The sequence below is a fragment of the Takifugu flavidus genome, chromosome 11 (genome assembly GCF_003711565.1).
Source record: "Takifugu flavidus isolate HTHZ2018 chromosome 11, ASM371156v2, whole genome shotgun sequence".
Classification (NCBI taxonomy): domain Eukaryota; kingdom Metazoa; phylum Chordata; class Actinopteri; order Tetraodontiformes; family Tetraodontidae; genus Takifugu; species Takifugu flavidus.
In genome coordinates this window covers 15,283,611-15,398,662 of record NC_079530.1, presented here as the reverse complement: position 1 = coordinate 15,398,662, position 115,052 = coordinate 15,283,611, and the positions used below count along the sequence as shown (strand labels likewise).

Genomic DNA, 115,052 nt, shown 5'->3' with positions numbered 1-115,052 from the left:
CCTTGAAAAAGTTGACAGAAACATTTTAAACACTGTAAAAAGTTTAGGCCACTTTCACAAACAGTAAATAACACAATAACCGTATGTACAGAGGCAAATTTTCAGATTTGTTCAGATGTCAGACAGCGGGGAAGTTCTCCTGAAGTCTCTCAGGGGGGGTAAGGGCCACCGTGAGCGTGTAGCTCAGGTGGTTCGACATACGGCTGCGTTTCTGAAGGTTCCTGGTTCAAATCCCTTTTCCTACTTTTAGAGTAATGAGTGTCCAACTTGAATGTCAAAAGTCCCATGAGGACATCTGCTCCCAGCCTCCGATGGCCTGGTGGGAACGAGCGCGACCGTGAGTCACCAGCGTCTGGTTCAAGTCCTGTCTGTGCCTGATGGGGGTTAAGGGAGGGGGCCGTGTCCATAAATGGAGGGTGTTATGGGCAACAGCTGGAGTTTTACACCACACCGGTAGTTGATTAATTAATGCATGTGAGCTAGTTAGCTTAGCATGATTACTAAAAGGAGGGAGAGGTCTGCTGGACAACTTTGATTATGTTGTTATAGAAGTAAAATAAGTCAGACTTTTAGTCTTTTTAAGTGATTCCTCATCTATCATAAACCGGGGAAAAACACCAATATGTTTTATTTGCAGACGTTACTTCGGAACAAAGTAAGAACCGCTTGTTTACGTCATCATTTTAGGTGTTTTGGGGGTTTTAAGCAAAGCTACACATACAAGTTCTCTACCGTTATACTTCACACATAGGCAGCGAATATGCAAACATAATTATCGACAAGGAAGACGTCAATAAATAAATGTGACGGTGATTCAGAGCCAGCGGTCGGACCTTCTGGACAGCAGTGCCAAAACAAAGGTTCTGTTTTTCAGGGGGGAAGGGGGATACTAATATGGACCTACTGTACATCAGAGGCGGTTTTTGTGGTTTTTGTTTTTCGGGACTCGAGGTTTGGACGCGATGAGTGCATGACGGGGGGGCTCGGCGCAGGCTCCGCTTCACCGCAGGTGCGTTTCCCTGAACTCGGCGATCACCCGGCTGCCTTCTTCAGTCTGACCTGGAGCACGTCGGCGAACTCCTTGTGCCGCTGGGCCACGTCCTCAGACCGGGTCAGGAGATTGTTGAGCTCGCTCTGGAGGCGGTCCTTCACGTGGTTGACCAGGAAGAGCATCATGGCCCTGGGAACGCTACCACACGGAGGGGGGGGGGGGGGGGGGGTAATGATGAATCCAGAGTGCATTAAAAAAGGAAAAAGCTTCAATGGCGCCCGGCTAACCTTCCCCAAGAATAGAATCCGCGGCGTTTCATGACGTACCTGCTGTCAGCACTTTCATGTAGATACAGGAGGCGGCGTGGACGTGATTCAAACTGACGGGTGGAAGTGACGGAGCAGCTAATGGCGCGTCAGTACACGTAAATCAAGACTAATGCCAAACCGGACCCCTCCGTGGGGTGGGAATTGGGAAAACACAATAAACATTAAAGTCAGGCCTCCTGCTGGGACAGGTGGGGTCAGGAGGGGGTCTGATTTTCCCATCAGCCGACGTGTAGCTGGACTAATGTCAGGGGGGGCTTTGAACAGGAAGAAGGAAGTATGAACACAAAAAAAAACAGAGCGAAAGAATTTCATGGTTTAGAACACAAATACATCCATTTTATTTTGAGAAAATACAAAAAGAAACCATGTACAATCTATGTACAAACGTTTTGTACAAGACAGTTTATCTATCAGCAGATTATATTGGACAGTCAGGAAGATCGACTCAGCACCACCGCGCCACCCGTGCACCCATCCCACCCGCTCTGACCCGTCTGCTGCGTCAACCTCCTGCTCGCCGCGATGGTAACGCGCCTACAGACCCTATCTGTGATAAGAGCGACGTCCTGAATTCTTCCTGAAATGATAGGCAGCCAAAAATAGCAACAAATTATAAAAACATAAAAATTGCTGTACGCAATTTGAATGCGTGATTAAGACTTGAAGCCCGCGTCCCCTCCCTAGGTTCTACGTTCTATCGTCACTACTTCAATTCCCAGCAGATAAGTTATTATTTCCATCCTTTCCAGCAAAAAAATAGATTCACAAAAATAAAGCCGTACACTGTTAGTGATGTGTGAAGCCTCAGCGCATCCTTTAGTCATCCACGTCTGACCCGAACCCCGAAATCCTGCTCTCCAGACGCCACTTTTCGCTTATAGTGGGACTTCAACGGACCCCCCTCTGGACCCCCCCTGCACCCCGCCTGGCACTATACCGGCACGGAGGCGTTGATGGCTTGGATGTTCTCCGTGCCGGTACAAGACTGCGCTCTCACAGTGAAGACCCCGATCGGACCCAAATGACTGAAGGATGCTTCGCCTGAACTCGTGGCACTTTAAAAAACACTCTAAAACTTTCAGAGGTATACAAACAATTCCAAGACATCGCACGGACACGTATGACGGGGCGAAGGCGGGCGGGACGACGAGGGACAACGGGGGTATCAAAAACGACCTTTGCACTCCGTGGTGAGCTCCTGTTTGGGATTTGCGTGGCGCTGCGTTTAAGGACCAGGGAAACGCTCTGTAAACAAATGAGAAGCGGTAGGTGGACGCCGAGTGGACAAAATGGAATGTAAACCCGGTAAATAAGTAAGAGACAGGGAAACGAAGGATTCTCTCCCTCCGGACCGGATCGTTCGCTGGACTGGCGCTCATTTCCACGTCTGCGACGGGACCCTTTTTTGAAGTCTGTCTCAGCAACGAACAATCAGCTTGTCAATTTCTTTAGCCGCGAGCTAAAGACGCACAAACGGCCCGATTACGCGCGCACACGTGTTGTTCTGAGCAGAAATCTTTTCGCTACAGTGCGACACCGACGTGGTCACAGGTCAAATGTTCACTTGAGGACGAGGCGACGAACGGACAAGCACACTGATCTGATTAGAACCCCTCTCATCCGCTCGCTGCGCATGCTCGTTAGCGGATAGCGAATTAGAGCTGCTCAAGGTGACCTAGAATGAGGGGGGGGGTTACAATTGATACTTTATTTACATCCGTAACTGATGCTTTGATATGATGTCGTACTTAAATATAATATCTTTTTCAGCTCCTCTGTCTAGAAAAATAACTACAAATATATCGTGTTTAGTGATGGAACGACGCGACCGTGTTAGTGCGACCACCTCCGAATCACGGCTGGGTTTGGATCTGACACGCACGTGTTGCATTTGGGAACACACGGGACACAACAGCAGGTTTCAGACGTGGGACGTCTGGACTGGCCACAGAGAACATCCAAGCACTTTCCTGCCTCTGTGCCAGTCCTGTGCCAGGCGGGTGCTCGGGTCAGAGGAGGACCCATTCGTGCCCACTTTTATGCGACATGTGGCGTTCTTTTTTTGTGTGTGTTCCCATTTTAGCCGCAGCTGCTGGTCCTGCTGGCTCAACCATAGATTGCTTTTCGATGCAACGTGGCGTTTCTCTTTGTAGATCCAAACCCAGGTTTATTATATCGTATCCCGAAGATGCACTGTCACGCACAGGCCAGCGGGGGCGCTGTAGGGCGTAGCGATGGGCGATGATGTAGCGCGCGCTCGAGTGCGTCTGCTGCGTCATGACGTAAGACGACCTAAGAACAGAAAACTGGCATGCCTCCTACAGCCTAGCAGCCTTCCCTCCCCAACTTCCTTCCTTCCTTCTTTCCTTCCTTCCTTCCTTCCTTCCTTCCTCTCCTCACCGGGGGAACCTGAAGGTTCCGTCGAAAAGAAACTCGTTCGGTTTTAGTGCAAATAGAACAGAAGCAGACGGGCGATACGATGCCGTCAGACCCAGCGGGCTCGACGTGACACATCTGGACAAATCTTTGGGTGATATGATCAGTTTATCGCCGCAACAACTCGTCCTCTGAGGACCCCCCCCCCCCAGTCCGGGAGGCCGGTCGCACAGCGGTGAACTATTGCAAAGAATTACAGGAAGTACTCTTTTTTTTTTTTTTCAGCTCATAAAATAATTCCAAAAAAGTGCTAAGGGGAAGGGGCTGTACAATCCTTATTTGATTGTCATTATGTACATCACTATGGATACATTAATAAATAAAACAATGTCCAAGAGCGTGGAAGTAACATTAACGGTATACACATAGGAGGTCCCTTCTAGTGTGGGTCTCTGTCCAACCCGTGAGCTGAAGAATGAGTGAAGGGAAGTGTGTCGGTCTTCAACGTGGCCGTCGTTATCATCGGTACACACCCCCTTCTGAGGGTCGTCTCCCCGGGTTTTCCTTCCAAAGAGCGTAATGAGAGCCTGGTGAAGCGTCGGGAGAACCGCGTTCAGCATTCATCCTCGACCTCTCTGATCGGTGGAATCAGACTACTGGTGGATTTGTATTGGTTGACTTGGTTGGCCATGTGAGTGCTCATGGGCTTGATCTGAATGTTCCGGGGGTAGGCATTGTCCGCTTCATCTGTAAACCATTTCTTTTCTGGCGAAAGACGAGGCGGGAGGGGAAGAAGAGAAGGCAGAGTTAGCTTGGAATACAACACGGCACGAGCAGCAAGCACGCGGCCTCAGTTTAAGCAACTTGCACAGCGTTAGCGCTCCTGGTTCCAGCTAATGTCACTGCTACGCTCGGATCTCAGGGCAAGTTCTGCTTTTATTCTGACAGTCGTTCTGAGAGAGAAGAGATTTAAAAGACTTTTCCTTGTCATTCCGGAGAGCTCTTTTAAGCGCCCTGTTTCAGGGCGCGGGGAAGGGGAAGCGATGTGCGCCGGCTATTAGAAGTTTGTAAACTCGTCTGCTGAACTTCACAGCGTCGGCGCTGTCGTTCAGGATGTCACTTCCTTTTGGGGAAAGTTGTAATATCAAATTTTAACTTTGCTAAGTGGAGCAAACCTTGTGTGTTCATGTACTCCCTGTGTGTGTGTGTGTGTGTGTGTGTGTGTGTGTGTGTGTGTGTGTGTGTGTGTGTGTGTGTGTGTGTGTGTGTGTGTGTGTGTGGGCTTGAGGCCACGGGTCTGTGTGTTCCAGAAGTGCTATTTGATGTGCTGAATGGCGCCTGAGGTGAAGCAAGATGTCTGCCATCTCTCTCCAGAGTCTGATATGGAGAACTGGCTGATGTCGCCTCAAACCACCATATCAGGTGCGCTGGGTTACAAGTAGGGAACTTATTGACTCAAATCCCTGTTCAATTTAGCCCCCCGATTGGTCGCGCTGAGCTCTCTCCTGGTGTGACCAACTGCGAAGGACCGGACGACTTTTGGCTGCTCGGAGGGGTTTAAATAAGCCTGACCTACATGTCCGATCCTGATTTATGCAGTGGGGGGGAAACTTCATGATGATGTCAGGACGATACTAATTTACCGAGTTCGACGGGAGGAGAAACATCGAGGTTGAACGTCGGTAACGGACATTTAACAGCATTCGAGAGGAGGGAAGATGCACAAACACGCAGACCTCTCACACAGTGCAAACCAGAACAGAGTCCAAAGAAAAGCAGAGAAGTGCAGGACAGATGAGAAAGAAACCATGAAAGAAAGGTCATGGGGGGGGGCTCTTCTGGATTAACCTCATGCAGTGTGGGGATGGTCCTGGTCATGGGAGGGGGGAGGCAGCAGAAGCAGACGCTTTGCTTTCTCACGCGAAAGCAAAGCTTAAACTGAGGCGTGAGGTTCACTCAGCGTTGGGACAACATGAGAAATGAGTCAACCCCCCCCGTCATAACAATATCCACAGGACATAGTTATGATCAGAACTCCAATAAAACTTGCTAAGTCATGCAGAATCGTTAACTTGCGTACCTTGGCCCATTCTATTCATCCTTGTTGCACTTCAGAGAGAGAGGTAAGTAATCTACTGTGAGTACGTGGTATTTACAGTCAGTACACAACACCAATCCATTTAAAGCTCAGTTGTGTTACAACAGTGTTGAGACTAGCGTACATCTCGGGCTGAAGATGTATCGAGGGCTGAACATCTACGGAACAGTTCGTCCACCATAACAAATCTGCATGCTTTTAGAGCGGAGGTGCTTTGAACTGTCCTTCAGGTGTAACACTGCCTGCGGAAACATCCAGAAACATGGACATGCGCTACAGAAGCACGATGGGCGACACTGCGGACGGGCGTTGGTGGGATGGGCGGGTCGTCCAGGACCCACAGACCAGGCCGGCTGATCGTGAGCGCCGCAAAGATTCCACAGACAAAGGGTCGTTTACCGCACAAAGACGGGGAGGCGAGACAGAACAGGGACAGATGCAACAGGACTCGACGAGACAGCGGGTTCAATCGGACCCGGTTTCCAACCGACGCGAGCGGCGCGGCAGCTAGCCAGGAAACGGGCGTCGTAGCTAGCTCATGTTACGATTTCAGCCATGATCGCAGGCGGGTGATGGTGAGGGAGGTGTAGCACACGGTACACAGACAGACCACAAACACGCCGATACACAGCCTCCACCAGGTTCTGCACACAAACACGGACCAGGACGCCACAGGAGGGACACGTACTTCTGTTTGTCGCGGGCTTCCCGGGTCTTACTGCTGCGGTTCTGCCGGTTGGAGGGTGGGACGGAGTGGACGGAGGAGCTCTTTTTGCTGGAGGAATGGGAGGAGTGAGAGGAGTGGGACAGGCTCGTCCGGGACTGGCCCGCGTTGTGGTCGAACTGCATGAGGCAGAAGATCAGGTCGGTGGGCACGAGCTCGAACTCGTACGGCGGGTTTGTGATCACGTACCTGCGGAGCAAACATGGGAGAATGAAGCTGGTGGGGAAGGATGGGGGGGGGTCAAAGATGGAGAGGCGCCAACATCAGACGGTCAGAGGGGCAGATTTAACTGTTTCGGATCTAAGGTACCGTTTTGTACACGAGCTGGGAACACTGAGGTGAGCGTCTCTTAATCTGTAGATTCCAAAACACAGCATGTTGTAGGTCTTCAGAGCCTTACAGAACAAATCTCCATAGCAACCCCCATCCTAGTGAGACAAGAAAACAAAGGCGAGTCAACGTCAACAACAGGTCCGATTAATGATCCTGATCAGTGGAGCTGAGAAATCCTCTGGAAAATCAGTGTGATTAGTGATGTTCCGCCCGACGTGTGGACGCTAACGCTAACGTGCTCGTCCGCCCGTGGCCGCTCCCCCCGCCGCAGGATGTGTGCTGCTGGGTGCTGCCAGAAAGTGTCAACTTTGCATACAGGTCCGCTTACCCCCAAGTCAGCAAAGGGCCCGTCATAGAGGGCCAGCTGGGCCACGCGGCACCTGTCCCTGTTGGCCAGCGTCTGCGGCGTGCTGTAGCCTCCTCGCAGGGCGTTCTCCTCCGCCAGCAGGGCCTCCAGCTCTGGTGTGGCTCCTCCCGTCACCAGCGTCCGGATCAACGTCAGGATGTTGTCATTGAAGTACGTCTGCAGACAAGGGGGAAAGATCCGTAACCTGGCGCCGCGGTCCAGGCCCCCCCTCCCCCTCCCCCTCCCCCGCCCCCTCGCCGTGCTACACGTGGACGTTATGAGCAATCAGACGCAGCACTGCTGATCTCCACACGCCGCCACGCCCGAGTGGCTTCTCAAACAGCGGTTTAACTGTGCTCCGCGGACGTCGGCCTCTCTCGTCCTTCAAGCCGATGGGGACCCGCTTTCGCCGTGCGGAGACAGCCGATGTCACTCGGCAGGCGGGCCGGAGTGGCAGCGCGTCTCCGCGGGCCCCTGACAGGCCTGCGGAGCCTCATGATGGATGAGCACTGTCCATTAGCCGGTGTCACCTCTGACCGGCAGCAGACTACAGCTGACGCCTGCTCCGCTCCTGCACGGCGCCGCTCTGACCCCCCCCCCCCCCCCCTCAGAGGGGGCGGCTGGGATGAAGCCATCAGTTGCTCACCAGAAGTGAGGGTGAAAAAGACGAGGGGAGGGGAAGTCGCTCTTCTCTTTCATCACCTTAAAATTCCGGTTATTGCTTTGCCAGAATAAATGACAGGTCAGGAAGGACGACTGGTCGTGGCGGGTGGGGGCGGGGCTCCCGCCCGCCACGACGGGCTCTGACAACTCACCGCGCTCATGAGGGAGTCGAGCACGCTGACAGCGAAGGCGGTGCCGCAGGCGAAGGGCTGAGTGAGGTACAGCTCTGTGTCCGGGTCGTCATCGTCGTCCTGGTCCAGGAACTGAACGTTGGAGTCGTTGACTGAGGGGGAGGAGAGCAAGTCAGTCAGTACACACACACACACACACACACACACACCTGGGACCCGTCTAAGCTTAAGAGGGAGCGTCTGTGGTGTGTAAGGCTGATCAGAACCATGATTGACATCATTTGGTGAGTATTTAGTGGCCATAATCCAACATTTAGGACTCCATCTACTCTACAGAACATGCACGTTCAAACACAAAGACAAACCACCACTCCCGGAGAAAGAATTCCAGCTATGAAGCAAACGGTGGAAACCATTGTAGAAGTCCCAACTGTGGAATATTTCAGGTGCTTTTAGTATCGGAGACGGAGATAGCGAGCAGGAGAGAGCGCAGCTCTCTACAGTGAGACTCCAACAATGGCGACAGCGTCACAAAGACACCCGTGCACCTGAGAAGGCATGCTGAGTGTTCAGTTCCCCTCCACGAAGGAGTCCGTCACAACATCAAAGAGCTACATTAAAGGAAGCTTACGAAAGTTTTCCATCTGAAAATGGATAAAATGTGCTCAATGGATGGTTGAGTGGATTTAAATGGCCAAAAACAGGATATTTTTTCAGCCTCGTCTGCAGCTTAAGTGTCAGAACACGAAACAAACGCTCCATTTAGTGCATCTCTTAGATGCAGAAAGGGAGCGGCACACATGCTTTTAGTTCTCCTCTGATATCTCAGAGTTCTGGTTGGGGGGGAAGAAGAAAGGACAAAGCAGGAGAAACGATGTGCAAAATACACAAATTGCTTAAAAGATGCTTTGATCTGTCTTTGATATTTGATTTCTTTCCAGGCTTCTGGCGGCTGTGGAACAGAAACGTCAGTCAGAGAAGCGAGAGGCTGATGCAAAAGGACCAGGGCCAGAAGACTGAACTGGGAGTGTGTGTCGGTGTGTGTGTGTGTGGGGGTGTTGCTATGAAAACAGCCACAAGGACAGATAGAGCATGATCAAAAGCCTGTGATGCCACTGGAGCGAGGGAGGGGGGGATACCCCCGAAAGAAGAAGAAGAAGAACAAATAAATAAATAAAACACTGAAATGGGCCAAAACAAGACAGTCGATTTCAACCAGAAAAAAGAATTAAAAAGCAGAATGTGTTCAAAGTGAAGCCATGGGAGCAGCGAGGGCCTTGACTGCAGCCAGACAAATCAAGACAAAGTGATGCGGAGCGGAGCGGCGAGGGACGAGGGCGGAGGGCGAGGGCGGGGCGAGGGCGAGGGCGAGGGCGAGGACAGCAGCGGGTGACAAAGGCTCGGCTTACCCAGCTCTGTTATCATTTGTATGCTGGTTCCACTCTTTTTTTCCTGACTGAGTGAAACCAGTGGCAGCAGTTTGCCAGGTTTAGCTAACGGCGGCGAGACGGCGCAGGGAAGGGAGAAACGGGGAGGTTATTCACAGTTCTGAAGGAAAACAAAAGCAAAAAAAACTGCATTTTCTCTGCCTCTGAAACCCTGGCCTGGTCCGGGTTCGCTCTCGGACCAGGAGAAGGCGGCACCTCCTGGATTACATGTGTCACAACACTGCAGACAACAGCGAACTCCTCCGTGGTTGGACGACAAAGGGGATGAAGACGCTCTTATCTGCAACACCTCCCTCCCACGCAAAGCCAGGAGAACCCGGCGCCTTAATGAGACGTGAAGCGCTAATCTGCTGCTGGCAGCCTGAACCGGACGCCTGACGCTGCGATTCCAGCGAGGAACGAGCGCTCTTACGCACATTCGGAGTTGGCTTTGAGAGGCGCGAGCTGCTCAACCACTGGATGTGTGAGAGCAGCGCGGCCACGCCGGCGATTCCGTATGCAGGCTGATGGGAGCGCCTCTCTGCAGGTAATGGCTGCTCCGCTTCCAAGTAATATTAGCTAGCTCCTTTTCCCCGTTCTGGCATTTTCTCAGCTGGCCTCATGCTCCATTGCTCCCTAATTGGGTCAGGGGAGACAAAGTGGCCGGCCTCCGCGGCTTTAGAAGCCCCCTTGGAGATGTAAAAGTTTCATGAGTCCCCACCACCAGTGGGAATACAACCGCTGCCATTGTTATTAATAAATGGACCCATTTTGCAACCCAGGCAGTTTTCTCCCCCCCCCCCCATATCTTTTCATCCCCGTCCCTCTCCCACCCTCTCCATCAGGCTCTCCTGTGCATTAGGAGACAAATTGCAGGATGGGAAGTTCAAAAGATGCCCATCCGACTTCCTCCGGTTACAACGCTCCAGCGAGCAAAGGCGGCTCCCGGCGCCTGCAGGTGACGCAGGTGAGCTCGCCGGAGCGGAGAGTCGAGCTCATGCAAACATCAACTTCAGTTGGGTAAAATCCTCCACCGCTGCCATGGAAACACCACCAGCCCGCTCAGTTCACCTCAGATCAATTGCAGTTTTTCCTCTTTTTCAACAGGAACGATCGACTCCGAATGAACGGCGAGTCGCTCGGACATGTGTCGCGAAGTCAGGAGGTTATCAGCGTTAGTGGGGGGGGGGAGGGGGGGGGGGCTGTCAGGTTTACCGAGTTCTGTGATGATGGGGATGTTGGAGCCCGTGGTGACGGAAGCCTGGCGCACGAAGCCATGTACTGGACTGCTTTCTGGAGATGACCGGTCCATTCCAGGGGGCGTGAAACCTGCACAACCAAAGCAAACAGCAGCTGTGATTGGAAGAAAGGAGGAATAAACACAGGTAAAAGCACAACGTGGTAGCATGGTTAGCATTAGCATTGTTGGAGGTGCAGCATAGGTTAGCAGCCTAGAAACTAGAGCCTTCTGGTGCTGTGGCATGAGTTCGCTTCCTTTCTCCTCATGTCTAAATTAAAAAGATATCTCCCAAAGTAACAGAGTTCCTTCCCAAATATTTTTTTCCACAGAACGTAATAACATGTTGGCCTTAGCGCTAGCATAAGCTCAGAGCCTGCCCTGCTGTTAGGCCTATGGCAGGAAGTGGAGGCCAGGGCACAAGCGTGTTTCTGGCGTGTGCTCGCGCCATCGTACGTGACATGACGGCGATAAAAGCTGGACGGAGACGAACAGGGCACCTGTCTTCAAAGTGCAACACGGCTCCTCTGCTTTTAGAGGTCAGCCAAGACATATTTAGCATTCACGTCCCTCCATCAACCAGCAGCCATAAATTTTAAATGTTGTTCATTTTGTTACAATAAAATTGGTGAAGTAGATCCTAAAAACCTTTTATGGGAAGTGGCGTGGCTGAGAACCATGAAATACAAGTGCAAGTGACAGGAGGATGAATCCACATGACTTCACATTTTTTGCATTTCCTCAAAGTGACAAGTAAACACCTTAAATCTGTAATGCTCGATGCATAATGCATCAGCTGTGTTTTGACATCCATCATTTACTGCTGACTGCGGCAGAACGCCAGCCCATAGTGCCACAGCCCAGGAAACATAATGCGGGGAATATATTCAGGTCACAAACTTTTAAAAGAACTGTGCATTTTTCATATGTGTGTGTGTGTGTGTGTGTGTGTGTGTGTGTGTGCGTGTGTATTTGTGAGTTTTTCATCTCTGTCAACAAACTCAATGAGCTGCTTACATTACAAAAGAGACCCCCCCCCCCCCTGCAACAGGAAAGACACCAAAGAGTTTGACTACACAACAGGAAGCACACATACACACACACACACACACACACACACACACACACACACACACACACACACACCGCACTCAGGCGTGGGTAATCAGACCTCTTGTTACACCAATTACTGAAGTTGGAAATAGCAGAGGGCTGACGCTTCCGTGCACGTGAGGAGCACCAGCTCAGACAGAGCAAACATCATTGTGTCGATGCCCATAAACGACGACGTTCACTCCACCCCGGAGTGACAGCCGAGTACTCCCGTCGCATGCTAGCAAACCTACAGGAAGATGGGGTTTTAGGGGGACTCGGGGCCTTTCCAGAGCCGCCCGGGTCCAGAAACAGCGAGCTGGACAGCTGCTAAGACCTTCGCCAGATCCGCCAACATTAGCTCAGATGCTGCGCTGCTAAATCTGAAGGACATTTTTGACATTAGCCTCCATTTAGAGAAGCAGTTTAGCACCGCCGTAGCTAGCTTACTTTTAAATCCGCAAACCAGTCAACCTGAGGAAAATCCAGTCGATGGGACATTTTCTGTGCGTTTCTCTATCAATCGCCTTCATTCTGCTTTCATTTTTAGAAATCTGGAGCCGTTTGTTTAATTCTGACAGTTAACACACGTGTCTTAATGGCCGGGGTGAAGAATCAGCCCTCCGAGCCCTGCTCGTTCCACTCTGATGCAACAACAGACGTGTGAGATCTGGGTTCCATGCCCCCTCTTCCCTGTAGCCCCCCGGGCACAGCCGTGCTCTGCGGTCGACTACACGCTGCAGCAGCCGTGAGAAGCTCTCCCCCAGGATGGCGCCTGTTTACTTATTCATCCGCCTTTCCGTGTTTTAAATTCCACGTACAGTGTCTGAACAGGAGTACTGCTCGGAGGGAGAAATTCCCAAAACAATACCTTTGAAACAAGAGGAGGGTCGTGCACGCGCGTGCACGGCTGCACGTCGGGGCGGTTTGTGCGCACGCCTCCGAAAGTGAAGTATTTATCACTGAAATGGGCGGCTGATGGACGAGCCAATCATTGATGACAATAGGCTCCATCCATCCACCCAGCGGGCGGAGGGGGCCCCGCTCGTCTATCGGGGACTTCCCGAGTTCCCAGGACTCAAAGATTTACACGTGCCCGTCCTTCCTCGGCGCCACGGCCATCGACGGCGGGTCACTCGCGCCAGGCGGGCGACGGAACCGTGTCGGCGTTCTCCTGAAACACCTGGAAATGTTCTGCACTAAAGATAATGTTTGTTGTTCAAACCTCCCGACTCATCAGCCAATCAGAAACCGGGATCACCTGTTTGCAGGGGCGCGTGATGGCAGGCTGTGTGTGTGTGTGTGTGTGTGTGTGTGTGTGTGTGTGTGTGCCGCTGTTTTGCTGTGACTAATGAGGAGCAGCTGAATGGGCCTGCCTGGTGATTTGTACTTGCTGCTTAATGATGATGAGGCCTGATGGGACGCCAGGTTCATGTGTTTGCAAACATCCACAATCTGTTCCAGACGATCTGCCAGACACCAGATCGGGGGGGAGGGGGGGCATCGAATGACACAGTCGCGTTGATTACATCATTAAAAAATATTATACCGCGCGTAATTACCAGGAACGCGGCTGAGAACAGACAACCGACGCAGCGGAGACGCACAATATTTCAATTAAGAGCAGTTAGGGTGTGAGCCCCCCCCCCCTCCACCCCCTCCACCCCCACCATGTGACTGCTCTTTTGTCCACAACCTGTCCCCTGTGGGCAGCGGTCCAGCAGGACACCCCTTACCTTGGGAATTAGCCTGTAAGACCCCGATGCTGTCATCAAACTGCATAGACTTGATGTTGAGTGATGCCAAGATGCATTCCTTGTCCTGCAGCGAGGCGTCTTCGATATTGTTCTGATTGGCTGACAGGATTACGCACATGTCGCAGAGGTTGATGTTGACAGCCCTCAAATCTGCCCGACTTAACGGCGTCCCCTTTAGCGTGAGAGGAACAGGGAGAGAGAGAGAAACGGTTCACAAGTGAGCAGATCGGAGCTCTGGGAAATTAGTTAACAAGTATTCTTGTTTGGAGGCGATGACATTCCACGGATGGAAGCGGGCACTCCGGAGTCAGAGACACGGACTAATCTAAAGGCTAGCCTCTGCTGAGGGCTGTGTTTCAGATTCTCCTCTGATCATCAGTCAAGTCAGGCCTAACAAGCTGGAAGGCAGCGGGCTGCACTCCGAGACGGCTTCTGCAGCTGCGGCACATGTGAGCCCCCCCCCCCCCCACCCCCCTTCAGACGTGCAGGATGTGTCAGTGCTCCGGATGAGACAGGGGAGGGCCGAATGATCACTCGATTGTGTGATCACATCAGCGTGACGATGGCTCTCAGGACGTCAGTGTGCACATTAGCCTAAAATGTCAGCGCGTCGCTAGCTGGGCCGAGATCTCTGCCTTTAAAAGCCTCTCCTCTGGCGGCGGACTGGTGCACTCACCGGTAGGATGGAGACCTTGGGGAAGTTGTGCAGGGTTTCCCATTCTCTCCGCAGATAATCTAAGGAGCCCACGAAAACTATATGCTTTAGCTCGTGGAAGTGGAAGTTACTGGCTCTTAAAGGCATCACCAGGTTTCGCAGCCCCACCAAAGCAGACGTGACATCCCCAAATATACAGACCACCACATGGCCGCTCAGCACCGTCATGGAGGCTTCGCTCCGAGTCTGCGGGGAGAGGAGGGGAGTCAGGAAACCCGGAACCCGGAACATGGTCTCTGTGGTCCGTAGTGCAGGATTCCACTCACCAGGATGACTTTTTCGATCTCCTTTGACGGGCACCAGTGAAACATCCCAGTGGAGTCGTAGCGCTTCACGTTCATGTCCATGTTCTCGATTTGCTCGTTGCCGGGGATGAGAAGAGGGTCGTGACGGCTGGGAAGACACACGGACACACAGAAAACAGGCCGAGACGTGAGGGCGTCTGCAGCACACAGAGGTCAAAGTTTCGACTCTTTAGAGGAGGTTTTTAAACGAGTGATGAGAGAAGCGGGTCCTGGCGGCGCGCGGCGAGACGTGAGCGCCGCCGCCCGAACGGCACGACAACACGAGGCCAATTACCAGCTTTTACCTTCTCTTCCACTTCCCGACGCCGCGCGGCTCCCACAGTAAAAGCTCCGACAGGCTTCGCGCCCTAAATATTTCAGGAATTTGCCCAATCACATTTTTGCTTCTGCAACTGACGACCATTAATGTTTCAGCGGCACGTCACAACCAGACAAGCTAATCCACAACAGGGAGTTTTATCTGCTGTAGCACCGACCGAGGACGGACCTCTGCCGGTCGGCTCGGAGCGCCTCTCTCGCGCCTTCCATTATCCCACCAGACGAGCTCTCGGAGTTCCTCCTTCCTGCAGGAAACGGCTTCAACATTGTGCTTCCTTCCTCAAACATTTAGCTCATTTAGGAGCAGCGGCGCGCGCGATTCATCTGCAAATTAGCCTCAGTTAAAACAGCCCAAATGCAGAATTTTGGAGCGTTGCGGAAGCAACGACGTCGGAGGGAGCGTTCGAAGAGTTTGACATACATCTTCCTCACTCTCATCTATCAGCGCCGTCACCGGCTGACGAGGCTTTGATGCCGCTTTCCCTTCAGTCTGCATTCCAGCTGCATACCGTCGCAGGAAAAGTTAAGTTTAAAACCCCAAAACCCCCCCAAAACTGTCAATTAGCCAGCCTCTCTCCTCTATCAGTTAGTGCAGGTGATAATAACACTGACAGCGTTTAGTGTTTTTACACTCAGCCTGAATCTTTCATCCAAGGCCGCGTGTTGCACCAATCAGCTCCACAGAGCGCCCGTCACTTCAATCTGCTCGGCGCCGCTTGCCTCGGCGAGGGCGCTGACTGGCGTCTGCAGGCGAGCTGCCGCATCAGCTCCCACTGCCAAGACAGCTATCTTTCACAGAGCTGTCAGCGGCCTGAGTGGCAGCCTGTCAGACGCCGCGCACGCCGCCTCCTTCCTCTGCCTTCTCCCTGCCTCGGGTCGAGCCTACCACAAGATTCAGTATGGGGGGGGGGGGGGTTGGCAGACATGACGTCTGAGCGGGGCTGCCACACCCAAGGGACGCCAGCCGTGGGTGACGCTGTGACATCTCCTGCGAACCACGACGACTCGTCAGGAGATGCTGGCGGGAACGAGGCTAATGATTTGGCGCTAATGCTAACGACGTAGCCGCGGCGAGGCCCGGGTGAGAGGGATGTAGCATCTGAGCGCTAACGGGGTTGTTAATGAATTATATATTTTGTGTACCTCGTTAGCTTTTACCACCCATGCACGTTTTCCTTTTTTTTTTTTTTATCTTTCCGGTCAATTTGTTTTTGCTGATATTTCCCAGATCTAATATTTTACCAGAGGATTATTTTCTCTGGCACTGCCCCCCCGCCTTCATCCTTTCAGGGTGTGTTTCAAACAGAGTTGAGTTATTCCAGCGTATCACTCTGCCGTCACAAAGCTGGGGATGTGTGTGTGGGGGGGTGCGCGCTCCCCCGGCCCCTCTCTGCCAGACGAAGGCAGCTTTGAAAATTTTCCCCATCATGCAAACTGACAAAGGCATGCTTCTCAAAAGCCCACAGCCAATCTGTTGATCATTATTTATTTACAAAGGCCTTCGGGCTGCGAGTCCTGTAAAAACCATACTTGATACGTATGCTAGCTCTCTACCCCCCCCAACCCGCTTGTACAATAAAGTATCCCTTAGGCTACCTCAAACAATCACTTTTCATTGTGCATAAAATCCACCTTGTAAAGCACAACTGTTTAATATATACGCAGTTGTACGTTGACAGGGGCAGCTGTGAGGGGGGGGGGGGGGGGGGATGATGAGTAATTTGATGTTTTGCTGAGGGCGAAGTCTTGGAAAAGCAAAAAGCAAAAAAAAAAAAAAAAAAAGAGAAAATCTCCACCTAATACAGAGGACCTGTCATCCCGGCACCCAAGAGCCAGCAGAATACAGAAGCAGCCCTAAAGCAGAGAAAACTCTGACACCACTTTGAAGCCTTTTCAGAACCGAGTAAATAACTTGCAAGACTTATTATCACAGCGAGATCAAAGCGGAGACGCATATATTACCCTGCAAACAGGGACCATCGACGCCAAAGGAAGGAGGCGAGAGAAGGTTTTGTGCTTTAAGTGAGGCGAACGAAGCGGCTGCTTAAACTAGCGCTTAGCTGGAAACGGGCCAGCATCCACCCGGGCTGGCTTCTTTTGGAGCGGCCGTAGCTCTGCGCCTCTGAGCGGGGGCATCTGAGAGGGTGCTGCGATGCAGACCGCACTGAAGGGTACGACTCTGCGTCGGGCTAATGGCCGGGCCAGCGAGCGAGGAGCCTCGTTATGTGCTGCCTGCGTGGAGAACTGAGGGGGAGGCGCCGCCTGGGGGGGGCTCGCCGTGCACGGAAGGAAGGTCCAGCTCAAACGTGTGCAGAGAGATGTGGAGCAGAACCAAAACCAGGCAGAGAAAACCGAGGGTTCAAACTTTAATAATGAAGACTCGGGAAGGGGGGGGGGGGGGCTTCTTATGTGTGCGGATTGAAGGGAAACAGGCGTGAACGGTTGTGTTCTTTTGGATTTTAGGAGCTGCAGGTTCCTCTGGTGGGACGAGCGTCCTCTTCAGGGTGTCCTGCTGTACATTCAGACGGCTCCATTAAGAGCTCGGTGGCGGTCCTGCCCCCCCCCACACCCACATCCAGCCCTGTCCCGCCCAGCTCCAGTTTTCCACGCCGCCTCGGAGCCCGGCGCGCACAAAAACCTCCCCCCTTTTTATCTTTCAAAATCAATTAACGGCGATTTAATTGCGCGGGACGGGATAAAAGGAAGGTAATATCTGAATTCATATTTGATTGCGATGCTACATCTCACATATGGCCTTAAGTAGCAGGAGCGGGGCGTTCCCGCCACAGAGGGGCGGCCTGAGGGCAAAAGCAGCCGTGCGGCCCCTCTGATTGGCTGCTGGTGTCATTAGTGCCACCATTGTTTAAGGAGCACATGTGGACCAGAGCGGAGGAGGCGACAGCTGGGACTTTAAAGCCGGAGGAGCGTTCAAACGGCTCCTCGCAGCCTGTTTTGGTGACAGAAATCTGATTTCAGCTCCGTCATTAACAGCTGACAGCGCCGTCCCAAACAGCCGGCGCCTAACGGGGCACCTCTCCTTCCTCCTCTCACCGAGCTGCTTACCGCCTCCTCCTGCCACCCTTAATTTGCCCCCTCCCATCCATCCAAACTCCCACCATCTCAGCATCAGCAGCGTCTCCCTCTGAAGTCTCTCCCTCCCTCCCCCCCTCCCTGGCATCCCACTTCCTCTCCTTCCGCGTTTGAAGGTCTGGAAGGAGGACGGGCGTCTCTTACCTCATCATTTTGGGCGAGCAGTTGGGCGAGTTCCGCATCCCTCCGTTGCGCTGCTTCTTTTTGGGCGAGAGGGTTGACGGATGCTCGTCTTCGACTGCAAAAACACGCACAGGATGTCAGGACAGGCGCGGAGGGCTGGGAAAGGGTTCCGGACCCGACACGGGGGAAAAAAAACAACCAAATAATAGCCAGCAATCACTCAACCATCGCAAACAAAACAAGTGAACGGAAGAGAATGAACACAATAAAGTTTAGCGTCAGGAAATTAATAACTCGGTGTCAAATCGGGGAAAAGTAAAGAAAGCATTAGTAACAGGTGGTAAATCTGAGAGAAGCGGGTGGAAACCACGGAAAGGAAAAGCTAGCGTTTGACCGGGAGACTCCCATAATCCCCTGGACTTTGGCTCCCAGGGGTGCTTTTGTCAGGCCTTCGGGGCTCCCTGTGAGGTGGGCTGACCTCGGCAGTCTGCGTGGGAACGACCCTGCGTACCTACACCGTTAATAGCCATGTGACGCTACAGGCGGCCATTGTCAGTGCAGTGTGGGAAAGCAATGAGAATGGAATAAATCAAGGTTATGGAGATGGATTCTAGCAGGTTGCTTTTATTTATTTATTTTACCCCCAAAAGACTATGGAAACCCAGCTCACGCTGCAGCGCTACAGACGCTACTTATCAGTCAACACAGGCTATATTAGCTCTAGCATGCTAACTGTACTTTTTAGTGGGCAGTTGGGCTCAGTGGGGGGTCATTTGGCATCCAGCATCGGAAATTCTCCTTACAAAAGGCCGAGAAAATGGCAAATATTTGGTTTTTAATACGCGACTATTTCGAATCTACTTGTTTTGAAGTTTAGCTTCTTGTCAACTGTGCTCCTCCGCGCTACCAAAGGGGGGACAAACACTATTTTTAACTTTGAGTCTCACAAAAGTAGACGACACGGAGCAGCCAGAGTGAGGCCAGGCCCGGTCGTCTGAAGATTTCAGTCTGATCTACGTCTCAGCCTGCGACAGGAGCCCAGACACTCAGCCGCTCCGCTCCGCTCCGCCAACGCCAAACGCAGCGTCACTTCAAACCCGTATTAGATCTCTGGTTAGGAATCAATAACACAGCGTGATATTAGTTCAAATCAATGCGCACTCCACAAACCGTCACCGTTCCAGGCACGTGAACAATCTCCCCTTTACTTGAGTGTCACCTAATTCTGCTAATAAAAGATAAGAAATATTACTGTTGTAATAAAATGTCACCGTCTGACGTCTCCTTTGTGCAATTAGGCATTAAGCTGATGAACGCTTTTCACTCGACAAATAATTCTGACATAGAAACAACACATTAAAAATAATCATTTCCTGTCATTTATCAGGCTCCTCCTGGTTTGAACTATATTAAGAACAAAAGTCCACAGCAATGTAATTTAATGTTTATTTATGTAGAGAGATCTTTAAAGAGCTCCCATAAAAGAAACTACCCCCCGCCCCCCATGGACTGGTTTTACTGGGCTCCCAGTCCAGCCGCCGGGCCTCTGCGTTAGTGGGTAAATCTGTGCAAAGCAGCAGCAGCTCGTCCAGCGTGAACCGCCATGCAGCAAAAAAAGACAGTGGGGGGGGGCAGGACAGGCGGGGTTACTGGCTGATGCATCCCACCGAGGGGGCAACCTACAGTGCCTACTGTGATTGAGCAGCATGGCATTACTGGGGTGGTAGCGGTATTTCACCGGCAGACTGCGGGCCCGGTTCAGTCGGCTCTGGGCCAGGGGTCTGGCCGCCATGTCTCCTGGACCCGAGATACTGAGGCGCAGTTTGGAGGGGTCGGCCTCGGGCCGCCTGGGGAGCAGGCTTCCTTTACGGTTATTAACAAGGGGGACGCTGGGGGGGCCCGGGTGGAGCGGCGGGTCCTGGTGGGGGTGCAGGGTGTCGGGAAGCAACGCATTTGAGGTGTTGGAGGTGGAGGCGCAGGCGGTGGGTTTAATCGATCGCTTTTGAAAGGACGGCCTAACGTGGTCCGATACTGTCAAACAATGGAGAATAAAGAGTCAGTCAGAGGGAGGCCCGAGAGCTTCGACAAGGAAATTAGCTTCCACTCTTTGCTGATTCATTTGGGGGGTGAAATATTAATAACTGGAATGTGTTTCGGAGTCACGGGTGCATTTTTAATTTTGGTGTCATTGCTTCGTGATGCAAACGGAGCTAAACTCGCTAAACTCTGCGTAACGTTCCCTTTATTTGTGACGGACAGGTCTGAATTAATCATTTCAGTTTCACGCAGCACTTGTGTTCCTCTTTCTTTCCGAACAAAGCAAATGTGGTTATGTCAGATCTCATCAGACGGTTTGTCGGCTCAAGCATAAGTTTAATGTTTGAATGCTACTTTCACGGGAAAAATATAATAGGACGCCTAATAATTTATAGTATAATTCATTTTAAAGGCTTCGTCTTCATTAAAAATGCAGGGCCTCGTTTTGGATCGGCTGTGGAATTGATTTCCAGGCTCGCAGACAGTGTCGCCGTCATCAGAACATCAAGATCCTGATGTCCTCTGCAGTAACCAGCTCTGACACTGACAAACACACGTGTCGAGTTCTGTGCAAACACGCTGCGATCCACGCGCACGCACGCTGTGCGTTAGCGCGCACTGCAAGGGGGCTGCAGAGTTGAAGGGGACAGGGTGGTTGGTTGGTTGGAGGGGAGAGAGAGCATGCTTGGGTGGCCCCGGGCGATAAACAGACGTTTATCCCGACCGTCAGCTGCCTCCTTGATTTACGGGGCGCCACCGATCGCTCCTGGATTCATCTGGCCCTTGTCAAACACGCGCAGCGTTCGAGCGCGCTCACCCGCCCTGGCAGCTCCACTGTGCATCCTGAACCACCCAGACGGCAACTGTCCCTTCCCGAAATGCTAATCACATGATGGTGCTGTCCCGCATGCAAGCTTTATCGGCTCGCCGGGACCCAGAGTCGAAACAGCGGGGGGGGCGGGGGGGGACTCTCCTCGGGGCTGAACTGGTTTGTCCCTGACTGCGTTTTGCTGCACCGCAACTGCGTGAAAAGCTTTCTCTGCCATGCACTGGTGCTCTGCTGCTGCACAGGAATGGGAATGACTGCTGGAATTACTTGCAGCTCCGCCAGGAAGCAATATTCCTAAACAACAATCGAATCGCCCAGCAAAACACAAAGCATATACATAGAGGTGGGGGATTTAGAGTTCAGTCAGAAATAAGGCTTTCAACAGTTGTTATGGAATGTGAGATTTACCTAACTTGCAATCAGCTTTGAATCGAACACCAGCCTCTTTTTGGCTTCCACTGTTCCCTGGTGTTGTAGCGCCATCTGCTGCTACACGCAGCACAATGCAAAAAGAATAGTTCAAGGGTGCGTTATGGGAAGGAATTCGCTATTAGTTGCCAGTTCAATCAGGAATTATTGCTTCAGTTTCCAGTCTATATGTGGGGACATTAGGTAATAACAGTTCAGTGTTCAACCTACTGAACACAGCTTAAGATCTACATATCTGGATGTGCAGAAATGTTTTAAAAAATACTAGCGAGACAAAATAAACATGATTAATCATGTCAAATGGTGTGATGAAGAATCTATGTTGAAAAACGGCTGAAGAAGAGAAGAGAACAGAGAAACACACTTACATGATCTGACAAATCCATTAAATCTATAAGTGGCTAAAGAGAATACAAAGACAAGCGGCCGTCACACAGAGGGACAGAGGACGTGATGACACAGCAGACGGCAACGTGGTGGATGGAGGTGCAGCAAATGGAGGGATGGATGGATAAAGATGACAGAATATCTGGCAGGTGGGTCAGATGAATTTGTCTAAAACTGTAAAAGGAGCTGAATCTGACCCCAAAAACCACCCGCGTGAGGGCAAACAAACGGCTCTTTCTCGCCGAGTCGTCCCCCCGAGATCCACTAAAATCCGCCGTATCACGAGTGAGGAGGGTAGTAATAATAGCACTGGTGTAGTGGTACTGGTTCTGGTGCTGACACCCACTACTCACTCCAGTAGTAAAGGTCAGAAGGGGCCCCCAAGCTGGCCTGTGACACAGATCCTCAAACAGGGACCCGCAGTGGCCCTGGCATCTGTCTCTAGCAATTTGCCAGCGCCACAGAGGCGCAGCACACTAACGGGCTAGCGTCTGGGGCGTAGCGAGGCAGCATAGGACAGAGTGCGTGTGTGTGTGTGTGTGTGTGTGGGAGGGGGGGTGTAAGGCTGCCTGGTGGACAGGAGCTGTCAGGGCAAGTTTGGTGACAGACCAGCAGGGCTGGAAAAATGAAAATGCAAACATAATTTCTGTGTCAGGAGAGATCAGGTCCCCGGCGATGAGGAGCAGACGCATGCACGGACGTGGAGATACGAGCGCACGTTGTTACACACACAAGGATGTGCACATGCACACACCCGCAGAGAAGAAGGCCACAGCTCTCGCCACAAGCACCTCCCAGGCCTGGATGTCTTTACTGCAGCTTCAGTTTAAAAAAAGCCAACAACGTGTCACGTCTCTCACTTTTCTCCCAGCTGGGCTGACTGGGACGGTGGCCCGGTCACCAAGGAGCATCGCACAAGGGCCAGAAGTAAACTCTGCAACTGGGTGAGCAACTCCGGAGGTCAGGAAACTGACAGAACGGTACGCTAGAAAAAGTGTTTAAGATGCTCCAAGACACGGAAAAATAACTAAAGCGGGATATCTGAGCTGTCGACTACAAACAAACCACTGGGAGGAGAAAAACTTGTTTTCTAGGACAACTTTTCTAACCTTTTATGTGCGAATGCGCTCAGGATTTGATCATCTTTTGAAACCCATCAATTATAACGTAACTAATTAGAGGAGGGCCACACAAACGTGGTGTCTGTGTGGTCCGACTGCTATCAATGACGAGCACGATCGATTATTATCCTCGGAAAACTGCTTCAGATGTACCGACAGCATGAAGTCATCACGAGCAAAGACGTCTTATCCTCCCTGTCTGGTGGAAACGCGGCAGGAAATGGCGAGAGGAAATCCAACAATCCCGCCTGACAAAGCCCGACGCGCCGGTGCAGCCGGCCCACTTTGTTCAGACGCAGTCCGAGTTGAAAAGGGAAGGAAATCCAAGACAGGGGAGGCTTTCCTGAAATCCTACAGGGGTTGAGGGAGTACTGAGATCAGTAACCATGTAATGGCCACTAATTGGTGCCGAGGGATCTCAGCGCGGGCCGAAAAACTGCGAGAGGCCGGGCCAAACTCATCACGCCATGTTTGACGCTAATCTAGGCTGAGTCGGCGGACGGTGGGAGAATGCTGAGGAGGAAATCAGATCTGTACGTCCTAAAGCGGAGCTTTGATTTCTGCTCCTGCTGCTGCCACGTCTAATTGACAGACAATTTAGTAGCTCTCATCCACTCCAGAGGAAAATGGAGGAGGAACATCCAGGAGGTTTTGCCCCCCGACCTTTTTCCTTTAACTCATTTTTAAGTTCTCAGATTCGATTTGCTCTCCTCTCTTATAAAACTGCTCTCTGGTTATTTGATTTTTCATCCTGTCGACTGCTCTTTTTCCCCCCCAGATTGGCCAGGAGAGACGCTAAACATGTCAGACGTCCGTTTAAGGCAGCTTAAAACGGTCCCAGCCATCCCGAAACGGATGCTGGAGCTGCTGCCACCTGATGTTGAACGTGTCGATGCGCCGGATTTATGAGCCTTCACCCTTCTAGCGTTTTGTCAGGTCTGGAGTTAAAACAAAGGTCAAAAAATAGACGATAAAAGGAAAATACACAGACAGCTCAACCCAAAAGAATTCAAATGATAAACCAAACAAACCCAAGATAAATGATTTAAAACACACGACGCATCAAAACCTTCAGAACACAAGTACAGTCCAGTGGTACACACACATCTTACCTTCCTTTTTGTTTTTAAAGGGTCAAAAACATTTATTATCAGTGGTAATTTTATCACACAACTGCACGAGTGGCGCAGCATGCGGAGCCACGTCTGACAGCTACAGTCGTGTACAGCAGCACCATAGAGCCACAGCACCACACACACACACACTACCCACCACACTAATGTAGAGAGAGAGAGAGACAGGTACAGAGAGAGAGAGAGAGATACAGAGGGACAGAGAGAGAGACAGATACAGAGAGAGAGAGACAGAACGAGAGAGATACAGAGAGAGAGAGAGAGAGACAGATACAGAGAGACAGAGAGATACAGAGACAGAGAGAGAGAGAGAGACAGGTCTGCAGCAGCTACAGTCACACGCTACTCCACATGGACCACAGGAACACACCTATCAGTTACGGTACCTCTGCACATGAAGCACACATCACAGACATTTAACAGCATGTGTTGGGCGGTGTCACTTACAGGCACGTAAAGTGGTTGCGCAATCATGAACAGAGACAGAGGAAAGTGGGTAGGCCCTCTGAAGGGTGTCCATGTTACTATGTACACTGCCTGACATGCAAGAGCAGTCTTGCTCTGAACGGCCGCAATCAAAACAACATGCCAGTTTCATTCGTTTGTAGACGGACATCTTGGCTACGGTCATGTATTTGGATGAGAGGAGAGGAAAAGCAGCAGGTTAATGGCAAAAAAGGAGAAATATTCATCCAAGGGGTGGGGGGAGAGGAAGTCTGGAGGTAACTTCATCAGAAAGTGCAAGCCTTAGTCACCCGCTCCCACAGACTTGAGCCTCAGGATTAAATAAGCACAATTAAAACAGGTTTACTTAGTGGCCAATTCAGGATTTCAAATGCAGCTTTCGACACAACATGGAGCACAAACAGGAAGTCACTGTGATTATGATGGTTTTCAAGAGGTCAAGCTGTGTGCTAAGGCTGTAACAAGTCAAAAATCATAATATTGGACAAGAGGGGTGAGGAGACAGGAGAGAAGAAGGGAGCCATTCAGGGAAAAGAGGCATGAGCAATGTCTTCAGCAGCAAACCTCATACAGTGTTTCATACAGTTTGGATTTGTTAACATCCTCTATGCATTTGGCTAAAGGAGTGGATCACGTACCTGTATCCCCATCATGCAGCTGCAGCGCCTCTGTCCACGGCATCACACTAGCGCTCTAGTCTAGACTGGCCAGTTCATGCGTTCACGAGTGCTGTCACACTGCAGCAGCTTTCACTCCTCCACTACTGCTGGGAAGCTCCGCTCACAGGTGTGTTTATAGTGCGCCTGTTTATGTGTGTGGAGCAGGAAACTTGTATGGCTGTTTGTGTTGTGATAGCCTGATGCTAGTCAACGTTAGCAAGCTCTTGATCACTGGGTTTGAACATCATTAGAAAATATGTTGTGCCATTTAAAGCCTGTATCAAGAATACTTTATTGTTGATTGAGAGAACAAATAGTGTGATTCCTTACCATTAACTGGAATCTGAACAAATTTGAGTGATAAAATTCAAACACAAGTGCATTTGTGTGACAAAATAAATCAAATCTATCGATGTGTACTCAAGCCAGATGCACATCTTCTACAACAATAAGTAATAAACTTGAAAAAGGATCCTGTTGTGAGGATGCAACTCTCTGTAGCTGGTGACAGTATTGTGGCTGCAGTGTGTGTGTGTGTGTGTGTGTGTGTGAAGCTCTGAACCCCAAGAGCAGTGGGAGTGAAAGTCCCCAGAGCAGCACATCTAGATTGCTGTGACGCTAGGCAGAAACAGTCCCTGGTTCCCATTCCTTCACTGTCAAGGTGCAAACAGACAGCAGAATAATACTGTCTGACACCTTCACACAGACACTCGCGCCATCTCTGGCTCTCCAGTCGCACTCTCAAATCAGATCTTGGAGAATGTTTGAGCATCTTCCGAAGGAAAGAATGGGAATCACACATGGTAGCCTGTGGGTCAGGGACCGTGGCGTCCGTCGGCGTGCGCCTGTGCTTTATGAGCGTGTAATAAGCATGCAGAAATGGCCGGTTTGTTTTCAGCAGAAGGGGAGGTAGAGATATCACAGCATGGCAGACGAGTGCAGCGACTTCATGCTGACACTGATTGACTTCAGAGTTTTGGCTTGTGCACAGTTTACGTATGTTGTGAGACGATTACGGACACATGGAAGTGGTGGTGGTGGGGGGTAACACAAGACACACACACGCACAGACACACAATGACATATGCCTTTGACTTCACAAACACACAGATTGAGCTCTGGGCGTGTAAAAGTGTCCGTTTCATGGTATTCTTAAGTGGAGATTCAACATCACTGCTGCCCTGATAAAATGTCTACGTAGACCTGATCAGTCCTGGTCTTCAGCCTACTGGAACAGAAGCTATCAGGGCACTATGTTGAATAGGACGGATGCTCCACAGAAAAAAAAAACACAGTTCTGATGTGTCGCTGTAAAGATTCAGCACTCAGCAAGAGTGCAAGGGATGAAACAGAAGTTTGGAGGACAGGCAGACGCTGTCCTGCAGCCTAAATCCAATAATAATCAATAGCAATAAAATTAGTTTTGATTAGACATATTTTCCCGGTGCTAGAAAATATAATTGTTTCGTCCTTGCATTTTTACTGGAGGCCTTCGGGGGGGTTTGTTTCCTCTACAAACATCATCACGTAAGTTATATTGTGTGACACTGGCACGGCAGCCCCATCTAGAGGTCATCTAGTGCTATGACATCTCAGGAGTATTTTTTCCATGATTCCATGAAAGTAGATTTTTTCCCATGAGTTAAAAAAGAAAATAACAATAATAATACTAAAGGGCCCAACAACTGCCCAGACTTGAAATGCACAAGAGGAGTGTGATTTCAATTCTGAGATGGAATGATGGACGCAGAAGCCTCAGCCTGTGCAGGATGAGGACCCAGAGTTTACACAGTCAGCCATCACAGAGAGGTGCGACCAGAGGGAGACCAGAATGTTTTGATTGTATTGTGGCAACTTTGCAGGTTACAACTCAGGGAGCTACTCACAAAGACATTTTCTGCTCCCTGTGCTCAAAGAATTGACTAAAACTGGCTTTGACACAAAACCGTCCAAATTTTGATCTGATCGGCTCTTGTTTCTTTATTGTTTTAATGATTCGTTATCATGCTCTGTGGTCCAAAAGCCTTCTTGGAAAGCTAAAATAAGTAGGTTCCTTGTAGGTAATCCACCGGGGAGAGCTGCAGACCTCTTCAGCCACATTTAGGTTGCGCTGAAATTAGCACATGGGCTGATTGGGAGGCCTGCTTTGGGTTCGATTACTGCATCTTTGGTTTGGTTCTGGTCTGAGCACAGTGTAGTAATGAAAGGCGAGGAGAGGGATGAAGAAGCTACACTGGTACATGCAACATATATACAGTATAATATTTGCCCAGGAGGAAAAGAAAAAATACTTGCACTGCACTCTGGGTAATAGTACACCTATATATTTATATATATGTATTTTACTCACAATAAATCACTACCAGTGAGTGGTTAAAATAAAGTGTTGTTTTCCAATGGCAGCAGGGGAGGAAATACATCAAAAGTGTGTCACTGGTCATAAAGAAACATGGGAAAGAACAACAGAACAAAACATGATAGAGCAGAACATACTTCAGCGCACACACAGAGTTCCATTACGGTAATGGAACTGTCACCTTCTCTAAATGCAACGCTCCTGTCGGAAACAAGTGTAACACGATAACACATAACGCTGTGTCCGTCGCCGCGGTCCGAGACGTTGAGACATTAAGAAAGCAGAGAGAGGTAAACAGTCTGTCTGGATGAAACCTGGGTGTGAAGGGTCTGCTGGCTGTACAAGAGGAAAAACAGGTTCGACTAATTGAAACGACACAGACAAAAGAATGTCTATTTTTAACCTGAGCACCGTCTGTGTCGGCCTGCCTACTGTAGCCGACTGTGACCTTTAGTGGAAATATGCGATATTCGCCTAAATTATTTATTTACCGGCTAACGCGTCCTGACATGTGACAAGCGCACGTAGGTCAGGTTACATCTGTGTGCCACCGCTGCCTTAATGGTAATGTTATGTCCTGGCGTCTTCATCTGACAGGGACATTGGTGTATTCTGAAATGTCCTCATAATGTGTGCGACTACAACTGGTGTGTGTGACCTTAAAACCCCCGAGAAGAGAAGAGGGAGCTAATTTTCAAAGCGCACCCAAGCGCAACTTGACGATTCGTATGTAAAAATCGGGATTTGGGCAAAGAAAGATGACAATCAAAGATGGGGAAATCCATATTTATAACACAGGTGACTGATGGTTGGAGCGTAATGGAGGGGGTGGAAGTTAAGCAAGGACCCGTCATAAAAATATGAATTTCTGAAGAACACAGGGGTCCGTGTAATGAATGTGATGCGAGGTGTAACGACACAGGCAGAACGACAGGCGAGGTGACGGGAAGTGAAGGACTCGGCAGGAGAAAGACGCGGCTACTCACGTCGTTTGCAGCCGCACTTCTTGATCCGTTTGGGGTCGGTGATGTCGTCGTGACAAGCTTTGCAGTAGTAAAATGCTCTGAAACCAGCAACCGTGAGTGTTTATTAGGTTCAAACATCAGGTTCTCCTACAGGTGGCGCGTGCTGCTGGTCAGGGCACCCTGGGTTACCTCTTTACTTCTTTGGCGTCACTGGCGATAAAGAATCCCAGTGTTCCCTCCTGCATTTTGACGTGGTTCCCCGGGTTGATGAGGATGCTGGGTATTCAGAGACAGACACAGCGTGCAAGTTAACTCCTGCCCGTCAGGCTGCTCATGCAAACAACTCGCTAATCAAGAGGAATGGTACACACTCCTGGAAAGTCGTTCACCAGGGTCTGTTTTTTTTATTTTAAATCATTATTATTATTATCAACATTATTAGTATTGTCCAGGTTTCACCCCTGCTAAAATTTCATAATCCCGATAGAGGGGATACAAGGGCACGATTGAAGGTTCAATCTTGAATCTTTTTGCATCCAGAACACTATTGTGAGGTGAGAGAGGTAGGAATTAAGAGAAAGAAGGCCAAAGATAGAATTCAAATCATGAGAGGGTTTAGTCATTAATTAACAAATGTGTGTGTGTTACGAGTGGTAACTCTGGTTAGTATTGGACGTGGGATGTGAAGGAATGAACAGCTCTTTTCTTATCAACCTAAAGCCAAATCTCCTCTGTGAGAGTAAAAACTCAAAAACCGCAGCCAAGACATTTATTTGTCAGTAAAGTGTGGCTACGCTAATTAGCTACACGCTACCACCAGTCAAACCGTTCTAATATAAAAGGGACATTTTTAAGAAGACTGGCTGTATCATTCCCCATTAATTAGGCTAAAACGAAGGCACCACACACTTACGTTACACTCACACACACACCCCGGTCATTAATGGTCACCTGTGGGCAACAGTCATCAATGATGCGAGTGTGAGCAAACCGACAAGCCTTCAACGGTCACACTCCTTTAAAATCCGAGCCCAGATGAAAGATGGTGGAGTTCCTTCCTTTTTTTTGTTTTTTTTCTCTCCCCCCTTCTTAACATTTTGACTTGGATCAATTTGCAGCAAACGTACCACATCGGTTCGGCTGACTGTCACAGCAGTTTGACAAAAAAATAAATAAATCTGCCAATTTTAAGAGAGACGGGACGTCTAATTTATGACATCTTTGCTCTGAGCTCTAGAAAAGGTTACACTGGAGAAAATAAGCAAAATATATTAAGGGAGCAATTGAATCCATAAACAGGCTGTGATCAAACTGCACCAGCAGTGCAGAGATTTTAAATAGAATCTCGTACTCAGATTGAATGGCCCCCACACATAAACAGGCGTCACGCCCGGCATGCACGTTAGTGAAAACATATCAAATAAAACAGATCAAGTCACAAACATTGCTGCCCAAATCTGAGATTTTAAAGGAGGTTTGGGTTGTTTTTTGGGGGTTTTTCTGCAGTCGGACTGAAGTTTAGAGAGCAAAGCAAAACCTCATATTGTGAGCAACAAAGCAGGCGTCAGCGACAGTGTCGTGTCATGCAGAACCAAACAGCGTGAAGAAGACGAGAATCAAACAGAAAAGGCATCGCCACTTCAGGACATTTATAGGGACGAGTACGTAGATGCAGACGGTTGCAGTAACTTCTGTGCAGTTGGATTGTTTCTCAAACACCAAACTGACAGGAAGTGACCTCACTTGGGAACATCTACTCGAGAGACGCATGAACAGGGCTGCACATGGTGGCTGTGATGCACAGAGACACACACACACACACACGTGTTCACACAGGAAACCCTCCTCCTCCTCCTCCTCCTCCTCCTCCTCCTCCACGCAGACGCACGGACCGCACGTGCACAGATGGGTTTATGTTTAGCAGTGGCGGCATGAGGGTGTGATGGGATGCAAAAGTGAAATGTGGGGCACTCGTAACGGCCGTAGCTTCGCGATATTCACTCTCATTTTGGATGAACGTTACTGCTATCCAAATTCAACAGCTCCAAGCTCCGACTGAGTGATGGTGAGTAAAAATACAAAGATCGGTGATGTGACGCAGTGGTAAAGAAAAAAAAAAGAGACATGCTGTCAAATCAGCTGCTGCCTACAGCAAATATGCTCCTTTTCTTTCTGGATTTAATGAGAACAACAGATTATTCGTTCTTATCAACCCAACGTCGGAGGCCTAAAGCACGTGCAAACAACGTCTCGCTGATTCGGAGTCACGAGGAACCATGAAGTACTGCTCTGGTGATGGTCAAAAAGAAAGAGACTGAGGGAAAAAGGCCGGCCGCACACACAGCAGAGCCACTGAGCAACACTGAAAAGGAACTCAAAGTGGAGAAACAAGTGAACAGAGGACGGGGAAAGGGACAGAAGTGGAAAAGGTCAAACAAGAGGTAGATAATGGAGAGGGTGAGCGTTTGGCCTCGATACAGCGACAACAGCAAAGACAAGGAAACGGCACTTCTACAAACAGGTCCAATTTATCTAGCCTCTCTCTGCCTGCAAAGAAGTTAGTGCATAAAGCACAAGGGACACCATAAAAAAGAGGTTTTTAAAAAGAAGCCTGTGAGATAGGGTTTGGTTGGGAAAATATCCTTGGGGGGGGACTCCCAAAGTCAGAAGCTTTAAAGTGGTGGAGATTGGGTGGAACTTTGGAAGTAAGATAAGGTAGAGGGCATACCGCTTTCGGCTTCTGCAAACAACAAGAAAAAAAATCTCAAATCAAACAGTTATCATCAACATAAAGGAGGGTTAAAGGAGACCTTTGCTACTGTTGCTCTGCCTGCCGAGGAGGTGCGGCGCATACGGCGCCACTAGTTACCCCACGCTCCTCCCTCAAAGTTTAGGTGAAAACGGTGGATAAAAACATTCTTGGGCACGAGAAAAACCCAGAATTCAGCGTCCAAATCATTAAAAAAGGGGGGGGGGAAAGGTAAGCAAGCGAGCTGTAGCCTTTAGAGTCTGGTCAGGAGCGCCATGTGCACAGAAATATTCGACAGGGGTGAATGGGGACGGGTGGTGGGGGGGTGGGCAGTTCAGAGATTACTGAAGAATAGTACTTCATGTTACTGATGGCAAGACTGACACTTGATGCAGCATTAGTGGTTAACAGACACAGCAGAATCCGGGTCGGGAAACACATGACATGGAATTCTGATGACATCGTTGGTCCTAAAGTGTTAACCAAGTATACAGGATATCAGAGGATTCTTAGGATTTCATTAAAACACGCCCTTTTTTATAGAATGGTAAACTGCACTTCTAAAAAAAAGGAGGAAATTAGGGGGATAATCGGTTGTGTCTGGTGCCGGTTGGTTGAAGTTCCAGTGTACAAACCTGCTCTCTCTTTGCTCAGACTTATATTCGATGGCAATGAGCAACAGCTTCAGCTTCACGTAACACAGCCTGGAAAACAAGCGCAGCCGTTAAAAGGCAGCACCAGCAGACGCCTGGCGCGCTCAAACCTCCGGAATTCTAATCCCAAATGCTCTTATTCATCTTCTCGTCCTCACCTCAGAGGTATTAGCCACCCACCGGTGGGTTTGCTGAGCAATACTTACTCACAGATGGTGGGGAAAGAGAGGCCCACAAAGGCACTGGACAAATACTCTGTGTACATCTCATTAGCCACGCCTTCCAGATAATACTTCTGCCACGTGTCCTCTTCAATCTGGCAAAGACAACAAGCACGTTCGTGTCACATGTGAAGGCAATAAGGGGGGGGAAAGCAAGGTTGTTTTCCCTCCGATGGCTGGCCAATGTGCTCTGCAGATGCTGCCCTGCACATCAGCCTGTTCATTATGAGGTGATCCATCATCTCTCCTGACATGAGAACACTTTCTGATAGAGACAAGCACCTCTTCACATTCCTAACTGCAGAAACTCTGAACCGATTCCACCTGAACCGTCACGGTAGGAAATATGACGTGCCGGGATGATTGAAAACACTTTAATGCGGGTCTTTCCTCCGGGCGAAGACGTTGAGGCTTCGCAGGGCATGAGCTGTGTTTGAGAGATGGAGTCCAGCTGTCAGCGGAGGGACGCACTGCAGACGTCTGGGGCTCCGATCCCAAATAAGCCTCTTTCACAGAAACAATGCACCTACTGTAGTGAAACCAAAGCCATCCGGAGCGTTACCTCGATGAAGGACCTCATGGAGAACAGGTTGGCCAGCATGGTGGACAGGCCCTGGGCCAGGCAGCTCTGGGCGATGAACCCTGCCTTCAGCTCCGCCAGGCAGATGGCGTCATCGCCCTCCTTCCAGTTCCAGCTCGGAATGTTCAGCAGATGAGCCTTCGTCACGTGAACAGAGACAGGAGGCCACAGGTTGAAGAGAACATATCAAAGGCTTCGTGCCTCACACTGAGGAAATGTGTAAATCCGAGTATGTGCTAACGGAACAACACAAAAGCACCTTACCTTGTTGTGATACTGCAGCATTTGTGTGATAATTCGGATTTTAGGATGGTAGTTCTTGATGGAAATGACCCTGCAAACAGGCAGAGGAGCGGTTACGCACAGGAGGTGGAACCAGGATGGTGTTGGGACCTTGCTTGGTTTCAACCTCATGATGTTGGAGGCGTCTTCAGCATCGGGATCTGGACAATACTTGTTGGCTAGGATAAGGCAGGCATCTGCTGACTCAATCTGTTCGGATAAAAAGACACCACCGCCATGTCACAAGCGCACTCCTTGCTCCATACAGCGTCTTTTCGCTTCTACCCTCTCTGCCGACGGTACCTTCACTCTGGCCAGATCGTGGGGGTTGAGAACAGATCCCTGGTAGAACTCCACTTGTGTAAAGTGGCGTTTGAACAAGGCTTCCAGCTCAAGATTAGGGGAAATACTAACACACAGAAGAGAGGAGAAAGGTCAGCGGGCGTGCGGCGACCCCACGGCCAGGCCGACGGGGCATCGACAGTCAACACGTGTTAGCAGCAGAAACACTTACTTATGGAGAAAAACAATTTCTACATTGACATCATCCCTGTCCTTGTGTAGGAAGTCTTTAAGGAAGTTGGAGACACTTTCGAGCGTAATATGACCACAGACCACAATGTGCCTGGAAGGGTGGAAGAAATCATCTTGAGTGGGCGACATAAATCACAGCAGACACTGGCACGTCTCCCGGAGATAATCAAGCCCCAGTTTTGTTTTGCTTTAAAAGATCTAACACAAATATAAACAGAAAGAATCTAAATACATGTCAAGAAACGTCTTTACAGAGCAAAGAATGACCCGGAATAAAAGGGAATCTGATGAAAGTGGTTGAACCGCTCAACTCTGAGGCACTTTAGAATATCGGGTCTAATCCCACAGCCCGCAGAGGTTGGAGTGACATCTGTTCTGCATCTAAAGAACGCGCTCCTCTGCCAAAGAGCCCCTCGCCATTCTCAGCAAATGCTGACAGACGTGGACATAAATATGATGATGCTTTCATACAGAACAATGTCCAAAACTTTCAAAGTGATGTGAGGGCCCGGGGACGACACAAACTCTAAACAGGCCTTCAGAATATCTGACGTGTCTCCTGGCCAAACGCAGATGTATCCGTCAGAGGGATGATGGGGAAAGTCTGACGTTAGGGCGGAACAACTTCACCGTTGCGGAATGTTTCTGTGTGGCCTGACCGGAGGAGCTTAGCTAGCTTTTCTGTTGCGCGGGTGTGAAAGATTTACCGGCGTTGAGGAATTTACGGCGGTCATCGTGACAGAAAACGGATTTCTGACGCACGCATATTTTGGATTATAATTACAGAATAAGTATCACCATTTAACCATATTGTCACGAATCTATCAGCATGAGGGAACTCAGCTGAACGCGCTTCAGGTTAACACCACCAAATCACATTGCTAACGCCCTAAATGAGAAACACGGCCCTCATATTAGCGCAGATTAGTCTGGACACTCGGCGGGCACTATAATTACCCTGCAGAGACCTGGAGGCAATCTGTGGAACGGCTACGGATGTGCCAGGAGACAAATGAACCACTTTAGCTAGGAGCTCTGAAGAGCTTTGCATTTCACACTTTAACATATTAGGTTACTCTTTCCTAAAATAAAGCGTGCGCTCGTGCGTTCATCCTGGCCCAGTTCTTATCTTCAAACCGCATTGGGTTTGTCCGATCTTTCATTTTAATGCCAGAAGCTTCACCGGCTCACGTGGACCCCGAGCCCTGATTATAAAGCTCACGACTGTCTGAGCTGGTTGGATCCACTGATGCTAGACAGGAACCACAGTCCAGATCACTGGGGGCATCGGGCAGGCTGGTTTAAACCCAGCTGGAGAAGACCTGGCACCGTGATGTGAGACACACCGAGGAGGACCGGCAGCATGTTGCAGGACCTAATGGGCCTCACGGATGTCACCCGCGTCCTTTAGAAGAATCTAATTAGCAAGTGCGACGGCCAGAGTTGAGCGGAGGGCTGAGAGCTCGGAGCAGCTGCCGTGTCGGTGGGCAGCCGGCAGCGTGTCAAACAGGACGTCTCTGATTTCAGCTGGAGAAAAACACTGGACGTCCTCCCAAATGTCCCTATCAGGACGTCCAGACGCGCATCGATCACACGGAGACACTGTGTTTTCATTTCTGACCGAGTAATAATGCACATTGCAGCACACACTACAAACCTGAGGGTGTAAATAAGTGTGTACACACACACACACACACACACACACAGAACACACACACACACACGCACACACACACACACACACAGAAACACATCATCCTCATAATATATGTGATTTCTTTTATCTGAGTTTAAACTGTTTTGTTTGGCTTTAACGTTATTACAGTGTTTAAGTTGTGAAAATGTTTGAATTACTTTAATAGAATCGATGCGCATGTTGTATATTTCATAATAATAATAAAACACAGTAACATAATTACACAGCTTGAATCTAAAAACAAATAGAATGAAGAAAAGGAAACTATACTTTAGACACAGGAAAACAAAAGAAATCGACCGAGGGACAGAAAAGGGTGACACACAATCACGCAATGCAGAGGGTTTTTTTTGTGCGTGCACACAGCGCATGCAGTCAGGAACCATCCCAGTTTAGAACTGGGGAGGTACTGGAGACAAAATGATTGACAGGAGCTCAAACGTCAGCAACAGAGGTCGCTCACTCGGTACTGCTCTAATCCTTAGACCACCCGATCGCCTTTCCACAAACCAGAACGCAGCTCCTGCTTCAACAACTTTAATGGAACTTTTGTGTGAGTGGTGCCGATAAATGGACTGTGGGCACCTTCACCTGCTCCACAGGCTAAAGAGCGGCACCTTTGTGTGCTGCCTTCAGGATAAAGCACATTTACGCTCTCTGGGCCTGCACACGGCAAGTTGCTCGCTCATGGCGAACCTCCAGAGGCGAATGTCAGAGTTCAGTCAGGGTTGAAAGCCGTTTCTATGCCAACCCCACTCCTACAGCCGGGGCTAATGGAAACCACAGAGTTGTAATGGAGACCGCAGAGCACCGAGAGCGCTGGACGCCAACGGAATGCAGAAGTTGTCATTATCATAGCGGTAAACACAGGCTAAATGCTTTCACTGCCCTCCGAGCACTGTGAGCAACACTAGAAGGAAAACTCAAGCTGTTTGGCTCCCAACGCGACTCCATCTCACTTCCAAATAACCTTCAAGGCCTGTTTCAAATGACAGCGTCCTGGCGAGATCAAGCAAGGGTCGCATTTAAAATAGTCCACAATGTGTCATGACCTCATCGCTCGTGCGCTCTGTAATCAGGCCGATACTTGTAATCTCCTAATCTCATTTCCATGACCCTTTTTGTGCTGACAGCTGTTAAATGACTGAACCCTTGATGGCAATCCTAAACCCATATGACAAAGCGGTCGTCTATGTGTCAGGTCCTATACTCGTAAACACCAAAATACACGCACACATCTGAGTGATTTAGCATGAAAGCCTGGTTCTGCTCCACGTCTGTGTGTTTGGTGGGTGTATTCTGATGGTTACCATATGTCTGCGCCGCATGTCTGACCAGAGAGAGGGATGGAAGTGGTTGTGGAAGGGGAAAATAAAGCATGTGGGAGAGACTATTCTCAGTTTTGACATGAGCTTCTCTCAACACCCATCTGTGTGTCTGGACTGGGGTCGCTGGCCAAACATAACATTTCATCAATCTTATCTCAATGACAGGGAAATGTTATTGGACAAAGGGGGTTTTTTCTCCCTCTCTCCCTCTAATGTTTCCTCCTGCCTAGATTCACATAGCGGGACAGGCTGACTGAACCCAGTGGGGGGGTGAGAAAGGAAAAGACAAAAGAGCCAGAAGTCACGGTAGTAGAGAAGCAGGAGAGAAGTCAACCTGCCTTATAAAATCAGTCTGTGTGCTGAGTGTCAGTAAAGTTTGAGCCACAAAAAGGTGGGGAGGGAAGGAAAAGTAGAGGAACTGTGGTTATACTGCACGGATGACCACAGTGTCGCACCTCTGCTGCGAGAGGCCGCATGAACGGAAAAAGAACGAGAGCGTCGGGGAGACAAACGGCGTCACCACACAGACACGAGATCCAGCAGAGCACCAGGAACCAAGCAGGCAAAGCAAGCCAGAAGCAACCGGGGGGGGCTCTAAAGGGAGCTGAGGCATCCAGCATTCAGGGTGTGGGAGCTGACTGAAGATCAGGGCCAGAGTTAATGTCAAGCACTGATGATGCGATGGGCTGGCGGTGACAGACATGAGGAAGGCGGCTTTTTCAGTTAGTCTGCAATTAACTGAGGGGCAGAAAAATCCAACAGATAATAAGAATTAAGAGAGACATGCTGGAAATGATGCAGCATTGAAAGAAAAAAGCTCCGTAAAACATGCAGGGGGAAAAAAAACAAGCAAAAGGAAGCAAGAAAAGAAATGCTATCCTGCAACAGCCATTGTGATTGATGATACTTGGAGAAGACCACCAATAATAATGTACTTGCAGTTGTTCAAAATTTCCATTTTCTTGTGGGAAAGCTCCATTAGAAGTGGATGGTAGGGGTTTCATGACTGTTTTGCTTGTGCGGTTTGTGGCCAGATCATCGCTAAAGGAAGGCCTGCGTCGAGGGGGGGGGGGTGCGTGTGGCATGGATGTGGCGCTACAGCTGCAGGGGGGAGTCATGAAAGCTCTATGTTCCAAACTGAAGCGCAACACAGGATGTTTGATGGAGGACAAAGGAAGAAAAACAGCCACACAGAGAAAGATGGACAGAGCAAGATAAGGACACAAGGATGGAGAATGAAGAAGAGGACAGAGAGTGAAAGAGAGACATTACGGGGGGATGGGGGGGTGGACATGTGACCTATCTTGGCCAAGGTCTCCAGTCACACAGTGTGACTTGGTGCGATTAAAGTTGTACTGTTCCAGAAAAGTTAGGTTAACTAAACCCCAGCATCTAGAATCTTGACAGGGGTGCACTTGAGTCACACAACCACACCTTGACTGGATTTCAACTTACTTTCTGCCTCTTGTCGAGTTATAACTCCCTCCGTATTTCTTCCGATTAAGGATGAGAGCAGCAATTTCTGGCACGTAGCGAGCAAACATGGCCTACATGCATGGAACAGAAAAAAAAGAAAAAAGGCATGCAGAGAGGGTTCTACCACACACAGAAAAACAGCAGAACCATCTGGAATACTTACTTTCTCCCATTAACCGCACTATAGGAACCACCATATTTCTTGCGGTTTCCTATTAACTCTATGATTTCAGGGACGTAGCTGGCAAACATGGCCTAAGGAGAAGATAGAAGACAGGAGAAGAGACTAAAAAAGAGACTAATACGCCGCTTAGTGGATGCCTGGGGAAAATGGTGCACAAATCCAGATTTCTGAGGAGAGAAAAATATTACTTTCACTCCCTCATTGTCCGAGGAGTCTTCAAAAAAAATGATTTTGGGAGGGGGAAAAAAGCCCCATTTATTGAAGTGAAGAGCTTTTGTTTGATATGTGGGCGATAATTTTGCCACAGCAGATGAAGAATCTGGCTGTGAGAGCACCAAACATCTCTCTGGAGAGGAGACTTAAGAGACCTATGTGCCATGTTTTGTCCAACAAACACAGATGATCGGACAGGTCGATTTGAACAGGCCGGCCTGATGCCCCACAGCTGCAAAAAGCATTAAGACTCATTGGTTGGGCGGGAGGAAATGAGCTGAATGCATTTTGCAAAGTTTCAGCGGGCTATCTGAGCGTTCCCCTCTCCGGGTTTCCAGCTGCAGCGAGAAATCCGCACTTAAATCACGCTTGGAAAACGTAGCCACACACGGCTCTGGCAGGCCTGATGTGAGATGACGTGTGTTTAATACGATCCCTGGCGCTGGAATATCTGCAGCCTGGACTCATTATTCAGCCGCTGCCGCTGATAGGAAGCAGGCTGGAGCGCGAGCCCAAAGTCTTCCAGGGCTCTCAACACTGACAAAAACAACCCATCGCCATGGCCACATACTGTACACATGCACGCAGCTGCGGGCCATCAGCGCACGGCCGAGGCCTTTTCAGATACGGAACAAAGCAACTGCGATGTGGCCGCTTCCCCCGTCCCGTCCCGTCCCGTCCCGCCATCTCTGGCGTGCGCTCGCAGGTGTGTGCACCCGTGACACGCTCTCTGTCGCAGAGATCGGAGGTGGCGAGCGGGAGTTAGTGGGAGGCTGCTATTGCTATGGTAACAGTCAGGCCGGCCTAAACCTCATCTCCCTGCCCCTGTGTTTGTTGGAATTGTGGGAAGAGACACGAGAGGAGGGGTGTCCTGAAACCGCAACTGATTTAAGAGAACAGTAATAACATTATCAGACAAGAGCTTAAACTCTAATCAAATACAGGGAAGAAACAGGAGGACAGGAGACGGAGGAGCACGTAGTACTGTAGCTACAGCGGACAAAATACAGTGGGCGGGACGTACAGGTACACTGTAAATAGCATGTGTGTTTACAGTCAACATCCAACTGTGTTTAAAAAGAATATGCAATTACTAAAATACGTTAACAAAAGCACTTTCTCTTTCTGTTATATTATCCAACATTTAAACAATCTACAGATGGGGGCAGGCAGGAGACAGGAGGGGATCAAGGGAGTAAAGGAGAAGGAAAAACTCAATTTACCAAACCACCAAGGATGAAGAAGACCATAAACAGGCGTCCCAGGGTGGTTTTTGCATAGACGTCCCCGTAGCCTACTGTAGACATGGTAACCATCAGTAAATAGACACATTCCCAATAGGAAAGTGACTGGGAATTCTGGAAGTTTTCCCAAGGATCCCCTGAGTTTTCCACCTAAAACAGGGTCGGAAAGATACAGTTAGATGTCACTTTAACCAACAGTTTGCAAACAATCAAGTAAGGTTCAGCAAGAGGAGCCTTTTTTGAGCGTATGTCGCCCCCTAGTGGTCAAACAGCCAAGTTACGCCAACGAATATATTGACAATTAAATACATGTTAAAGTGCAACAAACAGTGACATGATAATCTGCAGCCACGCACATAACCCCTCCATCTTTAGCCTCCTCTAACCTTTAGGGGCATATTTCCAAACCTTTTCAGCGGTCTAAAATTGAGATTATGATTTCAGGATGGTAGGACGGGGAGGTCTGTTTCATCAAAACCATGGCGTGTTCCAGCCAGTCATCTTCATTAGCTGCTCATTACCAGTGAGGCACCTGTCCACTTACCAGATGTATGAAACCAGCAGCTGTGAGCCATGTGCTGATGAAGATAGAACACAGGTTCACCAGCTTGATGGAATTGCTGAGTAGAAGATGAAAAAAAACATGTGAATTATCTGATTCTCTGGGAACTGATGTGACGCTCAATAAAAAGGGACAACAGCTAGTTGATATTAACAAAGATATGTTGGGTTAGTTAAAGAGCAGAAGAGTTCCAGACAGGAAGCTTTACCTTGTTTTTAAAATATTCAAAAACTGTAAGATTTCAGAGAACTGTATCAACCTCAGCGCTCTCAGGAATCTTAAACCTGTGAGAAAAAGGGGGAGAGATTAACAGAGATCCATCACTTCAGACATGTTTCTGCTCCAGCCTGCAACACGATGCAGCCCTAAGTGAAGCAGCTGTGGGAAACATTAAATGGCCTCCATTAGTTCCATATGGATCTGAGCCCAGCTCTCATTGGGATTACACTGTGGGACAATGGGACACCTGCCTCTTTGTCCCTTTACGTAACCTGACTTATCCCTCAGAACTAGTGTTGGCCAGAGAACATGGACGTGTGTGTGTGTGTGTGTGTGTGTGTGTGTGTGACAAAAAGGCTCTTTGAAATCTTCACCACCAAATTATAACAAACAAAAAGGAGGGCAAATGCTTGACATCATCGACGCGCGCGGTTTTAGCTGGTGCACGTATATTTGCACGCTGATAATGAGGCTCTTACCCCAGTTAAAGAGGACGCGTAAAGCGGAGCGGACAGGACGGGGCCCTGTCCGTTTGTCCCTGTCCTCCTGTCTGTGGTGACCCTGTCTCACCCTGTACCCGTTCTGAAACAGGTCCCCGCAGGACTTCTTCCGTCTCCGCGTCTCCGGGAGCGGCTCCACGTTGGCGTCGCTGTGCGTGCGTCGATACACCAGCAGCTTCGGCGGAATCATCCTCGCAAAAAACGCGCTTCCTTCCTTCGATAGAAGCTGAAACTATTCGGAGCTTGTTTTTGTTCAAGCACCTCTGGAAAATGGACGGGTATTCCGAGTCAGAGAGAAAAAAGCCAAAAGTTCCGCACACGCACAAGGCTATTGTTCCTTTAATCGGCTTTCAGGACTGAGATTGGAGCCAAGCGCCACTCTAATATAGGTGGGATTTTGGTTTTCATTTTGGGGATGTAATCCTGGCGACCTGACGAGATTTACCTCTGCGTCACTATCGAACCTCGTTTGGTCTCCATCGACACAGCGACTGTCTGGAAGTCTGAGGCTGTCGGGGATTATCAGACATGGAGCAAAAATGAAAACAATACAGGACGGAATCAATAATCCCCACTACAGAACAGGTATCCTGTTTTCGGGGGGGGGGGGGGGCTTCAGGTAGCATCCGGACTGGGATCACCTCAGACCGAATCTCAGTGCACACAGAGAAGCATCGATATTTGATATGGAACCAATAAAAAGAGATTCCGTTTTATTCATTTTAGTCATTGAATATTATCTGTGCAGGGCAAAAAGCTTATTTTCTACAGCTAGACACCAAGGTCCAACATCCCATTATCATAATAAGCTGTTGCATGTGCACACGTGCGCATCGTCACGTGAGAAGCCACGCTCACATGTGCAAATGTCTGAGGGGGAAAAAAGCTGAATGAAACTCTGCTTCCTGGAAATCACGTGTTTGTGTTTGAGGAAAATCTCTGTCCCGCTCCAGCCAAAGCCTCATCTGGCCAGATGCTCATTCAAAAGGGTTTTTCCTGCTCAGTGCCCACTCTCGCTTCATTCAGGGTTTTGGAGCCGGGGCACGGCCTCCCGCTCACGTGTTCTGGCAGAGCCACCCACTGAGACCTTTCATCAATCAGCAGACGGGGATGGTTCATCCCGGATAATACGAGCAGCCCAGCCGGCAGGATTAGATTATACAGTCCAGGCAGCACTAAAGCAAACATATATACACACATTCCTACTGAAGACTACACTGGTTATCAAACATCTGTAGTGTATAGTGCATGATGTGCTGCGTTTAATATTGGCACATGTAAATATAAAATAAAAATGATTCATAAGGACCCTGGCTGCAGCAAAGAGGATTAAACTACAAATTCGTTTTCCTTGTCTGAACGTACAGAGTCATCCTGCCAGGGGCCAAATGCACATGCACTCATGCCCATGTCAGGTACTGTAAGCTTCTTTCGGCAGGAAAACACAGGCGATCAGAAACAGTGCGGTCAGTCGCCGCTAGGCGGCGGTAGCAGGTAAGACGCAACTGAAGGCGTCTCAAACCAGCGGAAACTAAGCAACAAACTCAAAAAACACAGCTTTAGCACTGCTATTTACTTTAAAATTTAATTTGAATGTTTTGAGCAAGTCCATAAATTTCAGACTACTTTGTTTGTTTTCGCTCTCTAGTTATTAAAGATAAAGTTAACTGAGAAATTAAACTGATGCTCGGTGAAAAAGAAAATAAAAACATCTTTCACATGAATCCTGAAACATTGAGACTCTCCTGGGGACAATGCTCAATTCAAGCAGCTAATGGAGATTAATTCCAGTTTCCAAGGAAGACCTCTGCTGAATTCTGCATCGGCCACGCAGACTTTTCCTCTTCTTAATCAATGTCCAATTAGCAGAGGCAGAGCAACTGTAACCCAAATTGCACCTTCCACCTTTGTGGGTGTGGAGCGGATGAGCGCACCAGTGCGCCGCGCGGGGCAGAACCCTTATTAGAGGTCTCTTTATACTCTAAGAACCCCTTCATTGGGTTGAGAAGAGTCTCATAAAGGAGTGGAATAGAAATAATTATGATATATCACAGTGGCTGTGGTGCGTTCACCCCTGAGTGACTGATGAGGAGGGCTGAACTCATCTGGAGGGAAGGAGAATAAAACATCCTTAAAACCACCCTGGCTCTCTCTTATGAAGCCTGTTAAGAGGCAATACACACCACACTAAATGAAAGTGGCAGCAATTATGGATCGGCCCAACGATTAGTAGAGAAACAATTACGTCCCAGTGCATGAAAACGCAGATGGGCGGTTGACAACATTGCAGCTATTTCGTTTAAGAGTGTGGAAACACATATATTCTAGAAAATATCTCCATTTACTTTCCTTTTGCAAGTTATTTTGCTACAGTAAATGGCAGCAAAGGTCCTTCCTTCATCCTCAGAGCCTGAATATTAATAGTTTCAGCACCCCATTAACTTCTTACCAGTTACACTGGATGGTTAGCTTACAACATATCTTGTTGCAGATCTACACGCTGTTAATTTTATAACTGGGGCTTTTCAGCATCGGTGCAACCAGCAGTAAACACTGCGTATGCTAGTGCCGTTCCACTCATCCCAAATTCAACATCCTCCAGAGCCAAACAGACTGAAGCCTTTCTGTCTTTAGAAGCAATATTAATAAACGTGTATTAATAGCTCTGGAATCTAGGACATCTCAAAACAATAGACTCCTCTGCTGACTCAAGGCAGCAGCTTAAACCACAGTCGGACATAAAAATGCACCTTTGCTTTGTACGCGGAGCCCAAACGTGGGCTGTTTAATGATCACAGGTAATTTATTCACTGCAGAATGTCAGGCGTCAGCCAGAGCGCCGTTTCCCAGGCTTTCATCATCCCCATTGAGACGCTAACAGATAAGAGGACACCAGGACACCTCACATCAGCAGAAATGCTTCAGTGATTTACGGTTCTGCACGAACATACCAAGCCGCTGGGTTCTGAAATACGTGGAAAACAGTTGCAGGAACATTTGTGCGTAGCTTAGAGATGATTAGGGACACTCCAATAAAGTGAAATTAAATGAAGAGTGCGTAAATATCACTGTTGTTGGACATACATGTGATGAAGAGCCACCTTTTGGACTGCAGTGCAATGTTAGGTCACGACACTGGAAGCACACACGGATCGTTACATAATTCTGGTTAGGGTGTATTCCAATCTGCTCATTCAAGAGTGTGTGTGTCTGTGTGTGTGTGTGTCTGTGTGTGTGCCAGAATATACCTTGCACTTGCAGAGTCAGGGTTTGGCATTTGGTCAGGATAGTTAATATAAATTATGTCTATGAGGGTCCTCATACTGATAGAAATGCAACAAAACTGGGTAGGACTGTGTCTGCACACACACACACACCCACACACACACACACTCTTCCATTTGCACTCTGCTGTATCCCTGTTCCCTGATACATCAGAAGATTCCAGACCTGTCACTTTCAATGATGAAACAAAGTTCAGCCCAGAGCAAGAGAGCCCAGAGGCACACTCACAGTACCACGGAGACAGAATGTGGACCGGGAGAGACGGGAGTGATAAAAATAGGGGGGATGTGACGATATAGGTCAAAGAGAGAAATTCTAGACTGGAGTTGTGCAACGGTGTGAGACATTGCGGAGGAAAGGAGGGGGAAAAGAAGAATGAGGGGGTGAATCCGAGACTTACCCAGCCAGCTTCTGTTTAAGTAGACGGAGACAAACACGGGAGGAACAGTGAAGAAGTCCACGACTGAGTTGACCTCCAGCCAGAACCACAGCTTATCATTGGCTGCTATAAACTAGCAAGAGAAAAGGAGACTTTTACAGTGATGCAAACATTGGCAACAAATCCCCTCATCGCCCCGATTCTTCTCATTTGGCTCCTCGGACAAATGGCTAAAGCTCTGGCACACTTGCTGAGTCATGCAAACGGCTGGTGTGGTAAGAAGCGTACAAGTTTATGTATTCTTTCATGCCGGATGTCGGGTTTCTGCTCCGCCATCACATCGCTATTCACAGGCTAAGGTGAAATCTGCCAGTGTTTTCAGGTACGGTGAGCGAGGGTGCGGCTAACTTACTCGCAGGCCAAAGTAAAGAAGGAAGAAGACGTTGAAGGCCATGTCGATCTGTAGTGTAAAGTCTTTGTAGAAGTTCTGGCAGGATTCTATGGGACTGGAGAGAAAAAGAGAAATAAAATAAGACATATGACAAACACTGATGAGCCGATTCGGGACCAATCCAACCATCCGTCTTCTTCCTGCCGTGGCTCCAGAGGAGAGGAAGCAGCAGTTCTTCCCTTATAAATCCTTGGACACATTAAATGGTCCAACCTCTTTAACACATTCAGTCAGGTGTCATTGGAATGACCTTGAGAAATGCATTAATGATGGCAGAACAGCGAATGTTAATCAGAGAGAACAACAGCTGCTACGAGGTGACAGTAAAATAGGAATAAATTATTCAGCCTGCCAAACATAAGAATATTCCGGAGGACCTTCCACTGCCGACCGTGCGGCTTTTAACGGAGCGCAACAGGCAGACGGAGGATGATAAATGACTTGTTATCTGTCTGGGGTGTCAAATAATCCATCTTTATGTCCACCTTGTGATGATTATCCATTAGCTGGTGGCTGCTTTCAGCAAAAGCAATAATAAACAGAAGAGCCGCTCCGGCTCCTCTCGGCTGTGGGCACGGAGCGTCGGCCTCTGAGTAATGAGGAAATCCCACAGTATAAATTCATGAGTGCTGTGCGTGAGGTGGAGCTGGCTATAGGGGACCTTTGGGAATGTGCAGACTGCCGAGGGAACACGCGCGCTCCCGATACGTCCAAATTAAACGTCTGCAAAGACATTTGGATGCATGGAGCCCATAGGGGCAGAGGGGGAGCTCTCCGACCTCCGGAGCGACGATGCTTAATCACGTCTCATTCGACTGGGAACATCCTATCGTGATATCCCATTATGTGGATGGCGGATCGGCAAGAGGAGACGGATTGTTTCAAGACAGCGATCCATCAAGAGTAACCTTGTGGTTCAAGCCACAGCTATTTTTCTAAAGCCAATCATTTGGCTTTCCTTAAGCCGATATACTGTATATATTTTTATTTATTTATTTTTTTTAAACGGCGCCATCAGAGGTTGGACAGAGGCTAATTCACTTCTGACCCCACTAACGACTTGGCATCGATCTTGCCTTAATGCTCCATTATTTACCCTCTGTGATGATGTGATTCTCTGTGCATGAAGCTAAACAAGGGCGGCGCTGCCCGTCATGAATCACATATAGAGCCTGGACGTTTGCCCTGCGTGCTCATTAAATGTCATTTTATATCAATAGCGTCTGCGGGTGGAAGGATGCGCATCAAGACGCTCAGTTTTCCCAAATCCTGAACCCTGAAGCACAGGCCAAGCGAGCTCGTTCACAGTGCTGTGCATCAGAATGCAGAGATATGAGTTAAATAAATGAAAATATATCACACATGAGCATATAGAAAACAGATGGTGCACACAAGGGACCGTTTGGAATGGTCACTGTAGCGTTTCCCCCTGAGCCCGACGTTGACCTCATTCCGGATAACCACTCATCAACAGTCACGTGACCCAACGCGTTCTCCGGAACACAAAAAGATCATGGCGTCACATAAAGGCGCTGAGCAGCGACACACAATCCGATGTATATGCAGCAATTTATAACTCAGATGGTTGTTTTTTCTAAGTGCTAAAGAATGATTGTTTGTTTTATTTAACTGGCTTTGCTGCACCAACACGATACCAAACTAATGATAGAGACAAAAACACAATGAATCAGTGTTTCCTCATCCGTTCTCATTAGTAGTGTCGATGATGTACAGTTAAAAGAGGTGCAACTTAATGGGATTCCTGTTTTCAATGTCACTTCACACCAGGGAGCCACGAGGGATTCCTGATCACATGCTGCCAGTGTCTTGCAGAAAATAGATCTGCCCACCATACTTCTTGCTCCTCTTTAAGCCCTGACATGGCTCGGGGTTACACAGGAAGCAGGGAAAGAGAAGGGAGGAGGGGGCGGGAGACGGGAGCTCTGGGACGTGGCAAAGGCGAAAATGTTAAGAGGATCAAGCTATGGATAGAGGGAAGTGTGTACTTGGAACGCATGTGCACACACGCTACACAGGACAATATTTTCCTGAGGAAGGCTGTAGCGTTGTTCCGGGGTTAAGCTCCTCTGACCTGGAATTCTTCATCTGGAAAAACGTGAGCAGAAAGGTAAAACTCACAAGGGCAAAGGAGTGTGTTGATGCTGACGTTCTAAAAATAGCCCTAAACACCTTCAGCCAGTTGGGGGGAGCCCACCATTCGTTAGTCTACTCATGACCTTGGCTGGCTGCAGGAGAAGCAGTGAGACTGCCCCCCCCCCCCACACACACACACACCCCCACAGTAACATGGGCTGCCTGCCTCACCGCAGCTTTTCGGAATATTTCATGTCTGTTTGGGAAAAGTCTCAGCTATAACAGAACTAATAGCACAGGTCAGTGAGACGTCTGAGGTCCTAAACACCTAAATGGATCAAGTAGAATATTTATAAATGCCAAAAATAAATTCACTATTTCATGCTGTCAGGTTTGGCGCCGAGGATCAAGAGACTGCATCAAAGTATAAAGCAAAATTACACTTAAATCATGCTGATAATGGCCACATTAACACAGAAATGTGGAATTATGTTTAGGCTGGTTTAGGCTGGTCACTGGTGTAGCCACATGAAAGGGCCCGTCTTCCTCCTGTTAGTGAGATTAGATTTGAGTTTATATTTAACTGATGTTGTGGGCAAAAAGGCACTCTCATTCCAGTTTCTGTCTGAGGTTTACCAAGTTAATTGAATGAGTGGCCCATGCTGAGCTCTAAAAATAGCCACTCCACCCGACATTGAAGGATAACTGGCGACTCCAACAGCAAATGGCCTCTATATCGCCGTGGTGACAATGACACACGGCCATAGGCTGCTAGATCCCAACCAAGGACTGACCAGAAATGCAACTTCTCTAAAAATGCAACAGTTACAGGACTCACTGACCCATAAGGTGTGTTAGCTTTAGCATGAAAATGTTACATTGCGTGAGAGATCAGTCATATGTTAGGCTGACATTGCTACAGTGTCATGCCACCATTTACCTTGACGACACTAGCTCAGCGCTATACCCAGAGCTTTCTTTGGAAGTGTGAAAAGGCAGTATTGATTGTGGAGAGTAATAATAATCTATAAAGCAATAAACACTCAGGAGATTGTTATTTAATGTACCTGTCAGGTGTTGATGTTAAGGACTTATTCATTATAATTAGAAGTGTAAGGCTCATCCTCACACCTTTCTAGTTCCAATGTCATTACCCCCCCTCCCCGCAGGCTCTTCCTCACCCTCATTTAGACTTTGTTCTGTGAGGCTTGGTCCATATCTGTTATCCGTCCATCCATCCATTTTCTGATAACCACCGTTTATTACGGTGCTGGCATTGATCTGGTTGCCATAGTTACGCGTCCTTGAAAGGCCTCTTTGAGAGAAAGCGTCGTTTTTAACGTGACTGTGAATATGTGTGTGTGCATTAAGAGGTATGTGGCAAAGATCGGGCCAGAAATAGACACAGAAGTGGAACAAGGGCATCCCTTTAAGGGCTGCCTCCAGGACTCTGTCCTACATTTCTTTCCTATTTGTTTTATGGGAACACAAAGACGTCAGAGGAAGAGATGGAGGTGAGGGCTAAAGTAATAAAGCAGATTCCGATCTGGGAGAGGCCACTTTACCAATATGCAGAGAACCAGGAAAGGAGCCGCTTTATCCTACAGCTCGATGCCCTCGACAGAAAAAGGGCCGCTTGCGTTTCTGTTGACCAAAGTAAGTTCAGTCATTCAGCTAAATCACAACAATGCTGTTGCCAAGGCAACAACTATAGCAGCAGTTTCTCCCTTCAACTTGGAACTTGGACAGTTTTTGTTCCTTTATACATCACATAATATTTTACTATCACAGACAGTTTCAGGGTAGAATATTCTGCTAGGAAAGCCCTTAAGTCCTGGCCAAGAGACAAAGATATTAATGGAATTCATTTGTCTTTGCATGTTTTGTGTAAGTATGTGTGTGTCGTTGCATGTTTCCCCAAGAGGTTTCCCTGCTTCGTGTCACGCAGGTTGCTGCCATTAAAATTCCCACTATTTACTGAGGCTTTGAGTTCAGAATGATGTTATGCAGAGGACTGAGCCTGAACGATTCATTTTAGTGTGCCCTCAGTCTTTGGGGGCCTCATTTCTGCCCATAAAAAGGTGACCTATACATTTGCACATGTCAATTTCCTGATTAGCGGTTTGATATAAAGCATTTCCAGCATTCTGGGGGAATATGAGTCATCTAGTCGTGCTGTGAATACTAATGGAATCCCACGCACCGGATAGTAATGAGAGGAAGAGGATTTGTCAATATCTGTGCCCTTGAGATGAAAATATAGGCACTCATTTGTAGTTCTTGGTGGATTCAGGTCTAAATCTTAAGCAACTCCCACATTTTAATGTATGTTTTTTGTCAATATTTAACCCCCTCCCTGCTGGATGCGGAAAGAGAGGCTCCATGTCAGTTATTTAAATCTTTTGGACATAAAGATCTACAATTTGAGGTCCCTCTATGTTAGCTTCCTGGATTTGGCTATTCACTGTACATAGAACATACAAAATTATCATCAGCGGAGTCTATTTGTCCTAGATGGGCTCGAGCGATGCATGGCTGGATGATTCCGAGACTGCAAATATGAGGCCATAGCCATCACGCATCCAGGCGGTGACAACAAATCTTTCACAATAGACAGTTATGGCCGATTTAGCATCTGGTCAAATCTCTGACAAGTAGCTGGAACTGTCGAGCACATAAGAGGCTCCGGCTGCTGGAGTGAAAATACGCTTGGCCTTGATGATGTCAGAGCCCCCAGAGTCAGCTGAACCCTCTTTGCATTGATCATCAGACCCCCTGGGAGGATGTGCACACTTTAGTGACAAGCTTAAGCTAATCACGATGATGAGGGCTGAGAGGGCCTGAGCCTGATGGGAATATGGAGATCAGAGCAACACTGAAGAGAAACCAGATGATACAGAAGGTGATGGAATTGCCTGTGATGAGGGAATCCTACATGTGAGAGTCCTTCAGCTCTGCAGCAGAATACAGAAGGTTTTTACATAACTGTCATCTGTCAGGTTTACCCCTAATAAGCATCAACGTCATTGCCAATCATCGTGGATGGGTTAAGCAGACAGCTCGTTTTAACAAGCAAACTAGTGCAACATTGCATTTATTCAGGTTTCTTGGCATTTGTGGATCCAAATGTTCAAATGCCTCGATGTTTAGAGAAAAGGAATTCTTCATGTCAGGAAGCTTTAGCCTTTAAACCAATAATACAGTATTAAACTGTATAATAATTCCCTAAATACATTTGTAACTGGTAATTTATTTCATTAAGAATCAAAGGTTAATTTTAAGCTAACTGGGAGAAAGGCAGCTGTGATTTTAGTCTAAGAATGAGCGGTGAATGTCTTTTTTTAAAGACAGATGTGAAAAAGGAGGATAATAAAGAGATTTTTAGTGTAAACAGAGGCAAGGATGCAGGAGAGACACGAGCAATGTTTCAATTCTGAGGTTTAAATGGACAACTGAACTCATGCCAGGGATAATTTACCACTGTTGATGAGATAAGAATGCAGAAGGCTGGACTGCCTTTAGATTAGTTCAGGGAAAAAAGGACATTTCTAAGCCTTTCAGACTGAGCTCCCTCAAGAGCATCCGATCAAAGTCCACTGATTTTGGTATCAGTGGCACCAAATTGCAGGGAGCTTGTCATTACGTAGAGATAACATGCTGCAGGGGAGCAAAGGACAAACAAATGTGTATGAAACTGGACCGTGGCCAGTTTGTTAAGGTCCCCCTGTGATCAACATCCCATAACCAGCGGCGCTGCAGCGAACATTTCAGGCTTTTCATAAATTCGCTGGTGTGTGAAACAGGATAAATGCACCCCAACCTTAAAGGGACTGAGGTGTCGTGATACGAGGACAAAAAACAAACTGTAATATATTCATAAATGTCAGGCTGATTTTTACCCAAAAGCGCAGCATCTTCCCACGTTTGTGTGCTCAGGAGGCCCCACATCTAAACCCGAGGGGGAAACGCTTCAGCGAGAGCTTTAAATTCAGAGTTTGGCTCTGGATGGCAACTGCGGTGGCTTCAGAGAGATGCCAGTGCGTCTCTGGGTGGCTGCCAGCCAGGGACTCGACTCACAACACAAACGCACACACAGAAACTTACAGACAGCACGATATCCGCCTGCCTCTGTTACCATGGAAACTGACAGGCCTCCCATTGAAAAATCCTCCGATGCAGGTGTGTGTGTGTGTGTGTGTGTGCGCGCGCTGGTGAATACTTTTGTGGGGGTGTGACGATGTACATTTGCATTTCAGAGATTGCTGTTTGCAGAGATGAGCAAGGACACTTACAAATACATGCAAAAAACCTTCTTTTTAAAAGTTTACTGCGCTTTATTTAAGTTTAGAGCAGCACAGAAAACCAAAATATAGATACTTACTCTGAGGAGTCTATAAAGTAGATCCCAAGGGCCCCGATGCTGAGTGCAAAGACCAACACCACCTGCAGAGAAACACAAACAAGGGAAATTACGTTCACGCACGGGGCATCCCCCCGAAACCCCCCAGCCCATTTCACAGCCCCCTGTGGGTCACAGACCTCACATCTTCATGAGGGCTTTATCTATCTGCTCCACTGAACTCAAGGTCAGTTCAAGGCAGCCAAACACAGGACGCAGGGCTGCCGAGCGCGGGTTGAGACCCGGGTCTGACAGTTATCAAGTGAAGCCGGGCATTGTGAGGGACGGTGACCCTGGGAATCGATTTAAACCAGCCCAAGCTCCATATGGCAGCAGATGATCGCCGCTGTAATCATAATCATTTCCACAAGCAGCTGCCCAGCGCAGGCAGAACGCTGCAGCCCAGGCCATCTTTCCTTCTATTCAGTGGTCTCACAATAGAAGCCCACTGGCCACGCTGATTGTCTCATTCATTATTGATGATGGCAGCTTGATTACTTCCACGTGACGGTCTCTTGGATCGAACCGGTGCATTGTGACTGGGGAGTTAAGTAAACCCTTCATACCCCTGAATTTTTTATGGCTTACTGCTTGAATGGAAGACAATTGCAGGGTTGTTCAGGCTCAGAATAAGCTCAGAAGCCAAAGACCTAAATGGTTTCTCCACACACAGGGCAAGAGGATCAGAATGAAACTGGAAGATAACATCTGGCTTTTCATTTGAAAAGCTCCCCATGGGTCTGCTCTTGATGGGAAGTCATTACTGGGGGACATTATCTGATCTAATCTCGCAATATGTACTAATACTTAAGTGCAAAATAATTATTACAAAGCTGACAAAGGTGATTTAATATCAATATTATATTTGGTTCAAACACTGTCATTTGTAATAAGTCCTGTTGCCAGGCAGCACAGTGGTGCACCGCCACCCCATCATAAGGAGGTTCTGGGTTTGTGCCTGTCGGGCTTCTCTGCAGGACCTGCGCCCCCCCCCCCCCCCCCCCCCCACCACACAACCATTCGTGGGATACGTGAATTGCTTCATTTAAACTGACCTTAGGTGTGAATAGCTGTCTTTTTCTATATGTTAGCCGCGTGATGAGCTGGCAACTTGTCCAGCGTCTAGTCCACCTCCTGCCCAAAGGCAATTAGAATAGGCTTCGGCCCCTCCCCGCCCCCCCGGAAGTGGACATTGGCAAATATATGGAGCATGACTCCAAACATGGTGGCATGCACTCACAAGCATATTTAAACGTCTGTCTGTAATAACAAATACTGTTGTAATAGTGCAAAACAATACTTTTTAAGATCAACAATCCCCTGAAGCTAGATATTGGTATTTACTGGATAGGATGTATAGCAGAGAGAGAGAGAGAGAGAGAGAGAGAGAGGCCGAGACAGAAGAAGGAAGGAGTGAGTGAAGGGAGGAGTGTGGCTCCCAGAGCTGGGCAGTGAACGGCACAGACCCAGTGATGAGCCGAGGAGCGTCATCATCTTAAACTGACCCAGTTATTCAGCTGTGAATGCCAAACCCCCCCTTCACCCCTTCCCCCCCAACATTCCTCTCATGCGCTCCTCCTTTGCAGAGCATCTACAACAGCTTGCCGTCGAGCCGATTCAAGCAACCGCCTCCAAATCAGCCGCAGTAACGACGTGCAGGCTTCACGAGCGATAAGGACTTAAACAGCGGCGAGGACGGCGGCCATGTTTGGGCACCGCTGTCGTATTTTTAGCTCCTCAATTAAGCTGCTCATATTCATATTTCATGATTCACAGGCTATTAAATGCCACGAGTAAGTCACGTTTGTTAGCAACACGCCGTCAGCGTCGAGGCAGAGGAGACGCATGTTTTCTCTTTGATGGCGTTGTAGGTTTTCACTGCTGTATCTCCTGCTATATTTAAAGTGCAAAGCCAATTCTGTCAGATGTTTCCTGAGGTCTGCTTTAGCAGGCATCTTGGAAGACTCCAACCGCAGAGGACGGCAGGGAGGAATTGTGGGCGCGCATGTCCATTCCACGGCGTGCAGGTTTCAGGTTCCAGTGCTGCATGTGGGCTAGAGGTAGCACCTCTCACATGACACCATCAGTCTGTTAACACATAATAACGCAACTTCAACGCATAAACACAAACACCAGCCTGGCTCCCTCAGCTCAAAGTGTTTTGATGGCTCAATATGAAAGGCTGCAGGAGTCAACTAGGGTTCGACCGCTCTGTTAAAACATGATTTAAGACGCAAAGACAGAGGTGATGTGGGCTGGTGGAGAGAATAAACACTTCAGATTAATGCTAAATTAGGTTAATAGAAGATTATGAATTGATCCTTGGTGTGAGAGACTCCACAGTTGCACACTGACCGCCTCCGTTTTAAATCTAGATATTCAGGGTGACAAACCACGACTAATTTATTTGCAGTTTGCACATGTAATGCAGGTATATGTCTGTTCCTCTCCTCTTTATGTCCCCCACACTTCCTCTTCTTCCTTTACCCAACCAACTATCATGAAGGTCACCTTCACATGAGCCTGGTCCTGCTCAAGGTTTCTACACCTACAGCCAATATTGACTGTAACTGATGCTGTAGAAATAAAGTCCAATTGATCTGTTTACGTAAGTGAATGACACGGATGGATGGATGGATGGATGGATGGATGGATGGATGGATGGATGGATGGATGGATGGATGGATGGATGGGTGGATGGATGGATGGATGGATGGATGGATGGATGGGTGGGTGGGTGGGTGGGTGGGTGGAGTATTTTTTAAACAGTCTATATTCTATATACTGACAAAAGCACGAGCACTCTTGGGTCAAAGAGCTGGTCGGAACTGTTCCTCAACACTTGGAGCCTCTGGTGGAGATCATGGTGAGACTGAGTAAGACCAGTGTTTGAGAGTGTGAGCAGAGTTAGCCGTTGGGCTGGAGTAAATTAATCCCTGAATTCTTTCCTGTTAAGAGGACTTCCCCTGACTTGAAAAGGCATGTTTTTAATCTTTAAAATAAAAGCCCAGAGGAGCAGTTTCTTATTAATTCAACCCTCAGATTATGGCTGGTCACACTTGGTGTGTTGGTCCGCAGGGTTTGGATAAAGGTTGAAACTTTTACAAAACTTTTTTTTTTTTTTTGTTAAATTAAAAGACACACAATTCCTGCCAAGTATGAATAAAAATCATATCCTGCACGTCAACATGGGGAAAATGAGCAGATTCCAGGAACATTAACTTTGATCTCCAGGAGCCCTGAGGCTGCTTTCTCTTTCCGTCTTAGACAACAAAAAAAGGTCATCCAAGGTCACATTATGTCTTTAGTGGGATTTAAACAATGTTGTCCTCAAGCCTATTTATTAATGGGGTCATGCTTGAAGGAAAATATGCAAAATATGAGATTGATGCTGCAGCAGGAAAGGATTTCAAGGTCTTCGTGGTGGTTTTTCTTTTAGTAAACGAGGTGCAGTGAGCATATAGCAATATTTGTTCAGAATAATATGAGTTAGTCAAACAGATACACCTCACTCATTTGAATTGTCACAGTATTTGCAAACATCGCAGCAAACGCCGCCAAATCACCACGCAGTCGCCCGGCAGCGCCGCCAGTCCAGATTCCAAAGGGAAGAAGGTCACGAGCGGCTGCGCAGGGAGACAGCATTAATGGAAATGTGTCAAAAAGAAACCTCCATTAAAGTTGGATGGCACACATCAGAAGGCTTCGTGATCCCACCTTCCCACCTCGGGTATCAGTGGGGTATAAGACGGCTACACAGGTGGGTGAATGATCTGACATTCTGTCAGGGAAAAATAGGCTTTCAATTCCAGTCACACACTGCGGAACTGCAGACTGTTGACTACTGGATGGCTAAAAAGAACAGCTATAGATTTTCTCCAATAAAAAGAACATGTGTTCAACACTTAACATGCTTTAAATGCTTCAGCAGCTTTAAGGAACGTTGAAGAATCCATCTGACCTTGTCTAAAGACAGTCCAGTCCGAGGATATCGGAATACTGGAAAATCCAATTCGGTCGGTCTGAGTTTTAGCCTGCTGAGAGGTCGTGTCTGTAGCAGACTCTCAACGCTTGAATGTCAGCTGACACCTATTACAGCTGTTGCCCGTGACTGAAATAATGACAGTTTAGATGTCCTTAACTGTGTTTTATCTCTTACATTCATAGCAGCCGTTTTATTTTAAATATCTCGATATAGCCCCTCGTTAGCCTAACCTTTCCATTCCATAAATCTGCAATAGGACTGCAGTGTGCAGTGGTTTAGCATATTTGGCTGTCAAATTAACCACTTATGCCTAAAATTCAAATATTCCATCTATAAATTATGAGGGGAATGGAAATGCTCGCTGAAGTCTAAGTTATTCACTTCATCTTCAGCTCTGCCTGTCTGCAGTAGAGGCAGAGAGAAGCTCTCCTTCTGTAATAAAATGGCTCTAATCATCAAAAAGGGTTGATGTGGAGGTGGAAAATAAGCTTTAATGATTATATTGGAGCGTTGTCTTCCCCTATTTGGTGTCACCATCCAAGGTCAGGCAGTGATTGTCTCCTGGGTGCACGATGTCATCCTTCAATACATCATCCGCCATCATTTTATCCTCCAGTCGGAGAAACTTATTACACATTTGCAAAGCCTGAAATGTGATACTACTGGGACTTGGACCTGAATTCGGCGTGTGAATGCACAAACGCGGCGTGAAATGTAACACTTTTGGACTGCTGACTCAATTTAAAATTTTGGCAACGCCGGCACGACAGGTGCAAACTAACGAGCCACGGCGTGCAGAACAAGAGCCTGCTTGCACGGCTACAGCTGATGCGCCTGTTGGCAGGGGGCGCAAAAATTCAACACACAGGTTTACACAATTACGAACAACCGAGCCGAACATTTCGACAAAAGTGCCGGATCCTGCTGCTCATCCCCAAAATCATGGTCCGGAAATCTGGAACTCTTGGTCAGAGATATCAAGTGCTGATTTACGACCTTTTAAGGACGTTAGCCAGGCTATTTAGAGGTCAGCATGTAGCAGAATGCTAACAATCATCTATACAGCATATAGAGCGTTATTAAAATGCCAGCTAGTGTTGCCACACCCCTGAAAGCGGCTCTTTTTAACCCCCGTCGCCTTCATGAGACAGACGCACACACTCACGCTTGTACCCAGGCAACACAAACAGAGATTGATGGTGAGAGAGTGGGGATTAAGGAGGAAAGCCTCTCAGGTCTGACAAGATGACAGCTCCTAAAATGAGCGTCTGCCAGTGGGAGATGAAGATGAGGCCTGCAGGAACCTCTTACCCACCACCACGACAACCTGTCTGAAAATATCTCTGCTAAAAGTTTCTCTGTGCCGTTATTAATTCATGATTTTTTTTGTTTTGTTTTGGGGGTTTTTAGCTTGTCGAGCGCCGACTCACTCACATAAAAAAGCATCCTAATCGGCCAAGTTACTGAAAGCATGTTATACATTAAATATCATAAGAACAAGGCCCTCCTTCCTCAATACTGTTTCCCGTGTATAGGATCAGCCTCCTTAGGCAGCCAACAGGGTGACTGTGACCTTGAATGTCCACAGAGGACACCAGGAGGACAAAAGACGAGAGGGGATACAAAGATGGAGGTGATGACAGAAGGTGGAGGGATGTGAGAATATTAGAGATGGCCCTCCCCCCGTGGGACATGAGCAGCATGAAGAGGCTGCAGAAAATGGCTTGTGGCAGAGAGAGACAGAGAGACACCGGGAGAAGGATGGAGAATATTAGAGCATGTCCTCAAGGCACAGCAAAAGCTTAAATGCCACAGCGTGTACACGTGTCTTTGCCCTATTGTGTGTCTGTGTGTGTCCATATAGTGTGTTTCTGCAACATCGACACATGCTCAACCTTTGTGCACGTGCGTTTTAGTGTGAGACACAAGGGAGGACCCCTGCTGGGTTTAATGCCAGCACAGGGAAGATGTGGGAATGCAGGAAGCCACTGACAACGAATCCCAACACTTCCCACCCCAGCACACAAATGTTTCTGCATATATGCCGAATATAAGCAAAACACCTAAATAGAAATGCTTTTTTGGATCCTGGTAGAACAAAGACGCATCATGGGTGATTTATGAACAAATGTGAGCACAGTAACAGTAGCGTCTCGAGCAAAAAAGCTAACATCTGTTTTCCTAACATCTGGATTTTAATGACTTTACTCTAAGAAGGAAACAGAAAGTGAAAACTGTCACTTCCCAGTTCTCCTAAAATGATTTTCCCTTTGTGACAACTGTCAAAAGAACCATCCTCAAAGACTAATTTGCTGGTAGTGTTTCTATATTTAGAACAAAGTAGCTTCCCTGCCAGATTAGCTCTGAAATACATTTGCATATCATTTTTGCAGCGCTTCTTACTCTCGTGAAAACAGGGGAGTCACAATCAGTGACTTATATAAGTGACCAATCTATTATTATCATTACTCAACTTCAACAACAGCAGAATTTTTTCTTGTTTCAGTCTATATTAGAGTTGCAATGACTATATTGTGTCAGGAGCTATGATCAACTATACTTCCCCCTTCTTTTATATTGCTAAGCTTCAAGAAAATTCATCACGCCTTCAGCAAAATGAAGAGATAAATCTGCTATACGATTAATAAAACCCAGTCATAACACATTCTGCTCACCGCACCTGTGGCCAAACAGCAGTTGCTGCCACAGAGTTCAATTACGGCACTTTAATCACAGCATAAATCATCCCCGCCACACTTGATAACATCAAGACCTGATCACAAAGCATTTTCAATTATAATGCATCCAGAGTGATTACTCTGGAGGATGCATGGTGGCGCATCTTGCAGATTGCTTTCCCAGTCAGACTCCATCCCACCCCGGCAGAACCAGCAGCCATGGCAGCTAAAACATTAAAAACATTGGCCTCGATTGACCACCGTAACAAAACAAGAGCTGCATCAAACCCTGTTTTCCTCTTTCCGAACGCCGTTGCATCACCAGGAGACAAGACTCATCTCGCAGGAGACTCAGCGGTGACACGATCTTTATCTAATTAAATCAAGGTTTCCGTTTAATTTCCTGAAGGTTAATGAGAAGTTTATCGTTGGCAGCAGGGCCCACTTTCACTCGCTGACAACCCAGCAGGTCCTGATAAGGTAGACGGCTCGCTCGCAGCAAGGTGAAAGCTGAGAGCTGGAGTCGGAAACGCTGTATTAGTATTCTGTTTCTGTTGGCAGATGAAGCGTAGAGGGGAGCTCAGCAGCATCTCCGTGTCTCTCTCCTCAGCTTGCTCGAGGATCAGGCCCTGCGCACCAGCTGTCCGCTCCAGTCAATACGTGGGTGGATGCAGGGAACCTGCCACGGATGACCTTCACCCATCTTTAATGCCTTCACCCATCAGCAGCAGGGACTGAGGTGTCACCCTGAACGTCAGAGCGGCTTCGCCCAAAACAAGCTCACGGTGAGCTGCGAGGAGTCAAAGTTTCCTGAGAAATACTGAAATTCAGGCGTCCTTATTTTGAACTCAATGTCGTTACTGCGTGGCTCGCTGAGCTTTTGTGGCTTTGGCAGAACAGATGGATCACTTAGTAATAGTTTTTGCTTGTTTGCCTTTTGGGGCGTATGTTATTAATTCCACTTGAATCCTAGTTATTCATTCAGTAGGTAATTAAAGTCCCTTTCACAACATAACGGCTAATCCGACTCCGACAGTGTCCCTGAGGAAGTCAAACCCACCCCCATGTTTACCACCAGTAAACAACCAAAGGCAATGGCTGTTTAAGTAATTAATTTATCCATCACCCGACACAAATCAAGTGACCTTTTGTGTAGTTTCTCACGGACCCCTATTGAGGAGGCATCGAGCTGAACCCCTCCACCCCTCACCTTTACCCTGATCAGCAGCCATCGATCGCTGACCAGCGCAGTCGCCAGTATTAATGGTCAATAGCAAACATGGCTGTCAGTGGAAAGGTCAGCAGCCCGGAGCTCGGCAGGATTAAGGTCGGCTTTCTTACATCCGGTCTGGCTGTTGTCTCCAGCCAGACTCCAGGAACATATTTGGGAAAGGTTTAAGGTTGGCTCTCACATTTCCCAGCTACGCTGACACCTTTGAATGCCAAAAGTTAATGAAAAAGATAAAAAAATGCAGAAAGGGAGCAGAAACAAAGAAATCATTTCAGTGAATGAAAAAGAGATGTGGTGTTGCCATGGTGACGTGCCACCGGTGCCGACGAGGAATGCGACATGCCAGCATAAAAGTAATGAACCAACAGCGCGGCAGCGCCTTCGGAGGCTGCGACGCACACGCCCACACATGGCCCGCGTGCACGCAGCCAGACCCGTGCTGCTGCGGTCAAGACGTGCAAACAAGAACGGTTCTCCTCGCGGGTTTAACTGGTGTCTAACGGGAGGAGAGGGAAACGAGAAAAGTCACAGCTCCTCCTTTGATGCGCTGAAGCTTTGAAGTCAATACTGATGCAATTTGGGGCCAGAAGCTGAGGCAGACTTAGAAGCCTTTTAATAAGCGCTGAATGGTGGCGCCGAGCCTTTCAGGGCTTCTGTAACAAAGACACGACGCTCATTTATTCATGAGCAACATGAGACGCTATTAGAATATTTCACAAGCTGCTTTTAAGAGAAATGACAGTGGAAAATCAAAGGAAACCGGGATGTTAAAAGATCAAAATGATACTTTTGTCCTTGGATAAACCTTCCAACACTTCCACCTGCCCACTCCCAACCGTCCCTCCGTCCCTCCCCCACGCAGCGTTCCTGTGCCTCTTACATCACCTGCGTCCGTCCTGGAATGATCTCATGGAAACAGCGAGCAGCGGGCAGCCCGCGGGTGGAGGTGATGTTGTTTTAGGGACGCCATGTGACCGTGCCCAGCAGGGGCGAACGGATCTGGAATCAGGCTAAACAGATGGTCCCGACAGGCCCGGCTCCTCTGACAAGCAATTAGAAGTGCGCAGGTGTAGTCAGAAGGACTCCGAGACCATACTTGTGCTTGCTTCCTGTGTAAAAACATAATCCAAACATATAGCAACGCTTCTGCATGGAAACCGCCTCTCACCTGTTCACCCTCGCGGCTCTGCTCAGCAGAGGTGGGAGGTGTTTCCTATCTATATAACACATTATGTGACAGTTGTTTGTGTTGCTTCTTGGGTCAGTTTTCGGAGGAGTATTGATGTTGCTGCAATAATAACCTGTCCAAGCTTCACTCCCACACCCGCTCTCTCTCTCTGACTCACACCTGCTGATGTATAGATGTGATGCGAGACACTCAGAAGAGGAGGCAGCTCCTGAATCACAGGGCCGATGACACGAGGCACGTACGGAGAAACCTACACAGGGAAAATACTCGATGTTAACGATCTGGCACCTGATCAGAGCCCTGCGGGATGTTCCATTAGTACTTGGGGAGTTTATGGGAGCAGCGGATGAAGCAGGGAAATCACCGGGTACACGCACCCCGAGGTGTGTGTCTGAGACCAGAAGCTCGTTAATGAGGAAACTCTGAATTAAAATAATGATTCCAGCGATGGGCAGTTGCCAACATTCTGCTGGTCTTCTCATTCATCACCGTCTAGAACTGCATTCTGGGAAAGCTCTGAATAAATGTCTCACCATCCACTGCGTTGGTTGTGGACCTACCCGGCACCGAGTCGCTGACTACACCCGTCATCTGTGGCGGCGATGACCTGAGGAGAGTGCTGTTTCCAGAGGCTACAGAAAGAACCTAAAAATAAACGCCCCTTCGTCTTAGCTGCGTCTACATTTTCCCAATCTGCCAGGTTTTCTTTACATCCCGTGGCGCTCGTGTGTGACACCCCGTCACCTGTCAGCCTCAGGGTTTAGAGGACTTTGTGAAAAGTAAACAGAACCTCAACAATTTATTCACACGCGGAGGCCCAGAATGGAAATATTTCAGTCTAAAAGGGGGCTAGTTTGAGCTGAGGGATTCTGAACTTCCTCAAACACTCCAGGAGCAGCGGCCTGAGATTGCTTTACTTCAGTCAGGTACAGGGGCGTGATCCGATTGGTGAATATTCTTCAGTGTTGACACGCTCGGTCTACAGGAAATACATGATGGTGGCTACGTGCACGTCATCTTATGACAGGTGATCAAATAATGAAAAAGCAGGTCAGTCAACATAGGGCAGCAGCACTCCTCGCTGCTCTCTTGACCTTTCTGTGAAGGAGCTTAAAGACTGATGAGCCAGACAAAGGGCAGAGTGGAGGCAAGTGTGGGTCATCGACTTTTCAGGAACGGAGGCCGAGCTGGCAAACGGGTGGATTAATAGATGTGGGGAGAAAGGAAGAGGGGATGTGACTCATCCTGCAGCAAGGCTTTAAGAGGGGCTGCAGACACAAAATGAATCACGGGGATAAATACCAACCATCCGAGCGGGGTTGGAGAACTCGACAAGAAAAAATTCAACAAGAAAACCTTCAATAAGAGCCATTAAAATGGTCTGTATGTGGCAAAAGGGAAATATTATCACCCGTGGGTCTCCATTTATGTATACAAATGCATATTATGGTGAAAATGATGGGTCGACTTTGCAGGTGGTGCGTTGAATCATCTCTCAACTATTTTCCTACTCATAATGGCCTTTTTCTTCACCTGAGTTTACAACATGCAGGGGCAGACGTTCTGTCTTCATTGCTGTCTGTGTACCAAGGAAAGTAATATTTAATCTGCTGCTTCTCCCTTGTGATCTCCCTCCATGACTAAGTGCACCGAGTTTTGAGTCGGACGTGACAGCAGCCCAGAAACAAGGACGCGGAGCTGACTGGTGGCCCCAGTTGTGAATGCAGCCAAATCTGGCACGTGAAGGCTAGAAACAGGAGATTCCCTGTAAACACATATCAATAATAAATACGCACTCATAAACTACAACATCGATGAAAATAAACAACCAAATGTCCTCGAGAACAAAGATTAACTCATGACCAATAAAGTGCCCATATTAGCATCACACACAGAGTAATTGGGAGCACTAATCAGGTCGCTAATATATGATCTGGGGAATCACAGCAAAGAACCAAATAAATGGTCTGTGATCGTTCTTACCTGGGGCACGTAGGGGAGAGACGCTGGGGCAAAGTGGAGGTTAAGGAGGGCAGCCAGTTTGATTCAAGAGAACAGCAGCAAAGTGTCTGAGAATTGAATTCTATTATGGAGGAGCACACCGGGAGAGCCAAGTGTCGCGACACGCCATGTCCAACGCTGAGATGAGAAATTGATACATCTGTCTCTGCACATTTCTATTATTTTACAGAGAAATTGAGTTGAGCAATGCCTCCGAGAGACGGTCACTGGGCCAAATATACTTTATTTCTCAGACGAATGCCAGTGAAACTTTCTTGGATGAGCGCTTTGGGGGCGGACGTTAGTGGCATCCATACATCCGCGCACGCAACCATTCTACAAATGTGTGTTCTTCAAAATAATAAATCGCTCGTTAAACCCCGAGAAAATCCATCCATTCATCCTTCGGTAATCCTACCCAGGGTCAGAGGGTCCATCCCAGCAGCCACTGGGTGAGAGGCAGGAATAGAACGGAACCCGAATGTTCATCTTTTTGGAAATTTGGACTTTCTTTTTTTTGTTTTACACTACGAATGTTTGGGGCTCGTAGATTAAACAATAGTTAGACTCGTTACGCTGGCATACACTAGTGTCTGTGTCCGTGTGGGTGTGTTTATTGCACAGATTCCATCTCTCCCCTGTCATGAATAAAACATTGTATAGTAAAATCTTCATTCTTGGAGTCCTGCAGTAGACAGAAGGAGTCAGGACACCTTATTCTGCCGCTGCTGCATCCAGAGAGGCAGGACGACGTGGGAGATGGTGACAGCTGCATCCCCGCGGAGCACTTCACTGACAGCATTGAGTTAGCTCAACGCGCTCAACAGGAAAGCATAATTAACCAACCCAAACAGATGCAGGCATGCGGGGAAAAAACAGTGAAGCCTGTCAACAATCAGACACACAAACAGTACATTCTGGTACGTAAAGGCTCCAGAATACTCAGACATGGGAGTAGACGCGTGACAGGAAGGTGCTAAAAAGGAGAACTTGAAGGGCGGCTGTTTTTTAGGCAGATGGCGAGTTCAAGCGAACGCCGTCACGCTTGTTTTGTGCACGTGTCAGGACACGTGGCAACACAGTGGAAGATCCCGACAGTGCACAATCTCACCTCGTTTCCTGCCAAGAAACACACACACACACAGACAAAACTATAAGGAAGCGTTCTCGCGCCTAATCCAGGGAATCTGCGAGGCAATCTCAGGCGAGCGCACGACGGGAGGAAGCGCGAGGACGGAAGGTGTGGATTTTCTCGGATCCCGTGGAAACGGAGCCGCTGGGATTTTTGTGCAGCTGCCGTTCAAATCTGCTGGATTCACTTTTTTCCAAAGAGGGTGGGAAAAAAAAGCAGATGTGTTATATTTGCAGATGGCAGAAGTCAATTTGCAGCGTGCCAGTGCAGCGCGCGTGGGTGGAGGGTTAGGCAGAGGGATGACCATAGGGTTTAGGGAACAGGCCATGGGAACAGATGGTCCTTGGTTGCCACCCAAGATCCCATTAAGAAAGATGGCAGGGCTGACCTATTTCTGGACCCACCATTCCGTGCAAATGGACTGCAGAGAGAGAGGCTGAGGATCCGCATTCATAAGTTCTAATCTTCTGTGTTTTGGTTCAGTGTTATGGGATTAGTTATGTTGTTACCGTGGCAATAATGCAGGAATCATTAGATACCAGGGTGCGCTGATGCTACACTGGAACGCACACAAATCATTTTTCCACACGACCAGACAGTCATTGTCCCTGACAGTGTGCCCTTGAGGGCTTAATGAGGTCTTTCTACAAAGCAACTTGAGTGATACGGTTGTCAGGAGGCCGATGAACCATCCAGAGTCAGACCAGAGTCAGGTAGTGATTTGTGGCTTATTTGCATCCAGCCTGTGTAAGCCGATTTGCTTTCGTTTAATTTAGAACTTAATTTTAGCTTGACGGAACAACCCAGGGCTAGCATACACAGACAGTCCTGTATTAGAAACAAATAGTTGCTGGGTCATTTCTTCCATGTGGTTTTTCTATACTGGCGTTATTCACAAAGTCTGGAACCACTCTGTACTATATCGCACCGCCTGATGTATCCTTGTTGTCTTGGGAACCTCAAGCAAGATGGTACTAAAAAAAGATTACTACAATTCCCATTGAAAAATGGAAGTGGCTGGAGCCAAACAGAGCTAGATGGGTACCCTGCAGCCAGCCAGGGGGACATGTTGTGATGACCGCTGCAGAAGAGCATGTTCGGTTATGTTTACGACACCCCCGTGTTCCTCATATGACCCTGATGTCAGCGCTGCCTGATAGCAACATGTTTGAGGAGATTAATATTTGATAAGCTGATGTCGTAAATGTGCTGGATGGAACAGAAAGTTATGGAGGTGCGGTGGAACGACACCGCAGTGTTGCTGGCATCAATCCTTTTCATGGTGGTGTATAAAGATGCATGGTGACACAACGACCCATCAGACCTGGATTTATGGATAAGTGGAATGGACTCATGCATGTCGCCGACAGACCATGATCCCACAGAAGACGGATGCCTTTGACATGCAACCATGGTGAGGAAACAGCCTGTTATCAGCGCCACAATAATGTCTAAATAAATGTGATGTGCACCTACCCATCTGCCCGAGCTGTGTCATCATCTCTGAGGGCAGCTGTTGCAGCCAGTGGCCCGACAACTGCACGTCTTTGGCTTTGCTAATAGCAAAAACAATTGTCTTGAGGCGCACATCTCATCTCGGTGCTGCATTAGTCACCAATACAAGATTGATCACAGGCCAGTAATTTGGCCCAGCGTGGGAAAACAATATGAGGAACTCCAGCGGCGAGCTTCTGCTGGATTAAGATTTGTGTGGTAATTCAATAAGCCTGGGGCTCCACTTGATCTTTCACTGGCGGTGAAGTCATCAAGGCGGACAAATGAAGAGGGATGGAGCGCGGCCTACCAAAGGCTATGTGTCTCCATCTGCCTCGGCTTTAGATCTTCCTCCAGGACAGAACAAAGCCCGCATCCAGATATAATCCCACCTGTGCATGCATGCATGCTCGTGTGCGTCACCCCTGCTCTGCTCAGGCAGACACCCCCTGACTGAGGACCACTACACAGCCGTTGCTATGTTACCAGCCAGGTTGTGTGTCCATGGGTATTCACCAGAATTTTTATGTGCAATAAAACATGGATGAGTGAACGACTATCCAACAAAAAAAATCGCTCGCCCACACAGAAGCGTACTTAACACGGGCTATAGGACACGGATCGCTTGCACAGAACTATTGTCAGCCTGTATATCGTTCCATATACAGCGCGTACACCTGCAGACGGAGCTACTCATTCACCTACACGAGGCGCTGCTGGGCTCGTACTGTGCTGCATATCATTACTTTGAAATCATATGCAAACACTGCCTGCTGGGAGTATTTATTAGCTCTGCCAGAAGTAGCACAAATCACAGTAGGTGATACTCTGGGATATCACTCTGCCTGCAACCCTCTAGAAGTCAACCGATGCCTCTTTTCCCACTGACTCTGAGCAAAAAAAACAACAACAACAACAATGTTTTGTGTCTGTGTTTCCGTGCCACACACACGAATGAATGTAGGGCAGATTGGAAGTGTTGGAGTAGAAGATGAAAGCGAGAGCGAACTACACCCATGCCACCAGAGCTGCTTGTGCAGGAAAGTGATGAAAGTCATTTCAGAAATTGACAGTTTCCCGCAGGATTCTTCATCTTCATAGCGAATGCTAGCAACGGTAATGTTAGCGTTTTAGCTCTGATGTATTTCACTCTGGACCGCCGCCTCATTCAGCCTGTCTTTACACGGTGGCTTAACTTGGCAATCAAAGGCAGAGGAGGGGGGGGGGGGGGATCAGGCTTCTAAAAATAATCTATCGAGTTTGCAAATTAAATAATGTATCATGTAAAGAATGAAACTGTGAGCATAAACCACAACTGACAAAACAGTAGCAAAGAGATGCAGGCAGGTAAACAACTTGAAGTGTTTTATCTATAGAAGAACACTGATGGGCTGCTGTCAGGGTCATTTTGGTCCTGTCCAAGGAAGATGAAATTCAAAAGAGACAATTAAATCTTTTCTTGACTGCTGCTAACAGACGGAGGCTACCTGCTCATATCTAACTTCAGACAGCTGCTTGCTGGAGCCGACAGGCAGACATTTTGCTAAGCTCACAGGAGGAGCTCGTTATAAATAACAGTAAGGCGGTTTATAATTGAAATAATGAAGCAGCAGAGAAGAGAGGAAGCACTTCAGAGCATCCAGTAGCTGCATGTGGAATTAAGCTAGAACTCCGCAGAGACGACAGCAATTCACATAAGTACAGCCACCGTGGCGGGTTCACACGTCCCGCACGAACGCCTACCTCTGGAGCCGCATCCGAGAAATAAAACACACACGCCGGCATGAGCACACACCCACATGCACATACTGAGCAGTCCTGTTGGCAGAGATGTAGCAGGGTGAATTACAGCGTGCACGACATGGGCCAATGCAGCAGAAAGATGCCTGGACGGTGCCAGCAAAAGAGCCGAGTGAGATTCAGTAAATACTGAGTGTCTGTTAGCCTCTGTGGGGATCACGTTAACTGCAGTGGGACATTAACATAACAAGTGAGTAACTGTCTACACGGTGCTGGATTAGCGGAAGCGGAAGCCAACTTGGGTGTGAAAACCAGCCGTGACTTGTTAGCAACGGCTAATTTTGGGAGGTGGGTGGGGGGTTAAACTTGGGAACACTCACCAGAACTCTCCCAGTGAGAGTCTGAGCAGAGATCATGACACCGGCCCAGTCTTTGACCGAGGTCATCCATCCCACCTCGCTCGCCGGCGCCACCTCCTCCTTCTCATCTGGACTCTTTTTCTTCTCTGCTGGCTGGTTGTTGGCGGGGTTGTTCACCTTCTGAGCCTCCTGCGGGTACAAAAGAATAACCCGTGTGAGGAAATATCACCGCAACAATAAAAGTCGTGGACACAATGAGGATGAACTGTAGAACAGCGTTGGATGCGAAACTACGAAAGAGTCGAACTTCTGAAGCAAAACATATGTGATTGTTGCGTGACGTGTTAAACATGAACGCTTCGCGGCTCTCGCCGTTCTGCACACGTGCTCCTGTAGGTTCAGCTTCCCTCTGGGTGGAGAGGGTGAGGTTGCTGTTCTCGTGCTGGTTTCCACTGCGTTTGTGTCCAGCTGAGTGAGCAGAGCTGCATCGCGGTTCATTGACGCGCCGGGTCGGGTGCAGCTGTTTCCAGTCATTCGCTTGCTCTTGATTCCACACAGCCGGGCATCGGGCTGCACTACTAGGAATAACTAGATCGTGCTTTGTGGCCTCTGAGGCAATTTTCTTTAAAATATTACACACATGCACACGCTACAAAGTGGGGGGAAATGTGTGCGACCCCTTCAGTGTCGGCAGGCATTTTCAAATCCTCGATGGTGACTTGTTGCTCCGCTCCAGCAGAGCTCTCCTGCGACTATAGAACAGGCAGAGCTGGACCCTGTTGTCCCAGAGCTTTCAAAAACAGATGTCCCAGATCTGGGACAGCGTCCAGCATCAGTCAGGTAAACATTTGCATTTAGATCAGATGGTAAACAGGAAAACTGCTAACAGAAGGGACAAAACTGATTCTGGCTGGCTTTACTGGGGGGGGGGTGTTTCCATCAAGATGGTGCCAACATAACAAAGACACGGACATCATCATTACAATTATTTCACATTGATCTCTGCCTGCCGATGTAAACAATGCATTCCTGAGTATTTACGCATGTTGGTAGCCTCCTCATGTGTGACGTTCATACTGGCTTAAAGAGACCACCTCCAGGGTCCTGCCTCCATATCTAGGTGCTATTAAAACAACTACTTAAGCCATAATATCAAAGGCTGAATACAAACCAAGGATACCAATAAAAACTGCTCTTAAAGTTGCTGTCTGGATTTACTAAAGCCATATCCTGTTATATTCCATTCTATGTTTTATATCCTGCATGATTATTTCAGGAGAATTGACAAACTGGATTACCATTCATAATGTAATGACGTGGACCCAGTCGCCATCCTTCTAATTGGATTCCAACCATACGACGAAACCCATTAACTGATCTAAAAAAGTCATTAGTGAAGATGACTAGCAGCCCCAGTTCGGTGCTGCAGGGGCGAACGCACTTGATTTAACTTTCAGGCATCAAATAAAACGGGTTTAACCCACAAAATCACCTCCAGAAATATTTGGGCTCAAACTCACAACACAAATCCAAATCAGTTATAGAGTCGTGATGAAGTTGGCAAGTTCACATTCAGCCTCTTGGGTGGACACAGTCGGCATCTGTCCATCTTGTCAAAGGCTGGAAAAAGTGTGTGTGTGTGTGTGTGTGTGTGTGTTGGTCACCGTGCACACACGAATATCTAGGGTTTCACTCTAGCTGGCCAGGTGCTTGCTCCGGAGCATTTCAGGCATGTTGTGCCACGGTATGTACGAGTCCTCAGATTCTCAGAGTCTCCCAGTTTCCCAGTCGGACCTGCGGTGGGAACACACCACAGCAGACTGGAACTACCGAATGTGGCACGCGTCAGGAGCGACAGCCGCGCCTGCTCGCCGCCCCGCTCGCCGCCGTCCCAAACCCATTTGTCTCTCAAGCGTGACAGAACTGCTTTAAGACGTCAAACGCGCATTTCAAACAAGCGTCGAGGCGTGACACCACACGCACAAATATAACAACAATCCTGAGCACGGAAGCGGGAGGAATTCAGGATTAACTGGGAATAGCACCTGACACCGGAGGCCAGGAACGGGGATGGCGTGTGAGCATGGAGGCAAAATCTGAGGCAATTTAAATAAAGACAGAGCGAGCAAGCACGAGAGGGGGGGGGGGGGGGGGGGCTGTCATGGGAGAACCCATCTGCTGGCTATATATACACACCTGTGATGTCAAAATGAGAGGCAGACAGAGGGGGGGAGACAGGTGTGGGGGGGTGGGGGGGGCACAAACTGAGGCAAACGGTATATGAAAGATGAACACTGAGATGAACACTGGGTGAAGTCAAGCAGCGGGCCTTTCGTGAGTGCAGCGCTGTATTTGACACTATTGATTCTTGTTATTTTAATCCTTCTTAATGTTTAAATGAATCTCCTTTCACAATTTAAGTTCATCAGAAAAGAAGTCATGAATGTAGAAAGCTGGAGTTTATTTCACCTTTACATTAACTGCCACTGAGTCAAGGTCCCTGATTTCATTTTGGACGTCTGGCGTTTCAATTTGTGTGCTTTATACAATCTACATCTCATCGTCATGGTAACAAGGGAGTGGCAGAGAAAGCTGAGAAGTGTAAGGCTGTGATGTGACTGGACTCCCTCACTTATCATTAAAGAAAACCAGTATGGAACACCAGTGCCATAGTGGAGGAGGAGCGGTTGAGGGGTCATGCTAGAATGTTTAAAATATCACCTACTTATTTCCCCTTCGACAGTGGGAATTCAGTTAATCTTCCTACTTCTCGGCATATTTTTACAGCAAGAAAGATGAACATTGTTAATATTAGGACTGCACCAATTAACACAATACACGAGGGAGGCCTGGAAGTAATGAGCAAAAGAAAAAAAGACATGACAAGGGTAAAAAAAAAAGACTGAGAATTCAGGACATGAGGTCTTGGGAGACGAGACATTTTTACAGGTGGAGGACCTGATGAAAGATAACCTGGAAGAGTGGTGACAAGAAAACAGAGATGGTGAAGACATGTCAACAAAGATAAAAAAGAGGAAATCAATGGGACGGGGGGCATGTAGGGCAAGTGACCAGGATGGACACACACGGGGAGAAACGACAGGGAGGGACAGAAGCCTGCTGATCTAACTGGACTTGGCTCAAGCGCAGCTGTTCCTCTGGCTTTGGCCCGCATCGCTGGGGAAAACTCTATTCCGGTGTGAAGGGCTATTTATACACCCCAGGGAGACGCGAAACTAGCGAATCTCACAGCATGGCCCGTCCCCCGTTGCTATTTTGATGCAGGTGTAGTTACCCGGAGTCGCTGGGCTGCAGATCTACACTGGGTCAGCGCGAAGGGAGGAAGCGTCAGGCGCGTCAGGCGCGTCAGCGCGCACAGGTGATGCGCATGCAGACATCAGCTGGCACAAGGCTGAATGAGATCCGCGCCACGCATAAATCACGCAAATCAGTCGCACAAGGGAAAACGAGGACAAGTGCGACCACTCATTGGTGGTAATGACACCTTTCGCCACATTCATTGTTGCAAAGATCATTCAATCATCAACAAGCTCACCTGCCCGTTAAATGCTAATTCCGGGGAAACAAGATATTTCTCCTCACCTTTAACTGAAATGTCAGACTGGCACGAACTTGGTGTATAGTTCGATCTAAAGTCGTAGTTAAGGCTGTTTATTGGATGTTTGTGGCGGTTTTTAACTGCAGTAATTGTCGTACAGAGTGCCGTAAAGACGTTGAGTTTTTTTTTTTTTTTTTTAATCTAAATGTTTCGCACTTAAACTTTGCTTTCTGAGGCGAGTGTTGTGAATAACTAAATTAATTAAAAATAGATTTTTATTTCATTTTCGTGTCAAGTTTAAGTCACAACGAAACAGTTGTTCATCCTGACGGTAGCGGCCCAGATTTCCGTCGTGACTGTCGTAAAAAGTGCCGTAAAGAGGGTGAAAACAATCATTCTTTTATCTCATATGAATGCGACTGTTAATGGTTAAAAACACGTGGGAAATCTATTGAATTTTATGTATAAAACAACTATATGCTATTAAATGTTGAAATGTTTTAATTAGAATAAAAGACACAAGTATGGGAGAATGTGTTTCTGAATTTGAGGTGACATATTCAGGGTTGTCCCTGAATTTGGAATTAGTTGATCTATAAAATCCTTTATATTTTCAAAAATATAACAATGACATTGGAATAAATGGGGCTGGTGTACAGCACTTTTAATGTAGACACTTTTTTTTTTTTTTAAATTCACACATTTCAACTTCATCATTGGATGATTTGTTGACTCTGTAGGACAGCAAACATAAAGACAAGTCGGTGTGTTTCCTTCTCTATATTGCTGGACAGCAAACATCCCTGCAGGACGATCGGAAACTCATTCCTCAAAATGGCCGCACTCAGTAGTAAGCTTTTTGTCCCAGTTGTGATGTCTCCTCAGATAAAGGAAAAAAAGAGAGTGACAGAAAATAAAGCTTAATGTAAGCCTGTCGAAGACTTTCACGTCCCTCTGTGTGGACAAAAAAGACACTTCAACGTGAATGTTTCTTCCTCCTGACCTGAGGGGATGATCCTGAAAAAACCTACTGTCATCTTGATTCATAATGCAGGACTGCAAGTCCTCCATTGATACATCATTTCATGCTCCAGTGCCCCGAGATAAAAATAGACCCAGAGAGACAGAGAAAGGTCAGCACTTGTCATCTGTAGCATCTTGGAGTTTTATCATTTAATGGTGCCACATAATAGGTGGAAGGTGACATCAGTTTAAACTATATGATTTCAAAGAAGCTCACTAGAGAAAATCTACTGGGTCATTTGGCTGCATTAATACATTTCTTTCAAAAAATTAGGTGTGAATTCTACTTGACTGGTAGCAGGATTGGGGGGGGGGGGGGGTGAGTCAAAAAGAATGCAGTTAATTTTCCTGGAACCACCAAGGAAACCAGATATATGGACTCCAGCAATTGTAAGATAACATAATTAATTTAATGAAGAGATCAAATTGAATAAATGAGTGTTGAGAGGGGGGAAGTATTGCTAATGTGAAGTCATTATGTAACACAGGCACGTCTTGTCCTCATCCACATGTGCATATTGTGAGCTTTTAATTGCCTCCAGGTGTAATATACATATTTATTAGCCTTATATGGAATTATCTTTGGTATTCAAGGATGCATGCGGGCATTACTGAAGTCATTTACATTAAATTAATCAATTTTATGAACCGGAGAAACCTGTTAACCACAGTTTACAGCACTGGGTATTTTACAATATTTACTAAAGATGATAACATAACACACAGAATTTCACCCCAAAGGGCTGTTGTATCCAGCCAGAAAGCAGCAGGAACAGGGATAAAAGCCACACGCTTGAGCGAGTGGCGCAGGCCTTTAACGTTCCGCTAACCCGGCATCAGTGAACAGTAACCTGGGGCTAATTTTCCACCATTTTGTATAAGAGCGAGCACAGTTATGAATGGACGGTTGTAGATGTATGGAACCAGATCACTCACCAAGTTACAGGATCATCATTCCTTCAACCTCATCTTGCCTTCTGACCACAAACCTGCAGGTCTGTCCTAAAGTCACAGCCAATATAATGTGTAAAAGAAGTTTAATTCATTACTTAAAAAGCACCAAAGCATCCACACCCTCGAATCTGAAACAAACACAGCAGCAACAATCTCATCAACAGTCACCTGTCTCTACCCTGATCCCCTGTTGCCCTCGGAAGAATATAATGAGCTTTTCTCCTAAATACAGACTGAGAGCTGGCTGTCACTAAGCAGCTCAGTGTGCTGGACAGACAACAGAGATCAGGGGCCGTTACCGTCTGCAGAACGGACTGTTTAGGTGCTTTCCCGGAGCAAAAAACAACCAAGACGTTAGCTAATGTTCTAATTGGCTTCATGCTGTCTGACCTGCACTGATCAATGAGTCCCAAAGAGCACGATCCAGACATGAGTGGCAGGTACACCACTTAATCAGAAACAAACATTACGTGATCGGGAACGGTAATAAATGCCAATTGAACGAGAGACCAAAACAGAAAGACAAGCAAACCATGACCTTTTTCGTTAAATTCAATTTAAAAGGTGTTTTAAATCTAATACAGCGTCAGCGATATTAGCAAGAGACATAACAACTTGGCATCTCTCAGAGGAGAGTTTATGTGGTTACTGTGGTGTTCAGTGAGTTTGAAGAGCAACAAAATAGACACAAATAGCAAACTGTTAGAAAGCGCATCATGATAATCTGTCACTTCCGTGCAATATTACTTCATTTGGTAGTCTAATTAGCCAAGAGTATTGCATTTTTTTATTTGACTAATGGTGACAAATGCTCTTATGCCCATTTATTTGCATTTGATCCCAAAAAAAAGTGTTATTTATTCAATCGAGCGCTCCAGAGAATGTGTAACCACACAACAACAGATGAGTGGGAGACGTTGCATAATGGCACGCAGTTTCTGAGCAGCACCCATCCATGAATGACTGAGTATGGCTTCTGTCTTTCAACACCCAGCGAGCAGATGTGCAAAACATGCCCAAATGGCAATTCTTTAATACTTTATTTTTCAAACAAGTTTCAATCCCGCATGTTCCTGTGATGCTTCCAGACAATCCACTGCAAAAACATCAACAATAACTAAGTCATTTATAAGGTAATAGCTTTTCCTCGTCCGTTGCTATCAGGACCTGCACACTGGTTAACCTCCTTTAATAATCTCTTTATTTGCCCTGTCCTCTCCAGTGACCGTCTAGTCCATCCTCTCTTATATACTGTCACAGTTGGATGACCATAATTCAATAATTCAAATCCCGACGCACAGTTTGAGGTCAACCGGCGCAGCCACTCATCCCTCCATCCTCCTCTCCCTTATCATCTCCTCTACCTCCAAATCATCTCTCCCATTTCCTCCCCCGTTTTTTTCGTGGCTCTCTTCTTCTCATTTCCACTTCATTCAAATCCATCAGCTTAAGAGAAGCATGGAGAGAGCGGGGAGATTAGGCTCTCTCTGCTGGAGAGACAGGTCTCATTACCTTATCTTCTCCCGATACAATAATACTCTCAAAAGTCAGCTGTTGCCAGGGCTCTGTGGATGCTTTGAGATGAATGGATCCACATTTGTCCTGCACAACAGAGGGTAGGGCTTCATCAAAGGCTGAAATATCATGCAGTTATTATCAGAGCCAGACTATTTGGAGATTTGGTGCTTGATTTGTCCAAATTAAAGTTTAGGAACAGCCACGGCTCAGCGGAGGCCGCCTGCATTCAAGTCAGGCCGTGTTTGTCTCAGGCGAGTGTCGGCTCCGGCCTCTGCCCGCTCCCGTTAATGGTGTTGTGTTTGGAACAGGTCTGAGAGCACGGGAGTTGACGGGAATAGTGGGAATTGCCTTTGGCCTGAGGTCAAGACAGGCATTCCCCAGCAATGGTATTTGTGATTTTTGGGGTGGTTGGTGCAGGCAGGAATAGAGAGAGAGACCCACATCCCCCTCCGAGTCGCCTATTTTAACCTGCGGGCTGCGACGCAAATAACAATGGAAATTCAGCGTTGTCAGGACACGTTAGACAGGGGAAGAGCCTTCACACGGGATGACACGAGGACTGAATCAGCTCTCCTCTGCTGTCTTCGCTGCGTGGACCCGCTCGGCGCGGCAGTACGCAGACCCAAGGACGAGTCAGCGGCCACACGGAATGTGTAATGACTCCATTTACGCGCGCGGGGGTTATTTACTTCAAGAAATAATACTGGAGCAACAAAGCGGGCGACCAGAATGCTGTGGGTGTGCGTGAGAGAGTGATGAATCATAAGGCAGCTGGAAGAACGCTCCGTAGCTCTTCATTAAAGACAATCACGCGCTGTCCTTGCAGATGACAGCCGCAGCGATGCGCTCCTCGCTTCAGAGGTGATGTGTGTGGACAAGGAAGGGCAGTTACCACGGGGCCCGACATCCCTGAACGAAGCCGATGACACATGCGTGCAGGTTCCCCCGTCCGTCGACGTCTATGCAGGGGTTTCATGTGACACAATGGCCGTTGCATCACAACAAACAGTTTACATCAACACTTCATCTGCGTTAGGAGAGTGCTAAGAGGGACCCTTCAGTAATCCACTCATAAAGATGAATTACCATCAGCCTCTCTTCAGATGCAGCACTGAGGAAATCCACATGGCTAATCCCCCCTTCGCTTAACAGGCCGGACGGCTGCCAGAGGTTTGCTGTAGGAACATCTCCCTCCCCTTCAGCAACTAATAGCCACTGTTAATCAATACTACAGCAAGTGCTTTTTAGCGCTCAGCAACAGGCTCATTTGTCAAAATAAAAGCTGCGAGAGCCCGAGGGACTAATCAACAGGGATGAAGCTACAAGGAAATTTGCAGCGTTGAAACATAAGAAGGAAACGGGGGCAGGGGGGGAGCAACAACATGTGCGCTCAGCAGCAGCTTCAGACCACAGTAGGAATTTGATTTATCTTTGTTCATGCATGTATCGTCCCCCACAATGACAAGTGTGCTGTCCCGGAATATGGTGAACATTGATTGATTTTGCTATTTAATTGGAAAATGACATCAAATCTAAGTGATATTTCTTAAGCAACAGAATTTTCCAAGTGTCCTCTATTTAATTCTAAATTGCAAACTGAACTGAAAATGTTAAAATCCTATTGTTCTGTTAAAACCCCAAAAGAAATGAAAAATCTGGACAGTATAGGAGGCAGTGAGGAGGAAGCGCTGCTCCCTAACTGCAGCGAGGGGAACCCGGTTTGTTAGCACTGAGGACGCAGAAGTATGAGCTCATGATGGACAAACGTCGCTCGCTTAAGAACAGTCCATCGCCCATCGCCTGTCGCTTAGCAACAGAGACCTGGCGGGCAGACAGTAGGTGTGTGAGTTAGAGCGTGTAGGAGGGGAGGTTTGGAGGATGGGGGTAGAGGAAGGGACAGGAGCAGAGCGAATGGCGGTGAGAGAAAGTCATGGACCAAGCGTAGCGAGAGCAAAAGTGAAGAAAAATATTTATTTTGGAAAACTAATAGATGTTGAAGCAGGTATATTCCTGCATATTTTACCGGCCGATGCGTGAAAAAAACATAAGGGAAAAGGGCGAAAGCGCAAACTCAATCAAAAATTGACACGATGCAAACGGAGGAACACACTTCAAGGTCAATACTTTCATATTTTCCACCCATTGTTTTGGTACCCAGCAGGAAATGTCAAGGGTAGAAGATTCTAATATTTAGTGCCATATTAAAAGGTGCAGCAGTCAGCAAAGGAAGGGTGTTCTAATAATGCAGGTGGCAAAATACCAAAATACCATCACGTTATTTTTAGCTCAGTGTCCCGTGAAAAGTAGTCCAAGTGCAACCTTGGTGCACGCTCAATCCTATCGGGCCGGGCTTTACAGGGCATATACCCCCCCCCCACGTTGGTCTAATGTCACCAGCAGCGGCCAACTCTCAAGGAAAGCTCAATGACAAGGACGGGGTCACTTAAGAATTCCGCTCTTCGAACCAGAGCGAACCGCAGCGGGCGCGCCGCGGTGTCATTCAAGCTCAGCGAGCTGTTGATCTCTTAAACTTGAGCTAAAGCTGGAAGCTCTCCTGGAGAGGGAACCAGTCGGCAACACGGTGCAACACTGAAGAGCTGAGCTCCCCCGCCCTGGGCATTTCATCAGGCCCCTTAATCTGGACTTTTGTTTCAGGTGCATGTTAATAAAGCGTCTCCGGATCGATCAGCCCAACGCTCCAAGAAAGCTGGTGTAACGGGAGACGCTGTCTACCGTGATGCTGATGGAAAATATCCAAGGGATCTCTATAATGGACCCGACTGACAGCGCTCTAATTCAATCATGTGTTACAGTTTAAGCTGCCTCCAAATACCCCCCCATCTATTTTAAGAGCGGTCCAACAATGACAGGCCGAGAAGACTCCAGTAAGCCTGAAAAAACATTACGCAAAAGGAAAGAAACTAAACACCCCTGGCGAGCAGGACTGTGTGTGAGTGTGTGTGTGAGTGTGTGTGTGTGGGGGGGCTAAAGACAGGTGATTTTGCGCCTGTTTGTAGCTGCATCCAGGAAGAGAACAATCATCCTCGCTACCATCTAAAGCGTCGTGTCTGATGTAGCTAAAGGAGACACGGCCCCACGTGTCCAGCGCAGATTCCAGGATTTCCAGCAATCTTTATGTCTTCTCTTATCTTTCGGCACCAGCAGACACACGAAGCGCCTATAGATTTGGTGGAGAAAGGGGCCAAATTTCCTTTGCCTGTTAATCGGAGCTCAGTGCTTCCCTACAGCTGTTGTCTACTATTGAAGCAGGATTAGAGCCAAGTTTTGCTGGGTGGGTCCAGAAGACAGCCCTGATCACATGGTTGTTCCCAGCCTTTAAGCTCAACCCCCACAGACAGCTCATTACAGCCAGGATTTATTATTATTTTTTTAGAATCTTTCTAATTCTGCCGTCGCTACAAAAGCATTTTCGCGTCGATACACAACCCCGGCGAGTGGGAACGGTAGTAAACTGCGGCGCTTGGATTAGGAGCGGCGCGTTTTTCTGAGAACCAGAAGGATTTGTGGTCATTGACTTGGTTGGAGAAGAACGTTGCTTCAGTCGTGGCCGCATCAATAATGCAGCTCCAGACTCTGTGTCCACATAACAAACCAACAACATGCTGGTCCATAATTCATGAGGAATCCCACTTGTGGCATGAAGAAAAACCAACACGAGCAGCCGTGAGACACAGCAGAGATTCTGCAAGATGACCGTCTTCCCTCGTATAGAGGGGGCGTTTACAGTATTGCTGCTGTAAACTAATGGGACATTATGTCATTAGCAGAGAGAACCTCTGAGATGAGCAGCTGAGTGTGGCGGATTGGGCCGCTGATAAAAACAAGCGGAAGCAGATTAAACGCAGACAGAGGCAGGAAAGCAGATGCTCCCTCCAGTAATTGTCTCAAATGCTGTGGAGACACGGGCGCTCTGAATCCCGAACCCCTTCGGTCGGTCGTTTAATTGCTTTTTCCTCCCCCCAGGTCACTTTCATGGATGTGAACCTGCATTTTGATCTGAATAATAATCAGCCTCCGCATCGAGTTAAGGCTGCCGCGCTCAAACGCAGCATCACAGGGCACCAGTACTGACCCCTCCTGCAGCCACAGATCAGAGCGGGTGGGGGGGGGGGTCATCACGCACGCTGGATGATGCGGCGGGTAAAGCTTCACGTGTGGATGATGGATCGTCCAACCCTTATGAACCATCTGATTCATCCCCAGCTTCCTCTCACTCTCCTGCCCGTAAGTGAGATGCCGGTAAACCGCCACCTGTGTGGAGAGGAAGCCTAAACGGAGGCCTCTGATTGGACGCCACGCAGGAGGGCGCGTGTTCTTGGGCAGAGTCTGGGCCTGAGACGGCGGTAATCGTATTACATGCCTCATGCTCCCCGTTCTCCTGCTTTGCTGCTGTTTAAATATTTAAATGGAATAAACCCTGTATTTGGGCGGTAATGGTCAGAGCCCTGGCCTGGTAGTAATTAGGAAAGCAGCCATGTCTCATCCTGCAGGGCAGGGAAGAGTGGAACTGCAGCTCTCACAGGTTGGGTTTCCACTCAAATAACGCCCCACCTTTGTTCCCTTCACAAGGACGTCATGTGAGAACATGCAGACGGGCTAATTTCTCCCAGGAGCCCTCCTCAAACTTTGACCCTGACCGCCTTCTTGAGACGGGTGAAAGGTCCTGTCTAAGGTCAGCCTCACGCCAGCCTACACAGGGGTCCGTTTCCTAAAGAGGAGGTGCAATTTATCATTAAAAAAGGGCAAATAATGCCGTGCTAAACAGTCAGTGACGGAGTCTAAAGCTCTGCCTTCGTTTACGTTATTCATTTTCTGTGATGAAACCAGTCCAAACGCCCAGAGGTCTCCTGCCCGCTAACAGCTCTAAAGAGGTGTCGGATCCTCCGATGCTGTTCCACCATCTTCCCTGCAACATCTTTCACCATAACCCACCCCCCCCAACGTCCAAGAGTCGATCCTTCTGACCCAGACAGACCATCCTCTCTTTCTCTTATAATGGCCTCAGGTGCACCTCCTCTCCACTGTTTCATATGTCGACGCACACGACATCTTTTCAGCCTTGAAGGCGATCGATTTAGACATCAACAAGGATTAGAATCCTGTTTAGAGCCGCGTTGATGTTTCAAAACTAAACTAATGGAATCTGTTTGGTCTTTGCCTGTCTGGAGAGAACGAGAAATGTGGTTTTATTATCGTTTGATTTTTGTAAAGATGAGGATTGGAAGACTTTTGCCTGGGCGAAGTTTCAGCCGCTGGATTTCTTCAAGGGAAACGCAACTGTGACGGCCCATTTTCTATTCATGACATTTCCTCTGCACACGTACGCCCCCCAGAGAATGAACCCTGAGGCCAAAACATCAGCTTTGCACATAAAATAGTCTAATGAGCAGTTTGTGATGGCGGGGAAATAAAGCTTCCGAGAGCCTGCCGCTGCAGCACTGCAGCATTACGCAATGTTCCTAAGTGATGTTTAGGTTCAACGTAATTTCCAAAAATACTCTCTGCCATCATAAAACTGCATATCAATGAAGCTACGGAAGAGCCCAGCGGGCTGTTTCAGGCTCAGCCATGAATGAAAACCTCTCTTTGATGTGCAGCCAGTTTTCCAGCAGATTTTGCATTCCTTATCTCCGTCTCCAACACGCGCTGCGTGACAGGATATTGGATCGTTCTGCCACGCACGGCTACAACTCCAGTACCGTTATTAGCAACCTGTTCACATCCCTGCCTGCCTCTGAGACGGGCCGGCTCCGGCTGGCGCTGCGCTCCCTGATCATTAGCTAAAGAGCTGCTCTGTGAAATGAGATTGATCCGAGCTGTGTCAAATATTTCATCTACGTCCACGGAATGACTAATGACCCCAACGTAAATTAATACCTTAAGTGGTGCATCTAATTACGTTCTTTTTCTCCCATTCAATCCACTCGATCCCATTCCCCGGTTGCAGGAAAGAGCCCGTGTTTGTGCGGCCGGAGCTCTCCGTGGTGCTGAAAATACTCCCGCAGATTAACACAACTGCAGATTATCTCTAACACTTCCTGCAAAAACAGGATGTTCGAGCTGCCCCCTGTATGTTTCAGGCGTCAAGGGCGTGCAGTCGTGTCATTGGATGGAGAGCCGGGCACAGTCGAGGAGAAAAACAAGACCAAATACCTCAAATATGTCACGTTTCCGCGACCAAAGACACTAAAAACCTCTTACAGAATATCATTACACTATGAATTCTAAGTGAAAACCACAACTGGTTGTGATGGTGGATATTGGGCAGGATTTTAAACAGTAATAAAGCTCTTCTTATACTGCAGGAATAAAAATATCACAGCACACACACACACACACACATTCTATATATAGAGAGACAGACAGACAAGATCTTCAATGACCACATATAACAACCACAATCCATCCAAACGATCTTCTGTCCTTCATGTTTAGCGACCATGAGCAGTGTTCATGGTCGCTAAACATGCCGTCATGGTGTTCAGGCTCCTCTCAAACCGCCCGAGTGGCTTCACGTGTTCACAGATCTCAGCCTTCAGAGCAGCGCCGGGCAGCAGGCAGAACCTGAGCTACCGTGCACCTTCTGGGATTTCTCTTGGCGGCATCAAATAAGGCCATAATTGACAGCTGGGCTATTCATTCTTCACAATCGCTGCGGAAAATGTCAGAAGAAGTCAAGCAGTGGAGTCATTGTGTAACAGGCATGTTCAGGCCTTCTGCTGAACAGGGTTCAACTTGTAGGTTATCCTTCACTGTCAGGCTGACTTGCATCTCCCCATAAAAAACAGGCCATTTTATTAGCACGCGGCGCTCACTTTACCACTAGAGGTTGACTGGGACGCTGCCAAATGGGGCGCAATTTTAGCATTGTGGTTACGGAGGCACGTTGCTGACACACAGGGAGAAACCTGAGCCTGCTCTTAGCCTGCTAGCAGAATGACAATTAGCATATTAGCCTGCCCCCCTCGGAGGTTAATTGAGACAGGTTGCTAAGGGCAGCGCCTGTGGTGGCGGTGACGTGAACTCTTAACACTTTCCTGTCCACGTCTCTGGGCCTTTTTTATACTCCGGCTCGAACGGTCACGCATGTTTCAGGGACAGATGTAGCTTGCGTCCGAAGACGAAGAAAAAATAGCGGCTGCCGAGATTTTTGAAGGTCACTGGCACGTCCTCTACAAGCACACGCCCCCCCGCCCCCCGCCTACCCTCTCTCTCTTCTTCTCTGAGCATCATTGCACAGCTCAAAGAGGCAATTATGTTGTTAACCATGTTTCAACGTCCACATATCAGCGCTTCACTGGCTGCCCTGATTGTGCCGCTTATTGGAGAAAACAGGGAGATGGTTGCCTGCTCTGACAGTCAACAGCAAACTGTCTCGGGGCTGTGCACATATCTGAGCCTCTCATAGCGCAATGACCGTTTAGTATGCACAGTGATGGATGTTTAAAGCAAAAACGCAAGGATAAGAGCGATAAAAACTGGCATACAACACAAAACGGCAAATGAATCTAGTTTAACGTGTTAAAAGGAGCAAAAACAGCCTGTGGGGGTGTTACACTGGAAGCCATCAACCATGATGCAGCTGGTTAATCAGGTAATAACCCGCCATCGCAGTTCCCTAGCATAGCCCAGGCTAGCCATTCTCACCCAGCAAATAATATGCCACGGCCAGCGAGGATCATGTGGCTTGCCCCCCCCTCGCACGTTTCCAATGAAGGGAATGCCAGTCTAGCACTGTTGGAGCCAGGTATACCCTTCCCCTCTCGCCTTTGACCTCTGAATAGTTCCCAGGGCGTGGAAGTCCTTTTAATAGTCCAAAGAAGACATAACAGCATGACGGCAGGGGAGCACAGAACGGCGTGGGGGGGTGGAGGGTGACCTCTGAGTCTGCCTCACGATATACATAGTCTGGCCTGATATATGGCCGTGTCTGTGGATTAGCCTGCATCAGTGTGGCACACTACAGTTGTCCCTAAAAGGCCATCAAATCAGGCCCGGTGAATTGGGGATTAAAGTCTACAAAAAGAAGGATCACCACAGAGGAATAACTCATGAGTCACACCCGCGAGAAAAGAAAGTTAATAATCCAGTCTTTTTAAATAAACGCGCACCGTATTAGCTAACGTTGCCGACTACATGCTGCGTTTTTACCCGTGATTAAAATTTAAACAGAAACGTGAAGATTGAACATGTTTTTTGGTATTGATATCAAATATTAGAATTGTTACGGGAATCTTCTACTGTGTAACAACATCAGAAATCTATGATCGCGTAAGGATGAAGCAGCTTCCATCTTGGTTTGGGAGGGGCTGCGCAGAGGAATGTACGCTGTAGTGGAAACTGGTCACGCTTTGCCCCGGGACAGCTGTGAGGGGTTCTCAGTCCCAAGACGTGTCACAAACACATGACAAGACACATGCTAACCGCTGAGAACACAGAAGCCGCGCGCTAAACATGACAGCTGAAAACAAAGGAAGCGTGATGAGATCAAAACGCACATTCTGCGTCATAAATTAGTTCTCCCTGATGATTGTAGAGGTCACGTTTGTTCCGCTCTGGGGTCCCACAAGCTAGCGGGGTGAGTTAGTCCGAGTTAGGCCGAGGCTCCTGGGAGCTGCAGCTGATATCAGGGTGTGTTCTATGCTATTCTGGCCCAATGCAGCTGGTCTTCAGCCAAGCACAGGTCTCAGGTCAGTCCCTCCCTGCAGCCACCCTGCATTAGCATCACATTAAAGCTACGCGCACTGGAGACAAAAACACCCGGGGGGGTGTTCAAGTCCAATTCTGACTAATCGATCCGATAAATTATGCAATTGCTGCGATGATTTGATAACCTGCTGTTTTCATTCAGCACCCAATCAGGATGATGGATTTCTGAGGCTTTAATGGGACCAGAGTCACCGGCGCTGGTGTCAAAGCTGCGGGACTGTTGCACGTGTCCTGGGAAATGCTCGCCTCACTGCCAGCTCTCTAAATGGAGACTGAAGGGGGGGGGGGGGGGGGGGGTCACACAGGAAAGGGCGTCCCCTCCATGGCTCTTTAGAAGTCACCTCACAGACGCGGAGCCGTCACAAACACATCGAACTCTCCCGACAGTATGAAACTTCCATGGCGGCAGCACTGGCGTGAGGATGCAGGGGTGGCACATTTACTGGTCGGGGGGGTGGCGGAGAGGCTGTGTCTGGCCCAGTCCGGTCCAGTTTGCGGTGAGGTAACCGCCTCTTTAAGACCGGCCCATCAGACGCCTCAGCAGCAGCAGCAGCTCGACCCGTCTCCTCGGCTCCTGCCAGCGCCGCGGGCGTGGCCGCCGTCCCATTAAACAAACAGGAGTCGCAGCAGCTGTATCTCTTAGTCAGCAGCCAGTTCATCACAATCATAAACTTCTGAATATAGTTCTTGGGCGGCATTAATCTGCAGCCCGAATCAGCAGCCGACTAGCCATAAATCCGGGAAGGAAAGGAAGAGTTTGGGAATCCGCAGTGCTGAGGGCTGCATTTCACATGAATTAGGACGAATTAGGACCAATTCCATAAATAACACACCCCAAATCATATTTGTTAATGACAGATTAACACTGAATTAAATATGGGAAGATGTTCGAGACCAGTTAACAAACCAACCGTGGGAACTACTGACTGAAGGCCGGGGGTCAGACCCCCACCCCTCACGAACCCGGACAGCATCCAAAACTGCCGCCAAATGTGTTTCTTTCACATAATTGCGCTCATCCAATCAATGGCTCGTTATTTGATTACATGGGGTGAGAGTGGGATCGACCCACATAGATTTTTGCATCTGTACAGATGTTTAACTGAAACCAGAAGTGGTGAATCGTTCATTAAAGGCTGATTAGTTGGCCGAAGCCTCCATCAGAACCTGCCCTCCAGCTTCGTTTGAAAGGTTCCCCTCACATTCTGCCATTCATGTTCGAATGCTGCCGTGATCTGGTGTATCTCCTCTACCTCGCACGCTCCCAAAAAAACAGAGAAAAGCAGCGCAGAGGTGCTGGAGGTGGCATGACGCAGAGCAGATAACCCATTAGATAACCAGACTGCAGCAGGAAGGAAGAGAAAATAGCTCCAAATCCCTCCACAAACCCGTCCGAGCCACGGGGAAGAGGTTAGAAAGAGAGGAGCCGCTAACGAGGGGCTCTCTCCCGCGTTCCCCTCCATCCGGAGATGCAGTGGGAGGAGACGGGAATGGCAGCGCGGGGACCGGAGCCAAACTCATGTGTTCTTAAAATGCCAGAAAAGCCCAGCAGATGAATGATGCCATAAATGTCACTGCAACTGGTGCAGGGCTTTAAAAAAATCAATGGCCTTTTATTTGCTTTTATGAGGCTATTACGGTCCACCGAGGAGACCCGGTGTCGGTCCAGGTTTGATCGTTTTAGGATCACAAATGCAGCGTTTTCGTTTACATTTAACTCGCCCGCTTCCTTCTTACAGCCTGTCCTCAGTGACCTCTGACCTCTTGGTTCTAATCCTGATGGAACGGGCGCGTTTGGAGGACTTAGGACGCAGCTGTGTATCACAGGGGGACGCTCGGCACAGCGACACCTCCCAAGCCCGTTCCGCTTCCTCAGCCTCTCTCTAGAGTTTTCACCTCTATTTTCCTGCCTCTGATTCCAGATTCCGAGTACTGCCGCACCACAGACACGGCCGCCGCCGCAGCCAACGGCGCGTCCTGTTACTGACACATGCCGACTCAGCCGGCCGCACCGGTCAGCTGAACCCGGCTCTGGTTTCCCCCCTCTTAATGCTACTAACGAGCCTTTTCCCTCCGCAGCCAAGTGTCGAGCCCCAACCAAAGTCACCCAACAGTCAGGCTGTTTCGTCCCTGTGGGCAGCAACGCGCAAACAGGCTCGTTTCTGATACGCACGAGCGGAGACGCAACCAAATACCCCGCAGCGGTCTCAAGATGGAGCCCTCATTATAGCTGCATGGGAGGCTTTTCACTGACGAGCGTGACGGTTCGGTCCCGCTCAGGAGGCAGAGCGCGACGTACGAGCACACCAAAGGCTGCACATTTGACTCTGAAGCTAAGAGATAAAAGACCAGCAGCTGTTTGAACGTAGCTGATCTGAAATGAGAAGCCAACCGACATCCGGACGGATGAGTTGTGTGATGTGCTGGCCTCAAATGTCGGGTTTTATTTCCACTTGTTTTGCCTACGTGACGGAAAACAACAACCCAACACAGCCAAAGAGTTAAAGATGCAAAGGAAAAGGTGTTTTATTGCGTATGGACACAGGATCCAGGCGAGACTTCAGCCCCTCTCTCGCCCACTCTTGGCCTTGGGACCAAACTCACACTGTCACTTATGTATGGAGCCCATGTGAGGCAGGATTCACTGGGGGGGGGGCAGCCAGCACACTAATCGGCAGTCGACCATTAGCTGAGCAGCCGACTCGCAGCTGAAAATGAAAGAATGATGTTTCTCCTGGAGCTGATTAAAGGGGTGGTCCCCGTGTCACCAGGGTGGTCCCCGTGTCACCGGGGTCGTACGAGAAAGCCCCAGAGGACTTCATTAGGCCTCACTGGTGGCATGTGTGGGATCATATGTTGGGCTACACCATCCCCGAAGGATCGCTCTCCCCCTCCGAGTGTGGCACAGAGGATGCTCTGATCTACGTTGAGGCAAAATAAAATGAAAGAGGCGCTCTCCTCTCATCCCGCCAGCGTCTGTCACGCAACGCCACCCTCCTGATGTGAGCGTGGTCGTTGGTAAACACAGCCGACCAACCGCTAACGGCAACAGCACGTACATTAAACAGACGGATTCATTATGGAGGCAGAGCAAATGGTACTGGAGATGAGTGTAGTGGGCTGAGATGATGCAGGTAATGAGGGAGAGCCGTCACATCCATCACTGCGGTGGCTTTGATGGAGGCCGTTATAAAAACCAGGCCGGTGCCTTCAGGAAAAACGGGAATATTCATGTTTCAACACGACAACAATACCTTGTTTTTGATGTTGCAGTGGCAGCAAACGGTCCACAGATACTTGAGGGTCCGCCACAGCAGGATGATGAAGAGACCCCCGAAAAACGTCACCATGGAGGACGCGAGGAAAGCCCACCACATGCGCTGGCCATTATTGTCACAGGGCACCTCAGACGAGAACGGGATGACAACGTCTTCCATCTTGGAGATTAAGATTGAAGAGTCCGGGTTTATCTTATTAATGATATTGCTTGTCCTCATAGAGCTGTCGCTTCCATGGGGAACGGTGCCATCCGCCTCAGCTAGCATTTATTAGCCTTGGAGAGCCTGTGCCAGCGTCCCCAGCCCCACTCACCAGCCATATTGCTCGAAAATTAACCCCCCAAAAAAATCCCCTTCTGCGCTGTAGATTATGTTGAGTCACCAGAGAGTCTCGAATGTGTTTTTCAGCAGTCCGGCAACTGTTTGCTCGTGACGGCGTGAGACGCAGCGCACGCAAACGTGACCAAAATAGCGGCTCGGCGGTGCCACTTTGAGACGGGCATCTAAATCCGCAATAATGACGAATTCGGGGGGGTTTCTGGCGCTGTCACGCTGAAAGCCATGGCAAAAAAAAAACGGCGTCGTTCGCGGCCACGGAAGGCTGCCAGTGAGATCTCGGATGGCACAAACACAGTGACGGTGGAAATGCTCGCAGCCTGTTCTCGGCGACGCGACGCGTCTCAGCCGTCTTCCATTCAGGGATCCCGTCGACGAGCGGACAGAGAATCGATTTCACTTTCTCCGGGCGTCGATAGCGCGCGATCGGACAGAGGACAACGCGGCGAGGCGCGGTTTCGCTCTACAGTTGGTTCAGCTGCCGCCGCGTCGCGGGAGACTTCGCGTTCTTGCGAGCGTAAAAAGAGACGAGCGCTCGGACGGATGCGACTGTCTCCATTCGGTCCCCCTCCGCAGCCCTGGCACGCAGCGGCCAGCTGAAAGCGCGTGTCAGATCCGCTGGGGAGGCGAGGGGCGAGATTTACAGGTAGGAGGGCGGAGCGACGCGCTAATAATAAAGATGGACAGCGCAGTAAAGCCGCGATGGCCGCGTCTCCGCCGCTCGGGCGCAGAAAAAACCCACTGCGCCTTTGCGTCTCTGGTGCGCGCCTGTGACGCACGTCGCAGGAGGCTTTCTAGAACACCACCGTGTTGATCAGAAAGGACTTCAAAGATTCGAATTTGGATTTGAAACCTCGGGGTAAACGCCGGGCCCCCCCTCCCGGAGCCCCTTATCGACACAGGACGGCAACAGAGGTCACTTATCTTCGACTACGTCACGCAGGGCTTTCGTGCTCGTGTCCCCCCCTTAATAATTACTGCGGCTGCAGCTGCGGCCGATGGGCGTCCCCGGTCTCATTGTGGGAGCACACGCACGCGCACCGGGAACGTCAAGCTTGATTAGGTTTGATAGGGTTCAATTTCAACCCGAATCTACGAAGATGGTCAGGAGTGAGTGGACCCCCCCCCCCCCCCCCGATCTGCGCGGGCCCGGCAGGTGCACGCAGCCACCTGTGTCACAAGACTCCGATCTTCTCGGAGGATCGCAATAAATCTTCAATAATCTGTCTCTGATTCCAGCTAATGGTCCACGTCCTTCTGCGTGATTTATGGGAGCGCGTTAACAAATAATGTGATCCCGCAGCGGCGGGGCGCGCGTGACGCCCGGGCTCAAGCGCGGATCACCAGAAAAGTAAATGTGCCCACTGGAGGTGTGAGGAATATCTCCGATTTAGGTTTTTACGACGGTGATTTACTGTCGGGGGAATATTAGCACTTCTACAGGAATAGCTGCTGCAACCGAATCTCTGAACCGGGGAGAGGTCGCGCGCACCGAAGACAAGAAAATCTGTAAATCACAACACTCGGGGATGAATCAGGAGTTATGGATGCCCGTGATGGCATTTGACCTCCTCTAAGTGAAGGGGGCGATGCAGAGTATTGCACAGGTTACAGAGCAAGAGCCAAAGCTCGCGTCCACTCTTGTTACAGTTTGCGCCACCCTGCAGAAAAATGCCCGGATCAAATTCAGCCCCAGACTTTTGCTGCGTGCCAGTTAAGATTTATGCGCCGGGGCACTTGTTCCTCGGAGGATGGGCCTGGAACCGTCCTCCTGCTGGTGGAAGGCTGAACTGACTCATAAAACCACAGGCTGGTTCTCCACAGCAGCACATTAGGAGGGTGGGGGGGAGCCTACGGCCAGCTGCTGGACCAGTGGTTCCTGACCACCATCCCTTTCAAAAGCACAAGCACTGGGGGCTTTCTTGCCCCAGCGACCCTGGCAGCCAGCTGGAGGGCAGCTACTCACCGCAGCATCATTTGCCAGAGGGCCGTTTGGCCCTCGACAAGGAGCCCAGAGGAAACCACCCGAGGACAGGAGCCACCACCCGAGGACAGGAGCAGCCAATCAAGCAGCAGGATGTGGTGCAGCTACAGGCTGCCCAATCGCATGAAAACCAACTCATACAGAAATGTGAGAAACTATCACAGCAGCAGAAAATGCTACTAGATCTAAAGGAGAAAAGTCCCATTTCAACAGCCAACAGATAATTGTGAAATTAAAGGGGGGAGGGATCCATTTTTTAAGGGTTTCTAGTTGAGATTTCAACAGGAGCCAAGTGTAACATGACCTCTGCTCTGCGAAGGCGTCGCAGGCCGACCCGCTACCAGCAGAACGTCCCCTCAGCCTCCTTAATGCCGAAGGAAGGCTGCGTCTTTAATCGCTCCCTCCTGGGATCCTCGCTCCTGGCAGATTGTCACGCCGCCTTATCTGGGAGCAGAAATAGATGTCCATTCCATCTGCCAATCTTCCATGTGCCGCCTTAGCAAAGTGGATTCGCGCTCATCCATCTCGAGCGGCACATTTCAGCGAGAAATGAAAAGACCGTCTGATTCCTTCATTAAAATATGACTAAAAATAAGAAGTCAGACATCTCATTTATCCTTCCCCCCCCCCTTGCGCTGCCAGTTCTGCTAAAATGGTCACCGAGCCAGAAGTTGGAGGCAGAGAAGTACAACATATTAACACTGAGAGTCCGTGTTGTGATACAGAAAATGAGTTTTATTCACATGTTATGTCTCAACATACAAATCACATTCTTTTCAATGAAAGAAATTTTCAATTAGTACCTGGCACCTAGAACCGTTCTACAAAAATACAACCGTTCCACATTGTATCCCGCTCACTCTCCGTCTAGCGCATGCTAACTATGCAGAAAAATAGGAAGGTTTGTCGCTTTGTCTTTTAGCCCAATAGTCAAACTGGTGGACCAATTTTCCTTTGAGAGCCTGTGCAAGAATAGATCCCTTTTTAATAACGCAAATAAGAAGTGATCCTTTTCTTCAAATTAGGAAATTAAAAGGCAATCGATGAAATGTAAGGAACTCGTGTGAGAGGTAAAAACGTCTTTGTTGAAGTAAAAATGAAAGTACCGTTTTACGTGTTTAAGGTCAACAGGTAAACAAGTGCAAAACAGAAAATAGGATGAAGTTTGCCTCAGTGGATTTTGGCACGTGAGAGGGTGGCGTTTTCGGTTTTCTGAAAAAGGGCAGAATAGTTCTTAGTTTGCTTTGCCTCCTCTGTGGGGGAGGGAAAAAAAAATCGACAAAGAAAAGTCACCATCATTTAAACAACGGTTTAAAATATTACCCTGCAAAGTTTACTTCTTTAGTGTCTCTTTAACATGAACACATCGATAAATGACCGACAACGAACCGACCACGAAAAACGAGAATAAACTGGTAAAAACAAAAAAAAGAAAAGAAAAACATGCTAATACCTGCTAAGACGTGACTTGATGTTCCTAGGTATCTGACCTAGTGAAAATACATGTAATATATATTTTATATATATGTATATATATTTTTTTCTGTTTTATCTGCATACTGGTTAAACTCTCTAAGGTTGTTAAATATATGTTAAAGAGAAAGAAATGATAGTTACACAGTGGTCTGTCTAGCCCTGGAGTGCATTCTGAAGAGTGAAACCTGCTGACCGCCTCTTCGGCCTGCTCCCAAATCCTCGCCGTTGTCCTGCGCTCGACAACACGGATCTCAAATCAGCCCCCCCAGACAGTCGCAGGGGCTGGAACGGGAGGGGGGGGGGGTGTTTTCAGATGGCGCCCTTTTCTCCGAAGGCACTTCCGAAAGGCTGATAAACTGTCCACATGCCCTGCTACTATAGAAACACAATGCATAGAGTGAACACTGGCGCGTGTTCCCGGCCGTGGCGTGGAGGCGCACAGCTACATGCTCTACTTCATGAGGTTTGATCCAGGTTTGTTTTGTTTTTTTTGGAGATGTGATGTCGGACCCCTGCACTCCCATTTCTGCAACTCAACCCAGACGAGGTCGTCGCTCTTTCACAGACGCACAAAAACAAATGCACAAAACTCGGTGGTCAGTCACTGCTAAGGGGGGCAGCACGGCGGGGAAGTCACACATTTGGTTCGTTTACATGTGCGGGTCAGGAGGGAGGCTGGACTTCATTATTATTCGTGAGGTTTGAATACGCGCTTGAGCAAATACTAAAACACCGATAGCCGGACTCGTCTCGACTGTAAACGGACACTTACAATGCAGCATTACGAACACACCACCAGGAACCCTTAGGGAAGACTGAATGAACTTAACGTCAAGGTCCAGTGCTACGGACCTGCTCCGGAGCACGTCGGGAAATAAAAAGGAGGCTCTGATTACAAATCATAACAAATAGACAAAATAAAAATATATCAATAATTTACATAACTAGTTCACTGTAGTGTACCTATCGTTGTGGTGTGAAACAGTTAATTAGTGTTCGAGAATGGAGCAGCGAGACGCAGCATGCTGTAGTGGCGGCTGTTCTCCTCTAGGGGCAGCCGAGCGGAGTCCACAGGACTTTACTTTGTTCTTGATCAACTATAGTTATGATCTGAGTGCAAATGTAGGGGAGGCTGCCACCCTGGACAATACCTGCAACACAAACGCAGCGTCAGCACAGCGCCCAGCTTCACCCGCCCGCTCCAAATGCTCCGTTTGCGCACGCACCTGTGAAGAATTTGCTATATTCTTGCTCGATCTTCTGTGCATTTTCAAACTGCTCCTTGGAATGTTTTTGAGACACTTTATCCCTCAGATAAACCGGATCTTTTTGCTCCCTGGGAAAACAGAAAAAGGGGAAATTCATTGGAGCTTTTGATGGGAAACGGCTGATTTCGTTTAAATGTTCATAAAGGTTCACAAATGGATTTTGCTGAGGACGCTGCTGCTTACTTGATCTGCTTGGCGTTTTTGTAGCGGACAAAAACGACGATGGGGTAAATGTGAACGCTGTGGAGTCTCTCGATGGCGTGCGGGCCGATGTCGAGCAAACAGTGACAGCCCTGGGTTGAAGAGAAATGCTGCCATCATTATGTGCCGTGCTGGTTTTGTCTTGAGCGAACAGACGCTGAAGGATTTTATTTTCTGCTGATCAGATCTGCGAGAGCTGCTGGCACGATACCTTTTCCGTGATTTCTTTGATCGAAGCAACCGTGGTCACGTCGAAATGGCCACTCCTGCGCTTGAAGTCGATGAAGAGGCAATCTTTGACGCCGCGCTCGATGGCCTGCTGGGACGCCTTCATCAGCTCTGCAGACGCAAGAAAGGAGAGCGAATTGCTTAAATGCGGGAGCTTCTTCAAGCCCGAGTGGAACCAAACCCAACTGCAGTCGTCCGTCCATCAGATTCATAGCCAATGAGCCTCAACTCACCCAGAATACACCTGCAGTACTTCCCAGGAGACTCCTTGACCAGCATCTCCTTGACGGCGTCGGTGAGGGGCCCGAGGACGAGTACCGGTCGAGGAGAGGTACATTCCACCTTCTGGACCCTCTGGTAAGCCAGACTCACGCAGTCTGATGCAAAGAACAGAGATTGGATCACGCGCTGCTTCTTCTACTCAATAACCTCCAACACGATCTCCTCACCGTCCAGGAACGGGATGGAGTCCGTGCTGATGGCGTCCAAGGCCACCGTCTCTTTGCTGTCTTTGGAGCTGCTGCGCTTGTGTTTCTGTTTCCTCCTGAAGAAAGACCTGCGGGCGGCGGCGGACAGGGACTTGCTGGAGTCTTCCTTCATTTCCGTCATGCTGTGGCGGCGGTAAAACTCCTGGTCCATCCTACCGACACGGGGAACGACCACATATGAGATAGAACCACGAGACCCTTGATGAGACAGAAACCGACACTGGCGCACTCTGAATTAATGAAAATTATAGAGCATCAACTTAAATGATATAACTCTACACTCTGAAATTACTGGGTATCATCTCAGGGACGACAACACAATACAAAAATGTATCTACACAGGAGGAACGACTTCATTGTTCCAATGACGGGTTGTCATTTGGACACCTTTAAAACACAGGAACAATCTTAATTTGAACAGATAGCAGGGTACTTCCCACCACGTAGGAACCATCTCTTACATACGTGCACTTTTATATTCGCTCACAAATACTGGTGCAAACCGGTTTTGGAAGGTCAGACCGTCGTTTTGACTGCTGAGCAACATTTACCATGATGGGACAAGATGTCGCCCGTGTTGGTTTGTTCCAACAAATAGTGGAAAAGCAACTGTAGCCAAGAGTGTGTGTGTGTGTGTGTGTGTGTGTGTGTGTGTGTGTGTGTCACATTCTCCACCCACATGTACTTGCTGGGGATCTGACCCCTCTGGATCTTCTGTGCGTTCTCGTCTAGCTGCCAGGCCATCCAGGTCCCGAAGCTCCCCTTTGGTAAAGACTCATCCACGAACAGGATGTCATCCTTCTTAAAACTGAGGTCCCCCTCGGCCTCGCCCACGCGGTCGTAAAGTGCTCTGGTGGGAAGCACGGACCAAGACAGACGGCGAGTTACGGAGAGCAGTGAAGAGTGGAGGGAGAGGTGAGAAGAGAACAGATAAAAGACGGCCAGGATGGAAGGAGGGGACATGGAGAGAAAGCGAGCGGAGCGCTTCACTTCCTCCCGAAGCCTCTTAAGTTATTGCTGAACAGTTGGCGGGACGAGTGTATTTACTGCCAATGACATCACGAGCGCACTCGCCTATGTGACAAGTGACCGCAGCAGCTGTGGAAAGACAACCCCGGCCGAAGTAACAATAAAGCGGAACTATTTTTGAGCTCCGCTTTACACAATGCATTTCGGACGGAAAGTATGGAGGTGCTGAAAGGAACGGCGCGTTGGGCCTGAGGCCCGCGGCGCAGAGAGATTAGATAACCTATATTTGTGGTGGGATTAGCGTCGTCGCAATCACACGGTGGATCTGGGACATAATTGGTTTAATGAGAAAGTTTCCAGCTCGTCCAATGGGACATTTTTGGATATTAAATATAGAATCGTGGACCAAGATGAGGTCGCGCAGGGTCGGCGTGCACCTACCTGATATAAAATCCATCTCCTGGGAGATCTTTCATCACGCTGAAGTCATCTGGCCGATGCTGCACCTTTAAAGTAACCGTCTCTGCAGGCTTCAACATCTCCACATACACCTCCTCTGCAGTTTTATTCTTCATGCTCACCGAGTTGTACTAAAAGGGAAGTTAAACATATGAAAAACAACTTCGGGAGTAGATTCATTTGTGAGTGTTACCGTGGCTGGAAAGGCTCCACTACGCTACATTTCTTCCACACTTTGGGCTGTAATAAAGTGTCGCGGTATTGATTCGTCCGGGGTATGTGAGGAAGAAAACAAACAGGGTGGAAAATTGAAGGACGGGCTGATGCTGTGCAGACTAATGACAAAGCTTCATGGCAACTCAGATAGAAGCTTCTCTGAGCATTGGGCTGAGTGGGAGCAAGCCAAGAATTGTTTATTATGAGTTTGCTGCCCTTTGGAAAGAATGGGAAATGGAGAGGGAAGACGGACAAGAAGATCAATGGAGAGCAGCGGCAGGCGGGAGAATGCCTGAGAGTTCTGATGGGGCCCCACACAGATCCAGAAGTTAGGTGGCGATTACAGGGGCAGTAAAGGAAAATCTTGGCATGACAGCAGGATCATCAGTACAGAGAGAATTAAAGAGCATTAAAGTTTTAAAGTCAGCCTGTTTTTAAGTTCGCACCTCCAGAATGAGGTCCCCAGGGAGCAGCCCATCAGGGCCCCTGGCGGGACTGTCCTCATCCACGCTCTCTATGTAAACACCCCGCAGGTTCCCTCCACAGAGCATGACTCCCACCTCCACCCCGGGTCTGCGTACCATCACCAGCCGCGGCTCGCCCACCTTCCTGCCGCCCTCAGACGGCATCCTGCCGAGCAACAAGCAGAGGGTCAGAAGGTCGCGGGGCGGGTGCGTCTCGTTAGCAAAGCATCGATCAGCTGTTCGCGGCTCACCTTAACAAACTGCAGGGGCTGGTGGTGGGGGTGGTCTGTTTGGAAGAGGGCGTGAGCGTGCCTTCGTCCTGTTCGCTGAGCGTATCGATGGCAGAGTGACTTTCGGGGGTGGCAGCTCCGCTCCCCTGAGGAGTGGACTGGGTGCTGACGGGCTCCAGACGAGAGCTGCATTAAAAAGAAATAAAAATGGCACCGGCGATGCCATTAGGTCTCCCAGAGCCTCGGCTAATGCGTAGATTCATTACAGAAACAATGACTTAAATGTTTTATATGTTCCCTGGTTTAGCATTAGCCTGCGTAGCACTTCCATGTTTTGAACAATCATACAAGCTAATGGCTTATTGCTAAAACATCAAAGCCTATTTACACCGATTCAGAAATCAGACAAAACACACCCACGGGAACAGAGTGTAACATCCTGTTACCTGGAGCGAGAGTGGTTGCCCAGCTGGTACATGTGTGGGTTGTACTGGGCCATGATGGTGATGGTATCGCACTGCTGCCCGATGATGAGCCGGGCCTGCTGCTCAGTGGCGTTCCGCAAGTTTATTCCATTATACTAATACAGGAAGGAAATGTGATTGCAGAGAGATTAAGAGCAGAAAGATGAGCGTGGTGGGCTCCCTGCCTGAATTTAATGTCAGCTGTAATAATGCAGGAGACACTCTGCAAGAGCAGTTCCTCCAAAATGAAGTACAAATTAAGATCTTATCAAGCAGCAGTGTGTTACTTAAAAGAAAGCAGTCCCAATCTGTTGCCCCATCGTCCAACACATTGAGACTGCGACGCTGGCACCAACATTAATCAAGTAATACTGCGACAGAATTTCAGCTCGCGCAGCAATTTTTCATATACGCAATGAAAAGTGCATTTGGAATGAATGCATTTCAGCCTGCGCTAAAATCCTGGGAACCGTGACAACGGTAATGAATGCAGTCAGCCGACAGCAGAATGTCTAAGCCTTTGGAGAAATCATACATCAAGTCAGGCACTTTAAACATTAAAGGGGTTCCTATAGTGTACTTTTCCCTGAAGGACGTCTGGCAGTGAGTTCTTTTCATGCTGCTGGAAGGCGAAACCTTCCTGACACAGAGTGCATCCTTCATACCTCCAGTAATTGGTCTCCATACTCTAATCCCGCCTGGTGGGCGATGCTGCCTCCAGTAACTTTGGAGACAAAGATTCCTCCGTTTTCCCCGCTGACTATGGAGATACCCAGTGGTTCCGCACCTTTGTGCACGATGACATTGCGCGGCTCCTCCAGGTACGGCCTGGTGGGAGGAAGAAATACCAACGCGTGAGCGGCGTCTCAGGAATACGAGGAGAGGAAACGCTGACATGGTGCAACAGTTACAGCTGTGGAGAGATACTGGCAACCAGGGGTTTTCAGAGAAACTCAAAGGATAGAGGAAATACTTTAAAGCTGCCTGAGCTTGCATTCCCCCCCAGGCCTGGAAACTGATCATCTCTCTTGAACACAGTTTTACGGCTGGTTTAACGGAAGGAACCGGACAGGTCGGGACTGCGGGGAAATTGTGCAGCTTCAGAAAAGCAAACGCAAGTGAAATCTCTTCGCATGGAAGAGATCTGCATGAACTCTGTGCGTCGGTGCCGAGCTGGCCTTGGACAGGGCAAAATAATGAGAGGAATGCATCAGCACTGAGAGATGAGGGGACAAAAAGGTCATAAGGCCAAGGCCCAGAGGAGTAATAAGAGCATTTCACAACAGTGGCTGTGAGGAGCATGCATGGTGACCAGGTTGTCACTGTGTGGTGCTGCATGCAACAGCCGGGGTTCCAGTGGTTCGGCCGTTTCGCTCTCCCAATGACAATAACACACACGTCATGCAGACAGCCAGCAGTCCTGACGCCTCAAACCAGAACAGCATCGCAAATTCTCCTCTGCATTCCGTGTACGGTGCATAGAGATTGCACAGGCCTGGTCGGCGTCTTTGTGAAACTGCACTGATGCATGTGAAGGACGTGAACTCGGGGTGGGGGGTTGGGAGGGGGGGGGGGGGGGGAGGGGTGATGGGGCTTTGCCTTTACTCGAACCTTGACACGAACCTGAGGCTTCTGAGAGAGGAGAACCTCGGCCTAGCAGCCAGAGGAATCCTTAGAAAAGATCGATTACGATAAAGAGATCTGAAAATATGAGGTTTGCGGAGAGGCGGGAGGAAGATAGAGAGGAGAATGGAGGACAGATATCATACAGAGACAGCAAAAATGGAATGTGTCCTCAAAGGAACGTTACAGAAAAGGTTAAGATTGAACATTTTAAGCTAGCAGAATATAAGAGCGAGGGGGAAGCAGCGCGCTATACCTGTCTTTTCTCCGTTCCCCTATTGGCACAGGGCTGACCGAGATCCGAGGTAAGGTGGAAATGGAGCCTTGCGATTGGCTGCTGGCAAATGAGGAGGTCTCCAGATTAAGAGGGGACTGCGGTGGCGTGATAAGACTGGGACTGCTACACTCAGAGTGGGAGAGGGAGCCTGCAACGAAGGGAGGAATAAGGCCGCATTGACACAAAGAATTATTCACAGTTATTAATAGCAGGACAGTATAGCCCACTTCAGATATGACACTGCTCAGTGTGATTCACAGTCCCACCAAAAAGAGGTGTCAGAAGTACGATCTGGGTTTGCGATTGTGGGATACTTGGAAAAATAGCTGCACGTTCCACTCCTTTTAAGTAAAATAAACCTCTGGCCTTTGAATATTTTATTAGTGGTGTGGTAAACACAGTACCTCTGTCTGAGCCCAGCATGGAGCGAGGATAGCGTGGCGTGGAGGGGATTTTGATCCTCTCTGTGCGGTACTGAACGTTGCTAGAAGAACCTGGAAGCAAACGCACGTGAGGCTTGAGACGCGGTAATTGGACACTGGAGCTACGACACTTTTTGTGTGTGTGTGTGTGTGTTGCATGCATGCGTGGGTGTCAGACTGACCGAGTCGAGCGCTGGAGGGCAGTGAATTTGTACCGTGTGAAGCTCTGCTACTGCGCGACGAGGCCGATTCCGAGTAGTCGTTGGTGCGTTTCTGCTGGCTCAGATCCAGGCTCAGACGACCCTGGTGTTGAGGGCTGCCAACCACAAAAACAATATTGCTTAGCCTAAAATAAAACCTGAAAAAATAGGTCTTTAATAAGTGTGGAAATAACAAAACCTAGTGTGGGTGTGCTGGTGACAAATCTGGGAGGCAACAGACGGGCAGTTGCTGGTATGAACGCGATGACTGCGTACGGTGTAGACGGGATTCCTCATCACGGCCGTCACAGCGGGGCAAGGAGAGAGACCCCTGTGGGCGGAGTCTGGAAGAGCGCAGACGTGGCGCCGCGTTAGAAGGGACGAGAGCGCGAGAGTTTCTGTTGAACATGGGAGAGGCTCACTGGGAGGTAGGGTGCCGTTGTAGACGGTGGGGACGAACCCCACGCTGTGCCTGTGGGAGCGGCTGGGGGAGGAGCGGAGCATGTCCCTGGGCTCCGGTGAGTGGTCGTCATGGCAGTAGCTCTGTGACGAAAGACGGGAGCAAATGGTTACAACTTTTAAAGGATGTGTCATCTCTGTGCTGGAGACGGGCGGCAGGTGAGAAAAATGGCAAAACCAACGTCCAACCACAGAAAAATAAAGCAAGGCTTCACTTCAAACGCCGGGGGGGGGGCAGTCAGGCATGGTTGCCTGACTCCAGAGCTGCATTTGATGGATACACTGAGGTCCATTACTGAAACTGATACTTTAGCCAACGAGATAACCGAAGAGGGACATTAAAACAGGGATAGAAACAGCAGAGACAGTGGGATGCTGACTTTGCTGTTCCTATGACATCACCATTTTGAGCTGTCCGAATCTTAGACGCACCTGGAAGGTCGGAAGAGTGACGGTCTGCGGCGTCATCCTGCGGCGAAGTGCCGGGGCCGATTTAGGGCGTGGTCTCTTGACCTCTGGCTCCTCCCCTCTCGTCCTGCCGATGTCCTCGTCGCAAGACTTCCGCGAGGTGAGCACTTTACCGTCCAGGAAGTAGTGGTTGCCGTTCCTGTCTCTCTCGCGCTCGCCCCGCTCCCTCCTCTCCCCCACTGCCGTGGCGACGGCGGCCTCTCCTTTGCTGTCTGAGGTAACGGTGCAGTCGGAGGCGGAGCTGCTCTGGTGCTTGTGTTTGAACTTAAAGGAGTCGCTGCGGGTGGGTGGGGTTGGAGGGGTGGGGGTAGGGGTGGAAGAGGATGAGAGGGAATCTGTCTTCGAGGGCTGCGGGGAGTGTGAAACCGCAGCAGCGGAGGCGGCAGCTGCCGCGATCTGGTTGGCTGCCACGTACTCCATCTTGGAGGAGGGAGTTTCGGGACGTTTGAAAGTGTCTGGATCAAATATGGACTTCCTCTGCTTTGGCGATTTGTAGATGGAGAGCTGAGCTGCGGCTGTGATGGATCCGCTGTTATCAGGCGCGACCGACATCCCCCCCGCCATCATCTTGGGCCACGTGCCCCCACTGTGCTTCTTCTCCAGGGCGGCCTCCATCGTGACGCAGTCCGAGGTGGTGACGGGTTCAAACGGCAAGGAGGAAGGTCCTTTTGCGTAGGGACAGCACTCTTGGAAAGCACTGGGCCCGTATCGCCCGGTGCCCAGGTCCGAGGCCGGACGCAGGCTGGTGGCGTGGAGGGAACCCATGGAGAAGGGCTTGTACATGTCCTCACATTCCCCTCGGCCTTTCCTCCTGTCTCCAGAGATGCTGCCTGTGCTGCTGCCCCCAGCATCCGTGCAGAAGATGTCCGTCTGCGTGGAGCTGTTGTGTTTGAGGTTGCGGCTGTTCCGCGAGTGCAAGTCCGACAGGTGGACGCGCCCGTTGGACTTTTCGGACGTCTCGCGCAAACACTCAAAAAGGTTCTGGCCTGATGTGCTATGAGGGAAAAACTGTGGGCCGGAGGGAACGATTAGCCACACCGCCTGAACTGAAATCAAGATGTTTGCATAAGTGAGGTATAAAATCACAACTACCTTCATGAGGGACAAGCTGAGAGTGTCCCTGCAGCTCCTCAACAGAGCCTCACACTCGGTCACAGATTTGTTGTCCAGGGCGATGCCATTGATCTGGGGAGCAGAGAGAGTTGTTAGAAATGAGGGGCGCTCTCCAGCACGAAAGCCACATGCATGAAGTCCCTCCGAGACACGCGTACGTGCGGTCGGACTCGGTATTTACCCTTCTTATATTAAAAAAGACTCGCACCACTATCTGCAGGAGCCTTCAGAGAGAAAGTTTAATTTGAAATTGTCGAGGATAGAAAAGAGTGAAACGAGTATTACGCAACTCCTCAGATCCAGCACATTGAAATTCAGCCTTATGTCACGTGTGCTTAAATGCAAAAGGGCACCTGACCTCAAAGCTGAGCCAGATTTCAGCTGATATTGCAGAAAAACCCATGTATAATTCATTAATAAATCTGCACTCTGGGCTCTATATAGCAATTAATGATTCATGCATAGTCTGATACAGTAATATGATTAATGTCCACATGGGCCTGATAAACTGATACTCCACTGACTCCAAACTCATCCCCTCTATTTACTGTTGCAACTGCCCATTGCAGTTGTGGCTGAACTATGAGGTCCCTGACGACGCGGAGGAGAGCGCTCTGCCTCTGCATGGGGAACAGTTATCCAAGCGCTCTGGGATTTACAGCTCAAGTACAGGTTTCATGCCTAATTTGACGGAGTTAAGATATCTGCTGCCACTGGCTGATTAGCGAGGCCACCTTTGAGAAATCGGGCACGCACGGTTCCTTTCTGACATTAGCCTTTTGGCTCCGGTAGGATCAGACTGTGGTGATATGCGCAGGGACAGCGCCACCTAGCCTTTTATGGCTGGACCTTTTTTGAGGACTTTATTAGGGATTTTTTTTTAATACTCTTTTTACTTCACACACTCGACCAAATCCCACCTTATCTGAGCCTCGGAATGTGGAATAAAATGAAACAAGCCATGGATTTGGACCCGGAAGATGTGGGTACTCACAGCGATCAGCCGGTCTCCCACTGTGAGGGAGCCGTCCCTGGCCGCTGGACTACCCTGGACAATGGCGGTGACGAAAACGCCGTTCTCCAGGCTGATCCCACTGTCTGAAGATACAAATAAAAAATATAGAAATTGACTGAACACCACCATGGAAGCGGATGGATTTCCCAGCAGGTAAATGATGGCTTTGCTGTACCTTTGTGTCCCATGAGGTTAATGTGAACAGGAGTGACGAGCCTTCCTCCCAGAGATTTCCTTCGTCGTACCACCATATTGATCAGTCCTCCTCCGTTCAGAACGGCCTTTACGACCTGCTTCCGGTCCTTATTTGTCAAGTCGATGTCATTAATCTTCAGCAGCCAATCGTTCACTCTGAAAACGCGAAGGAGGTGACTGATGAAGCGTTCGATAAACTGTTAGCGGAGAGAAAAATGTGTGACTGCTCGTACCTTAACCGTCCGTCTGCAACACTTCCTTTGTCCACTCTTGTAACAAATATTCCACAATCGCCTGGTAAATACGGATCATTTACCCCCTCTGCAATGTCAAACCCAAGTGCTTTCAAATCCATGTCATCCTGTAAAACAGAATCAGTAAATTAATTCACTGTGACATTTTTTTTATTTTATTTTTTTAACCAGGCAACTTTTCTTGGATCGCTCTCTGTAATAAGCTCCATGCTCGGCTCTCACCCTGTCTTTCTCAAACTCCACCACCTCTGTCTCCCACTCCAGGGAATCTGTGTCGATGGCTGAGTCGTGAGAGCTGTGGGCTATAAGCTGACAGAAGCGGGCCTCCTTTTCCAGCTGGCTCTCCATCTTCTCCCTTAAAGGAATATGTGGCACACAAAGTCAAAGGTCAGATACTGGAGGACATAAAGCCAAAGACGACAGAGAAACTGGCACGAACATTTTCAGAAGATAAGCAACAAAGGATTCTCTGTTTTTCTTCATCCAGCCATTTGTAGAATATTAATTTAATTTTTAATTCAAAAGAGGAATGCACACAATAACTACCAGTAAATACATGCTTCCCTTCTGAGATGCTCCCTAAAGCTCCTTCTGACATTAAATTCTTGCACCGTTATTGTCGTTTAACATCTGAAAGCGGCGTCATATAGACTTTGGCCAGTAGAGGGAGCTGTTACATTAAAGAGAGGAGCACAGAGTGAAACCACACGTGCTTGTGTGGTCGAAAAGCTGCTGCTTTTTCCAGGATTACATTTATAATCTGGCCTGAAAAAATGGCTCCAAGCAACCAACTGAGCTCAGTGAAGCCTCCAAAGGCAGAATATCACAGCTTATAGTCGGTCACATACACAAAGTACAAGAGCTTAGAAGACAAAGGCAGAACACAGAATGCCAGCAGAGTGGAGGGATGACTGGGCCACGACTGAGTTACCAGAAGAATTTACATTTTGATTACACATTTACTGTGATTTGCATCGCGGCTGAGGCTGTAGAAGCGAAGCGTCGACTCACTTGATCTCTTTGAGCTCGCGCAGGGCGTCGTTCTTCTGTTTCCTCATGTCGTCCAAATTCCGCAGGGCGTCGGCGAGATCGCTGACAGCCCGGTCCCGTTCGCGCCGCAGGTTATCGCACAGAGTCCTGGGAGAGGAAAGAAGAGGTGAGACCTACACCGGCCCTGCCATGAGACTTTGGCCTCACACAGACTGACCTTATGCTCTCCCTCTCCGCCACGATCTTGTCTCTCTCCTGAAAGGCCCAGTCCCGTCGACATTTGGCCACCTCGGCCTCCTGAGTGGCCTCCTTCAGTTCCTGGGACATGGCTTCATACTGTTTCCTCAGCACCTCGATCTCTTTATTGGCTCGTTCCATGTCCAATGTTGCCGTGTCTTGTTTCTAAAACGTTCAGCAGAGACGGATGAACACCAACAGTTTTCTGCACACCGAATAAAAACAGTGAATGTGGAGGTCGTATATACACCGCTGTGACCTTCACGATCGCCAAATTGAACTCTAATTGCAAAGACAAATACACAAATGGTTTCAGCGCCATCCAACGGAGAGAGAGAGAAAGAGAGAGAGATGAGAGAGGGGCACTTAAATCTACTTAGAGATGAGCCCAACAACAAACTAATCCACTAACTAACATCTGCCTGAAGGCCCCAAGCTCTTTATCATGGGTCTGACCTTTGACTCTGTGCTGTCAACGTTAAGTTTGCTTGTGTTTGTTACCTGTCTGGCCTGATAGTATTCTCTGAGCAGCTGGTCCCTTTGAATGATGGCCTCGGTCCTCTCCTTGCGGGCCACGTCCCTCTCCTCCCTGACCATCTCGATGTCCTTGCACGCCTGGCTCAGTTCCTTCTGGGCTTCGGCCTTGTCTTTCACCTCGTGACAGTATTTCTCCAGCAACTCGTTTCTTTCGCAGATGGCCCTGTCGCGGTCCACCAGCGACGAGTTCAACTCCTGTCACGATGACGCAGTTAATTCCGGATTTTGGCCACGGTTTTAACAGTTTAAATAGCTAAATTCCCCATTTTGCAGGTTGTAAGGTCTCTTTATGTCTGGTTGGGACGGTGATGCCATCGGAGGCTGGGAAATACCTGTCTGAGCGCCTCCAACTCTTCGCTGGCCACCACTCTCTCCGAGGAGGTGTTCTTCAGCCTCGCCTCTGCCGATTCCAGTTCCGTCTGCAGCTTGTCCACCTCCTTGATCACCTGGTCGCGCTCGCTCATGATGAGGCGATACTCGTTGAACACCGAGTCCCTCTCCTCCTTGTACTTCTCGCAGTCCTTGGCCGATTTGAGCTGCAGGTTCATGTAGCGCGTCACCTCCGACTGCAGGCGCTCCATCTCCCTCTGCAGCTCCTTGTTCTGTGAGGAGAACTTGTTCAGCTCCTGCTGCACCGAATCAAACCTGAAAGGGAATTGGACTTGAGTGAGAAACCGCCACAGGAAGCCAGTGGCTCACTGCCTCCTGCAGTAGAGCAGCTGCCACATGCAGATGATGCACGTTCTCACCTCCTCATCGAGGTGGAGCACTGCTGCTGGTACTGTATGGCCGAGTCCCTCTGTTTGAGCAGGGCGTCCATCTGCTTCTGTAGCCGCCGGTTCTCCTCCTCGGCCTGCTCCAGGCGGCTCAAGTCCGTGTTGTGGCTGGCGACCTTCTCGCTGTAGCGCTTGCTCAGGGCGTCGTATTCCTTCTTCACACCCTCAAGCTTGTCCATGGCCGTGTCATACAATTTGTTTAGCACCTCGGAGGAGCCTTTTTCTCTCATTACCTTAAGACAAGACGAGATAAAATGTCATTTGACAACCAACATTAACACCTTTCGTGCCAGATTACGGACTAGCTATTATACGCTACGCAAATATTATTTTAAAAGTTTGTTTTAGTTCTGCCGATTCCCAACAGCAGCTCCAACCTCAGTGATTTATTGACTTTGTCAGCGCAGCATAGACTGCCTTCACTGATCTCACACAGCGACAGGGTTGAGGTCAGTGTGCCCTTTGCCACGTGAAAGCCCTTCTCCTCTGTGTTTGCCCTTTTCAGAAATGCTCTGTGTGCACTTCCCTCTGCCTGGCTGCCTCAAACTCTTAGCCACCGCAGCGGTCCCGAGGGTGCTGCGCAAGACAGTGCAGCATCAAAGTGCAACAGGGGCCATGTCACCGTTAATGCAGAGCAGGGTGCACAGTAAGCTAGAAAAAAATAGAAGTTTACTGTGCAAAAATAAAAGAGCTCAGAAGGATAATGTGCAAACGTATGGGAAATAAGTGTCAGAGTTAAATTTGACATAGTGGATCTACCATCTGTAATTCATGACCTCCGGACAGATGAGTGAGTGCAAGCATGTTTGTGTGTGTGTGTGTGTGTGTGAGAGTGTGTGTGAGTGTGTGTGTGTACCTGCTGTTGCTGCAGCCTCAGATCTGCCAGCTCTGTCTGGTCTTGACCGTGCAGCCTCTTAAGCTCCTCGCAGTTCTGTTTTAGGTGGTTGTGTTCACGGACGAGTTGGGCGTTGTCCCTCCTGAGTGCCTCCATCTCCTCCTTCAGCTGAGTCTGTTCTCCCAGGACGCGGCTGTGCAGCATGCTGGAGGGTACGTGTGGGTACAGGGGGATGAATCACATACGCATATGCACAAAAAAGCAGACAATGTATTGGGAAAAGTCAGTTTTCTAAAAGTCCCTCCAGGAGGATCTTTCCAGGAGGTATTTTAGGGAGCCCTCACTCCCTACAAAAAAAGACAGCAGAGCTAACAAACCGTAAAGTTGGTTTCTATGCTCCAGAAATGTCCTCTTAACTAATGAGCTGTTAGGCTAAATTCCTCCTTTTCTCAGCGTTTAAAAGAGCGCATATATTTTTTCTTTTCTCTTAGGAGTCCATTCCCCTCTAATGCGATACCCAGCTGTAGCTCCGAGGGACGCGAATGTAATCAGCTTAATTGCGACACCGTGTCAGTTTCTGTTCCAAAGGGAGGGGGGGGGGGGGGTAGTCGTTTCCACTGTAAAAATTATTCAGCAGATGACGGGATGGCCATCAGATCCCCAACACGGCACATTTCAGCAGAACTGAGATCACGCGATAAAACAGCTACTTACTGGTAGAAGTCGGCCTCTTTCACGGCCTCCTCGCACCTCTTCAGCGTTTTGGTGTGCTGGTTCTGAAGAGACTGCAGATCTGCCATGGCCCTCATGCACTGACTCTTCAGACGCTCGTAGTCATGACTGGGTTTGGAATTCGGCCTGAAGGACGGAAAGCAGTACGGAATCAAGACCCCCCCCGTCAGCTTTGCACGATAGCGCGGCGGCTCAGACAGAAGGTCGACCTTCTGGCTGTATAACAATTCACGAGATAGGAATGGAATATTTGAGCAGAAGTAAAGGAATTCTAAATAAAAGCGTGCATCAACCGAAGCCAAGCAGCCTTTGTGTCCTCCGCTGCACGAACATCTGGTAAGTTCAAGACAGTCTTTGGTTTTTAAAAAAGAAAAAAGAGAATTAACAATCTGGAGGAGAAACAAGCCAGCAGCCAAAGGGAACCGTTACCAACTGGACTGAAAGCAGGAGCGTCAGCTTGGCAGGCGGGAGGGGATCTATACCTGCAGTCATCGAAGGTGGTGCCGGGCGATGCCAACGCCAGACGCTTGCGGAGCTCGTCCCTCTCCCTGGTGACCTGGCGGAGTTGGAACAGGATCGTGTCCAGGCTGTCGCTGGCTGGCCGGTTGTCGTTGATTGCTGGGGGTGGGGAGGAAGCCTCGCCGTTCACAGGCGAGCCTGCAAGAGCGAACAAATTACACGCGTTTGTCTCGGCCTTACGTGAGCAGAGTGACAGACGGCGTTTTACACACGTCAATAACATGATGTAAGTGATGTTTGGTGTGTATTTTGTGCTGTTTAAACATTGCAAAATTTCCCCAATATGGGACGGATAAAGGTCATCTTATATTCCATTGCTTGGTCTATATTGGCTAGTAAAACTTTATATTTAATAAACTACAAACATTTGAAAATGCAGCCATCTTGAAGCAACCTCAGAAAACAGGAATCAGGATGGCAACACTCCATAACTACATTTTATTTATTTGTCCAACATTCATTTATGTTGTTTTCGAGTGATGACTCCCCCAGGTCCAAGCGGGTGCATCTATTATATCTTTTATAGCCTTCCACAGCAGAGCAATCTCCATCTTTGCACTGGAAAAGCCAGACCCTCCCTTAAGGAAGCAGGAAGACACTGGGAGGAGGTTTCAGCCCCCAAAAGGGCTTTAAATGCCAAAATAAAAATACCTAGCACCGATAATCCTGCAGACGAGCGGGAATAACACTTAAATGAGCATAAACGTCCCGGCTGTCAGAATGCAGCCGAGACACACGCATTAACCTCGCTTTGGGGTTTATACGTACCGACGCTACTGAGAGAGCTGCTGCTCTCCGAGTCTGAGGGCATGGTGGAGAGGACGCTGTACGTGGACCCTGCCAAGAGACCAAACAGAGACGTGGGTTCAGACACGGTGTCAACGCATCCGATTCAATCTGCCAGGGACGGACAGATTTCCCTACGTCATCTCATCACTGAAACATTCCTCCCCCAGCTTTACATCCTCCCCGTGTGTTGCAGCTACGCGGGCAGAATGTCACGGGTGAAATGGGATTTTCTCCTTTTATGTTAAGCGTGTGCAGAGGGAGATGAGGCGAGAAAATAATTTGAATAACCATGCAGGGAGTAAAGCTGAGGGATGTTTTACACGTTCCGTCGGAGAGTGTGTGTGAAAGGCAGATTGTGCCTGCTCAGAGGCTGACACAAACAAGCTGGAAAACACTCGCTGTGAGCGGCTGATGCTTCAACAAATGGTTTCCTTATGTAGAGGACGGGTTCGGGGAGGATGTGCAAGCTGCTGCTGAATTTAGCAGCACAAAAAAACATACATTTGTCTTCTTTCACATACATCTAATCTGCTCTCTTTAAACTGTCCCCTTTTTAAAGGCACACATGTAACAGAGCTGCACTGTGCGTGCGTGCGTGCGTGTCTGCCACACAAGCTTCAGATAGTCAGGATCAACAAAAGCAAATCTGAAGTGGCGTAACCCCCCCCTTCCCCCCATAGTGGGACACGTGGAGGAATAATGTAACGTGATAAGTGCACACAAACCTCCCAGACAAAAGCTTTGCAGCACACGCACACAAACACACACTTCAGGAGAAGCCGGCTTTGTCAGCAACAGATTGACAGCGACTGTCCCAGATCTCCATCTCTGTCCTCACCTCCCGTCAGGGGTGAGCTACAGCTCCCCGCTCCGGCCCCGAGTGTGCGACGAGGCCAGGCCTAATTAACTGTGAGCTCCGCGCGACTGAGCCACTCACACTCGGGGCCTGCCGAAAGGAACGGGGAGGAGGCGCGGAACGGAGGAGGGCGGATAAAAGTGGATCGCCTAACTAACTTGTAGCAGAGATAAAGACAGACTGTGCTGAAGAGATGAGGAAGAGGAGCGGTGAGGAAAGGCTTTTAATCTGTTGTGACAGACTCCCCGACGCTCCGCACTTTTCCTCTGCAAAGCGCTCGGAGCGCCGAGCTTTAATTTCATATTGTTCCACCAGACGTGATGAGAGCTTCTCTGCACATCATCACTCCCCCACCCCCTGTAAATCAACGCCGAGCGATAAGAGCGGCGCGCGTTCATTTCACGTGAATCAGCACGTGTTGCAAAGTCATGAGCCATTAAATCTTCTTCAAAAGTGCGCGGCGGTACAGGCTGAGTGAACCTTTCGATCTCAGTTATCGTGCGACTTGGAAATGTATTAAAATCCCTGTAATCCCCTTCAATACGAATAAAATAACCAACATGCCCCCCCCACCAAAAGACAACGGAACCACACATCACCACATTTAAACCCGTAAATGCACCAAAGACGAGATGGATCTCACGCCAGGCACAAGCCTGCTCTCTCTGTGAGCACGTGTGCGAGCCTTTTCCAATCATCGATACCGATTAGCAGCAGATAAAGCTAACGGGGCGGATCATTTGTAAATGGATTTAGCACATCAATAAATAAGGCATCCTTGCAGATGATGATGATACACGTCTGTCAAAGCAGGAGCAAATCAGAGCTCGGATCACAACCCAAAACTGCTAATTTCAGACACACGATGGCGGATTCCACCAGAGGCCATCAGCTATGATAATACGGAGTGAGCATCTGCTCCTGACTTGCATGCACCGAGAAGTGAGAAATATTCCAGCGCGAGACCTGAGGCGGGGGGGCAACAAAGGCCCGTCGCTGTGATTTAAATAGGTCAGGGGAGTGCTCACCCTACCTAAGGGTTCCACATCCCCCACTCCCCTTTCTTCCCCATCTAGCGATGCGTTCAGCGACCAACAGTTGCTTCAGACAACCAGATTATGTTCTCTGGCACATAAAGCAAGATGGCATGCGTTGCCATGGTGAAAAGAGATGAGAGGAATAGCAAATTCTGCAACAGTGTGGAGGGGAAAAAAAGAGGAGAATCAGGCTGCCGGAGGAGAATCCTTATCGGAGAGCCTCGCAGTCTCGATTCCACTGTCAGCTCAGACCAAATTATTCATCAGATCTGGAAGATTACTTCAGCCGACTCTGAGGGGATTCCCCAAACACCAAGAGCACAAGATAATGATTATGCCTGGACACACAATTCAGTTTCCTGACAGGTTGCTGTCAGGTTGACAGCCAAAAGTGGAGCCACTCATTTCCCTGAAATCTCCTTGTTTATTTTAAGTGTGCTTCGGTAAAGATGAGTAACCTGGAGGGAGCCTGTCGGCACGATGAATCTCCAACATCCCTACGATCTGTGACGCTCTTATTAAAGGAAAGTTTCCCTCCCTTGCTGCGCAACCTTCCCTAATCCCTGCCTGCACTTGGCCGTGTAACCCGGGACGAATGTCTGCGCAGGCAGCGACACCGCGGGCCAAGATCCCGGGCAGAGCTCCAGGGAAAACCTCACTGCCAGATTAAAGGATTGATCGTCCGATTTAAAGAGTTGACGTTGAGCATAAACACGAAGACGTGGAACACGATGACTCCGTGAGGCCTGATTACTCCGTCGCACGCACGTCCCCTGACTCACAGCGCCGTGTTCATCTCGGAGTCAAACCTTCCACAAACTCTGGACCGGCGGCAAAACAAGAGCTGGTATCTTGTTGACTGAAGCCAATATTTACTGCAGATGTGAAACATGAGGCTGCACAGAAGAGGATTCGCAAACTTCAGCTCTGAAGATCTTACTGAACTGCTGAGCAGCACCAAAAGCCCCCCCCCCCCCGCCATCCTCCCCCCAGAGCCTGGACGACTATCAGATAATAGGGTTTTCTCCGTGAAGAGCCCGAGCTCAGCAAAGCTGTGACATCATTTCGCTTTGAAGAGCTCGGCTGCACCCGAGGCTGGGTCAGAAAAACAAAAAAAAAGATGGAGAAATGTCTGCGGCGTCCTTCGAACGCGGCACGCCGTCGCACGACGAGGCTGCTGCTGGAGGCTCGAACGCGCCGTTGGAATCTCTGTCAAATTCCCGTCATGTTTACTGGAATACAGAAGGAGTCTTCTCCGACTCATAAACTATTTTCAGAGCACGTCGAGTTTGTTTTGGAGCTCAGAAGAGAGTTTAGCGCATAAACAGGTCGCGTGTAACTGGAAAATTGCACTTTTTACTTTACAAAATGTAAGGATCTCCATCATTGGCTGGTTGTTAGCGGTCCAACCTGACCTAAATCAGTTTGGGCAGGCAGCAATGAAACAGATGGAGAGCCGAGGAAAATAAAAGGGGATGAGACACAGCTTGGACACCATGAGGGGAGGAAGAGGAGGGATATACAGGAAAGACGGCGCCGGGGAAAAAAAGGAAAACAAAGGACGGGTACACCAGCACAAGCTGTTTATTTCTATGACTTCAGCTCACTGGTAAACATTTAGACTCACCAACCGTGTGGGTAATTAAAATGGGGGTGCTGGGGGGTGGAAAACAGTAACAGAGCCGCGTTTGGCACTGAAGCCTCCTGGTCGTGGTTCACACACTTAAGAGTGTAAATAAACCTGCCAACACATATTAATGTTGGAGTGTAAATATGTGCACTGTTTACACACGCAGACAAAAGTGTGTAAAGGTTAGCGGATTGGATTCATGGAGGACAAACAGCCAGTAAAACTGCCGTGGTCGGCCCGTCATCCGCCGCCGCCGCCCGAGATTGGATCCATTTATTGAGCATTTATCAACGAAGCCATTTCAGCTTCTTCAGAGTAACCAGTCCAGTCCAGTCTGTCTACTGGGAGAGTCCTGATACCGATACCCGAGCGTACAGTCTCAGCTGATACCCAGTGCTGATCTATCAATCAATAACCCACCGTGTGGGAGGGAGGAATTATTCTTCTACATATGAGGTAATAATAACGCAGGTTATTGTGTGTACAACCCCCCCCCCCCACCCTAGGCACACAGGAATTGGCCATTTAAATGCTAATTTAAATGTTACAGCAGCAACACTGGTAGAAAACAAAGTCTCCATCTCCAACAGCCACCCACACAGGTACTGATCCAGTATCAGACCGATACCGGTAATGATGGTAGATTGTCGGGGCTGGCTACCTACTTTACTGTTATCAACAACATTACAGTTTACTGCAAATCGCCGACAACGAACACTTAAATCAGTGTTCCAGAGTCACTGATTGGTTCTAAACTGAAGGTTGCAACATTCAGGGAACGCCGTGGCAGCATCGACCGTCGGCCTGCAGCTCCAGGGGCAGGAAAGATGCCACCAAGAAAATAACACCTAGCTTCCACAAATGACATCAATGATGAGAATACAGTCAGATCAGCTGACAGCAGATCCAACAGCTTTAATTTCCCACAACTGGAAGTCAATCTGGGGAACAAAAGAGTGGCGAGGGGAGAGGAGGACCATGAGTAACGGTGTGAGTCAGTGAGGGCAGATTCAGCTGCGACTGTATATTTAAGAGCAACTGCTGTGACAAGAGCGTCAGAGCCATAACTCATCCTGTCTGTCCACTGTGCTTTATAGAGTGGGACACAAACTGGTTGACAAAGAGAAAGGCAACCCTCCCCACCCTCCAACACACACAGCACACAATCCTACACCCTAGATTCCCAGTACACAGAGCAAGCTGCTGACTGGGCACTTCAGGCTTGCTCAACTCCTCAACAAAAGGCCTGTTGTCTCCCCCTCTCGCTCCAGCTCCCCTCTCTCTGTCGCCCGTCTCTGATGGTCCGGCGTGTCCCCATGTACCTTTAAGTGAAACAACTAAATCACTTTGTGGCGAGACCAGAAACATAATGAGACAGAGAAACTGGAAAGACGGGGGTAACGGGGGAGAAAGGCCATCAGGAGCAGGAACCTGAAACCAGGAGGTTGAGAAGATCTCGATAGGCGACAGATCAGAAGGTGGATTTAAATCCAGGTGGAACTCTCAGCAGGCTCATTACTCTAAGAAAAATTTAGGAAATGGGCTGAAAGAAAATGATGTCCTCGAACGGGAGTCGTGCACAAAAACAGTTAAATATTTAACGGTTCTTCTGCCTCCCCTCAAGAGTGAGCGAAAAAAGGAGCTTTGGTGCGTGTGCACTTTTAATCTGGGTGCTTTTAGATGTTCATTGGGAGCCTCGGTGCTTTCATAAGCATGCGGTGTGTGAGGTGCAGGTGGAACGCAATTAATCCGAGCAAGTGCAGGGAAGTGACGCGCGAGCAGGTTTGCTATCAGCGAGACTCATCACGCGCTCATACCCCCCCCTCTTCACACCCCGTGTCGTTCGCAGGCGCAGCGGGGCTTCTGGAGAGCTCTTCCCACCGTGCACTTCCTACCAGACTCTCTGGCCTGAAGCTAATCTGACGGAGCTCGTCTTCGCTCTCTCGCAAGTGTGGTTAAACGCTGTAATCGCATCAGCCCGAATCACAACATTAAAGATGATAACACGTCGGAAAAAAAGACAATGCGCAGAGGGATCCAAGACCGCTGCGCCCAACGCGGGCCTGTGAAGTGGAGAGTGTGATAAAATAAAGCAGGAGTAGCATCTAATCCTCGGCTGAAACACCCAGAGGATGAAAATGGCGCGCTTGTTCCTGTAAAGAGACCGGTCACACCCCTGACCCGTGTAGGAAAACCTCAAAGCCACAACTGACAACAACCGACCACATGTTTCAGAACCCGCAGCAGTATTCTGAAGAACTCAAAAAAGCAGAACTATTAGCAAAGCGACGAGCCGACCGACTTACTACAGCTTAGGACGGCTATCCTGAATGTTTTTAATTAACCACGGGCTCTATCAGAGGAAACCGAGGCTCCAAATCTCCTCTTTTGTACCCCAAGGTTCATCCTGCATTCAGGGCCCGGGGGCGTGACGCTGGTTGTGAGTAAGCCACTGGCTTTGGTCATTCAGACAAACCAAACCAGGATAAACTAGACGAGGCTTTTACACTTGGCTGCTCTTTGTCTCTGTGCAAAAACAGCAATTGAAACCTGCTGAAGTGGATGCGGCCGCCGCGAGGACACGAGCACAGCACACACCGCCATTAAAAATGTAGGAAGAACGTTGGACTGCTGCGAGGTGGAATACTTTAAACACACCAGGACGCCCGTGTACACTGGCAGACATTTGCCACACACAGGACAGCCGTGTCAGGGATGCGCGCCATGGTAACCACCCAGGTACACACTGGCACTGATGCAAAAAGGATCCGGCGTGGCCGATCTCACAGTTGCAGCAAACATCACACATGCATCATGGGTGCGGGGTGTGACGCACAGTACAGGGACGTTTTAATTAAGGCATGCATGGTTGGTGCATTATGGCTCACGTTCACTTCAGCACTTTACCTGGGTCAGAGGGTTCTGGAGCCGAACACGGCACTGCTGCACGTCCTTGCAACATTCACGTGATCCTTTATTTGCATTTTACACAGATTTCGCGGAGGTAAATAAGAATGGGAACGTTGACTATCTGCACAAGCTCTACATGCCAGACCACCCATGTTGTACAAACAGTGCCGGGGTCATGCAGAGGCAAGGCGGCTCGTTTGGAGGAGAAAGCCCGTTTTATATGCAGCTCTTACCGGTGGAGTGGTCCACGGGTCCTCCGCCGTTGTTGGCGAACAGGGCAGCGTACAGGTCGGGGTATGCCTTCTCCAGGGCCACGCACAGGTCGAGGAAATGGTCGCTCTCCTTGTTCATCAGCATCTTCAAAAGGTGGTCGACTTTCTCGGCGCTGGACGAGCAGTTCTGGTCCAGCTCGAACCTATCGAGCTGGCTGAGGGTGCCAGAAACTATCAGCAGCTCGATGACCCGGTCCGCATCTGTTATGGACTCCAATAAGTTCTGGTGACACTGATCTAGCAACTCTTTGTGCTTTGGCTCCATTGCTACCCGCTGTAGTTCCGTAGCTTCCCCGCTAACCCCAGACGTGGACCTAATAATCCTCACCGATCAGAAGTACCGAGCGACTTAACTCAACTTATCGTGGCTTGCAGAAGTTAGCCGGAGCCACCACGGCGTTAGCGTACACGGGAGATCAATATTTACAGCATATTGAAAAAGGCACAAGAAGCCATATTTGTTGCCCAAGGCTGTTGACTGCACTAAACAGCGATACATTTTTCCATCTTACTCGCGAGAGGCCGTTCAGGTCGTTTCGTGGTTCCTCCCAGAGCCCTCTCCATCTGTACACATCGTCCTCGTCTTGCGTACCATTTAACGCGTATTCGGCGACTCGGGTGCGGGGAAAACTCACGTAACTCCGCCGCCGATCCCCAGTTACACTGTATCCTCCGCCATGTCTGAGCAACTCAGCAGCTGCTGCACGCTGTCAATCAACGCTCGGTCCCGTGACCATATTAGGTAAAACGGGGCGGGCGTTGGTTAAGACACACCCATTTATTCAATGGGCGTCTACATCTCTGCGTAGTACGTCGAAAATCCCCGGCGTATTCGACGAGAATGGGGAAAATTTACATAAAAATCGTCCTTTTAAAAAATATGCATGTTCTGTGGGCAACGACGACGATACAACGTACAGGATACGATAGATCCATGCTGCAAATTATCATCCTTGACCTTTATTTCACAGCTTAAAAAAAATAAAATAAACATGCATCCATAGGTGACCATTACAAACCAACACTTGAATGGAAGTGGGATTAAAAATTTTAAATCTCTCAGAATACACATCATGCACCCTACTAGCAACAGTCGTCTTAAATATCAATACTCTTGTGAATGTATGCAAGCAAAATCTGTGCCTATGTAATGTGGGTCATTATTTTTTCTTGTATATTAAGTCACAGTAGTGAAATTATGCTAAATAATACATCCATATTAGGTTGATCCTGTGTCTACTAATAGCATCAATTGAAATCATCTTTATTTATACAGCATCTGTTACAATCCAAATTGTCTGTAGAAAGATTAATACAGTATTAATGATAAAACTGTGCACAGCTCTGATGCTGTTGCTTGCATTAATCATTCCAGACCAGTTCTTGCTATATAAATCTTAATTGTGATTGCATCGCTTCGACAACAGCAGTCCTGTTGTGTAACCACGTGCATGTGTGTGTGCGTGTGTGCTGAGCATCACTGCGTGTCCTGCATCTGCGTATCTTAATAAGACAGCAGCAGGCAGCGAGCCACTTGTGGACATGTGCAATACGTCAGGAGACAAATGAAACGTGTATTTGTGGAGGATTTGCACAACGCGGGCTGACGAGTGCGCTCGGCTTCCATGTCTGCAGCTGGATAAAGATTGTTGGCACAGGGGCGGGCGTCTGCAGACATACCTCTCAAACCCTGACCTTATTCATGCATGCACTGAATCTCATTCTGACCCCCCCAGACACACACACACACCACCGGCTTGTGCATCC

General features: G+C 48.7%; 2 protein-coding genes across 32 annotated transcripts; both read right to left on the bottom strand.

Annotated features, from left to right (window-relative positions):
- Positions 1 to 1,626: 1,626 nt before the first annotated feature.
- kcnma1a (potassium large conductance calcium-activated channel, subfamily M, alpha member 1a) lies at positions 1,627 to 87,660 on the bottom strand. Of its 26 annotated transcripts, none has more exons than XM_057048096.1 (33): positions 86,333 to 87,660; positions 67,316 to 67,483; positions 51,468 to 51,529; positions 44,954 to 45,047; positions 44,563 to 44,674; positions 40,367 to 40,442; positions 40,141 to 40,216; positions 39,576 to 39,746; positions 38,119 to 38,210; positions 33,436 to 33,546; positions 33,225 to 33,330; positions 33,049 to 33,131; positions 32,904 to 32,973; positions 32,622 to 32,777; positions 32,045 to 32,154; positions 31,821 to 31,889; positions 31,165 to 31,176; positions 28,626 to 28,712; positions 28,458 to 28,534; positions 21,719 to 21,751; positions 21,330 to 21,410; positions 18,077 to 18,170; positions 14,486 to 14,612; positions 14,181 to 14,405; positions 13,484 to 13,676; positions 10,634 to 10,747; positions 9,401 to 9,484; positions 8,013 to 8,143; positions 7,180 to 7,374; positions 6,828 to 6,946; positions 6,483 to 6,637; positions 5,777 to 5,805; positions 1,627 to 4,461 (listed from the first exon to the last, which is right to left on the bottom strand). In XM_057048096.1, exons 1-32 carry the CDS (start codon positions 86,621 to 86,623, stop codon positions 5,792 to 5,794), a joined length of 3,588 nt encoding a protein of 1,195 aa, XP_056904076.1. In that variant the 5' UTR covers positions 86,624 to 87,660; the 3' UTR covers positions 1,627 to 4,461; positions 5,777 to 5,791. The 26 variants fall into 26 exon arrangements, 25 of the variants coding, with proteins under 25 accessions (XP_056904076.1, XP_056904060.1, XP_056904059.1 ...); XM_057048080.1 differs by lacking the exon at positions 38,119 to 38,210 and adding an exon at positions 37,935 to 38,026 and having other exon boundaries at positions 6,483 to 6,707; positions 86,333 to 87,654; XM_057048079.1 differs by having other exon boundaries at positions 6,483 to 6,707; positions 86,333 to 87,651.
- A 1,730-nt stretch (positions 87,661 to 89,390) lies between these two features.
- Positions 89,391 to 113,982, bottom strand: dlg5a (discs, large homolog 5a (Drosophila)). 6 transcript variants are annotated; one of them, XM_057048074.1, is made up of 35 exons: positions 113,798 to 113,982; positions 113,247 to 113,486; positions 106,560 to 106,628; positions 105,755 to 105,929; positions 105,255 to 105,398; positions 104,562 to 104,745; positions 103,679 to 103,938; positions 103,262 to 103,574; positions 102,894 to 103,124; positions 102,373 to 102,557; positions 102,177 to 102,302; positions 101,388 to 101,520; positions 101,145 to 101,272; positions 100,892 to 101,067; positions 100,696 to 100,799; positions 99,681 to 99,773; positions 98,553 to 99,596; positions 98,084 to 98,204; positions 97,861 to 98,005; positions 97,644 to 97,777; positions 97,444 to 97,533; positions 97,019 to 97,187; positions 96,763 to 96,840; positions 95,805 to 95,967; positions 95,122 to 95,255; positions 94,697 to 94,861; positions 94,428 to 94,611; positions 93,748 to 93,896; positions 93,017 to 93,187; positions 92,299 to 92,489; positions 92,083 to 92,226; positions 91,833 to 91,960; positions 91,604 to 91,713; positions 91,379 to 91,488; positions 89,391 to 91,303 (listed from the first exon to the last, which is right to left on the bottom strand). In XM_057048074.1, exons 1-35 carry the CDS (start codon positions 113,847 to 113,849, stop codon positions 91,200 to 91,202), a joined length of 6,147 nt encoding a protein of 2,048 aa, XP_056904054.1. In that variant the 5' UTR covers positions 113,850 to 113,982; the 3' UTR covers positions 89,391 to 91,199. The 6 variants fall into 6 exon arrangements, with proteins under 6 accessions (XP_056904054.1, XP_056904053.1, XP_056904055.1 ...); XM_057048073.1 differs by having other exon boundaries at positions 113,247 to 113,982; XM_057048075.1 differs by having other exon boundaries at positions 97,677 to 97,777; positions 113,247 to 113,982.
- Between the last annotated feature and the right edge of the window lie 1,070 nt (positions 113,983 to 115,052).

What these genes read in the sequence shown, in the direction of transcription:
- kcnma1a (XM_057048080.1), bottom strand. Translation starts at nt 86,623, where the DNA reads ATGCTAGCTGAGGCGGATGGCACCGTTCCCCATGGAAGCGACAGCTCT. An exon ending in CAAAGCTGATTGCAAGTTAG is followed by an intron (nt 18,171 to 21,329) that starts GTAAATCTCACA and finishes GTGTTTTTGCAG; the next exon opens with TCGAAGACGAGCATCCGTCA. An exon ending in TCGACTCCCTCATGAGCGCG is followed by an intron (nt 7,375 to 8,012) that starts GTGAGTTGTCAG and finishes CCTTGTCTGCAG; the next exon opens with ACGTACTTCAATGACAACAT.
- dlg5a (XM_057048073.1), bottom strand. Translation starts at nt 113,550, where the DNA reads ATGGAGCCAAAGCACAAAGAGTTGCTAGATCAGTGTCACCAGAACTTA. An exon ending in ACCACCTTCGATGACTGCAG is followed by an intron (nt 105,399 to 105,754) that starts GTATAGATCCCC and finishes TCCGTCCTTCAG; the next exon opens with GCCGAATTCCAAACCCAGTC. An exon ending in CGCGAGCTCAAAGAGATCAA is followed by an intron (nt 101,521 to 102,176) that starts GTGAGTCGACGC and finishes TATTCCTTTAAG; the next exon opens with GGAGAAGATGGAGAGCCAGC.